We start from the raw sequence: 144179 nt of genomic DNA on the forward strand, positions 1-144179 counted from the left end.
TTTGCAAAACTCCGTTCCCCCGGAGAAACCCCCGGAATGGCCACCGCATGGGGAGCCCAAGAAAAGAAACGGGCTCCCCATTTGGAAGCCACCTGGAAGGTTTTTTTCTGTTCCACCCACCGTTTCTTTGGTAGCCTGACTTGTTACAAGGGATTGTATTCCTACCAGAGAAAATGCCACCATTTTGTCTGGGCAATCCGCCTTGGAGGAGCCGGGGCGCGAACCCGGGTCCTACAAGTCACAAGGCAGGCGCTCTACCCCAGAACCAGAGTGGTAGAGCGAATATTTGCAGTATTCTTAACACTGACATGATGTTAACACATGCAGTACGTACAGTAACATCTAACCTCGGTACAATAAAACAAATTTATGTGTTCTCATGTTGTTCGTTCAGCATGAATTGTGTAATTTCATAACAGTGAAATATAATTTGGATAACTAGTTGATAATTAGTTGATTTCCTGCAAACAAATTTACAGTCCCACTGTACAATAATTAAATAGAAATTTATACTAGTAAAAAATTATGTAACTCTCGATGGTAAAGTTATTTTGAAATAAATGTTAGATATTAAAAGAGTGTGTTTAGTTAAAATATGTGTGCGCTTACAAGCATGAAGTTATTGTATAACATTTTATTTATTTGGTTTTAAAGCCACAGAAAACCTTTTTATTTCACTTTTGGTTTGTTTTTTTACCGTGCTTAATATGTGTAGCTAATACTGGAAAGCTATTCAATAGTGTCTTCTAAATACTTAGTCTTCAGAAAATTATCGACTTAAGGTCAGTACTATCATTACCTAAAATTACGGCGATGTCAGTATGAAAAGTATCTTTTAATTTTACATCTCCAACACTATCATTGATTTAGTACTTAATTTAAGAGTTTGCAAATGCCTATATTATATATAATTTAGGACATACACCATTGCTGATTATAATGTATGTCATAAGAAACCTCAATAACAGACAATAAATATAAATGTGCAAACATACAGGAAAAAAGCGAAACTCGGGAACCACAAAACATTTAAAACATAGACATGTTATGTAGAAATAATTGGTAAAAAAAAATTATTTCAGCACAGAAGGACACAACGGCAAAAAATTTTTTACTTCAATTGATATGTACATTGGGCAAAATTTTTTTAAACCATGGAAAAGATAATTGATAATATATTCAAAAATTTGGCTTTCTTTTGTTTTACCGTGCTTAATATGAGCGTAACAAGACACATCGTAACGGGACAATGTGGGTAACGGGGCACATTTTAGTGCAGCCAGCGTTCATAGATTTATTAGACGTCACGTCAACAAAATACCGCGGTGTGCTTTTTGGTGAATTGTCTTCTCTCTCTCTCTGCCGTTTTATCCTTTTGTTTACGAGTAGAGGTTTGAATCGCCAAATAGGTTTCAATTCTATCACGTGTACTGAGTTGCACGCGTTCTTTTCTTTTTACGCGCAGACCGTCCGCGCGTGTTGCGACGGTTCCCGGCGACCTCCGCCACGACATTGGCGCCCGGTGCCAGGCGTTATCTGCCCGCCGCGTCGCAGATCTGGCGCGAACTGGGTGACGGCCTACCGCCGCGCCGCGCCGGTTGCTAGGGGGAGCCGTCGACGGGGGACCACGCCCCCTCCGAGCCCGGCGGCTCAGGGTTAACCGTCGCGAGGGAGTGGATGAGGGCACTTTCCAGACAAGAGGAACATTACAACCATCTGCATTTGATCACTGTCCAGAGGCGATTAACCGTCGCGAGGCAGTGGATTAGGGCACTTTCCAGACAACAGGAACATTACAACCATCTACACTTGATCACTGTCCAGATGCGATTAACCGTCGCGAGGGAGTGGATTAGGGCACTTTCCAGACAAGAGGAACATTACAACCATCTACACTTGATCACTGTCCAGATGCGATTAACCGTCGCGAGGGAGTGGATTAGGGCACTTTCCAGACAAGAGGAACATTACAACCATCTGCATTTGATCACTGTCCAGAGGCGATTAACCGTCGCGAGGGAGTGGATTAGGGCACTTTCCAGACAACAGGAACATTACAACCATCTGCATTTGATCACTGTCCAGAGGCGATAAACCGTCGCGAGGCAGTGGATTAGGGCACTTTCCAGACAAGAGGAACATTACAACCATCTGCATTTGATCACTGTCCAGAGGCGATTAACCGTCGCGAGGGAGTGGATTAGGGCACTTTAGATAAGAGGAACATTACAACCATCTGCATTTGATCACTGTCTAGAGGCGATTAACCGTCGCGAGGGAGTGGATTAGGGCACTTTCCAGACAAGAGGAACATTACAACCATCTGCATTTGATCACTGTCCAGAGGCGATTAACCGTCGCGAGGGAGTGGATTAGGGCACTTTCCAGACAAGAGGAACATTACAACCATCTGCATTTGATCACTGTCCAGAGGCGATTAACCGTCGCGAGGGAGTGGATTAGGGCACTTTCCAGACAAGAGGAACATTACAACCATCTGCATTTGATCACTGTCCAGAGGCGATTAACCGTCGCGAGGGAGTGGATTAGGGCACTTTCCAGACAACAGGAACATTACAACCATCTGCATTTGATCACTGTCCAGAGGCGATTAACCGTCGCGAGGGAGTGGATTAGGGCACTTTCCAGACAAGAGGAACATTACAACCATCTGCATTTGATCACTGTCCAGAGGCGATTAACCGTCGCGAGGGAGTGGATTAGGGCACTTTCCAGACAAGAGGAACATTACAACCATCTGCATTTGATCACTGTCCAGAGGCGATTAACCGTCGCGAGGGAGTGGATTAGGGCACTTTCCAGACAACAGGAACATTACAACCATCTGCATTTGATCACTGTCCAGAGGCGATTAACCGTCGCGAGGGAGTGGATTAGGGCACTTTCCAGACAAGAGGAACATTACAACCATCTGCATTTGATCACTGTCCAGAGGCGATTAACCGTCGCGAAGGAGTGGATTAGGGCACTTTCCAGACAACAGGAACATTACAACCATCTGCATTTGATCACTGTCCAGAGGCGATTAACCGTCGCGAGGGAGTCGATTAGGGCATTTTCAGACAAGAGAAACATTACAACCATCTGCATTTGATCACTGTCCAGAGGCGATTAACCGTCGCGAGGGAGTGGATTAGGGCACTTTCCAGACAACAGGAACATTACAACCATCTGCATTTGATCACTGTCCAGAGGCGATTAACCGTCGCGAGGGAGTGGATTAGGGCACTTTCCAGACAACAGGAACATTACAACCATCTGCATTTGATCACTGTCCAGAGGCGATTAACCGTCGCGAGGGAGTGGATTAGGGCACTTTCCAGACAACAGGAACATTACAACCATCTGCATTTGATCACTGTCCAGAGGCGATTAACCGTCGCGAGGGAGTGGATTAGGGCACTTTCCAGACAAGAGGAACATTACAACCATCTGCATTTGATCACTGTCCAGAGGCGATTAACCGTCGCGAGGGAGTGGATTAGGGCACTTTCCAGACAACAGGAACATTACAACCATCTGCATTTGATCACTGTCCAGAGGCGATTAACCGTCGCGAGGGAGTGGATTAGGGCACTTTCCAGACAACAGGAACATTACAACCATCTGCATTTGATCACTGTCCAGAGGCGATTAACCGTCGCGAGGGAGTGGATTAGGGCACTTTCCAGACAAGAGGAACATTACAACCATCTGCATTTGATCACTGTCCAGAGGCGATTAACCGTCGCGAGGGAGTGGATTAGGGCACTTTCCAGACAACAGGAACATTACAACCATCTGCATTTGATCACTGTCCAGAGGCGATTAACCGTCGCGAGGGAGTGGATTAGGTGCACTTTCCAGACAACAGGAACATTACAACCATCTGCATTTGATCACTGTCCAGAGGCGATTAACCGTCGCGAGGGAGTGGATTAGGGCACTTTCCAGACAACAGGAACATTACAACCATCTGCATTTGATCACTGTCCAGAGGCGATTAACCGTCGCGAGGGAGTGGATTAGGGCACTTTCCAGACGAGAGGAACATTACAACCATTAGAGACCCGGAAATTTCGCAGATTCGTCTGGCTTCAGAGTAGAATTTAAGGTGGTAGGTGTGTTCAACCCATGTTTGCTTTCCCATTGTTTGATTTCTTAGCGAGAGCATGTTTATCCTCGTTAATCGGCACTGCCCGATTTGCTTACTTCTCTCCCAGCTGGGCATCGTTGGCTTACGGTCATAGAGGGGCGTGTCCAAGTAACTGCGGGCCAATCATGAACACAGAGCGAGAGTGTGAAGTTTTTCATTCTAACTTGCGACTAAATGAATGCACGAAATTTCCGTGACTCTAAACAATCATCTGCATTTGATCACTGTCCAGAGGCGATTAACCGTCGCGAGGGAGTGGATTAGGGCACTTTCCAGACAACAGGAACATTACAACCATCTGCATTTGATCACTGTCCAGAGGCGATTAACCGTCGCGAGGGAGTGGATTAGGGCACTTTCCAGACAACAGGAACATTACAACCATCTGCATTTGATCACTGTCCAGAGGCGATTAACCGTCGCGAGGGAGTGGATTAGGGCACTTTCCAGACAAGAGGAACATTACAACCATCTGCATTTGATCACTGTCCAGAGGCGATTAACCGTCGCGAGGGAGTGGATTAGGGCACTTTCCAGACAACAGGAACATTACAACCATCTGCATTTGATCACTGTCCAGAGGCGATAAACCGTCGCGAGGGAGTGGATTAGGGCACTTTCCAGACGAGAGGAACATTACAACCATTAGAGACCCGGAAATTTCGCAGATTCGTCTGGCTTCAGAGTAGAATTTAAGGTGGTAGGTGTGTTCAACCCATGTTTGCTTTCCCATTGTTTGATTTCTTAGCGAGAGCATGTTTATCCTCGTTAATCGGCACTGCCCGATTCGCTTACTTCTCTCCCAGCTGGGCATCGTTGGCTTACGGTCATAGAGGGGCGTGTCCAAGTAACTGCGGGCCAATCATGAACACAGAGCGAGAGTGTGAAGTTTTTCATTCTAACTTGCGACTAAATGAATGCACGAAATTTCCGTGACTCTAAACAATCATCTGCATTTGATCACTGTCCAGAGGCGATTAACCGTCGCGAGGGAGTGGATTAGGGCACTTTCCAGACAACAGGAACATTACAACCATCTGCATTTGATCACTGTCCTGAGGCGATTAACCGTCGCGAGGGAGTGGATTAGGGCACTTTCCAGACAACAGGAACATTACAACCATCTGCATTTGATCACTGTCCAGAGGCGATTAACCGTCGCGAGGGAGTGGATTAGGGCACTTTCCAGACAACAGGAACATTACAACCATCTGCATTTGATCACTGTCCAGAGGCGATTAACCGTCGCGAGGGAGTGGATTATGGCACTTTCCAGACAAGAGGAACATTACAACCATCTGCATTTGATCACTGTCCAGAGGCGATTAACCGTCGCGAGGGAGTGGATTAGGGCACTTTCCAGACAACAGGAACATTACAACCATCTGCATTTGATCACTGTCCAGAGGCGATTAACCGTCGCGAGGGAGTGGATTAGGGCACTTTCCAGACGAGAGGAACATTACAACCATTAGAGACCCGGAAATTTCGCAGATTCGTCTGGCTTCAGAGTAGAATTTAAGGTGGTAGGTGTGTTCAACCCATGTTTGCTTTCCCATTGTTTGATTTCTTAGCGAGAGCATGTTTATCCTCGTTAATCGGCACTGCCCGATTCGCTTACTTCTCTCCCAGCTGGGCATCGTTGGCTTACGGTCATAGAGGGGCGTGTCCAAGTAACTGCGGGCCAATCATGAACACAGAGCGAGAGTGTGAAGTTTTTCATTCTAACTTGCGAATAAATGAATGCACGAAATTTCCGTGACTCTAAACAATCATCTACATTTGATTACTGCCCAAATGCGATTTTCTAAAGCACACCCATTCACCTGAATATCGGTGCTTCTTGATTTTTGTACTCGTGATATTCGAATAATACGAAAATTACTGTCTACATATGATTTCGTAAAAAAAAAAAAAAACTTCTCTATTCATCCATCCAGAGTGGTTTGACTTTCTTAATTATAATACATTTTTTTTATAAACTAAGTTTGATTCGTGTCTAGAAATGTAGTTAAAAAAAAAAACAATATATTTATCACGCGTGGAAATCGTGTCAGAGTTTCGTATTAAGTGTATTTGCACCACGTGAACATACGAATTTGCTCGTTTTCGAAGTTAGATGTTACACATATTTGGTGAGTACTAAAAGACGCGCTTTCCTTTAAGCATTTCCACAAATTTATTTGTTTTAATCAACAGAAGGAAAACATTTTACCTCTGCATGACATCACTGCATTCTCTAGAAGCACCGAGGCAGGGCACTGTCTCAGAAAAAAATATTCCACATTTTTCTGTTGTCACGCGCCAAATTTAAGTTACTCAGTTTTGGAGTTCTTTCACGAAGAAAATGTTCATCCCCATATTGTGGAAAGAAGTATGCTGTAATCTTCGAATTCATTTCGTAATTTGATTAGTAATTTTCTCGCCATATTCTGGCTCTATGCTGTAATATCCATTACTCTGTACATGTCTTCATCTTGATAAAACCCTATGCCTAAAGACATTACTCCACATACAAGTGTGTTATTGATGTCATTATGTACATTTTTCAATGGGAGAGGAAGATGTTTGGTAGTGATTGTCACAGTAATACTTTAGTTAAAAAAAGGCAAAGCCATTTCTTTTCTCACTCTTGAGCTCATAACGTCCTAGTGTTGCGAATTTTTCTTTCTTAAAATGTTTGATGTTACTGTTACGAGGTATAATGTTGTGGGGGAGAACTGGGTTCGTAAGGGATGGCCTCATTATGTTTTTTTCCCCACAGTTTTATTAGTTACTAATATCTACATTGGTAATTAATTGTACTCAAATATGTCCTATCACTAGAGTACCGGAAATTTCGCGGATTCATTTAGTCACAAGCTAGAATGCAAACCTTCACACTCTCGCACTGTGTTCATGATTGGACCGCAGTTATCTGGACACGCCCCTCTACGACCGTGAGCCAACGATGCCCAGCTAGGAGAAAAGTAAGCGAATCAGGTAGTGCCAAATAACAAGGATAAAAATGTTCTCGCTAAGAAATCAACCAATGGGAAAATAAACATGGGTCGAGCACACCTATAACTTTGAATTCTATCCTGAGGCCAGAAGAATCCGCGAAATTTCCGGGTCTCTACCTATCACATTTCACTGGCACTCATAAATGTTTATTCTCAAGTCACTCAGTGTCTGTCAAGTTCCTCAGTCCGCACTCCTCACTGGGCAGCACTCCACGCGGAACTATGTCGGCCGAAATAACTGCCGCGGAGGCCGGCGTCGCTATAGTCTGTGGCGCCCTGTGACGATTCGCGTCATCCCGGGGCCGACCCGACGCACGAACAGTAGAGAATAGCGTCGCTCGCTCACGCCACGGCCCGCGGAATTTTCAAGGCCGCTCAGCGATAGACGACAGCGCCGAGGCAATCGATGTAACAAAGAGAATCATAGCTGGAGACCCGGAAATTTCTCTGATTCATATGGTGTCAGGCTGAAATTTAACAGTCCTATGTATTACTCTACCCACGTGTGCTTTCCTATTGGCTGGTTTTATATTATTTGTATGTAACACGCGTACTAAAAAAAAAATAGTGTTCTTGCTGTAGACTTAACAAGTTTTTGAATGTTTTGTTAATACATGAAAAACATTCGTTTTGGATTCGTGTTCCAAGTAAGTGAACTCAGTGCGCGTAAATTAACGAAGGTAGCCGTACATTAACGAAGATCCCTGGATGGTTTGTAACCAGCGTTCTTCATAAGTTTAGGGTGAAAATTATTAACGGGGGTATTCCTGAGCGCAATGTACAAGAATGTTGGCCGTCGCTATTTCCACCCGAGGTCTCACGCTGACGTTACGGAGGCAGGGCCAATGGTATCTGCTGAAGGGGGCGAGGGGAATGTGTAAGAGGGAAGGGGGGGGGGGTAGGTGGTGGCCTTCGGCGGCGAGGCCAAGGTCAGGCACTGCCCACTAGGCCAGGGACCTCGCGCTCCGCCCCTGCCAGCGAGGAAACTGCACTTCCTGCACTCCATTCCTCCATGGCGCGCGACGACCACGGACTCAGCGCCGAGCAAGACAGCAACTCTCCCAACTTGTGCAGTGGCAAGTTCGCAGAGACAGCCGCAACCACAGCAAGCGCGGCTCCAGAAGGGGGCCGGTGGGGGCGATAGCCCCTCCCGAGACCAATTTTATTGATTATTGTATGTTTATGTTTACTTAAATATTTAATTTCATATGTTAAACTATTTATCTCATCAAAAGTTGCTTGGAGCTACTAAGGTTCTGTATTTGAAACCTGTAATTTGTAAATAATATTCCAAGGCCAATATCTGACCACTTTAATTTTTTTGTGACTACGACCTTTCTTTGTGCGATAGCCCCTCCCGAAAAGTCATCCTGAAGCCGCCATTTAACCACAGCCCGGACAGTCCTGAACTTTACCGAAGTAAACGTTTGTGTTAGGTTAGGTTCGGCCAGTGTAATGAATAACAAACAGTTTTTTTTCTCGTGAGGTTAGGTTAGGTTAGGTTATGTAACTAAAATGAAAGGTTCATTAGGTTAGGTTAGCGTAATTTAAAATAATCTATGACTTTAAATTATATAAATCCTTGCTATATGTTTTTTTTTTTTCATGAGCAATCGGCAAACTTCGAAGAACTTCTCTCACTAGATATTTACAAAAAAAATTATTTTCGAACTGAAAAATTTCACGCAAGCGATCAAAATGGTCACGTGCATGAATTTTTACCGCTATCAGATAAAATTTAGAAAATATATTTTGGGAAAATTTAGACGAAGTATATTATGCAAGATGGCTATCTTGATAATAAAAAATGCGACGCGTGAGACCGAGATTTAAGTGATATTTCGTGACTACGACATTTAAATATTGAAATATTGTGTAAACTAAAATTTTAAAATTTAATAATTAAAAAAAAAAGCGGATTCGGATGAAGCACCAGTAGTAAACAAACACAATTGTCATTGTTTACATAAGCTGATCTAACAAGTATTGTCAAGCCGTGATCCAAAGTTGGTGCCCATGCACAAAAAGATTTAATCATTATTCTATGAGGCGAAATATCATGCTGGATAAGTGTTGCCAACTATTCTGCATGTAGGTATAGGACTTTATAACCTCGCGCTAGTTATCTAAAGTTTCCTGGGTGTCGCCGCGCAATTTTGCAATGCGTAGTACCGAAATTTCATACCAAGAAACGTTTGTGAAAATTTCCGATTTATTCCTTTTCGCGGTCCAAATAATTCACAATAAAAACGAAAATAAAAATGAAATCTGTACAGAAGAGTTTAATGGTTGTCAATATGAGTACTAAGTCATAGGCACAACTAGAGCATTGTGTTATGATAATGATAGTAACAATAATAATAACTTTAGGCCATACCAGCAAGATGGTAACAGCTTAAGTTTCGGTAACAACTTACACTTCTAATTTTCATATGGATAGCAAACAACTGCGTATCCATGGGGGGTGGAGAAAGGGAAGACAGATGCCTCCCTTTCCGAAGTAATAAAAAATTTGAGCGAGACTTTAAGTTTTCGCCCATCTTATTAGAATTAACAAAACAGGCAAGACTATAAAGTTTCCGCACACCTTAGAAGTTATACTAAAATATTAACATGAAACTATTTAAAACACATATTTTAACAATAAGTATATGTTTCTATATTTGTTTTTGATCAAACGACTGAAACCAGTCTGTAAATAATGCCTACAAATAAAATCAACCTTATTCAGCTGATTAAACATTATTATATTATTAGTGTGCATTAATTTTTTTTCAGTGATGATATTAGAACTACTTATGTCAATTTTTTCCCTTTAGCTTTACAAGCGCGCGCTCTACCGCCGTGCTACCGAGTCTATTGGGATGTTGCAAGGAGAATGTGTATTATAGACATTGTAAAGCCAGTTTTCTTACGTATTTTAAAACTTTTGATTACGTTTCACTATGACTATTTTAATTTTCAAAATGTATTCCATTGCAGTTTTACTATCATAAAGTTTAATTTGGCCCACCAATACGTTTGGTATGTCCCCAATGTTTACGAAAGTGACTATATAAGGGTTTATGTTGCTACACGCGGGGCCGCCATCTTGACTTTGGCACCGTGGTGGTAAAACACCGCCGTCCATTCGACTTACGTTCCATTCATGAAATCACTCCTGCCAAATGCCGTGTACCGAGAGCTGAGATGTTTACACATCAATAGGGGCAGGCATTTTTTGCGAATAAATCTGAACGCCTGTTAGACTGCAACGAGGTATACCCTACACCAGCGGTTTCTCCCTTGTGATTGTTTGCCGTCTGAGAGAGAAGTCGTTGCCTTTCTAGACCGAGCCACTCAGGACGCGTTTGCTTGCGCACTGAATTACCGTGATTGGTGTTGTAACAGTCAACATGCGCCTGAAATAAACCCAATCACGAAACACAAAGAAGATGCTACAGTGTTTTAACTTACAACTAGTCTCGGAATCTTTTCGCGAAATATGCATGGCCCTACGACGTCAATAACCCAGAATAAATTTGCCGAAAATTTCTCGTCGGAAATGTAAGAGCCGGAAGTGGCTCCTCTAGATGTGTCACGCACCTTTCTCTCTCTCTCTCTCTGTGTGTGTGTGTGTGTGTGTGCCTGCGGCCTCCGCGTGTCGTAGAGAAGGGGGGAACACGGCAATGTCACCCGGTGGATGCAGCCAGCCGATGCAGCAGCGAATCGACCGGAGCTGCAGTCGCTGCGGGGTCGACCTTGGGCGGGCGCCCGCCCCGACCAATCGCCCTCTTCCTACCAGCCGGTCACCGCCCCCCCCCCCTCCTCTTCACCCTCAACCAAGCTCCCGACCACTCCCGGCAGCGCGTTACGGTCGCGTCAGGGCTTCTGGCGCGGTGTCTCCTCTGAGCTGGCGCGTGACGATAACATTCACACGGTGGGGAGACGAAGTCCCTTGGTTTACCGTGGCGTTTCACGTCTATAAAATAACTGAAAACACTCGATATAGCATTTTTCACTCTCCTAAAAATAAATAAATAAATAAAGAAACAGAACCACCCATCCGCCCTCAGCACATTATTAATGTTTGATATAGAGATTGAACGCAATATAGAAATATAATTATTTACGTGTGATATAACTAAAAATATAAATATAAAAGCGAAAAAAATATGTTTAGAGAGATTCATTGACCCCGAGTCAGACACCTGAATAATACCGTATACATATTCAATGATAATACACACTTGTGCATTTCAAATTATTTTTCATTGTTAAATTAAAAGATGGGATAAAAAAATTATATATTTTTTTTAATATTTTTTCGTTTGTGAAGGAGAGCGTTTACTAAAATTAAAAGGTTAGTTGTAAATTCATGCAACTGCATGAATTCTTGATTATTTTTTATTCCGACCCCGAATTTTCACGAGCAAGCAGCGGACTTTAAGATATGCTCGGGGCAGATCGTGGTTCAATGAACCTATTTTTTATTACTTTTTCAAGCCCACCGCCTCCTTCAGACTCCATTTTAGATTGAATGTAATTACTTTTGTTTTTGTAGAGCGGAGGGTGGTAAATGGGTAGAACATTATCTTTCTGCACACAAGCGCTCCTCCCCCTCCCAAAACTTTTTTTCCCACGAGCTTCTGGAACAAAAACAAAAGGGGGGTTGTCTGTAAAGTCGGTTTACGGACGATAATTTTACGTGATAACGTCATAAGAAAACATTGATGAAAAATTGCATACTTTTTAATTATCAAATATTATTTACAGTTTTTGCAATTTTAATTTAAATAATTTGTTTAAATATAATCACGAATAATTAGTTATAGAAATAAACTGAAATCAAATCAATGTCAATAAATTGTTAATTTGAAATGACGAAATTGGACAAATAAACCATTTTTTTTTTAAATTGCTGCTTTTAAAAAGCCCGCCTTAACCTGTTTGATATTATAGAAGGTTTTCTCGCACGGTGTTCGGCCGGTTCTTGCACGCTCGGCTCAGGCGGAACGTGACAATTAGTCATGCTTATTTCGTGCGTGCAGCCGGCGTTCATCGATTTATAAGACGTTTATCACGTCAAAAAGAACTCGTTGATGTGCGATCGCCGACTCTATGACTTGGTCACGTGACAGGATCCGTCCCTTGCGACCCGCAGAGAACGACAATTAGGGGAAGGGGCGGCAAGATGGGGTAGCGAGGCAAGACGGGGTACGCCTGCTAATGGGCTTGTGATGTGCTGCTGCCTGGCGGGAACCCTGAAAGTACATCCCTAGACATTTTCCTTGTCAGTCAAGAGCGTGACGCGTGATTCTACTTTCACTTGTGCTTGATATGGTGATTTTTTGTTTTTTTAAGGCGATGATGTAATTTTTGCTTTATTTTGAAGTGTTGTCACTATTGACTCATGCAAAGATTATACAAATACGTGTGACTAAGCAAATACTCTGTCATCAAGCTTCAAACTAACAAGTTTGTTGGAGTTTCTTTCTCTCGCATTTGTGTTTTGGGTGGCCATGTTTGTTTGCAGTACGGAAGGGGAAAGATGGGGCGGGGCAAGATGGGGCTACCCCATCTTGCCCCTTACAAAGGTTTTTGTTTTTATGATAATGTGTATTTGCGCTGCTTATACTTTAAATTGGTAGTGATTACAAGTCTCGAAAGCTTATTTTATGCAGGCATACACTCTAAATCAAGATCTGTGATAGTTATGTTTTAGTAATTTACGTTACACTCTGTTTCATTTAATTAAGTTACGCTACTTTTTTATAAGTCCCTCTATAGTAAACACTTTGCTCTGAAAGAGATGTCAAACTAACTTTACCACCAACTAACAGTTATAATTATCTACCTAAAGGTATATCCACAAATTGTGGGTTCATTGTTGTGCGGTGGGCTGATTTCTTTAGGACTAATACAGTCAGTTGCACGCCGGGCGGTGGTGCGAGGGGTTCCAGTTTCGAATCCTATCATGGCGAGGCATATATGTAGGCCTAAAGTTGTGATTTGTTATTTAGGAACTTACACCTTACAAAATTTTAAACTTATGGGATGTACAAGTTGTTTAGAGGGAAGATTATTAAACTCATTGCCGAAGTTAATAAAATTGTAAAAGAACCATACATTTTTATAAATAAATAAAAGTCTTGATGTCATTTCATGCCGTGTAATTGTCTATTTATACCTCCGTGGTTACGTCAACAATATTAATTTTTATTGGTTCATTGTTTCAGAGGCCATGGTTCAAAATTACAAAAGGAAAACCGAGAGACAGAGTTGGCCTGAAAAAAATATGAGAGAAGCAGTGAATGAGGTTGTTAGTTGTAGAATGGGCTACAACAAAGCAGCAGCACATTTTGGTGTTCCCCAAACAACTCTAGAAAGTAAAGAAAGTGAAAGATAATCCGGACGTGAACTTGAAAGATAGGTTATACCCAAAACAAACTGTGTTTACTCACGTCTGAAGAGGCTGAATTAGCGGCTTATCTTACAGACATGGAAGTTAGATTATTTGGACTTTCAGTTACGGAACTAAGAAAACTAGCATTTCAGCTTGCCGAAAAGAATAAAAAGAAACATAATTTTGACCGAGAGCAAGGTATGGCTGGTATTGACTGGGCAAAAGGTTTTTTGAAGAGACACCCTGATCTCACTTTGCGCAAACCTGAACCAACTTCCATCGCAAGAGCAATGGGATTTAATCAGGTTGTTGTTTCGAAGTTTTTCGAATTGCTCACAAGTGTTGTAGATGAGCATCATTTAACCCCTGATAAACTGTTCAATTGTGATGAAACTGGAGTGTCAGTTGTCCCAAAATCGAAGTCCAAAATAATAAGTGCGAAGGATAGAAAACAGGTTGGTGCGCTTACTTCTGCAGAAAGAGGAACCACCATAACTGTGAAAATTTGCTTCAGTTCATCTGGCGTGTATATGCCGCCAATGCTGATTTTTCCAAGGGTGCGTATGAAGCCTGAACTTCTAGATGGAGCTCTGCCTGGAACATGGGCAGGGTGTCATGAAAGTGGATGGATGCAATCAGACATATTTTTGTCGTGGTTCAAGAAATTTTTTGAGTTCACACATGCATCTAAAGACAATCTTGTATTGCTTTTGTTGGATGGTCATTCCACACACACGAAGAAAATCCACCTTATTGATTATGCACGAGAAAATGGTGTCAGACTCCTCTGCTTTCCGCCACACTGCACGCACCGCATGCAGCCAATTGACTTGGCATTCATGAAACCTCTCAGTGTATTTTATGACAGAGCTGCAACTACGTGGCTACGGTCTCATCCAGGAAGAGTGATCACGAACTTCCAGGTGGCAGAAATCTTTGGTAGAGCATTCATAACAGCTGCTACAATGTCCTGCGCAATAAATGGTTTCCGTACAACCGGAATTTGGCTTGTGGATCCAACTGTTTTCTCTGATGTTGATTTTATGCCTTCTGAGACAACGAATAGGTCTATTCCTGTTATTCCTTTTGAGGATAGGCTAGCGTCTGAAGAACTTTCAACGCCGATATCCACAAACAATCCTCAGCCTGGTTCGTCTACCTGGGTAAACGGGCTTGAAATACCCTCAACACCGGCATCAGAGAATGTCACATTGCCATCACTGTCAACTTCACAACCTGGTCCCGAACTAGGCCTACCCTCAAGTCCTCCATCAGAGAATGTTGCAGCGACATCATTGTCAACTTCAACACCGAGTTCGTTTACAACTACTCTACCACATCATATCTTACCTATTCCTCATGTTGACAATACAGGAAGACCAACAAGGCCAAATGCTAGGCGTGGGAAGACAACTCCTTACAAGAGAGAACTAGAAGACCTTCATACTAAAAGAAAGGTTGTCACGAAGAAACAAAAGAAAACCACAAACAGCACTGGAAAGCCGAAAGGGAAAACAAGACAGAAATGTAAAGAAAATAAAGAAGATACAAGTGCCTCGGACATGATGAAGATGACGCGGAGTGCTTGTATTGTGGCGGTCTGTATTCACAATCGTCAGAAGGATGGGTATCGTGTGGTTCTTGTGGTCGATGGTCACACTGTTTATGTGCTGGCATTGATGACGACGATGATGAAGCGGGACATACATGCATTCATTGTTCAAAATGAAGATTCAATATTTTACCCCATCTTGCCCCATATCAAACCCCATCTTGCCCCATATCAAACCCCACCTTTCCCCGTATAAGGGGTAAGATGGGGTGTTTGCAGAGCATGAAGAAAAAAAATATTACCGTGTATGTTATGTGACTTTTCAAATTTTGATTGTTCCGATGTATTGCTAGGGTATGTATGTATGTTATTCGAAAAAAATTAATATGGTTTCTAAGATTACAGCATTTAATGCTACAGTGGTTTAAAAATTAACTACCCCATTTTGCCCACCCTTCCCCTACCACCCCGTCGCTGGTTTAGTGCTTCTGGGAACTTCGTGCCTGGTCTCAGGAGAGAGAGAGAGAGAGATAGAGAGAGAGAGAGAGAGAGAGAGAGAGAGAGAAACATGCCATCGAAAAATATAAATTAAATTTCACAAATTTTTTTTGGATCAGCGTGAATGCTACAGGTTCTACCTAAAGTTTAAAGCAATTAGTGAAATTAAGATAATGATTTGTTCTATACTTGTGGTTGAAAATAATAATATTTAATCTTAATATATATAAATCCAGTGTCCTGATGTTTGTTTCCAGTGAACTCTTCACCAGGTCAACCGATTTCGATGAAAATTGGCATTTATGTGTAACTTTTTCCAACTTGAGAGATAGGAGAGTTTTTATTTCGTTTAATGGTCTTAATAATTTATAATAAATAATAAACTGATTATCAATGTTGATTGGTGTTTAAGCCCGGGAATCAGTGGGTACTTCGTCTCCATGACAACGTTGCGTGCCCGAGAGTCGGGAAACCATCGGTGCTATTCGTTTTTTCTTGGGTACATTACAAAGCATTGTATTAAGTTTTTGTCAAAATTAATTAATTTTCATTTTATTTCATTTATTATAACTTTAAATAAGAGATTTGGTCTCATTTTTTCCCCCATTAATACAACCATGCGAAGCCGGGTCGGGCAGCTAGTTTTTAATAATAGTAGCGGGTGATACAAACAAAACTAGGTCTAGAGTTCTATAAAATCTTTACTACAGTAAAATTTATTTTTAAAAACGGTATTTGAAATAATGAGGAGTAAACCTATTTAATCTTTCAAAAAACTTTTAATGAAATTACCTACTGAAAACACCAAGGAGTAGGAAAACACCACAGGTCTGTGTTCTGTTAACAAATGACTGCCTTGGCCATAACCATAGAAATAATCCATCCGTTCATCCGTGACAAAGTTTTTGAATTAACACAAACAGCTGTATCACAGACGTGAGGGTCCAGCCAAAATTTTAAGTTACATTTGTAAAGCGATTTTAAACATATGTTAGAAATTACGTCTTGAATTTTCTTTAATTAAATAACTGCACAATATGAAACCATTTGGCAGTTGGTAGATCATATACTACAACCACGAATTTTATTATTTACGTCTTCATGACATTTAATGCTTGTGAGACCGACTTTTATAAAATGTCTCAATTAATATATTTTTAGGAACTGATATTTATTTACAAAGTTTTCTTTACAAACTTTACGATGTTGAAAAAAACACCCTCTCTTGCAAAGGTAATTTCATTAAAAGTTTTTGAAATATTAAAATAATATAGGTTTATACTCGTCATTATTTCAAATACCGTTTTTTTTAAATACTGTAGTAAAGATTTGTATTACTCGCTACTATTATTAAAAATGAATTATTATTTTCAACCACTAGTTTAGAACAAATCATTATCTTGATTCCACTAATTGCTTTAAACTTTAGTTGGAACGCTGATCCAAAAACTTTTAGTGAAAATCACTTTAATTTATATTTTTCGTAAAAAGAATTGGATTAAAAAGAATAGTTAATTTCGTGGTTATTTCTCTGGTTTTCATATGTGTATTTATTAGCATTCCGAAACAATCGCAGTTTGTCGCTTTTACGGCATTTTCTCGTTGGCAGTTGTTTTGTTGTAGTTTGGAACAAAATGGAAAATTTTCTCATCGTCAAGTTCAGCTCAATAAATTTTTCAACTCAGTAATCAAAAATCTTTGTGAAAATTACGTAAGTATTTACGTTCATTCTTTGAACTTATGATTGATTTAAATGCAAATGTGTAAAACGAACCAATCGTGTTAAAAAAAATTGTAGACTTTTTTCTAAACTGCTTTTCGTAGATTGTTTGATGTAAATCAGCATACATGAAGTTATGCATGAAGTTACCTCAGACATAGCTGCATTTTTTTAAAATATTATGTAAAATAATTTATGATTATTTCATTCCTCGAAAGAGATACTTTGCGATAAACGTTAAACATAGGTTTCGAATTTTTCCTATATTTAGCCTAGTAACATAAAAAAAACAATGTTTTGCTCATTATTAAAGAAGTTTCTGTTAAAATTAAAACTTAAGTAGAAAAATTTTTCATTTGCACATTTAATGTGCTCTAAAAGATGAAACATTCAAGGTGTTTCTGCAATGTTTTTTTTTTTTCACGATAGAGACTACTAATTAATATATTTTTTTAAGTTCTTGAAAATCCTTAGATTTGTTTTGCCTCTATTTATACATCAGGACAGCACTATCATAGTTGTGGTATTTTTTATTTAGCGATATATACATGTGTGTGTGTTTAAACGAAAATACAACATTATGGACTTACGAATATCCCTTTTCGCGCGGCAACAATAATTGTCACTGAAACGTTGCAATGTATCTGCAACGATACCGAAATGTGTTCGAAACATTGTTTGCTGAAGTCGCAGCTATGTGGACCTACGGAGCAGGGGCGCAAACAAATATGTAGGATTCGCAAAGGGGGGGGGGGGGGGCGTGGTCCGAGAGTTTTGAACGTGCGTTAGCCAACACGTCATCTCTGGATTACAGTGCTTGTTATGTTGTGTATACTACACAATTTTTATCAGGAGAAAACTTTAGAATGCACAGAAAGTTTTCCGTAAGACATACATATAGTTTCGACATCAAACCCTGTTGTTCACAGTCAGGCTTTTGCAAATGCAGTCAGGCCCCTCTGCCTTCACAACCCCCCCCCCCCCCCCCATCTCTTTTCCGGCACAACCCATGATCTACGCCGCGCTATGGAGAACACTTACACTTCCCATACAATGTGCAATGTTTCAGAGATGTTCAAGGAACATTTATGAAAAAAAAAAAAAATGATAAGGTCACAGGAATGTGACATGAAGTTTGGTTTGCGTGCTGCGAGGACTCGTGTTCCTCCGGGTACGAGGGGGTGGCGGGGGGGGGGGGGGGGGTGAGAGAGGGAGGTCACGTGTACGCGTTAACCGCGCAGGTCGAGTTCCGGAGGCCCGCCCTGATCGCCCGCCCTCCTGGAGTCTACCAGGCGAGACGCGAGGATGGAAGAAGAGGTCAAGCAACCCACCGCCGTCCGGAGCCGAAGCCACAGCAGCTGCCGACCCCGCCGGCGCAGATGCGTCCGGAGGCGCAGTTGCGTCCGCAGGCGGAGCCGCAGCTGCCGCCGGAAGAGGAGCCGCAGCTGCCGCCGGAAGAGGAGCCGCAGCTGCCGCCGGAAGAGGAGCCGCAGCTGCCGGAAGAGGAGCCGCAGTCGCCGTCGTAGCTGCCGGCGCCGCCGTCGTAGCTGCAGCCGGAAGAGGAGCCGTAGTCGCCGTCGTAGCTGCCGCCGGAAGAGGAGCCGTAGTCGCCGGCGTAGCTGCCGGCGCCGCCGTCGTAGTTGCAGCCGGAGCAGGAGCCGGAGTCGAAGCAACAGCCGCAGGAGGCGCAGGTATTTGTCGCAGAACACGTGTTGAAATTTTGTGGACAAATTAGAGTTAAAAATTCTTTTTAAATATATACGTATTTACACCTTTTTTTTGCAGACAAAAGAATTTTTTTTATTAAAAAATTTATAAATTTTAAATAATCAATACATACATTTATGAATTTGTTTACAGCTTTTACGTGAATACTAAGCAAACAGAAAAAAAAATTCTAAAAATCAGCCACCTGTTTACTCAAATTGCCTCATTTATTTAGCATTTCTGAGAGTAAATGTGCTTTATTTAGGGTAGAACACAAGAATAGACACGTAAAGAGCGCCCGTATTCAGTGATGCAACAGCAACTGTTTCATCCTCAGTTGAATGTGTTGGGCATTTTTTTTTTTAAAATATAAAATGTCGCACGTTAAAAGAAAAATTGAAATAATATTTGAGGGACTAACATTCAAACAATTCTCCTAGCAAACATTTACGTACCTCGGATTGGTTTAAATAATATTTATTACATAATGATATGGGAATAACTACGCTTAAAATTAAACGTTGCAGAAGAACGTTGAAAAAATAAAATAAAAAAATATGAAAACCAATAAAAACATTCTGTAACAACATTTCTGTCGCTTCATAATTCTATGTCGTTATAATAATATTTATAACAATTTCACGCTAACCACACATGGTTTTAAGTTGAATACAAAGCTATTAAAAGACGCGCCATAAATTAACACTTCAAATGTGGGCACGAAACCTTAGAGTTGTGAATTGTCAAGAGATGGTGACAAAGTTGAAGTCTAATTTCTACCTCACATCCGCCATATTGCAACATCCAAAACATTGCGGAAATAGTGATTGACCACACCCGATGATGATTAATACATATTTCCATCATTAAACAGAGTCATTTCCAGTAAAAACAATCCTTAAAACTGTGTACACAATGATAACACTATGGCGTATCTCAGCAAATGCTCGTTCAAATGCACGATTTCTGCTACTAGCGCTTTCCTTGTTTCGGATGTGTTCTTTTGCCAATTATATACCATATAACACAAAAGCTTTAGACAAAACTTCGAAATGCAATGAATTTTTGATTTTAATGTTACTGAAGTAGTAGTAACTATGGTTGTTTATAATTTAAATAAGTGAAAAATTATTTGAATTTAAAGAATCCCTAGTGTTTTTCTATAAAGGGTCTTAGTTATTTAATATTTTTTTTTTGGACATACGCTTTTGCTGGTTATACTGTATGTCATAATAAACCTTAATAATGGAAGAAAAAAAAAGATGAATATGCAAACACAGAGAAAACAAACCAAAATCAGCCGACGTGAAAGACTGAAAAAAATACACAGACAGCACTGAACATTCCGTATAAGGAAGCAGTCAGAAAAATATTACAGCACAGACCGACACACAGTGGACTAACAACGACGACACACATGCAGCAAGAATAGTAAATAAAGACAAAAAAGACATTGGGTAAACAGCGACAACCAGACGAACTCAACGATGATACTAAGCAGATAATGTTGACAACAACACACATACGTACAGGCGAACCCCGCGATGTGACAAAAACAGATAGTCTACATACAACAACGACGACAGCACAAACGAAACCAGTAGGTTAAAACAACAGTTGAGATGTCCCCGTCCTCAGGCACAAACTTATTTTATTATAACCTTCCTCATATTTTTGTGCAATGTTTTTAATGTTTTGATATACAGGGCCGGATTTACTGCCTGTGGGCCCCTAGGCTGAGTCTGTGGTGCGGGCCCTCTCATTGGGGTAGGGGGGGGGGTATCCCCTTCCAGTGCCTCTTGCCTGGGTCTGGGTGGGTAGTTTTTATTTTAATTGACCTACAAAACTCATATTTTTGATCAATTTTCTATTTTGAAAAATTAGTTTATTATTAAACTAGACAATTTAAGCAAGCAGTATTTAGAGGTTAAGGAATTAAGTGACACCAAAACCAATGAAAATAATCGAAAATTTCTAAATGCTGACACAACTCATACATCAGCTTTCCACAGAATAGTTTTTTTTAAACTTTCCGTGTTTTCTCTGGAGGGAAAGGGAAAAGGAGGGGGGGGGGGGGGGCGGCACCACTGGCCAGAGTTGTGATGCAGAGCGCTCGTGTTTGCCGGCAGGTCCGGGATGAACAGTGTGAACCCTTTTATAAACTTCGTGAAGGCGCTGCGGTGCCGGCTGCCGCGCATGAGCGGGCCCTGCCTCGTCAAGGAGGCGGCCAGGCGCTGGCGCAGCATGTCTGACGGCCACAAGGAGCCGTACGTGCGCGCCGCGTGCGCGGCCAAGCGGCGCTGCGCCGGCCTGCGCGCCAGGAGGCTGAAGAGGCGCTGCCGAAGTAAATCTCGGCGGCGCGGCTAGATGGCGCGCGAGTGCTCGCGTGGGTTGGCACGCCTGCAGCGCCGACTGCGCGGGCCGTTCGCGCGCGCGAGTTGGCACGCCTGCCGCGCCTTCTGCGCGTCACCCCCCTCCTTCTTCCTTCCTTTTCACGAATGTTTTAGTGTTCTTGCACAGCCGACATTTTCCAAAATTGTAACGAGTGGGAACAGTTTCTTATACAAGAATAAACGAGTTTATATTTTTTTCGACCCTTCAAATGTGTACGTATTTATTTGCCTACAAACAAGCAGTAGTAGTTGAATATATTTTTTTTAAAATTCTGATTTCGGTATCACGAAAGGGAAATGTGCTAGCTTTGAACGACTAAACAATACACGCATAAATATTGATTCTAAAACCTTAAATAGTAAATAAGTTTGCATTACAGGAAATGATTTAATGGTTAATATCTGCAAATACAGTTATTTTTCAAATGTTATTTATACCGCAACAGTGCTTAAGTCTGTGTATAATCAATAAAAAATTATATTTTTTGCCTTCCAGAAATAAACAAGAAACCACATGACAGGACAACAAAAATTAAAAAAAAAAATACCTACTTTAACAATGTAGGTTCACAATATATTGTAACCAACATGGTGACGAGAAGTGTCCTACAATTGTCTGCATCTCTAGTTTATTACTTTATTCGTTGTTTTTTTTTTCCTTTCCCGTCAACGAGTCTCACTCGTGAGTTTTTCGTTACGATTTGATGAAACATCGCCTCTACTTAGGTTGTGTTCATATTAAAGTAAGTAGTTGCATGCTTGAGACATTGTGTACTTCACTTGCCCTTTGTAGCTTGCTTGACGAAAACGGACGGGTTCAAAGTTTGGCCTCTTCAAACGATATTAGTCAGCCAAATAGATTGTTTACAATTTTTTATCTCTTTTTTTTTTTTTACTTAATGATTTTAGGTAGGTACCTTTGTTTCGTAGCTACGTTCAATAGGCTATATATGTGAAAATATTAGTTGAAACTTAAAGACATGTTTAATTATGTCTTTATAATACAATTCAAATATGGAGTAAATGTTTTAAAAAGTTTTTAAATTACTTAAAAGTTACATGAAATATAACTTTAAAAAAAAAAGTTAACGGTTCGTTAGCTCGAAGTACGCGAGAAGTACAAAAGTTCATTAACTGCTTACTTGCATACTTAATTGTCAGTTCACACAACTCCTGTGATGTCACTTCCGGGGACAAGTACATATAAGAAAACATTTCAGATGGTTTCGGACACGGTCTTACTCTATAGCGTATGAAGAAGTTACATATAACATTTAAAAAAAAAAAAATATTCAATAAAACTTAACACTAATTGACAGATAACTCACAGCTTATACTGGTAGATGTAGAAGCATGGAATTTTGCATTATGAGTTCCTTATATAAAGAAGGGAAAATTCATCCCCTAAGGAGGTTAAATAGGTGATGAAAGTTTGTATGGAAGTTTGTCAATTTTGAAGTTAGAAATATGGAAATTGGTGTTTAGGCTTCTGTTTATAAATTAAAGTCAGTTGCATCAGCGTTTTTGGTAATTCGTCAGAAATGAGGATGAAATATTTTCCCATTTACACTACACTACACTACTCACCCCAAAATCAAGAGAAAATAATACCGGTCAGCTCTGTAGTAACAAACACAGGCGATACTGTAAAAAACAAAACCAAGCGGGAAGAGGCGCGACAAAAAATATTATACGTTCTTTAAATGATTCATGCCATGGGGAATTTTGATTTAATGCAGTTTTTTTTTGGACATACGCTATTGCAGTTTTGCACTGTTTGTCATGGAAAAATTTCGAAAATCAGAAATAGATAAAAATATGAAGATATATAATTTACAGAAAACAAGACTGAATCAGCTGATGTCGGACAAACGGAACCAACGATGAAACTTAAAAAAGTATAATGGACAACATGACGACGACGGCATGGACAAATAATGTTCAACATAAAAATATCAGCCAGCACAATAATTCCATTGCTGAAGGAACTTATACATGGGAAAAAAAAAAAACAATATAGCAACACAGACGGGCTAGCAACGACGAGACAGATTAAATGCGGGCAGACATCGCTGTGTTTATATGTTTGCATCATTGCCCAGGTTTGTTGCCTTTATAACCTCTTAAATATCCAGTTTGTTCTTCGCCACTTTAGATTATTGCAGTTACGTGGTCGCTGGATTCGTTGATGGAAGAATGCAAGTAATTTTCGTTTCCGCCGGGCACGATTCTGATTGGCCGATTCATAAATGAATGGAAAATATTTGATGGTAACTTAAGTCATAAAACTTATCAAACAAACCTGGCTACGGCAGTGACTTCTTTAGTGCCGTCATAACTTTTCCGATATTACTTCATCAAACTTATTGGAACGCGTTGGAAGCTAAAGTGTGACAAACTTTCGCTTCCAACACCTTCTGATATGCTTGGTAAAATAATGCTGGAGTGTTACGAAAACGTCACTAGCGCAGCCATGTTTTTTTTTTAACAAGTTGGATGGATTCAGTTTCCATAAAATATTTTGTATGTTGGCCTGGTTCTAAAATATGTTGGGTGTTGGATGGAATCAGTCATTCAAAATGGTGCCTAGCGAAACCGGAAATCCCGTAATTTTTCGTCACAACAAATCTTTAAATTGCCAAGAAAACATGGGCGATTAAAGTGGTTATAAAGGTGAAATAACTAAAACGATGTTAAAATGAATGTTGTATGATAATATAGAAAAAGCAAATGATGTGTCTTTCAACTTTTAAAAATCACGAGAAAAAAAATTATACATCTATGTTTTAAAAGTAAATGAATACTCATTAGGTTCAACATTTCCATACAGAATTATGATGAATTATTTTAATTTCAAAATGAGGTTAAGATATGAAAGTTGAAGCTATCTCAAATTTATTTGATACCATATTAGCCTTTGAACGCTATTGTCAAGTATAGTCGGAGACGAATGTTTGACAGCGTGACAGGGCCTTAGGTCCCAGCAAATGGCTGAATATCGTTAAGTGTCTGTGAGAAGGCAAAGCCTGCTAAATGGCCTTCGGCCGTCGGGTGGAGGCCTCAAATAAATAAAAGCAATTAAAATGGCGGCAGAAAAGCGAACAGCTGCCTCCGGTGCGTTTGTAATTTTTTCGCGTGAGTTATGGTTATTATTCGACAAATAAAAAACAAAACAAGTTGCCTTAAATTCGGATAGGCAGCGCCTGCCGTGTCGTGGCTCTGGTTCGAAATGCTGATAATTACAAGCTAACAGCTGAGCCATCAACAACTGCCTGAACTGGTTCTCGGTTAGACGACGACCTTCGACTTATTTCCCTGGCTTTGATTTTTTTCTTTTTTCTTTCTTCTCGAAAGAGCTTTACCGTATCTGAGGCTGTACGCGCGACGAATAGTGGCCTGCACTGCCTGGAAGCATTGCGAGCCTTGACTCAGCCATTGAACAAAGGCAACGAGTTCGTTTTTAACCAAACACACGTTTTATTTTTTTTTTTGAAATGCTTGGTTGCATAGGTGTTGGAAAAAAAATACGGGCCTTGACTGATATTTGCTGCCCTTGTTTACGAACATATCCACTGTTGGAGGCTTTCGGGCAGCTTTCACTCCTTAGGCCTGTTCCACAGTGACACGAAAATAGACCCGGACCCAAAATATATTTACGGTTCACCATCCGTCTGTCGTTTCTACAATGCACGGAAACTTAACAAACAGCAGCCAATGGAATTAAACTTTATGGATAGAAAAAAGAAGTTAATTTAGTTTAAAAAAAAGTGATCCAAAAACAAAACACGGAGTTAGGAACTGTCAGGTGACGACACGCTGTAATGTATTTGAAGTCACTTTTTAACCTCACCATCGCCATAAAGTTCCGCTCAAAACTTTTGGAAATGGTGTTTGATAACGTCATATGATGGTTAGCAAATACGAATTAGAAGATCCCTCATTACAAACAGTCACTTTCATAAAAGTAGTTATTTAAAACGATGGAAAAACCACACTTCCGCCAATGTTTTGGGTATCTAACCAATATGGCGCAACAATTAACTCAATTAAAAAAAAAATGCTTCACACACTTATCATGCAGACGTGGCCACCCACTGGATACTAGATATTCTTGTGTTTGAAACAAATTTTAACGTATTGAAATTGTAACGAAACATGGCTACTGGTTTCCTTCTATGATCGTGCGGAGCAACGTAACCGGAAGAGCTGGGCATTGCCGGGATAATCCGTATGGGTCTATATGGTGCTATTGAATATACTCCATTCATGTGATCCGTCTCCGTTTCCAAGTCATTGCAGAACGGGCCTTACAAGGAGTCATGTAGCCAGTCGTTCACTATTTTATGAATACTTTAGACATCAATTTTGAAAGTAAAAAGGTTTTGCTGGAATTAAAGAAAGCGAAAAGGAACTATCATTATGTTAAGCGAATATTTTTACTGCAAGTGAAGCAGCCATGAAACAAACTCGTGACCTGTCGCACACCATCCACGGCACCATAAATAGGCTAATATGTCGTGCTATTTTCTTTCTGAGGAATGTTCTCATTATAACAGCATGTGTTATCATATACTTTTATCAGCTTTGTAGCTCGGTTTGAGAAACCCAATTTGGTACCAACCTATCATCATTACTTCTCAATTAGATGTGAACATGTCAATACTTGGTAGCTGTAAGGCAGTACATTCAACTAGGAGGTAAGCGTCATAATGCCGTAGTTTGACAAAACATTACAAAAGTGTAGCTACTATGAAAAAAAAAAAATTCAATCATTCGTTAGTTAACTTTGAAGAAGGTTGTTTGGTAATCACGAAAAAGATTTTAGTCTGGTGAATTGTCATAAAACCAAAATAACACCGAAATGTGTAACAATATAACATTGAACATCAAATTGCAGGTTTAATACGCCATTATTACCGAAATGCAAGTTTAATCTTCAAACTAAACAGAATTTATTCATTTTAAACATAATTTTATTCAAATCCCTAAAATTGTGTTCTTTAAATCAAAAATTTCTACTTTAATACGTAGTTAGTCAATAATATTGAGAAGCAAGAGGACTATAAAATAAAATATTTTCCAGTTGTTAATTTACCTTTTCCTATCTCATAAAACACAACATATTTTTGCCAATTCTTTTTGTTCTAAATAAAATGTGGCTTGACTCATTTTCAAAACTACATTTTTTATTGAAAATATATTAATAAACCATTTTTACAACTTATATGTTAACTATTTTACTATTTTCGTAACATATTTATATTAATATTTCAAAAAAAATATATATTACACCGAAATCTTCCATTTAAAAAAAAATTGAGCTGAAGCTGAAACCACAAAATCTTGTCTCCAGTAAGGCGCTTCTACAATCGCAATGTCCTAAACTGTGCCCGACGGACACTGATCATTGATTGGCTCACGTGACCCTCTGGCGTCATGCGTTGTGTGAGCGATGGTCCGAATACTTTGATCAACTTGAACTTTTTGTTTCAATTTGTGTCCTTTGGTTGCCAAGTACAACATAAAAACACTCACGATATTCAGTTCCCGTTTGAAGAAAAAAAAACATGCGCATTAAAAAAAATCGAAAAAAACATTTACTGTGCTCTAGTGACTACTTTAGAATTCAGGATAATCGGACATGCAGTGTTCCCCGTGACAATCTAACGTCCTTCACATTAGCATAAGGACACGGACCGCGAAGTTTGCTGCCAACTTGCAACAAGTTAGAAGTTTTGTTGGTATGTTACATTGTTGTTAAAATATACATTTTTCCCCATATGATGGGCCTGTTTTCGAAAGTCTAACTCTCATGATTTTCTTCTTATAGCCATAAAATAATGGTAAAAATTACCCATCTAGCCCAATTCACTTTTTATTTATTCTTAAAAAAGAAAAAAATGTTGCGTGGCCACCACGTGTTTTAGAAGTGAAACTTCACAGTACGTGGTAGGCATAAAAATTTTTATCTGTTACGAGTGGGGAAAAAACAGGTTCGTAGGGATAGTCTAATTAATTTTATACCGTTTTATTTGCTACTGATATTTACATCACTAATTAAATCACCACACTTAATGTATGTTCACAAGTCACTAAGTATCTGTCAAGTTCCACAGTTCGCACTCCTCGCTGGAGCCAGGCTCAACAGTGGTTTAGCCCCTTACCTCGCGCCTGTCCACACACACAGTCTCGCGCCACTCGGTCACACTCGCACGGTCCCGTCACTCCGCGTCTGCGCCGCTCGCCGAACTCGCACTTCACTCCACTCGCCTGTTGGAACTCCCAAGGAGGCCGGCGTCGCCGCTTTTATACCCGTTGGCCGTCTTTCTGGAACGAACTGTAGTGGTTATGACGTGTCGCGTCATCCCGGGCCGACCCGACGCTCGAAGTATCCAGAATAGCGGCGCGTATTCACGCCACTCCACGCGGCGGCAGGAGTCGCCGTTTTTATATCCGTTGGCCGTCTTTATGGAACGAACTGTAGTGGTCTTGACGTGTCGCGCCATCCCGGGCCGACCCGACGCTCGAAGCATCCAGAATAGTGGCGCTTATTTGCGCCTCTCCTCGCGGCGACCTCGGTAAGCTCGCGCATCTCTCAGACCGCTAAGGGATAGATGACAGCGCTAAGGAAGGAGGGTGCGGGGGCGGGCTGTACGGCGAGGTCTGGGCGCCCTAATCCCGGAAGGTATGCGCGCGTGACGTCAATGGCCGCGTGAGGCCGCCAGGCGCCTGGCACGCGACGCGACCTAGCCTCACAAGATCGTAACAATACGTATGCGAGTGCACCAGTATGCAAATACACTAAAAGTATGCGAGTATGAAACAACGCAAGTATGTAATTGCGCAAATATGCAAGTGTGCTATAAGTCAAACATGCCAACGAACCCCCACAACTGATCCCCTCACCCTCTGCAACATCTAGCGCCCCACTCCTGGTTGTTGCACTTTTCGTGGCCTTCTTAATGTTACAATTTTTGGCTACGCCCTGATGAGTCATCGCCTCGACTTATTATTTACTCTAGCGAACGTAAAGTAATTGTGCTTAAAAAAAATAGTTAACACACTGACGTGTTTGTACTAATATCTTTGATTTGGGATAGCAAGAGAAATGTTACCTGTTTGTCATATTAACTGGCAAAGACTCGTGTTGCAGCATGCTGTGATTTATCTGCGTTTAATTCTATGGCTTATCGTTCAAGTCTACTCAAAGTCACCTGACCATTGATTCGTTGACATGGGCAGGTAATTATCATGATTTTGTTTCCACGATAAGATTAGCTCTGAAGTATATGCAGGAAGGTCTTTGCAACTGTTGTGCGTGTTATCGATCAATTGCAAGTGGCCTACGAGATAAATTTTTATTAACCCATACAAATATGCGGATTGTGTGGTAACCATAAGCAACTTGCTGACAGGATCTCATGGGACATAAGGTATAAACTGATTTTAAAACCACCGTGAACAATTTGATTTGTCTAAAGAAAAAATTCAATTTTTAAAAATTGCATTTTGAAAAAAAAATACATAGCGTCTATTACAAATTTAATTTTAAATAAATAAATTCAGTTTTGAGTTTCAGGTATGAATCCTTTTTAAAGCCGTGAAAAATACATATATATTTAATAAAAAGCTGCCTGTAAAACGATAATTTAAACCCGTGTGAAAGGATGTATATGCATATATAATAAACGAATTCTTCGCAAGTTTCTTCGAGCTTTAATTACGACCAATAAGGGCAGATCACGCGCACACATAGTCATGTTGTACAAAATAGTATTTTAATTTAATTTTTTAAGTATAAAAAATAATTCCATTAAAGAAACATAATGTTAGGGAACTTCATATCACTGCAGAGGAAATTATGCTTAGTAAATTATGTACACTCTGAGGCACAGGAATTTACACATTTACAACATAGACATAATAACTTCAGAATCCAGCGGCCTGTCACAAATTGTGTTCGCAACGATACTAATGTTCGCGTTACGTACTCCTCGCTGTGATGCCCTTACAACACACACCACAATGCACATCATGTTAAGTACGACGTTTGAACACACATAGTTGAGTTAAAAATTTTAGTAACTATCACTGAATTCAGTTTTGTTATACCGGGTTAATTAAATGCTCCATACGAAAAATTTAATTGTGAGTTGAGGCACAGTGTGTTTTCAAAACAACGTGTTTTAGAACCACCCCAGTTTCCATTATATTTATTAATTATCTATAATATATTATTTAATAGTAACTTTTATATTTTGAATAAAAGTAATTAAGCTCCGTGATTTTTGTTCTAAAATTTTCTTTAAACTTTTTGTTATATTCTATTAAAGACAAAATTTTATCATTAAGATGAATATATGTCGGTGTTTTAGCAGTAAAGTTGATAGAATGAAGAAAATACACAGACATTACGTAATAACTTTATTATTAATGTGTTATTTGTGTGGCTAGTTAGAATCGGATTGAATGCTGTTTTTTTTCAGTACTCCTACATTACTTAAACATTCTTTATGCTGCTCATGAAGTTGTAGTTTTAGAAAACCGCTTCTTATAATTGAGAAAATCACTGTAGCTATAGAGATTTACTGACAAGGTAAAATCGGTATAAATGATCAATGCTTACATATTGAACCCTACCCCAATAGACACTATTTTCCTACAAAAACATAAGGTTCCTAGATTTTCGCAGATATTGTCGGCATAATTCACGAGTGAAAATAAAAGAAAAATTTAATTGCAGTCGTCATCTTCAGGGTAGCTGATGTTTGTAGGCACTGTCTATGGACAACGTTAGTAAAAGAAATTACGGCGTTAAAAAAGTAAAAACATTTAAACCGATAAAAGCAACTTTGTTCCAAATTTCAAAGTAGGCATATTTATTACAGAAATAAAATGTCTGGGTTAAGAAAAGGTCGAATTAATTCCTGGAATTTTAAATACATAAGAGATGGAAGCAAACAATTTAAAATAAACTATGCAATGTTACAAAATAAAATACGTTCTCCAGGGCTTCCAAAAATTATACTCGAAAATTGCGAAACAAGTGGAAATCCATTATACAGAGCGAAGGTCGGAGTGGAGATTGCGAATACAAAATACTTTTTTTTTTTGTTCGCGGGGCAGCGCGAACGTTAAAGCAAGAAAATAAAAATTGGTTTTCTGTGGCGCGGCTTAGTTCTGCCGGTTTCTTGCGAAAGATACGACCTTCCGTCGCGTTGCTCTTGGGTTGGCGTGCTTCTGTTCGTTTCGTTTCGCAGGCTCGTCCTGACCGCGAGCTCAGGGCGGAGTCTCGCCAGAGGAGATCGTCGCCTCTCATTGGCTGCTCGTCGCGTAGTTCCCTTCCTCGCACACCTTGCGCCTACCAGAAAAACCAGAAACAGGCAACCACCCTCATTTCAACCCAAAAAAAAAAATTGGTTGTCTGTAAAGTCGGTTTACGGACGATAGTTTAACGAGACAACGTCATAACAGAACATTGATGAAATGATTGCATACTTTTATGAATAAAATTGAATCATTTTTATTTTAATAATAAAAGAATAAATACTTGAAATTATACTAGTACCTAATCAGATTTTTAAAATGCAAGAATAATTAACTTTTATTGCCGAAATTGTTGTAATAAGCAATGAAAACCACATTAACTTTTCACTTCACTTTATAAACAGTCGACGAAACAGTTCACGTGTAGATGTAAGTTGTGTGCTGCCGCTGTCTTTCTTCTCCTCGGACGCATAGGCCAATCGAGTGGAAGAGAGATAGGTGCGGCGCAAGCGTACAATGTGCGTAACGGGACACTTTTTTCGTGCGTGCAGCCGGCGTTCATCGATTTATTAGACGTTGTCACGTCAAAAACACGCCAAACCTGGACGGACCCAACTGAACACCAGAGGTTATGGACGTCGTTCCGCGGCCTGGGACTCTTGGCGGGTCCCAGGTTCCGAACCGCAACTGAGCCTCGGACCTGGCGGCCCGCATTGGCTGTGATGATGCAATCAGTGCGCGGCACACGTGTCGCGGACCGCTTGGCGAGCCTAGTCGAGCCTTTGAATATATATACTGTATAGAAGTCGCCAGCCCAGGTTAACATTTCTAATACGGTTTTGAGGTAGTTGGTTAATTCACCGCCGCAATCGCCACCATCTCTAGGGCATCGACTTGTGGTGGTCCCTAGCGGACAAGTGTCAAACTCTTCAAACACCCCTTTCCCCTCCCGTTGAAATACCTTGAGCTGCAGTGAATGATGGGTGGGGGGTGCGGGGAATGACAGCGGGCGACAGTGCTGCGCTCTAACGTGTAAATAACAACTAAGACGATACAGGGCGTTACGGCAGCGCACTGCAGCGGTGAAGTTCCCAAGCTGCTCATCATACGCTCCTGAAAAACGTAGAGTAAATCCTATCCACTCGCGACTTCTATACAGTATATATATTCAAAGGTCGAGCTTAAACTTGTCGCGGGCTGAAATGACAGCCCGTGTCGTGTAACGTCGTCTTAAATTTAGACAGTTCTAAAATGAAGTGCCAGCGTTTGCCCGTCTTCCCGATGTCACTTGCACGTCATCATTGACAACCAGAGGCGCAATTTTGCCAGATTCTCAAGAAAGGGGGAAAATTGTTGCACAGCGCGAGAGTTTTTTGGGTGTGGGTTTTAACCGACACAAGTGGGCCTACATCTCTGGGTAGTGGTGCTCGTATGTTGTACACTCCCCATATTTTAGCCTCTATACATGCAATGAGCTGAAAAATTTAAAATATGCAGAAAGTATTCCATAAAACATAGTTTTGACGTTTACGTTTGTCAACCCCCGTTCCACGATCATGTTTTTGCAAGAGCGAGAGGGCCCCCTCAGTAAGGGTATTTATTCTACGCCCGTGCTGACGACCACATGGAGTTGTTTACAAAACACTGTCGACAAGATCAACAACGGCAGAAGGACACGCAGACCATGGGTACTAATTTCGAGATATGTCAAGTTTGAGACATATGTTACATGAAACAGACTATACGCATGTCCCGAGAGTAGAAAGTTCTTACGAAATTACATTGGCGGATGTGTCCGCTCTTGCAGATATCCTTGCGAACACGATTTTTTTTAGCTTTTATCATCATTGCTGCATGCATTCGGGTACAAAAATCAAATTCTCGTGACTAGATATACTCATGTAAAAGATATGCTGAATTGAAAACAGTAATTAACAGATGATATTTCTTCAATTGAACCTCATAAAGTCTGTAAGAGAAAAAATAATGTTATACAACAAACTAAATCTAATAATACTAATGATAAAATGTGATTTAAAAGTGCATTGATGTTTATCAAAAAAGTATTAATAATTAATGTTTTTTATTCTATGGGTTATCTGTTTACGATTATACTGAAAGAATTTATAAATATAATTTAGTCGGTTAGTGCTTCAGGAGTTCCACACTGTGTTTAATAGCTGCAAGAAGTATGAAAACAACAATGTTCCAAAAATTAGGCAAAGCAGATAAGTAAAGCATACTTCTGCAAAGACTACTGTGCTGGATCATTACGCCATGCGTATTCTGCCGCCTGGTAGCTGTAATGAGTAGAAACTGAATTTGCGAAATGTGAATTTTGTTGCAAACATACCCAGCAAATGATTTGCCTCCTGCATTGCAACAACTGTTCTACTTCTACACTGGGCTCTTCATTCGACGAGCACCAAGTCATCCAAACACATACGCTGTAACGCAAATAATGAGAAACGTAACAATCGTAGGTGTACAGTGAGCTTCAGTAGTTGGCACATCATATTATGCTCCAACCCCCCCCCCCTTTTTTTTCCCACCCCCATTCATGCAGTCCCTCTTCCTTGAAACTCTGATGAAAATTTAGCGCTTCATTCGCAAACAAATGTTTTAACAATCTAATTGTGGTTTCCTTAATAATTTTTTACCTTGTCAAATATGTGTTGTATCTGTAATTCATGTAACTGCAAAACTCATAGAAAACTACTTATTCCAGCCTGGTATTGGTGCCAAGGAAACTGTGAGCACCTTCATCGTGCACGCCTGTGGTAAAAATGCGTTTTTGTAATATTGTGATGTCCCTGCAATATTACAGGAACGCGACGGAAATGTCTTGGATGGGTCAGTTGGAGGATGAAGAAAACTCGGCCAGTAGGAGTGTACTCAGAATTTCATTTTTTGTTGAGGTGGGGGGGGGGGGGGTAAATAGAATTACTTTTCCAGATGTTTGCTTTTAGATTCTTTCCATTCGTTGGTGGAAATTGCATACAGATTTATTATGCTTTCGGAAGGGAGGAGGGGGTATACCACCTTCCCATCTCTCCCCCCCCCTCCCTTGCGGGCGCCCTTGCTCAACAGTGAATGATAAATACCGGTAGTTGCGACGGGCCGAAGAAAGGCGCCTTCATGAAGGCCAGTTGGGGCGTCGGCGGCGAGAGGTCGGGCTGACAACCTGGCTGGTGGTCGCAGGTCGCAGGTCACAGGTCACAGGTCACGTCGCCCCACACGCACACACACGCTCACCCACACACCCACACACCGCGCGCGCGAGTGGTCCTCCCTGGGAGGGCGTGCCGCCGGGACACGATAGCGCTCCGCTTCGGCACCGCTGGCGGGGCCTGCACTGGCCCGCTGCGCCGTCGAGACAGCCTCGTCCCGGGGAGGCCATCCTTGGCCTACAATCCGCGGCTCGTCTCGCTCCAGGGGCTGCCGTGGACGAGGCAGTGGAGCAGGGGGAGAGATCCGCCGCCCGAGCTGTCTTCTGCCGCTCCCGGCCCAACATCATCCTCGGCCGGGCTCGAGGGAACCAGCAGTGGACCAGTCAACACAAGCAGGGGCATACGCAATGGAGCAGGATACATACCTCCCTCCAAAATCATAAAAAAATCTATCATTTCCACCAACAAATTGAAAGCAAACAGCAGGCAAAGTGGCTCTATCCCCTCCGAAATGAAATTCTTCATGCGCTGCTGAACACAGGTGGAAGAAAAGAAAACTAAACGGTCCCCATTCAAGCATCCAGTTCAAATATAACCTCTGTGATGTTGGAACTAAGTTGTGAAGGCGCAAACTAGGAGATAGTGATAACAACTAAATGTTAGAAGTTTGAAAGATGACAACATTTCTTCAGACTCATTCAACTTGAGGCTGGATACGTCATGGGATTGTTGTAATGATGACGGTGTTGAAAGGGGTGGTGTTTCGTGTTTAATTTTTTTTTACTGAGACTTCAATTCTCGTTGACGATGAGGTCATTAGAGATGGTCACATACGACGATATGGATCAGGAATGTCGGAGGATGGTCCAGCCGTGGCCTATGTAATCATCCCAGCATTCTCCTGGAGGGGTTCTGGAAATCCATAGATAACCGAATACCACGATGGTCGGACTGGTATTTGAACCAGGGCAGTTTTCTTACCTCTGCACTACCTAGCTCCATCACACCTGTCCTGTGGCCACATGGAGGTGGATGGAAACGACACATAACCGGGCTCTGGTAAAATTTGCACGTGCCTTCGGGGAGTTAAGTGGGGCGAATAAGTCTCCCTAAATGAATGTTTCTATCCAGTGCGGATGGATTTGCGGTGGAGCCGGATCTGACTGGTTCGACAGTTAGTGGACACTCAGAGGCATCTCACGTGCTAGATCTGGACTCCGAGGGAACGTCAACCTCTGGGTGAGATTCAGCACATTAAACAGCGATACAACTCCAGCCTCGTTCTGGGGGGACTGTTTAGGTGCAGTGACGCTCCAGACGAACCATGTGAGAGGTCTAGGGTCGAAGATCTCAGTGATTTGTGGGAAAATGTCGAGCAGATCAGTGAGAGATTTTAGAATTGATGTCTGTTCATATGATGGTGCTTCATGCTTACTGATTTTATGCCAGTCACAAGCTACTGGGTCAAAATTTGGTCTCGTGGTCAGTTTGGTGGTTTTGCAGCCCGTTTAGCATGTGCTGGGGTCAAGAGTGCAATCCGCAGTCTCATTCTGATTTAGTTTTTCTACGATAAATTACATATACTTTCTTGTTTCGCATGGAAACAGACCAAAGGTAAGTCAGAAAATCATCTGTCTCATCACAAATACACAGATTTAAAAAAAGAACCATAATGTTTTATAAACCATAAAATCGTAAACCTGTTATCATTTAAGTGTTTTTCAGTAGCGTGGTAAGTTACATTAGCCGAGACAAGCGTTTTATCTAACACGCGCCAAGAAGTTGAAATTTTTTTCCCCCTCTTGTGTAGGGTAAGTCCGGGGTAGATGGCCATAGTTTTTTTAAATGCCCAAATTAAATAAATATATTAGGTAAAATTCCTGATTTAATTGGTAAAGCATTCATTGTATACTAAATTTATGAAGTAATATTTTTATGATAGTCCCAATTGTATAGTTTAGAAGAAAGTTCATTAAAATATTTTTAGACAACCTGGGCCATCTCACCCATAGTACCGGTAGAGATGGCCATATGCTTCAGGGACAGATGGCCAACCAAAGAGTCTGCCGAAATAATCTGTAAAGAACAATACATACACATGTTTAAAGACATAAATCAAGTGGAACCCTTTTGCTAAGTTATGAAATGAAGTGTGCTGATTGGTAACATAAAACATGGACGAAAATTAAACTTAAAAAACACCTACAGGTTCATTACACAAAATAAAACGAAACTAGTCTTTCACTGCTTTGTTATAGCTTTTCCACAGTTGTTGCACACATCAGTAAAGTTAGTACAGTTTTCGTGTAACCAACGACGACAGCGAACACATTTTATCCAGTCACATGTCAGTACTGTAAGGTTGTAGTCTTCACCACAACCGATGCACTCCTCGTCTTCTTGATCAAGATCGTCACTAGATTCATCCTGCAATGTTACTTCCGATTCTGAACTGCTACTTGACGAAGTATTTCTTCTGGGTCGAAGTACTTTCCTCTGCTTTGATTTTGTGTTATATGCCTGCATAGGCATAGCCTTCTTTTGCTTCCCTAGAAATATTTTGTCCATCTTCTTTCTTTTCGTTTTCAATTGTGCAATATTTTCAGGAGATGTTAGAAGAGTAGCTTTCTGTTTTTTACGTTTCGGCGTCTGTTTTGATGTTTTTGGAATGGGCAAAATCTCAGTCAGGACTTTGGTAGGCGAGATAGCATCGGCACCACAAGTAGACGGTGAAGTAACGTTTGTAGTCATGATGCGATCTACAGTTGTGCTAAATAAGCATTTGTCTGCAGTCTGACATGATGTACCGGGATCTTCAATGGCTGGGTAAGTGTCAATCTGTTCTATCTCCATGTTACTTACACCGGAAGGCGAATTTTCCTCGGTATCTTCGTTGGGAACACCAGAAGAATTTCTGGAACAGCCAGGTTCTTCTAAATTAGTTTCAAGCAAACTATGTGTTGCATGTTCACGATTTTCATTGTCTCTAGACCTGGAGTTTACAACAAAAGCATAGTCTGGAATAGCATCTACGTTGAAAGGGTAGATTCCAGTGGCTCTGAAACCTGCTATCGCATTTTCAGGTGTTGCTGCTTTTCCCCAAGTTTCACTCAGAAGCTCACCAAACTGTATCCTAGTTATCTTTCGGTTCGGATGGTTTGTTAGCCACTTAGAACAAGCAGTGTAGAAGTGATGTTTCAGAGATTTAAATACAGCACGGTCTAGTGGCTGTAAATAATGTGTTGTATGGCTAGGGAGACACAGTAATATGATATCATTCTCGTCTGCGAATTCAAGAACTTCCACAGAATTGCAGTGAGAAGAATGGCCATCCATAATCAACAATACTTTCCCTGCAGGTTTGCGAGGAAAAAAATGGTTTTTAAGCCAATTAAAAAAAATAACTGTGTTAACATAGGCATATTTTACAGACATCATTACAATGCTGCCTGGTGGCATGTTATCCTCCCATTCTGGTTTTTTGTTTTTCCCCTTCATTACCGAAACTGGAGGGAGGAACACGCCCTCTGCATTACAGCATGCTATGACTGTTATTGTCTCTCCTTTTTCTCCTGAAGTAATAGTGTGAACTACTTTGGAACCTCTCTCAGCTAGAACTTCACCAGGGCGGTTATTCAGCTGCAAGCCTGTTTCGTCCATATTGAATATCGCTGATGGCTTATTAATAAGTTGGTTTTCCTCCAAGATAATTTTCAAAAGAGAAAAATATTCTGCCACTTCATTACGGTCCATACCTTGAACTCTAGCAAGTGAAACACCCTCAGACTTGCGCACAGATATATCTGGATGTCTCGAAAGAAATAGTTGCAACCAGTCATATCCGGCCTTCTCGTTTTCATTATTGAATCTATGATGGATTCCTAACTGAGTAGCAAAATTGTATGCTAAACTACGAACATCGTCTCTAGTCAGAGGGAAGCCACTCATTTGCATTTTTTTTATGTGACGCACAAGTCTTTCTTCATTGTCTTTGCCGAAACAAGAACTCGGTCCCATTGACCCTTTTGTTATATTTCCTTGTTTTATTCTTCTTTCAAGAGTTTTTCTGGGTATATTAAACATTGCAGATGCTTTGCGGACAGATGTACCACTTTCGACGGCTTCGAAAGCGTGTTTTAAATCCTCTGCTTTCCATCTACCACGAGTACTCCCCACCTTAGGAGTGTATTTATTTGGCATCTAGAAAGAAAGAACAAAAAGAAATTGCAATAATTACACGACCCTTCCTTGTTTACCAGAGTATACTCGGCCACTACCGACTTGGTGGAATATAACTACCCAAGTTATTTCGCGTGAAATATTTTTCTGTTACATACTTTTTTAGCAGAGCTAAATCGTTCTTTTAAAGTAGTTCAGTATTTCCACGACAGATTGGGCTGCAAGACAGTACCACGGCGCAGTTTGCCTTTATATTCTACACTACATCATAGATAGCACCACGTTCAAAGATGACGAGTGAGCAATCACATAGACTACATCTCGACTAGGTATCTCGGTGGCAAGAGTAACGAATTTCGTTGCTTTTAAGTATGTAGGTAGATTTGTTACACCCTACTCTATCTGTAAACTATTTACAGCATTTTGTGTTTTAAAAAATGTTTCTTTGGTGAAAATATTTTAAGTGATGATGTGCGTGCACGGATTTTCAAATAGCCTATATTATAAGCAAGAAAATTCTTTTAAGAAATAACATATTTTCATTATTATAATTGTTAAAATTTGTATTGTTTTTCCTTACATTTTAAATTTTTTGTTAAACAGTTTTTAACATCAACAAAAGTATTTTTACACAAAATTAATAAATTAATATAATAAAACAATTGTATTAAAATATATGGGTGGCCAAGTATACTTTGGTAAGAAAACCATTTCAGTAAAATAAAGATTTCATAAATTTTAAAAATGTAAGTTTTTCGTTATTCCATTAGACAGATTAAAAATTTATTTTCATAATAGAAAACGCAAGAGGTTAATGGGTGGCCAACTATCCCGAATAAAACATGGCCATCTATCCCGATTGTACGGGTGAGAGGGCGAAGGAGCATAAAAATAATGGCGAATGATGCTTGGAACCTTCAATGATTACATATGTCCGGGAAGGTATAAAAATACCTACAAACAAGTTTATCCCTTTTTTTTACTTATTATCTTTAATTTTCAGGCCAAAATGGTGACTAGGAGAATTATTTTAGACAGAAAGTAAAAAGAAAAAGGCAAAAATACTCACAATTATAGCGCTTTTCCGATGCGTAAACAACACCTTCCACGTAACTCATCACCAACTCAACACACAGTGAATTGGGATGCATTCTAGCGCCCGGTTGCCGAACTATGACGATTGGCCATCTCTACCGTATGGCCATCTACCCCGGACTTACCCTATCTATACTATTTTTGTATGACACCTTCTTGACAATGTGTAAAAAAAAAAAGTGAGATAATTTTTGAGAAATTATCTAGAATATCCGAAGAAGCGAGCGAGTTTTACACCTCTGAGCGCTCATAGTTTAGAAAGGATGTAGCGGCAGTTCAGGATGGTGTGTAAGAAGTCCATCATCCACTGTCTGGTAGATCCTCTTGTGGTGACAACAGGACCAGACTGGAATCGATTATTAACCACTCTCCCATTGGTTTCGATTAGTTTGTGAGGTTGGAATCGGTATCTGTGCCATACATGTTATATAACATACATGTTGTTGCAGTTGTTATGTGGAGGTCCCGTCGCATTAAAGGTGAATATTAGTTAACGATAATTCATTGTTCTCTCGAATCATATGTAGAAAAGGTGGGGGTGATATAATTGGGGGGGGGGGATATTGAGGAGCGGCTTGTGGGGCAGGTGACAGCGAAGACGAAGGCCGCAGGGAGACTTCTCCCCCTCCTCCACACGATCCCAGAGGAGACGAATGGCCCGACGATGGCCGGCTATCAGCGGCGATAAGGCGCCCCCACATGGCTGCCTGGGGGTCCCCGCTGGTCAGTGCAGCCCCAGCTGTCCTGACGACGACTTCCCCCCCCCCCAGGATGGCGGGCCCCGCCAAGAAGCGCTCCTTCGTCGAGACCTTGCACGTGCTGTTCGCCGCGCCCGACGAGAAGGGTGAGTACCCCGTGGCGGGAACCACACATAACATAGAAACACACAACATAGAACAGTCATAACTTAGAAACCTCGAAAAAAAAAATCCACGTAACTTAGAACTGTCATAAGTTAGAACGATCATAACTTAAAAACACATAACTTAGAAACACACAACGTAGAAACAAACAACTTAGAAACGTCAAAACTTAGAAAGTCATAACTTAGAAACACATAACTTAGAACTGTCATAACTTATAAACACGTAACTTAGAAACACGTAACTTAGAAATACGCAACGCAGAACCACACAACTTAGAAAAGTCATAACTTAGAAACACACAACTTAGAAGATTCTATCTTGTGTGTTTCTAAGTTGTGACAGCACACCTCCCCCCGGGTGGTCTAGGGTCAAGGGCGATAACCTTTTTGGATACTCAGAGTGGGCCCCTCGGGATCTGCCGGAAGAGGAGGGGGGGGGGTGGTTAGCCGACACATGTCATGTCACAAGATGGTTTATTACATGTAAGCACAGAAGCATGTACGTTTCGCGAAATAATGCAATCGCTCATTATATACATACTGTTGTCAATAGGGACAAGATTAAACGGCGAATCCCGATAAAAACCGAAATAACATAAAAGTATCCCAATTCACCATATAGCACCGGAGTAGCCTATAACTGAAATCTTAAAATTAATCAGCATTTTAAATTATAACTAAACTGAAATCACAGAAACCTAATCTTTTAGTATAATAAATGCAATTAATTTAATTTATTTAGCAGTAAGTTTGTAAAAAAATGTAATAAATTTATTGGATTTTTTATCTTCCAACTCATTTAGACATTACGGAATTAGTACATTTTTGAAACACATAAATGTTTTCCAATTAATTTTTAATGTTCCAAGTTGTTAAAAATTCTTATTAAAATTGTATTGCAAAATTGCAATATAAAATAGCCAAAATATATTGACAAATATGTTTAATAATATGCTATATTTATGAATCAACAGGATTTTAAAAATAAAACCTTTAACGCCGAAATCTCTCTTTAAAAAAAGTTTTTTCGAACATACGCCGTTACTCATTAAACTGTACGTCATGACAAACCTCAGTCTGTTTGTGCTTTAAGAAGGGAATAGATCTCTTTCCCGAAACGTCGGAACTGTTCTCTTACGAATCATATACTGTGTTAGTCTGCGCTATCATCGTTGTGGTTAAAATTACGGTTTTTTTTCGCTCAACTGCTGCTTACGGTGTTTGTCTGTGCTGTCATCACTGTTTCTTCACATCGCTGGGTTCACCTGTGCCTCTCTGTATAGCCGTTGTTTTATTGTTTTTTTTTTTTTTAAATATTTTTATCTAAGTTTCATCGTTGAGTTATTCTGTTTGCCGTTGTTCACCGTAAATTTTCTTTGTAAATGGAACAGAAATATTCATGTAAACTTACATATTTGTTAATTTGTACATTTACATGAAAGTAATTGTATCACTACAAAATAGTGTTACCATTTTTGTTTGTGTTGCCCCAGTACCTTCAATATTTAAAGTTATTTGCAAACAGTTGTTTGAATATCATTCCAGTATTAGCTGCGCAAGTAAAGCACGGTAAAGCAAAAGAAACCCAAAAATAATATAAAAAATTAAATTTTCTGTGGCTTTAAAAACAAATAAATAAAATGTTTATAAAATAACATCATGCTTGTAAGCACACACATATTTTAACTAAACACACTCTTTTAATATCTAACATTTATCTCACAATAACTTTACCATCAACAGTTACATATTTTTTACTAGTCTATATTTCTATATAATTATTGTACAGTGGGACACTTTGTTTGCAGGAAATCAACCAAAAAAATTGCCAGACTAGTTATACAAATTATATTTTACTGTTATGAAATTACATAATTCAAGCTGAATTACCGAGGTTAGATGTTACTGCACGTTATGAAAGTGTTAATGACACACGAAACTAAAGTAAACTCGTGGAATAACATCATGTCAGTGTTAAGAAGACTATAAGTATCCGCTCTACCACTCTGGTTCTGGGGTAGAGCGCCTGCCTTGTGACTTGTAGGACCCGGGTTCGCGCCCCGGCTCCTCCAAGGCGGATTGCCCAGACAAAATGGTGGCATTTTCTCTGGTAGGAATACAATCCCTTGTAACAAGTCAGGCTACCAAAGAAACGGTGGGTGGAACAGAAAAAAACCTTCCAGGTGGCTTCCAAATGGGGAGCCTGTTTCTTTTCTTGGGCTCCCCATGCGGTGGCCATTCCGGGGGTTTCTCCGGGGGAACGGAGTTTTGCAAAAATATTTTTTTAATTTTAGTTTCGTAGCGTTTTAGTTTTCAGTAGCATTATCATTCCAACATGTTATAAATAAAGCTCAAACAAACATTTAAAAAAATTTTGCTTTTGAACATAAAATATTTGAATAAAGTGTGTATCAGTCAGTGAGTGGTTGTATACCTATGGTGTGTGTTCAACCATTTATCGGTATATATTTTCTTCAAGTATTATTGACAGTCTTATGTAGTAATCCCGTGTTCTCGTGAAAAAATATTCCTAAAAATATTATTTCTGAAAAACCACATAGTTCTAAATCAATAAGATCGTCTTTAACATACACGTGTTTATATATATATATGTGTGTGTGTGTGTGTGGGGGGCTGGTGGGGGGGGGGGGGGGTGCGCGCGCGCGTGTACTTGTATAACATCAAGATATAAATTAAATATTCTGTTTATTTCAACATTAGCAAAGCATTTGATACTATCCAACACAGTCTTATGTTAAAAAATTATCACTTTTAAGCCTCGTCAAGCAATGCGTGGTATATATGTATATGTTTTATTTATCTTACCTATAGACGCTTTTCAGTAAAATTTGCCAATGTAATTTCATGGAATTAGGTGTTCCGCAAAGTGGTAGTCTATCTCAACTACGCCTTAATATTTAATAAATTATATTTCAACTGTAATCATAATTGTTCAAAAAAATGCTGATAGTAAAAATAGAATTGGCAGATATGTTTGTGAAAATATTCAGCAAGATATTTCATCTGTCCAGATATGATTTTCAATTTAAAAAGCGTCCCTGAATTACGATAGCATTTACGGTATAACCTTTAGTAAAAAAAATTCAATTAATCAGAATTATTACATAGTAAGTAGATAATACTATAATCAACACATGAAGATCTTTATGTCCTATTAAAATTATAACTTTCTCTGCATCAACTAATTATAATTGAAAGTATGCAGAAAAAAGTTCTTAAATTAATATTTAAATATTTCAGGCATTTAAATTATTCCAACTTGCAATTACAGAATAAGTGACACTTTTAAAACCATTTGTAACTATAAAATGTGTTAAAAATTATAACTCTTTTTGAATAATCTAGAAACGTAAGCAAAAAGTTATTTTAAACTTTTGTAATCTACATACCTATTTATTTTGGATACAACATCTTAGTTTCGGTTTAAGTAACAAATTAGTTAACATGAACTTTATTTTTTTATATTTTTTGTCGCAAAGTTATTGATATATATCAGTGTATGTCTTGTGTTAACGTGTTTTTTGTTATTTTGTGTGTCATAAATCGTTTATAGGTGCTGTAAGGCACAAAAAACAGAATTTCAACTTGATCTAACAGTTTTAATGAAGCAGAATAATATGCTACGCATAGAAATATTTTTTATTTCCTAATATAAAAAAATACTTAAATTTTAGCAGAGTTTATTTTTGAAAGACTGCAAACCTGTGCAAAGCCCACCAACATTCGATGTACGAGCCTATGTCTCCCCTAGAGTGCCTGTCCTGATTGCCTTTTCTCGCATTTCTTTAAATTTATAAAGTTGTATACAATTTAAATAATTTAATATGGATATTAAAAACCTCAATATCTGAGTTTTTTTGTGTTTTATCACCCTAAAATGAAAACCCTTGAATATTTGTGTTGGATTTGCAGTCATTAATTATTGATCTACAATTATTTTAATTTGTGGAAAAATTTACATTCTATGAAGCTAGTTACATTACGAATTTACGAGTAAGGCGTAGAATGTATAAGAAATTTTGGCAGAATTCCCTGTTGCATTTCCAATTTCCGTCAAACAGGCACTTTTCCTCCTGTTTGACGGAGGCGACGGAAAAGTACCATAATGGAAGCAAAACATATTTTTTTTTTTTACAAATCGTCGTAATAGTAATACCTACAGTGCTGCTCCCTATAACACATTTTTAAATCATTTGTTTCTACTAGTGCGCGATCCATGCGGTAATTTGTGATTGCAACTATGATTGTCAGAAGCATGTTAGACTGAGAAACAGATAGAGGGTTGACAACGCTACCTACCGAATATTTTAACTACTTCGAGAGCAATGCTGCTGTACACATTCCATGGAGTGTATAAGAAAATATGGCAATATTCCGTTCTGTTACGGCAGTTTTCCATTATGCTACTTTTCCGCCTTTTTCGAAGATGTTATAAGCCGGCGGAATTCTGTCGTTATGGTAGTTTTCCAGTATGGCAGTCTTCAGCGCCCCCTCTATTTGTTGGAGCGAAGAGATTTCAAGACTAGCTGCGTATTGAAACTTTGTAGCGTTGTCTGTGAAAATGACCAAAAAAAAATATCTTTGCAATATGGCGTAACAGTTGTAAGTGGAACATGAGTTTGTTAGTTGTTTTTTGTAAACATATCAAATAAATGTTATGTTGCCGTTTACTGTTAATTGTTCTCAGTGTTATCTTGTGCAAACATCTTATAAGATATATTACCCTCTATTTTGGATATTATGCTGTAGTTTCCATCATGAACATTTGGGTGACTGAACATACCAATGTTTACCAATGTCATTAATTAAAGTTTTTAGAAAATTATATGTAAAATATTGCTATTTGAATAAATTAAAAAAATTTAAACAGGTTTCTAATAATAGCTACTTCACTTAAGCTTTTGGCAAAGGAATATTCTTTGAAAATAGTTTATTTTTATTTTATACTAAGAAGGCGTATTTCTTGGTAGATATGTCTAAGAACAAATGCTGTGAAACATTCAAATCTTCGTAAATTAATTTTATTAATTTTAAGTGTAGCCTAAACTAATACCTACGTATGTATTTTATTGATCAGGTGAGCCATAGCAACGCAATGTAAAATCCTACTTCTTAAAAAAAATTATCTTCAAACGGATGCAATGTTTTTCATGTTGAGAGAGTTTAAGTGAATTTTCAGTTTTTTAAACAACCTTTTTCATCTGTGCCCTCTTTGTTTAGTGACCAGGTAGGAGATTTGCGAAAGTTGCACTCTCTTTTATATACTAGTAGCGCGTGCAATAAAAATGTTATCAGTCCTGAAATATTTATTGGCTGTGATAGAATAAATAAATAAGATTATGTTGGCATAAATGGGAGCTCGCCTTGTGTTGGTTGAACTTGGTTGTGAGAAAAATGGGGTTTTATTGTACACACCTACGGCTCCCGTCAGCGTACTGAGATAAGATGTGTGCCAGTTTTAATACTAATCATAAGCTTTTTAACACAAAACAAACAAACTAATATTCAATAATAGAATACAAATTCAATAATAAACAATTTTTAACTGAATAATAAAATAATTATCTATATAAAAATACAAAATTTATATGATTTGTTTATTGTATTAGTATTTGGTATATATTTATTTATACATTGAAAAATTTGTTTGTAGAAATACAAACACTTTTTTCCCTGTTTACTGTGATTCTTTTTCGCTGTTCGCGCGAGGCTGCACTTCGTCCGACGAAACAAGCCCTCAACGCGGTCGGCTGGCCACTTCGGAAGCCCCGGGCGTCTCCGATGGCATTTCTGCGGTTCCGCCGGGCGTGTATTGGTGTCGCGACGGTCTTTTTCCTGCCCTCCCCCCCCCCCCACCCTTCCACACAGCTCCTCACCCATCCTCCTTCCCACAAACGGTGGTCACGCCCGGACCGCTCCTCTCGGGCGGGAAAAGTCGAAGGCCCCGCATCTCTAGCGAGCAGGTTGGGGAATACGTGGCGGACGTTTCCGCTAACGGACGATAATTTTTATTGACGTGAATACGTCTTTAAAATTGCTTCCATAGTGGCGGCAAAACAGAGTGTTATTTACAATAAGTCGTATAGATGTTAACTTTTTTTTTCTAGATGAGCCTGCAGCAGTGTTGCTAAGTCATGACAGTTTTCATTTCTGCGTTTCTAAGTTATGATAGTAGGCTACTAAGTTTTGATTTTATAAGTTACGAAGTTTCTAAGTTGTGAGTTTTTTGGTTATGTGTTGCTAAGTAAGAAGAGTTTTAGGTTGTGTGGATTTTTCGGGAATTCTAAGTTATGGTGTTTCTACGTTGTGTGGTTTGTGCGTTGTGTCTCTAAGTTACGGTTCGATTGAAGACTGGTTATGTTTGTGACACACCCAAGGCCCGAGTGGTCCAACAAATGTCTATCTCTCTCTCTCTCTCTCTCTCTCGCAGGCGAGAAGGCCGAGTCCCGCCGGCTGAAGGATGTCCTCCGCGGCCTGCTGGTCCGCAAGGACTCGTGGTGCCAGGACCTCCTGCGCGCGCGGCTGCCCGCGGCTAGCTGGCTGCCCCGCTACGCCCTGGAGGACCTGCCCAGGGACTTCCTGGCGGGGGTGGCGGTCGGCTTCACCACCGTGCCGCAGAGCATCGCCTACGCCGTCGTTGCGAGGCTGCCGGCCCACGTGGGTGCTCCGAGGAGGGGCTGCTGCCCAGGGGCGCAACAACTACATTTCCAAAAGGGGGGGGGGGCAATATACCTTTTTATAAAGAATCATCGATCCCCCCCCCTATTGAAGCGGGGGGTCCGGGGGTCCTCCCCCGGTTAAATCTGTATTTCAAGGTGGAAAATTTTATTATCTAAAAATTGATTACACAGCACTTTATTTGCCCCCGTTTGCCCCCACTTCAAGGTTTCAGAGAGAGGGGGGGGGGCAAAATACCCTTGCCCCCCCCCTCCTGTTGTTGCGCCCCTGCTGCTGGCAGAACTTACAAACACAACACTTAGTAACACACGTGATAGAACTGTCTAAGACATGCCTGCTCTAACTTGTGTGTGTCTCTAATTCGTGATGGTTTTAAGTTGTGTGTTTCTAAGTCATGACGGTTCTAATTTATGCGTTTCTAATGTTATGATAGCACACAGAGAAAAAGTTTTTTTTTTTAAATCAAACAAATATTTCTAAAGATGTAATTCTCTGGCGGTATGATGAAAGGTATCACATTGTTGTGCCCAACACGCCAGCCTCTTGATTTACTGAAATCTGTAAACCATGCTTAGAAAGTTTGACTACAGATTTCAGTAGTCAAACTTACTACATGGTTTACAGATTTCAGTAAATCAAGAGGCTGGCGTGTTAGGCACAACAATGTGATACCAAACAAATATTTGTTTATATATGTCTAAACAAATATTTACTTGGTAGAACAAAATATTTTGTTAGTTTAACCAAATTCGGTAAGTAACAAAAATAATTTTTGTTACGTTTAACCAAATATACATTTGAGTTGAAAAAAATCTTTTTGTTGGGTCAAATAGAATCCATCCTACTACAAAATATTTTTGTTTGAATTAACAAACTATATTTATTTCGCCATATATAAACAAATATTTTGTTGAGGCAAACAAACCTTTCTCTCAGTGATACTAAGTTTTGATTTTCTAAGTTACGAAGTTTCTAAAGTTGTGTGTTTTCGGCATTGTGCGTTTCCACCTTGTATTCAATTCGGAGCTACATTCTCATCATCCCTTGTCGTCTCTAGCGACCACAATGTTGACGAGACGTTAAAGCCCCAATGTATTCATTAAATTTCCGAGGTAGCTTGCAATCGGCACGTGTGCTTGCAGCATGGACTGTACACAGTTATAAATTACAGTAATATTACGAACTTTTCAACATAGAATGAAACTGAAATAAACTTAAGAGTTCTTCGTAATTTCAAATAACTACTAAATCTTCGTAGAAACTACGCCGTATTTCGACTTCCGAGTTGTAAGTATGATTTGTTCTAAACAAAGGTAAACACACGCGTAAACAAAATAGAGTGTTGTTTTCTTTTCTGCAGACTTAACGTGTTTTTTTAATGTTTCGTTAATATACCAAGAATATTCTTTTGGATTCACGTTCAAAGCAAATGAACTCAACGTCCGTCAACTTACGAAGATAGCCGTAAATTTACGAGGACCCCCTGATGATCTTTAACCAGCATTATCCATAAATTGTCTGCCAAGTTCCGCAGTTCGCACTCCTCACTAGAGCTCGGCTCGACAGTGGTTCGCCCCCTTACCACGCACCTGTCCACACACACACAGTCTCCGCACCACTCAGTCGCACTCTCTTGGCCCATGGCTCCACGTCGCACCACTCTCGAGGGTAGGTCTCTCACACTCTACGCCAATGTCGCACTTCCCTTCGCTCGCGGAACCCTCGAAACTCTCAGAACTGCCGGGGAAGCAGCTTATACACTCTGGCATCCATCTCGAACGGACGAAAGCTGCTGTGAAAAGTCGCGTCATCACGGGCTGACCAGACGCATGGAAAAGTGTCCAGAAAGGTGGTGTTTATTCGCGTCACTCCGCGCTGCGGCCACGGGAAACCCGCAGGAAACCCCCAAGCTGCTAAAAGGGTCATTGACTATGGCCTGAGGCAGGATGGTGGGAGGGGAGCGGAAGGGAGGTGGATATTTTGTAACGGTGCACTCGGTGTAATGGTGCCCCATGCAGTTCGGGACGTGTGCTTGCAGTACGGCCTGTACTCGGCCATCATGGGGCCGTTCCTGTACCTGCTGCTGGGCGGCAGCAAGGACGTGACCATAGGCCCGACCGCCATCCTGTCGCTGATGACGGGCTCCTTCGTGGCCGGCCGAGGGCCCGAGTACGCCGTCCTGCTGACCTTCCTGTGCGGCTGCGCCATCTTCGCCATGGGGCTGCTGAGGATGGGTGAGTCTCCGCGGGATGGTGACTGTGAGCAGGTCCGGGATCAGGACTGATAGTCGCTGACTGCAGTGGCGTGGCGGACCGCGAGCGCAAAACTGCGGAGCAACAGATTCGATTCCTACTCGTCGAACTGCCTGTTTGGCCATTGGAAGGACTAACTGCCGATGTCCTGGTGTACTTTGTTGACTTCAAAAAATCTCACAGCACTTTGCACCCTCGTTTGTGACTTTCAATGTACTTGTGTGGTGATTTATAGCTATAACGTTAAAACATGCACTACATCCAATTACAACTTTTAATTAAACTTTTAATTAATAGTGCTTGTACTTTAAAAAAATTCCACCCAATTCAGCGAAGGAACCTTATGCCTATCTTCAAGAATCGGTCTAAACATCATCATTATTACAGACATGTAAAAATTTGTGCTGTCATCGTCGCGTTGTCCATAATAGGTACGTGTTTAGGTTCATCATTAGGTTTATGTGTTTGACATCAGCTGATCTAGGATTGTTCTCTATGGGTTTATGTTTTCAATTCTTAATTTTCGTTCTTGAATTTTTTTCCCGTGAAAAACTGCATTGGCGTATGTCCAAGATATCGTGTTAAATCATGGATCAATTTAAAGAACGTCGGGGTATCCTGCAAGCCAGGCCCGCAGACGACAGTGACGCGGACGACGCCCCCCCCCCCCTCCCCCAGGGTTCCTGATGGACTTCATCTCCTCGCCCGTGACGGCGGGCTTCACCTCCGCCGCCGCGGTCACCATAGGCTCCACGCAGCTCGGCAGCCTGCTGGGGTACGGCGGCCGCAGCGACAGCTTCGTGGGCGCCTGGCAGGAGCTGGTGTCCAAGGCGCGCGAGACCTCCCCGTGGGACGCGGCGCTGGGGGTGGCGACCATCGCAGTCCTGCTGCTCACGAGGGTGAGTCTGGTCCCACTTCCTCCGCCTCGCTCTGCCCTCGAGAGAAGCGTGGAAAAAAACCCACGTGCGATAAAGCACCGCGCCTACTTTCAAAAAAATAATTATCAAGGGCAGGGGCGTAGGAACTGGGGAGGACAGGGGGGACGTGTCCCCCTGAACTTTTTGGGTGGAGGGGACTGTCCCCCCCCCCACAATTTCTAGACCGTGATATATTTATTTTATAATATTATTCTGCCCAACTTTATTTGTAATTTCTTCACTCATCAAATTTTATCTTAAGGAAACAATAATAATTTTAACATCGATGTATCCAATGGTTAGATACAAAAACTGCTTAAAAAGTGCTATTTTGCACTTTTAAAATCAAAATTTTCCGTTGGAGGACCCCCGGACCCGTCTTAGTAAGAGGGGAATGGGTTTACATGACATCAAAATCATTATTTGTCCCCCCCCCCCAACTTTACGAACACAGCTACGCCAATGATCAAGGGCCGGTATTCCAAGACGTTCGGGTGAGGTAGCGAACAAGCACTGCCTTGTTGGGCCACGACCGTAACCTAGCTCGCGGGCCGTATTTCAGAACGTGTCCAAACAGATTCCCAGTAAGAATACCAATAGGCGACAGTTTTAATTAAATGTGCCCTGCGCGGGGCTATAAACTGGATTCATACGCATTCTAGATTACGTTTCGCAATCATTGATATACAATTTTGTAATGACAACAATTACTAGAGATAGCAGCACTATCTGCACAAAAATAGAACCCGTATTTCTAATTTCAAGTAGGTACTTTTAAATTTGCGATTATTTCTTGTTATTACCATTTAAGTGTACAGAATGTATTCCAGGATGGTTTCGCAATCATGAAGTTTCATTTGGCACACCAAAACGCTTGGTACGTCACCCGATGATCACAAAAATGACTACATACGAGTTGATGACGCCAGACGCGGGTCCGCCATCTGGACGAAATCAACGAAAACGTGTGCTCTGCTCATGCGCGGAATTTGGGCAACAGATCGGCAACGGATAGAACACCATTATCCGTTCCCTAATAATAAGGGACTGGTCGTGTCATATCGCGCTCTAGGAATACGGTTAGGGTACAGGTGTTTAATATTAATCACCAAAACCATTATTTTTGTGTCTTGGAATACCGGCCTAAGCTTACAATACTTCTTTGGCAAAGATGGCATGAACAAAAGGTTTGTGACTTATTTTCCCCAAATCACACATTTCTGATTTTTTTTTATAAAAGAATTTTAACTATTTTTCCTTAGGGCATCGCGGGGCTACTGCGCTCATTCTAAGACAGTCTACCGTAACGGATATGGGAAATGTTTTGGTGCCTGCTTTTCTAAGTCTAGACTATGGACCATAATGGTATGAGGGAGATAAACAGTTCTGGGAATAGCAGTCGTGATTCAAATAGGCAAGAAGGAATGTTGTTGACAGCTGAGTTAGAACTTGAAAGAAACTTCGGATGGTGCGATTGCAGTTTTACTTTTAATTAGAAAATAAAAAAAGGGCCGCGGGGGGGGGGGAGGGGGGTTTAATATAAAAGTAACCAAAGAGTATAAACAAAGATGTCTGCCACGACACTCAGCCGATGGACTGATCGTTTTGGACTGAAGAGACGCTGTTCCCCCACACACGTGGCAGTTCGGACATGGGTGTTCTCGAGCCCGCACGGGAAGCCACCAGTTCCGACTGATCAGTCCACCGCCCTTGCACACACACACACACACACACACACACCAACACACATCCACTCACAAGACAGGTCCGACTGTTCAGTCCCGACTGATAAGGCGCTAACACCCAGGGTCGCAACTAGAGGGGGACATACGGGGCTTGTGCCCCGGGCGCCACATTTTTGTGGTGGGAAGAGGGGGGGGGGTAGCGACTGGCAGAGTAATTTCTACTATAAATATTTACTTGAATATCGTATTATAAGAACACAGAAAAAAAATGTTTGGAGGGCAGATGAATTGAGTTATTTGTATTTTAAAGATACCTACACGTATATCGTCAAATTAAAAAAAAAAAAACTGTACTGTCCAACTTGCGATGTATTAAAAACGAAATGACTAAAAATAAATCTATTTATTTGCCATGTATAAGTTGAATTAAAATCATTTTTAAATAGTAGATATAATTATGTGGTGGCGATAAGAGGTGTTTTAGTTTGGTTGGTTTGAAAGAAGAAAAAAAAGGGTGAATAAGGAGTTGGGGGAGGGGGGGTGGGGGGCAAGATTATTTCTTGCCCCGGGTGGAAACTAGTCTAGTCACGTCCCTGCTAACACCTCCCGTGGTCCCCTGCGTCCCGGCGCGCAGAAACTGAAGGACTCGACCAAGACCGCCGGGGGCGGCGGTGACGAAGTCGGCCGCGCCAGGAGGGTGCTGGGTGCGGCTCTGTGGCTGCTGTCCGTCGGCAGGAACGCCCTCGTCATCGTGGGCGGGGCCGCCCTGGCGCTGGTGCTCGACCTCCACGGCGTCCGCCCCTTCTCGCTCACCGGTGAGTGCCCCCATCCACAGTCCCGGACTCTTGAGACAGACCGGACCTGTGCAAGGTAAATTGGCGCCCTAGGCGAAAAACCTTAATGCCTCCCCACCGAACACCCCAAAAAATTTTTTTCCTTGCCTCAAAAATACATCACGTAAGCCTAAGATTTTGTCAACAATCAAATGTAAGCAGGCTTGTGTATATATATATATATATATATATATATATATATACTTTTTTTACTTATTACAAATCATAAACAGGTCACCGTGGACTTTAAATAAATTACTTATATCAATATAAACATTCCAAACTGTTACAAAAATTCCATTTTCATCTAGTTTCAATAATCGTTAAACATATTATAATATCAGCTGTTATGTGTCGTGCTGCGCCGCCCCCAGCTACTTGGCGCCCTGGGCGGTCGCCTAGTTCGCCTATATGGATGCGCCGGCCCTGGAGACAGATCATCTTCAGCCGCTCCCTTCCTTTCCCAGTTCCTCCACACATCATACGATTGTGCTAGCAGTTTTAAAACAGCACGTTATGCAACTAAATACTGAAGTTTTTCAAATACATAGGATTTTTTTCTTCTTATTTAAATGTAATAAATGGTTGCTGCAGTTTCATACGGATGTTGTAACTACCAGGGGGGAAAAAAACATGAGTATACAGAATATTGTGACGCGTTACAAACTGATTAGAAAATATGTGCCTCTAAAAAGTACTCAAGGAACATTTCCTCCAAATTTCAAAACTCGAGGTCAAACAGTTTAGGCTGTGCGTTGCTTGTCAGTGATCTCCTTATTACACCTGCGTTATTCAAGATTTTGGTTTATCCGAGGTTGTCGTGGACCACTTCAACTCGGTTAGTCAGGACTCCACTTCTACTGCACTATGCATATCGTTGGAAAGGGCCAAAGGTTCACGCAAGTATCCCAATGTCCCGTTTTCGTGAACGATGCAAAAGTTGGTGAAGGATGGACATTTGCGAGTGAAGACATCAGACACATCGATGTTGGTTTTTGTCTTTCATTCTCTTACTTCTGATATCACACACAGGCCAATGTTAAAACGGTATTGTTGTCGACTACTACACATGTGCTAGTGTTAAGGGTTCTATTAAGTACATAGATAGTTATAATAGATGGCACTAGTACTGTGTTTCCTGTAACACAGGGAACATCACGGCGGGCTTCCCGCCGCTGCAGCCGCCGCCTTTCAGCGCCACGAGCGACGGCAAGGAGGAGAACTTCCTCGACATGGCGGCCGACCTGGGCCCCGGGGTGCTGGTCGTCTCCCTCATCGCCGTCCTCGAGAGCATGACCGTGGCCAAGGTCTTCGGTCAGTGCCCCGTCTCTCGTCGGGAGACTGCAGTCCTCGCCTCTCCTCCTCCTCCCTGGCGGAGGGGTTTCATTTCAAACACCACTGCTTCCATGCAGGGGCGCAACAACCTTGAAGTGGTAGCAAACGGGGGCAAAGAAAGTGCTGCGTAATCAATTTTTAGATGATAAAACTGCTTAAATAGCACCATTTTCCACCTTGAAATACAAATTTTCCCCGTGGGAGGACCCCCGGACCCCCCGCTTCAATAGGGGGGGGGGGATCGATGATTCTTTATAAAAATGTATATATATTGCCCCCCCCCCTTTTGTAAATTTAGTTGTTGCGCCCCTGCTTCCATGGAGTAAAGTTAGGAATTGTCACTTTCTAACCTAACCATCGCCACATTGTCCCGCGCACAAAACATAGCGTGAATGGTGCGTGGTAGCGTCTGTTGACGGTAAGTAAGTATGAATTAAAATCTACGTCGTTAGAAACAATAACTTTCGTAAAAAAAAGTCATTCAAAAGTTTTTCCACAATGCAAACATATATTTCAAAGACAACAACAAAAAAAAAGGGTTTAGGTGTTGAACATGGTACACTTGTACCCTAATAGTAATTCTAGCGCAAAATAGGACATGGCCAGTCCCGTATTTTTTATGAAACGTATTTTGGTGTCCTATCCGTTGCCGATCTGTCGCCCGAATTCCGCGCGTGCGCAGATTTCGTTGATTTCGTCCAGATGGCGGACCCCCGTCTGGCGCCGTTAATTCTGATTTTCTGATCATCAGGGGGACGAACCAAGCTTGTTGGTATGCCAAATGAAACTTTATGGCAGCAAAACTATCCTGGGGTACATTCTGTACACTTTAATTGTCTTAACAAGAAATAATCGCAACTGAAAAAAAAATTTTAATGCAGTTTTTTTTGGACGTACGCCATTGCAGTTTTGCACTGTTTGGAAATTCTGGTTCATACTTATAAACCATCGTCAGGCATGGTCAGGCGCCGTTCCCGCGAAAAAGGTTTTGGGCGTTCCGACACGTCGATGGTGGAGTAGAAGGTGACTTCAACGGGGACGCACCACAATGCCGAACGTACAATAACGCCGAAAACCATAACGCCGAATGCCAAATTGACTACAACACCGACAGCTAGAAAACTGTGACTTGTCCCGGGCTTCTGAGAGGGGCACAGGGAGGAGCGGGAGCGGTCCCCGAGCAGGGGTCGCTGCCCAATAGTAGGGAGAGGTAGGAGCGGTCCCCCAGAGAGGTCGCTGCCTACCAGAGGAGGGAAGGGGTAGGAGCGGTCCTGCAGAGAGGTCGCTGCCTACCAGGGGGGGTAGGGGTAGGAGCGGTCCTCCAGGGAGGTCGCTGCCTTAATAATACTGCTCAAGTATTCTGACACTTTTTATTTACCCAGAAATTACTGGGGAGAGCTTTCTGCCTGGCTTAGCTCAGCCAGGGTAAATATACAATGTCTGTACATATTCATTAGGGAGGGCACATCTGTACCCTTCCTGTGCATACATATTCGAATTACAATACTCTTTACATTCACTTATATAATTAACAGGTTTCTTGTAACAACACTGGGTATTTACATAATTGGCCTGAATTAGGCTGGGCAGGTAGACAAAGTTTCCTTAATTTACATTCCCCTTTGTCTACCATCTAGGGGCGGGTGGCGAACTAACTTTCCTCCCCATAGATTGTGTAGGAGGGGTGGCGCATTTGGGGCTTGTGCTATCATACCAGCCGAGGCCAAACTGGTGGACATGACAATTCGCCCCCCTCCCTCTGTGGCCTTGACTGGGATCGTTGCACATGCCAGGAGTCAGCACGCTGGGCTTCAGTCCCAGGGCTGGCTCCTCTACACTGGCCACTACACTATGTGGAGGATAGACGGTAGCGGGCTGGTCTGCCCAGCCGTTCCCATGGTCGTAGGGTCCTGGAGGTAGTTGTCCTGGTGAAGAGGGGCTAGTAGGTTCCTGGGGTTCGGGGTTTTTGGACAGATCTGTTTTCCGTCTCCATGGCTGCAGGTGAATCCTGTTCTGGGGAAACCATATTCCTCGGTCTGGAAAAGGCTCTTTCTTCCAGTGGCATCTTGCCTTTGAGAGGTCGCCGCTCAGCGGCTGTCTCCATGACTGCATGGTCGATTTCCCCTTTGGGGTTCCTCCTTTCTGGCACCACTGAAAACCACTGCCCGAGTTATTTTGGCTTAGCTTGGTTGTGGCAGAGCGAAGGGAAGGAGTTTCTTGAGGTCTCTGGTCCCCTTGCGACAACACAACCATCGGTTGGTCTCTGTGTTGTTCAGTGCAGATTCCAGGATTAGGGTTACCACCACTTTGATTAGGGGCATTCAGGTCACCCATTCCTTTGGTGCCCCAGTCAAGAGTCCGGCGGGACGTTCGTCCGAAGTGTATAGTTTGATCTTCAAAGTCCAATATCGCCTGCTGCTGAGTGAGCCAATCTTGGCCCAGCACAAGTTCTTCTAGAAGGTCCTTTGCGACTAAACATGGGATATCCATCTCCATATCGGCTATGCAGCATTGTACCACAGCATTGCCCAGTAAGGTCATGGTGGATCCCTGGGTGGCAAGCTGTGCCATTTGGGGTTGGGAATTAATAGGGGTCCCTATTATCTGCACCACACTCTCGCGCACATAATTAGTGGTGGCGGCTGAGTCGATAAGAGCCTGAATGGGCTGTGAGTCCAGTTGCACCTTGACTCTTGGCAGTTCTGGTTGTGGGTGGTGCTGTACGCACATAAGGCTCGGGGTCGGTCTACCTTCGAGCCGAGCTTGGGAGTTGAGGTCTTCTACCTTCGGTGTAGGGGTAGGGCTCGTTGGCACCACTCTTTCCCTCCAGGGGTCTACTGTGTTGAGGCTGTTCCTTTCAGACTGTTGGCAGTGGAGCACTGGGCAGTCTTTGTGAAAGTGTTGTTCAGGGCAGTGCCAACACTTCGGCAACCTTTTGTTGGGGGTAGCATATTCTTGTACCAGGGTTGGTGGTGAACAAGGTTTACTTGTTACAGTGCCCCTAGTTTCGAGACAGTCTCGCTGCACGGCAGTGGCTCGAACCATAAGTTCGGATAAATTCTCGGGAGGCGGATGCCGTAGAAATGGCCGTAGGTTGGGCCGCACCAGCTCCAACAAGGTAGGAAAAAATTCATTTGGGTCTCTCCCTGGGTGTAGCCTCTTATAAAGTTTCCTTTTCTGTAGTAAGAAACTTTCGACATCCTCTCCTTCCTTTTGTTTGGTACCATATAATTGGGCAGTAAGCTTTGCCAGTCTTGATTGGCTTCCAAACTGGTTCAGGAAGCCCCCTGTGAACTCTTCCCAGGTGTCATACAGCCCTTCATGGTTATTCCACCATCCAGTAGCTTCTCCCATTAGTAGTCCTCCGACATGGTCAATCCATTCGCCCTGGGGAATCCCCTGGGTCTGTAGGGCCTGCTCCCAGTGCTGGAGCTGTTTGACAGGATCCTCATGGTCTTGTCCCCGGAAAGGCCTCGGTGTCATCTTCGTTTCGGCGCCACTGGGAATTTCTGGGGTGTTCCTACATATCCCGCACTTGAAAGAGAGTTCCGTGAGGTTCAGTGGGGTGTCATCCCAGCCTAAGCAGGATAAATGGTACTCCCGATAGCAGCTCTTGCAGGTGGTAAGCACTAGGGCAGTCCGTGGGCAGTCTCGGGCGAAGCATCGGCGTGGTACAACTGACGTTGGCTTCTGGTCCCGCAATTGTTCTCGGCAGGTTTGGCATATGTGGATGAAGTCTTGGGGATCGAGGTCTCGATTATTGTGTCCCAGACACTGCAAGTGGAATAATGTCCTGCAACACACGCAGGGGGTTTGGGGTCCATCCTGGGTACTGCAATCTGGGGCGGCACACGGTGTAAACTCCATTGCGGTACTTCTGTTGGGCGCCACCAGGTGTTGTCTTCACTCCTGGAAGTGGATGTTTGCTCCGGCTGTGCTGATAGCTCTCGTAGAGGCAGGGCGTGGTCCTCAGGTTATCCAAGCTGACAGGCCCCACGTTGGGCGCCAAATTGACTTGTCCCGGGCTTCTGAGAGGGGCACAGGGAGGAGCGGGAGCGGTCCCCGAGCAGGGGTCGCTGCCCAATAGTAGGGAGAGGTAGGAGCGGTCCCCCAGAGAGATCGCTGCCTACCAGAGGAGGGAAGGGGTAGGAGCGGTCCTGCAGAGAGGTCGCTGCCTTAATAATACTGCTCAAGTATTCTGACACTTTTTATTTACCCAGAAATTACTGGGGAGAGCTTTCTGCCTGGCTTAGCTCAGCCAGGGTAAATATACAATGTCTGTACATATTCATTAGGGAGGGCACATCTGTACCCTTCCTGTGCATACATATTCGAATTACAATACTCTTTTCATTCACTTATATAATTAACAGGTTTCTTGTAACAACACTGGGTATTTACATAATTGGCCTGAATTAGGCTGGGCAGGTAGACAAAGTTTCCTTAATTTACATTCCCCTTTGTCTGCCATCTAGGGGCGGGTGGCGAACTAACTTTCCTCCCCATAGATTGTGTAGGAGGGGTGGCGCATTTGGGGCTTGTGCTATCATACCAGCCGAGGCCAAACTGGTGGACATGACAACTGCTGTGTGTTACCACAACGCCGAAAAATGTCATTGCAGGACTGCCACAAAGGTTAGGTTAGGTAAGGTTAGATTAGGTTAGGCTAGCCTAGGTTAGGTTAGGTACACAAATTCATTCAGTTGTTTTTCATTTTTCTCCTGTGGCCTCCCTCCCCCCCCCCCCCCCAGCAGCATCATTTTTCGGCGTTGTTGTATTTCGTGCGTTGTGGTACACAGCCGTTTTCTAGCTGTCGGCGTTGCGGTCAATTTGGCATTCGCCGTTATGGTATTCGTTCGGTACGTTCGGCGTTGTGGTAACGACCCGACTCCAACCACCGGAACTCGCTGCCCCGTGGTTTCAGCCCAGGGCAAGCAGCTGGACGTGACGCAGGAGATGCTGGCCCTGGGGGTCGTCAACCTGGCGGGGTCCTTCGTCGGCTCCATGCCCGTCACCGGCTCCTTCTCGCGCACCGCCGTCAACAACGCCTCTGGGGTGCGCACCCCGCTCGGGGGACTCTTCACCGGTCAGTACCTACGCAGCGACCCCTGTCTCGTCCCTGGGGGGGAAGCTACTACCTTTGAATATACTGTATAGAAGTCGCCAGCCCAGGTTAAAATTTCTAATACGGTTTTGAGGCAGTTGGTTGATTCACCGCCGCAATCGCCGCCATCTCTAGGGCATCGACTTGTGGTGGTCCCTAAGCGGACAAGTGTCGAACTCTTCAAACACCCCTTCCCCCTCCCGTTGAACGACCTTGAGCTGCAGTGAATGATGGTGGGGGGTGCGGGGAATGACAGCGGGCGACAGTGCTGCGCTCTAATGTGTAAATAACAACCTAAGACGATACAGGGCGTTACGGCAGCGCCCTGCAGCGGTGAAGTTCCCAAGCTGCTTATCATACGCTCCTGAAAAACGTATAGTAATTCCTATCCACTCGCGACTTCTATACAGCATATATATTCAAAGATACTACTGTGGAGTGGTCAGGTTGACTCGCCTCCCGGCGGAGCTAGGTGGAGAACTGGACCCTTGATTTGTGCAGAGCACCAGCGTTGGAATCCTGATCCAGCCATTCTGGCTTCAGTGTTCCATCGTTTCCTCCCCGCGTTCACTCCAGTGGGTTTACGATTGAAAAAATAAGAACTGGTCGTGTAAGAGTTTTGATGGGTCATGTGGAAATCATTTGTTGACTTAAGAACCAACATTGATAGTTATGTTCAATATTTTTTTCCTTAAGAATTATATGAAGCAGCAGTAAGAGCACAGTAGATTGTGTTTTTTTTGGCACGACCTAATGTTTCCTTGGGGAAAGAATGTGATGATATGGAACACGAAAGGAATAGGAAATGCAGAATTGTTAGCATCATGTTAATAAACCATGAGATACTAAAAAAAATTGCAAAAAATATTAAAAAAAAAAAAGAAAAGCTCCGATTGGAATCCATATTTCGTTTTATGATTTCAGAAAAATAATTATTATGTGGTGTTTCTGCTTGATTTTTGCTCTTATATGTATCTATAAAAATGAATTTACAAGTCATGAATATATTTTTTAGTTGTGCAGTCATTTTGGTGGCTTGGAATAGATGATATAGTAGAGTCCCAAAAACTCGGCCTAATGTGGACCGAAGGATGGTCGTGTTATCGGGAATGGGGTTAAAAAATAGTAAGTACGAGTGTTTCCTCAGAAAAAAATAGTACTGTACTTGTATGTATTGTTTTCTTGATAATACAACAGAGAATAAACTGCCCAAACACCCTTACACAAAGGAAAAGTACGTACTTTATGAAGGCATAGATCATTTACTACATGAAACTGAAAATTAATGAATACACAGTGTACAGTAATTTACCTGATAAGACAGACCTCAGGAAAATACTCTATGAAGGCATTAAGCTGTGTATAATTAAAATTAACTAGCCGACTTTGCAAAAATTGGGTACATTTTTTTAAATAAATGCGTAATGTCCTGTTGTCTTCCGCACTTCACTCTGCATTTTGCTGCTTCATAACGAAGACGACGAAGTTCATTACCAACGCACCTTGTTGTTCAAAATAATGAAGGGCGGTTTCAACAGCCTTTAGTCCCTCACTTAGTGATATATTTTAGGAGTTTGTACGGTGGAGTCCTCAACGTCAATGAACAGCTTAGCCTTTCCCGAGTATATAAATAACTGAAGGGCTAGACTGTTGGTTGAATATACAATGAAATATGTTAAATTCTCTAATTATCATTATTACAACCCGTTTACAAGGGACTTGTGTGAGAAACTCATTTAAAAAGGGAAACATGTGACATCATATTGGTACTACTCTTGTTCCCTATCCAACATTTATAGTTTTCCCTCGTTTCTGTGATTGAACTTCCCTTATTTCTGTGATTGAACTTCCCTTGTTTCTTGTTACTAAAATAAGTAAGGAATCGTCTCGTGTGTAACGTCATTCAAATGTTTAGTAGCTATTTAAGTCGTAGTGAGTAATCAGTGCAAACTGTTAGCAGAAGGGAGAACAGTGGTGGTGTTTTCCCGCCTGGGTAACTGGTCTTGGTTTCCTGATAGTAAATAATGAGTTAATAAAAAATGTTTTGACGACGAAATACCAATTAGGCTTACTTATCTTGGAGACACTGCATAGATACTAGAGAAAATCTTATAAACTATTTTTTTTATATATATTCCCTAAAGAGGTTCAAAACTAATACCCTAGACTAAAATGTCAGATATACAGATCACTGGGCCCCTAGACCAACAGTATTGCAAGAAAATCTTCCAGCAACATCTGCTGCACTTACGTAGTGTATTGGTGGTGTTTGGTGGTTATTAGTTTTTCGACAGGAAGAAAATTCTAAGAAGTTGGCACGTTTTCTGTTACCATTTACAGCTATAGCATAGGATAATGTGTAGTAAGTATTAGACGCTAGATACAGAAATATATGCTGCTTCTTTATTTCCTTCCCGCAGGAAATTGCAAACCAAAAGCGTGCATCAATTTGAAGTCGAAATTGTTGCAAAAATTGGAACTGACAGGTACCTAAGTGGGCGAAACTTCTGCAAGCGGAAACCCGCGTAACAAGACACTTCCGGTGCCTGTCACCGTGGTTCGAAGAGGAATGTTCGTTTGAGAGTCTCTCTTCTGCACGTCAGTTACGCCGCTGCTTGCCAACGAAGCGCGCCGTAGGATCATTATCTGAAGACCCGCCCCAAGGGAGGAAGAAGACGATTAACAGTCAGTACATTGCTTGTTCCCGGGCCTTCTAGCAGGTGCTGATTTTCTGCCACAGTCGGCATGGTCTACGCAGTTACCTCATCGGTCACCAGCACGACCACCCTCAGTGGTCACGGGCCGGCGAGGACAATAAGCACACACAGTGCACAAAATAGCATGTGGTTCCATTTCCGCTGCTTACCGCCTCAGTGCAGACATACAGCCTGTTGTTGACAATAATCCTGCGCATCAAATGTGGGAGGTCTGGTGGGAAAACGCTTTACGCATGAATTAAACACAACTGTAAACTGGTTACATAACTGTGCCGAATTATTTTTTAGGTTTGCAAGCTATAATAGGTGCCAGTAAACAAGGAAAAACAAGGCACTGATTGTTATAGCTAGAAGAGAGACCGAACAGGGCATTGAACCGGGTCCGTAAAATATATTCTATTGAAAGCTGGAGATTTGAGATGATATACAACATATAATAAAATAGATTATTTTTTACCCTAAGGAGATGTATGGAGACAGTAATCGAATGTCAAGGTTTCAATACTCTTGATGTACACATTTTAATTACAGCACATCAAAATCTGCGCAAACGCACGCTAACTTGCATGTCCAAACATTGAAAGATGAAGCGCAGTGGTCAAACACGCTTTTTTGGTGGAAGGTAATGGGGGACTATAAACCTGGACCAGCCGTCACGCGTCACGGTGTCTGTTTCCCCCATGGTTCTCCAAAATCACACATCTCGAGAAAATGCCAAGATGGTTCCTTTTACCAAAGGCAATGGTCAAACCTTTCCCAGATCCCTTGGATTCTGTTGTTGCACATCTCCGTCTACAAAGGTCTCTCTGACCAAGAGATGTGATGCGGTATGAATGAAACGAACTGCACCCTTACCACACACTGGCTGGTGTTTTTATTTCCAGGGTTGCTGATCCTGCTGACGCTGGGACTGCTCACCGACTTCATCGCCTTCATCCCCAAGGCCAGCTTATCCGCTGTCATCATCAGCGCCATGCTGTTCCTGGTGGAGTACCGCATGGTGCCTCTGCTCTGGAGGACTCGAAGTCAGTACCTCACGCACACTCGTTACCTTCCCTATCTCAGGGATGTAGGAACTCTTCTGAAATTTGAAGAGATGTAAATTTAAGGTTTCATATCACACATTTATGCACAGAAGTTTAATGATATTGGATCTTCCAAGATTACAGAGTTTTCTAGACCACTTGGGTATTGACTCGGTGCTCAAAAATTTCAATCACACTTTGGAGTTTGAATAAAACCCACCAACCTCTCCATGAAAGGAGAGAGTAAAAACCAATTTTTTTTTAAATCGATGTGTAATATCTTAGCTCTCGGTAGACGGAATTTGGCGGGAGTAATTTCGTGAATGCAACGGAAATGTGAAACAGAAAGTAGGGAGCAACGGTTCTGCTCCCTAAGGCGAATAGCACGAATCATATTTCACGAAAACAAAGAAAACGTTATAGTATAAACTTTTTGATAAATTTTAACAAGATGGACAGTATTTTAATCAAATTCAATTTCGAAAATTAGATCCAAAACCATAGTTATGTATTTTTTCAAGTCATTTTTGCTTTTATCAGAGCCGTTTCATAATCGATTAAAATTTATGTATGTTAATCGAATTGTTTAATATTCTACGTATTCACTTTTACGATTCCGGCACTGAATTCTAGCGGCGGGTGCGGAAAGTATGTGTGATTCGCGTCCAGTTGAAATGTAGTTGAAAACACATTTTACGTGTATTTATCACTCTCGGCATTATTTTAAAGAATTCTATCTTAAAATTTATGTCCGAGGCCGAGTTTCGTATTATAAGAGTGTTTGCAACTTGAGAACGCATTAATTGGCCTGTTACCGACGTTAGATGTTATACATCACTAGCTAGTTCTAAAAGACTTGCTTTCTTTTTTTTTATTTCCTTATTTACTGTTTCGACGATTCCCAAGAGTTTCAACAACTCCATGGATGCAATTATTTTTTGATTCAAGCAATGGAGAATTTTGATTAATAACAACTTTTTGGACATACGCCATTGCAGTCACTGTTCGTCATATAAAAAAAATATAGGATGCAAAATAAGAAAAAATTTTTTTAAAAAAATTCACAGAAAACAAGCCTAAATCAAGTCTAATAGATGGACCCAACAATGGAATTAAACATCTATAATGGACAACACAACAACGTCAGCACAGACGAACACATTAAAACTTTAATTATCAAACACCACAAGAATTCCATGAAAGGAATATAGTCATGAAAAAATAACAGCACGCCATATGCTGATTTAGGCTAGTTCTCTGTGAATCTATGTTTTCATTTTTATTTCGTACCAGCAACCCTAACATCGCTTTTAATTATGAATGTTGAAACAAACTACTAAAAATAAAAAAATATAATTTGTATTGAAAATATGACACAAAATTGCCAAAAAATTACAAAAAAAATTATGTTGATCCGATTGCTACAAAACTTCACAGGATCTTTCGCTGGGCTATTCTTAAAATTACCTGAAAATTTCATCAAAATCGGTCCAGTGGTTGTATTCTTGACATTTTTCGATGACGAACAGTGCAAAACTGCATGGTTTATGTCAAAAAAAGTTGTATTAATGCTAAGTCTCTTGCCATGTCGAATCAAAAAAAAAATTATCACGGAAGCTTTATTGAAAGTAGTATCAAAATATTTGAAATTGTAAGATGGTATTAAGTAGATAGTATTTTTTTTTTTTTTTTTTACAGAACTGGACCTTGTTCCTTTCTTCGCAACATTCGCGGGCTGCCTCTTCCTCAGTCTGGACTACGGGATACTCGTGGGGGCACTTATAGATGTATCTTACATCTTGTACAAGTCGGCTCGTCCCAGCATGCACGTGAAAAGACTCAAGGTACAGGACAATTTTCTCTGAACCCTTTATCACATAGAACATTCTGTATGTCTTGTCAGTACAGTGTCAATTCTAGGTGATGAATTTCTGATACATTTCAGACTGACTCCAGCACTGATTTGAATTAAACAGACAAGCAGGTTTAACACTATACAGCGGCTTCGTGCCCAATTGCGGTATGACACCGTGACAGTACATTCTTTTAAAGATTCCTGAAATGTGAGAGCTTGATTAAAAATAATATCTTGGACATACGCTATTTTTTGGTTTAAAACTGGTTATCTTAAAAAAAAAAAAAACAGAAATGACCAACAAGAACGAATATATAAGCACTCGGAGAACAAGTCAATATCAGCTGATGTCAAATCTTACATGCTTGGACAACGCAGATAAATCCGAGGAAGGAATTTAGTCAGAAAAAAATTCAGCCATTACGAACACAATAGGCTGATAACGACGAGACAGTTGCAGTAAGAACAGTAAATTCAGAAAAAAATAAACAACTCTGGACAATATGACGACGCACAGACAAGCCCAGCGATGGAACTAAACAGTATAATTCTACGGCACTACGACATCACGGACTAACACAGCAGGCTTTCTATGATAGAACATTGGTGACTTTTTGGGAACGTGCATCTGCTCGCATCATCAGGCACAAGATCAAGAAGAGGTGTTCTCTCACTCTGGTGACGTTGTGGTGCGCTTGCAGGCGGGCTCGCAGGACATGATGTTGGTGCGGATGGAGCAGGGCCTCACCTATCCCTCCGCGGAGTTCTTCAGGAGGGCCATCCTGGACAGGTGTGCCCCAGGGGAGGAGGGGCCCCTGCCCGTCGTCGTGGACGGCACCCACATCTACACCATCGACAGCACCGTGGCCAAGGTGTGTGTGTGTTTCACTTCGGGTAATCCTTACCACGAGCTCGGGGACCATGTCATGGAAACATTCCCATAAGCTGTTTGGATTGACATCTGCTGACCGCCCACCCTCCGAAGCCATTCATCGTGTAGTCATGCGTCTTCTTGGCAACGTCGTCCTCTTGGCATATTCTACGTAAAGTTTATTTGCATAAAAAAATATATATTTTTGGAATTTCAGATCAAAATATACTTTCACCTTAATATGCAGATGTAAAATTTACAAGAGGCTGAAGATCCTTTCTGTGCCTCAGTAACGTTAAATGGTAAAATTTTTATAACATAAATATGTAAGCATTACATTAAATTATGTTTAAATCAGCATAAAATAAGACATACAGACGTTACCGGCAAAAAAAATTCAAACATTTCACTTTTTAAATTTGTGCAAATCACTCTTTTCGGCTCACTGCCACCCTAACTGGATGTGAACACAAACATGCTCGATTGGTATGAGTTCATCTACAGCGATAATTCGTCATATTTTTATTTCAAATTTTTTTGCTTAGTTCAGATATACTAAAGTGGATTACACTTACCCATGAATTTTGTCTCTCATGATAAATTATGTCTAAGATAGGCTTGTATCTTGCAATGCCTGACTAACCTACAAATAGCCAACTTGGTCGACGGTCTTGTAACATTTGCAGGACATCTTGGCACCAGCTATCTTTTAGGCTTTTCCTGCAGCCTCTTTTTCAACTGCTGACAAGGTCCTGTGGACACGCGTTTTCTCCGCGTGGTTTGAACGTGAAAGTTTTCACTTGCGATTGCAGAGCCTCAAGCTGCTGAAGGAGGACCTCGAGAAGCGCGACCAGCCCGTCATCTTCTGGAACTGGAGAGGCAGCGCGCAGACCATTTGTCAGGGACTGGACCCGGTGATGAGGTTCAACTTCCGCTACGGCCACACGGTGCACGATCTCTTCGAGGATACCAACGGTAGTTCTCTTAACTCTCGCATTCCCTCCCTGTAAGGCCGCAGTAAGCAACTGACACAGCTGACTCATTCCGCCGTCATTTACAGTGTGCGGTTTTAATTTAACTTGCTAGTACGTAGAATAAATCGGTATTAATTGTTTCTGGACTGGCAAGGTTAAATTCAGTACCTAAGCTAATATGTAAGTGATCTCCTGTTAGACATTCCAAAATTAAGTTGAAGACTTAAACAAAACCCTAAAAATCCTATAAAGTATAATAGGATACATGGCATGGTTTTAGATATTTTTTTGAAATACTTGTTTGACAGTCAGAAATTGTGTGTAATTGAGGAAAGATAGTCATTTTTCTGTAAAGGATTTTAGTTTGCAGTAATGACAATCTTAAGGATGTGTGAAAGAGTCAAGATTATATCGGGGGTACTAATTAAACATTTTTTCTACCGCAGCGATCTTGAATTTTTCAAATATATTTATCCTTAGTTTAGGTACATTTAAGATTTCTTGACCTACTTCTGAGCGAATGTTGAAGTTAATATTCGAGGATTGGTGTAACTATTATGACTTTTGAACTAAGTTACCTGAAATACTTATTTTCACCTATCAGTAAAAAAATTGTTTAATTAAAATAGTAAAATATGAAAAAAAATAGATATTAATTATGCTTTGACATGTCAACAATTAATTTGGATGTTTATTATAAAAAATTGCATTTACACCTAACCTACGAATTTTTTTTTATTAATTTACTATTTAATGTCAGGATAGCATGCTATAGCAAAAATTACAAATTATAGAAAAAATATAAACCAATCTAAAAGGGCAGAGATCAATCCCATGTCACTCTGTGTTTCAGAAACGTACCGGCACATCCTTAATACGAAGAATGCTTTCCTTGAGGTACCTGTGATATCGTAATGTCTTTGTAGCTGCCACCGAAATGCAACTGGCTGTCCAGTCATTTGTCTTCAGCCACAAGCAGTGCCATCCTATCCATTTACCAGTCAGTGCAAGCTCTGAGGAAAGGAGCTGGGATTGGCTTGTTCCTGCTAAACCTAACAGCTACAATAAAAGTTCCATCAAAACTAGTTCTGATAATTTTATTTTAAACATTTTGTCCGTACATACATGTTTTATTTGATAACCTTAGTCTCTGTATCTGTATCTCTCTCCCCTCCCTCTAGCTCTTTATCTACATGAAGAAGTATCATGCCCAGATGACACATCATATAGGCACGCGCAAAAAGGGCACACCTTTGGGTAAAAGGTTACTCAGGATTGTTTACTTTACAGTCATAGGCCAGTATTACAGCAGCACATCGCCGCCCTCTGTTCGTAAATCTTCCATCCCTCAACGTCACGCAGCTAGCCAGGCGATTTCAACTTGAATTCATCCATCTGTCGTAATATTTCACAAATCAGTTCTGCCAACAATGTATGTGTTCTCTTTCAGAGATCTATCTCAATGTTATTTATTATTTAAGTTGTGTTCCTGCACGTATTGTATTAGCAAATCCTCAGAAAAATTCAGGGTCACAATTGGATTGATTGAATGTAAGTTTTAACAGTTGTTATGTTTTTATGCAATACACCTGAACAAACAAATACAGTATGATCCATATGCCTTTATTCTGATGACAACTGTTCTTTAAGGAGTTGGCAACACTGGGTCAGATGGTGGTATGATGGTGAACTGTACTTGGAGTAAGTGTGATTTGTAAAGTGTCCTGGATGATATCAATAAAGATCAGTCGCATAACAGAAGAAGGTTTTCAGCAGTTGCTGTATATCCTAATCTATGCAATAAGCTTTTAATTTTACAGTTTTGTTTGAAGATGTCATTAGTTTATGATGTCGAACGAACTGCCTCGATGGGGAAATCACCACTTGGGGATATTTAACCTCAAACCACCTGCGGCCATTTATTTCTCTTCGCCTGCTCTCTGGAAATAAAGGAAACACAACTTTACAAGGTATAAGTCGGCGTCCGGAAATTAGATTAATCCCGACAGTGAGAAGATAAACATTTTTCTCTACCTTCTAGGAGAAAGAGCTGAAGAATTGTGATCTCACTTTGCTCCTGAACCCTCCACTTATAACAAAGAAATATAAACTTTAAAGAATAATTTTAATCCACTTAGAAACCCAGTATTCAAAAGGTTTAAGTTAAATTTTATGGTATTGGGGCTCAGTGAACCAGTGGATGAGTTCATTAACACAATGCTTACTTTATCAGACATTTTCGCCTGCTGTGAATTGAAACATGAACTCATCAGAGATCATCTTGTAGTAGGAATGAAAGATAAGACGAGTGAGCAACCTCAGCTGCGGCAGACCTTACCCCTGGAAGAAACTGTTCTGGTGGCAAAACAGGCAGAGTTGTGGTCTCACCAGTCCCAAGTTCAGCAACAGGAAGGTTGAATAAGTATATTGATTAACAGGGTGCAGGGTGGATCAGCAAGAAGCCACAGTGGGAGCTCATCGGAGAATCGGAGGACACTTTACCCTTTCGGAGAGCCCCACTGAGTGCCAGGTATCAGTGTGCATTCTATGGGCAGGGACAGCACGAGCCAAAGGATTTTTTCTTTAATCTTATAGAATTCCGTTGGAAGATTTTTTTTGTTGCAGCCATCATATTAATGATTCGCAATTAAAACCAACAGCTGACTATCAGACTATCAGAAAGAGAGAGAGAGAGAGAGAGAGAGATAGATGTCTTGCAACACTTAAAAAACAAATCTAACCAAGTTCTAGTTCATTTTATTACTAACACATCCAATATTACACAACACATGTCGTAAAGTTTTAGTTAGCCAACATTCGGTGAAATAAAATGTCAGTTTGGTGGCTGGGACTGTCTTCTCAGCTAGAAAACCTAATTCATAACTGTCCAGAATACATCCAGGAAAGGCATAATCCTAGGCATATAGAAATATGTCTCGGCCCTAGATGTTCATAGCATTAGATTTCATTAATGATTGGTACCTAATAGTCACAGATAACACTTCCCGATTTTTGAGATCATTTCTGTGAATCGTATGACTGACACCATAGTGATAGGTAAGTCGAAGAAAAATTTTGCTCATTTTGGGATACCCGAGGTACTGCATGCTGACAAATTGTTCCCAAATTTTGTCTAGAGTTTTGGGACATTTGCCAGAGACTATAATTTTCATGTGAAAATGTCTTCTCATTATCCACAGAATGAGAAGACTAATATTTTCAAAATCACTGTATAGTTATATCTTCGGAAGCAGCTAGAATGGGGAAAATATTTGATCAAAACAAGATAAACACGCCTTCACAGCGTCCCTCGAGTGATCGACAAGCTATTATTGCCGATTCCGCCTTCACTTGCCCATATAATGCACAATTATACTATGGATACCTACTCCCTCTAATCATCTTCAGTATTCCTTACCATATGAAGTGAACTTTAAGACTCCGGAGTGTATCTCGATTGAAGCTAAATCCCATAACCCAAATATAAATAAAATTGAACTCCTCAGAACTCTCCGCTCATTGCCCTGTTCCCAACACATTTTCACGGATGTCTGGATAGATGAAGAACATGTGAGTTTGGCCTTGTTTCTCCCTTCCACAAAACAATCGGGATTCTATAAATTGCCTTCTTAATACAGCACCATATTCCAAGCAGAAACTTTCGCAATTTATCAAGCCGTCTGATACAGTGTTCAACAGGAGCTAGGGAATATGGCCATACTTACAGACTCGCACAGTTTCATTCAATCCCTCTCATCCTTTTCTCCTCCATGGGAACCTTTGATTTTGGAGAATCTAAATGTTTGTCTACAACAGTATAACTTGGGGAGTATATTTAAATTTATTTGGATCCCAGGTCACATTGGTGTTACTGGAAATGGAACTGTTGACAAACTAGGTAGGATAGCATCGCGGGAAGTCCAATTAGCTCACGATATTTCTATTATGTGTCTTTACACATGGCTCAAATGAATGATTTTTCAAAAATGGGAAATGGATTGGATCAGTTACCGGGCAGCACATCTTTCTTTATATACTTTATCACACCCGACATTAGACCCTCAAATCCTGAAGACCAACTCTTATGGTCGACACACTTATTATAGGTACCTCTTTTCGTATCCGTTCCAGTCATAATTCTTCTCCTGTCCATCTTGCTAAAATACACATTATACCAAATCCAAGACAGCAATCAGCCGACGTTAATAATTTTTTGTTAGAATGCCCACAATTTGCAGATGATAGAACAAGTTTGTTATGGGAGTTAACAGAGTTACGACTACCATTCCCAATTAAATTCCCGGATAAGTTAATAGGTTCTCCTTTTGCTATTTATGGCGCTACCTATTTCCAATTTTCTTCACCATCACAAGTATCCATATAATTTCAATTAATTCTTACTTTTATCGGAGCTTTCCTAGAAAATTTTATTTTTCGATCCCTATCCCAACAGACTGCTTTGGATTTGTACGAATACTTATCAAGTAGTATCTCAGTGCATTTTTCAATAATTCTCTAATTCTTTAAGCATTGGTCGTTGGCTTTGCGCTTACTATCATAATTAAAAAAAAAAAGGGTGTGGATGTCTCATGGACACGGCCGTGTGTTTTATGTGAATACGTGTACGTAACAAGTAATATTTTCTATACAAAATATAAAATACGCTTGGCCGTATTCATTCTTATATTTCCTTCCCGGTACTGTTTCACTCGGTCATATGGTATTTGATTGATATCATTCGATTGCTTAATAGGCCAGCCCTACATTTTCCAAATTTTAGTAGCCACCACCGGGGCAGAGGATGTTTTACTCTGCCTCCCCTTCCTTTCCCTCGTAGGCAGGACAGGAAGGGGGAACCAAAGGGATATGGAAGGGGGACTGAAACTGTGGCACTCAGTCCTCCTCTCCGCACATACAGCTGGGAATCAGCCCGTACAGTACTTAGACGAGGGGGGAGGGGAGGGGCTATCCTTCCATTCCCTCCATCTAACTAATGATAACCCCCTGGGAGGACAAGAGCCCCTTGACGGGCTTGTACCTCCCCCGCGCTGAGGGGCTGCGTCCCAATGATGATCAACCTGCGACTTTTGGGAAGCCCTTTCCAACCATATATCATCTCTGCATTTGGATTTGGCTTTTTGATATGTATAGGCCGACATTATATATTTTTGATTATATATACTTTTATTTTAACAGCATATATATTCACTGTAACTATTTTACACTGTTTTATATATGCGATCGATAGATTTTGACGACAGCTGACAATTGAAACAAACGAACAGCGTAGCTTCTCCGAGTCAAAAGTTATAATAAATGAAAGTCTCGAAAAGCAGCAAAATGGGAAGCCTTCTTTTCACAGACAAGAGAACCAAACCCGAAGTTCCCGAAGTTCATGCTCGCATTTTTGGTTTTTGATTTCACATTATCTTTAATGTAGCTATCCTAACCAAATCAACCGTCCACAATGTTTTAAAGTATTTATAATGTAGCTAAACTAACCTGATTGACCATTAGTTATTATGAGTTACAATCAGGGGCCTGCCTAGGGGGGGGGGGGGGGGGGGAGACGAGCAGGACCGGACCCCCCCCCCCCAGGGCTAAAAATATTTTAATATTAAATTCATAAAATGAAAAAATAAATATTTAGTAAGATATTAAAATAAATTCAATGACACAAGCATAAATGTTTAATTAAACTTAGTTCACTTTCCATTTTAGATAGCCTAAATCAGCAATATTGAACATGTATTTTTCAAAATTTTCCCGGGCCATACCCCCCAGGCCCCCCGGAAAGGCCCTAGCCTTCTGCCTGACCCCCCCCCCCCCCCCCTCAGAGCAAAATCCTGGGCACGCCACTGGTGACAATGAACAAAAAAAAAAACGAAGATACACGATTGGGCGTTTGGCTCTCTCGTCTGTGAAAAGAAGGCTTCCCCAGCAAAATGACCTCAAAATGGCTGCGGTTCCCCCTCCACCCCGTGGGATGCGTCACAGTTCACACTTACCATAACGAATTCTTTGATCCTTTAAATAACCAGTGGTGTAAATAAATTATGATTATAGATGATATATATGTAGCTGCAACACCAAGCTGTATCCCCCAACTATGAAAGCAATTTTAAAGACGTATTCACGTCGAAAAAAAAAAATTAGCCCGGAGGTCTCCCGCAAGGATCTACCGTATCGTATCATTCATCTATGGTTGTGTGTACATAATCCTTGGTTGTGTTTTGATCTTTTCGGTACCCGCAGGCTATGTCCGCAGGTACCGCGCAGCCACTAACTGACAAAAATTTAATTTGTCATTACGTCGTTCATCAATAGTTAAACAGTTAACATAAAAGATGACCCGACCGTCATCGCAAATCGACACCTTGAGCCTGCTTTGGACACAACTTAATGTGTCCAGAAAAACAACAGGAGCAACGGTGCAGGCATTACGCATGTGACCTGTAAACCAATTTAAAATGCCGAAGGTAGAAAAAATTGATGGAGGTAGGTAGTTATCAGGAGGATAGTTGTAAAGACGTATTGCTTAAAATAAATCAGAATTGTAATTCATCGGGCACCTTTTTTTTTCTGTTAGCCCCCAAAATCCGGTGTTTTTATTTCCACTTGCATATTTGAATTGTAACAGTAAAATATTAGTTAAATAACGCTTAACCACTTGAGCTTGCCTCAAGGGTAAACCCTTTTGCATTGTTTTATGTTTTAGACCTAACATTAACATAACTCATGATAGAATAAGTTAAAACCATTGCTACAGCCTAGTCCTAGCTGTGTTCAAAACCACATTCTAAGGGTTCATAGCTTGCTTCGGCCACTTGGAGAATGCATTACTGCCATAGGCGTGCCTACAGGGGGGCCAGGTGGGCCATGGCCCCCCCCCCCTAATGTAATCACTCAGATCGGCATTTTCTCTGAAGTGTTCGTTAATATTCGCATATTCCTGGCACTGTGACACTCTAGCTGTTTTTCAGTGTTGCAGCATGCTAATTAACAATATTTTTAAACATTTTATCGTTCTGGAAATACAGCCGCCTTAGTTTATTTAAAACACGAGGTCATGGCCAAGCTAAAAAAAAATATTTTAAGAGGTTTGTTAAAGTTCTGTTGTCTGAATTGCTGTGTTTGCATTCACTAAAAAGAAGTTCATTTTAAGGTAGATCTGGACCAAGCTATTGGAAAATTTGAGGGGGGAAAATGTGTAAGTACCCTTTAAACATTGTCTATGAAAAAAAAACATATTTTCAAGATTGTTAAAATTATACGGATATAAATATTAACTATTAAACATATCTCGTTGATACTGCACAAAAATATAAACACGACAATGAGTGAATGAATTTAGGCTATTTAACATTCTAAATTCAGCTTCTGATTTAAAAATTTAGCAGGGCCCCCCCTCCCCCCCTAATGGAAATGTCTGGGCACGCCTATGATTACTGCAGTGTGCAATGATGTTGCTGTCCAAATTTACACAAATGGAATGGTAATTGTTCCGTGTCACCTATCCCAAGTTTCTCCCTTGATCCTGATGAAATGAACCTGTAAATATTGATCCTGTGGTAGCCTACATGATGCTTGCTGTTTTAATTTTGTTCTTCAAAAAAGGCTTGCACGTAACCAAAACTTGTAATATAACAATAAATTATGATCTTAAGATGAACAAATAAGAAAATATATTTTGTATTCAACTTATGATTATTATTCATTGTTATATGACCAGTACTAAATTAAAACAGCAAGCATCATGTGCCACAGGATCAATATTTACAGCATCATGCCAACGAATCAAGAGATAAACTTGGCTATGTGACACCAGGGGTGCATAGGGGGGGGGGGGGGGGGTTAAGGGTATTTTGAAACCTTGAAGTGGGGGCCGACGGGGGAGGACCCCCGGACCCGCTTCAATAGGGGGATCGATGATTCTTTATAAAAATGGTTTATTGCCCCCCCTTTGGAAATTTAGTTGTTGCGCCCCTGTGTGACATGGAACAATCGCCCAGACATGGCGGAGAGGTTGGTAGGCGTGGCCCTGGCCTGTTGGTGCAGCGTCCGCGGAGGAGCGGTTGGCGGGCGTGGAGTGCGAGCTGCGGGAGGTGCAGGCCAGCATCCAGGAGTTGCAGGAGCGCAGGAAACTCCTGGAGCGGGAGCGCGACAAGCTCAAGGACTCCATGCTGCTTGAGAAGAGCAACTCCCTGGCCAGCCAGAACTGGGACGACCGCAGTGCGTATCAGGCTTGGATAAAAACCCGGGTTTTATTGAAAGAATTTTTGGATTTTTTTTTTACGTGTTGACAAGTACAGTAAACTCCCTATTATCCGCGCATGCTACGAAGAAATACAGCACATATGTAAATCTGTATTTTATTACAAGTAAGCAAATTTGAACTCTACTGACGAGTGTATTGTGTGCAGTATACAGTAAAACGTCACAGGCCTTCTCGGATCTCACGCAGTAGGTTGTGACATGCGTTGCTATTTTTGTCTCTGTCGCACTTTGTTTCTAGTCGTATGGTTGAGCACTTTTATGCTTACATTACTGAAATGTTGATTATTCAGTAAAATACTAAAATTTTAGCATCATTAAAAAAATATGTTACTGTTAATTGTAACTTTTACGGTACATAAATGTTTAGATTTTTAAGTTGAAATTAATGTTTCCTTTTTTGTTTCCCACTTTCGGCTCTTTTGCGGATTATCCGCGATTTTCACTATCCGCGGTGGCCCTGCCATTTAATTTCACGGATAATCGGGAGTGTACTAAAGTGTTTTACACATACATATCATGCTTTGTGGTTGCACCATAATTTTTATTTTAGCAAAATTATGTAATTTAAGAATAATTTTTAACATGATTATTTGAGAGTTTTTTAACTGAACTTCAAACACAAATATGGTTTTTAAAATTTTTATCGTCAATTATTTGTTAATCAAGAAACTTAAAAGAATATAGTACTCACACAATGTCCTACTTTGAAATCAATACTGTAACTATACCTAGAAATATGATGAGACAATGATAACTGGTTGGAGTGGATAATTTGAGAGTCAATGATAACACTCCAGGTTGCCAGACTCATGTGTCATCAGTCATCTTATATTTCCTTTTGTTTGTGTGGTTTAAAAATAAAGTTTCTGTAGTTATCATCTTTCACCTTCTCCTGTTGCTAGTTTATTTCTAGACTCCAGTCATTCAGCAGCTAGAGCCTGTTTGTTGGTGTTGGATCGTTCAGTACTAGTTGGTGCCATATTTTTTGTTATGTTTTGGTGTACGCTGGTAGGTTCAGGTTGAAATAAAATGCAGTCTGTAACAAATTCGGGAAGAAAAAGTGCAACATAATGGTCTGAAGTGCTGAAAATTGATGGCAGTAGTAAGGTTAAGTGTAAACATTGTCTGGGTGAAATTTCTGGGAAGGTAGAAAGAATTTTGTGTTCATCTTTCTAAATGTGTAAATAGAAGTTCTAATTCTTCAGCAGCCCTTGAGCTAAATATTACGTTTGTGGATGATGTAGGGTTAGGTTCTACTTCAAATCAATCAAGTACTGCCCATCCTAAAGAATTGCAGTATTCTAGGTTGAGTGAAGGTAGTGCCAACTGTCCCCCCACTGATGCTGTCACCACGTTCAACATCTACAGCTTCCGAAACTTCCTGCTCCTCATCCTTGCAGAAAGGACAGAAAATTCAAACATAGGTAGGTTACAGATTTTGCTCAGGTTACTACCCCTGTTCAGTCAAAGTTTTTTACAAATCCAATGCAAAATTTTTTTACTCAAGCAACATTGTTTTTAATGCAGCAGATACCACTACATTTTAAGAAATGATATAGGGTCTGCACTCTGGCTATAAACCACCTAATCGACGACAATTGGCCAATTAGTTCCTAGAGGAAGTACACACAGAAGTCGAGAATGCGCTTAAAAATAGCCTGACTACTGATGCAACTGTTACCAGAATTTTAGATGGATGGTCATCTGTGAATAACGACCCCATTATTGCTTCAGTAATTTCTACTGGAAAGGATAGTTTTTTTTACTAAATGCATTTGACTGTGGCTTTGCAAGCAATACGAGTACTGTTGTGAGCTACTCATCAATTTCATAAAAGAAGAAGTTCCATGCATCTGTGATTGCAAGTTTCTCGCCTGGGAAGTGGTGGATGCTTGCAGAGAAAAAAAATCTGTACTGTAAAAAAATCACGTCCTAACATGTGCAAATTATTTTCAGATTTGCTTAGCTGCCCAGTAATTTCTGCATTAATCGAAAGAGTATTTTCAACTTTCGTTCATGTTTGGTCAAAACTGAGAAACAAGCTAGGAGTTGACAAAGCTCACAAACTAGTTAAGGTATGCCGATATTTGAATGGGCAGCCTTTGGATTGGTGATTGATGGACTTGTTCAAAATGTGCTAAGGACTTGTAAAAAAATGTGTTAATGACTAATAAATGCATGACTTGACAATGAAACATTGGAAATTGTTTGCATATTTTAGTAATTTTAGTTTCGAGGTCATAATAAAACATGTTAGCCAGTAACAATGGAACATTGTTATTTCAGAGGTAAATGAAAAACCCATTAAAAACAGGAAGGTTTTTTTTTTTAACTAAGTTCCTCTATTCCACAGATTCTTTATTTACATAAACAGACTAATTGGTAGGATTGGTACCCTGGTGCGTAAGCCCGCCTCGATCACCACCTAGCTCTAGGGCGAGCACTGCCCTTCTCGCACGTCCTTAGCCCGACACTCCACCCTTACCACACGACTACGACTGCCGTGATGCCAACGCGTCGCGCTCTTTTGGCGTGGGTCGTGGATTTCATTCCATTGCTCCGGCATGACTGATGTTTATGAGCGGGCCTCAGCAAAATCTCTGAAAGTTTAGGAGCCAGACACAAAATCTAGGAGCCAGTGAAGTAAAAGACTATACACTTACGTTTTTTTGGTTACACTGTTGTCTAGTTGTAAATATGCGATGTTGCCAAACATTTGGGGCACGCAAATGCTGCATTCATGGTGAGTCTGCCAATATATACTGACTTCCTGACTACCAATATATACAAAGTACTTTATTTATCTATGAACTCATGTTGTGCGATGAATCACAGATAAAATATACGCACTCACTTACAGTAGCAGATTCCAGAGGGGGGGCTAAGGGGCTCAAGCCCCATCCAAAAGGATCTGGGTCCACTAATGTTTTAGTGTTTGCCTTGATAAAGCCTAGCCTCAGCTGGGTCCAGTGGCGTAGACAGGATTTGTGTATGGGGGTGTTAAGAAGCATGCGCCTCCCCCCCCCCCCCCGTATTAAAGTGGTGGGTCCGGGGGTCCTCCCCCGGGAAAATTTGGATTTTAAGGCACCTTTTACACCGTAAAATAGTGCCATTTTAGCAGTTTTCGGTACTTAAATTTAAATATTGTAATGGTAAAAATTTTATTAATTTTAATATGAAATTTGTTTGAGTGATGAATAAGAAATTAAATAAAGATTTGGTTCTAAAGGGGGGGGGGGGGTTTGAACCCCTAACCCCCCCCCCCTGGTTACGCCCCTGGCTGGGTCAAGCCCCTCCCAAACCAAAATCCTGGATCCGCCACTGCACACTTATATATATACATACACTCATTCAAATTTCATCCTGTTTTCTTGTACCTAGTCATTACTGTGCAAGTTTTTGTAACAAAAAAATTTGCTGATGTTTTAAAAACTACTGTATAGTTATATCCCGGTATCGTGGCAGAAAGCAGCAGCAATTATAAGTTGGGCATCGTTGCAACCTGGTACTCGGGATTTGTAAAGCCCTGAGTGCTAGTGGTTCAGAACCCACTATAGTCTTAAAGACATAAGTTTCTGTGCATAACCTCATGTGACGTAAAGCCCTATCGAACAAACAGAACCTCTCCCATGTTATCATTCATTAGTCCAGGTGACTGTTTATTGGGACACTGAAGTCACTAAAAAGTCTAGCATTTTTAATCATATTTATTTTGTCACTTAACCCTTCATTAGGAGAAAAAAATTTCTATTTTGGTGTGGAGGTGCACACACACTCATTGGAAGCTATATGCTATGTTAGCGTCACTTGTGTGAGATTACTAAAAGATTATGAATAGCATGTATAAATTCATTATTTAGGAAAAAAACACGTGAGAAAAGTATCAGGTATCACCCATATTTTCTATTTACCTGATTATGTAGTTCTGTAGGCATCTTCATGTCAATTTTTTCTGTATCTTATGGCAATTCTTGAAATTTGTATTTGTAAATTAGTCAAGGCCATAACGTGCATTGTGCTATGCACAAGTTTTGTGCAGTAATTTTTTTTTTTTTTCTGTTATCTACTTGCAAATTCTTTTAATAAAGAATTTTATTAAGATACTGTGATATTTTTATCGGTTTTAGATCTGTTTAAGAAATATATCAATAATTGGATCTGTCACTAGTCTCAAATTCACGTCTATGTTGAAACACATTCGTTGATCCAGCTCCAGCTGTGTTGTTCATTGACAGTAGCGAGGTTGGCTCGGAAGGTGCCGAGACGAGGGCGAGCGTGCCGTGCCGTGTGCGCAGGCTTCCCGTGGTCCAGCCGGGTGGACGAAGTGCTGGCCGGCGTGTTCCGGCTGCCCGGGTTCCGGCCCCAGCAGCTGGCCGCGGTGAACGCCGTCCTGAGGCGGGAGGACGTGATCCTCATCATGCCGACGGGTGGGGGCAAGAGCCTGTGCTACCAGCTGCCCGCCCACGTGCGTCCCGGCGTGGCGCTGGTGGTCTCGCCCCTCGTGTCCCTCATGGAGGACCAGCTGATGGCGCTCCGGCGCCTGGGCGTGGCCGCGGCCTTGCTGAGCGCCGGCGTCCCCCGGCAGGAGGCCGCCGACGTGCAGAAGGTAACACACCCCACACTCCCTCGCGGTGTTCCAGCCGCATCATCCATCAGCCCTGCGCGATGCCAAGCCAATATCAGATATAACATTTGAAATATTTACACTGTCGAACTGATTTGCAATTATTCTCGGCAAAGCTATGTAACACTTATTTTATAAAATACAGGTTTGAAGTAAAATAAAAAATAATCATTTAATGTTTGTAATGTTTGAACTGATTAACCAATTGGGCTCCATTTATAACATCATTCAATAAAAATTATAAAATGACCATGCATAATCCTTCATCAGCTGTAAATATGGATATGAGAGGAAAGTGGAAATGCGAAAGGCGAGAACGAAATTAATATGAGGGATAATGGAGAAAGGGAATGGATGTGAATTCAACTGGGATCGTAGTCTACTCATGATATACCTAAGGCCCTATGTGGATATCAGAATACTAGGGGACAATTTTCCACCACTCATCTTTAACCTTTTTAAAAGAAAGGAGGGATGATGAGTCCCTTTTTCAAATGTGAACAGAGGTTAACACTTAAAATCCGAATCAGTTGACTTAAAGAATAACAAACAGTTTTTATTCACTTTTCATTACTGGACATCTGACTTTTCACATAACTTTTGACAGCAATATACTTTATAATCATTGAACCTTATAAAAACATCTGTTGAAACAACCATAGTTGTACCTAAAGTGTTAAATTGACATGTCATACTGTTGGCCATTTCTGTCTCTGTATTCTTACCCTCATTTCTTTCAGGGATCGTGTTAGTGTCTGTACGGTTACAGTCCTACCAACTTTAGTGTATTATGTGGTCCCTCACCATTCGTCGTCCTAGTGGCGGTGTTGTGTGGATTCCCACTGACTGACTGGTTTCCCTGGCTTAATAAGACCTCCCTGATTGAGTTGACATTTGTTTATCACAACTATGCAAATCCTTCCCATGAGTTAATTTAGAATATTCCTCGTTGCTGATTCGCTGTCAGTTTCTTCCTCCCTATTTAGCGGTCTCTGATGCCTCCTACGTCATTACCCCCTCCTCTCTATGCTCGCATGCCCTGCCTATCCCGTCACCTCAGCTATTCTGAAGGACGTCTGCTGCGAGTCGCTTGTGGCAAAAATATTTTTGTCCTAGTGGTGGTGTTATGCTGACACTAACAAACAAAGCTCTCTCAAATTTGTATTGTTTGACGCTTTTAAGGATACCGAAAAAGGCTACCTCAAGTATGTTACTTATGAATACTGGACTTATAGTTTTGTGAAAACTAATTATGAAATAAACTTTCAGAATTTCAGACTTAATGAGTAAGTATATATATTTTTTAACACTTTATTTAAGTTTCTATACACTACCTAATTAAGGGATATTTTAATTGTTATAAAATAACATAAATTATTTTAACTAATATAATTAGTGCCTACACTTTAAAAAGTATCAAAAATCAAATTTAGACTGTGAGTACATTGATGGAATTGGAAATCTGTAAAATATTAAAGCCACCCATGCTAGTTGAAACTATACTTGCGACTATTTAACTTCAGCTTGCAGCTGTTCTGGCAGGGTAGCACACTCGCATCGTCCGACACGAGTGTGACTGACGTGAGTGCAGCGTGTGTGGCCGTGTGTTTGCAGTCGATGTTGGACAGCAAGGCCCCGCTGAGACTGCTGTACGTCACGCCGGAGAAGTTGGCCAAGAGCAAGGGCTTCATGACGAAGCTGCAGAAGATGTACCAGCTGGGGCGGCTATCGCTGATCGCCATCGACGAGGTCCACTGCTGCTCCCAGTGGGGGCACGACTTTCGACCAGGTCACTGTCTGCTCTCATCATCGATCATTAGAGACAAGATTTTGTGGTTTTATTTTCAAGCCAATTTCTTGTTAAAACAGAAGATTTAGGAACATATAAAGCCCGCCGCACACTGTACAATATTCCTTACAATATTGTAAGCTAGGAGTCGTACTGGCTCTACTACTAGTTTCTTCACTGGAATTCAAACTGGATACTAGTAGCTGTACGAGCTGGGCTACTGGTTTTGCGTAATAGACAGCGTCCTATTTTCGTTGCTTGGTGTGGTACAATATTTAAGGAGTGGCCAGTCAGAACTTACGAAAACAGCACGAGGGGTTGTTTACACTTTTAAGCGCGCATGTCGTGATAAACATGGATGGAAAGAAGTGGACTAGTGACCAACTTCTCGTTTTAATAAATGCATACAAAGAAAAGCCTTGTTTGTATGCAGTAAAAAATGTGAATTATCATAATAAAAATTTGTTGTGGAGAATATTCTCATAACAAAACTAGTAAGGCAGCTAGAATCGTGTGCAGCAGAAACTTGTAGCGCGCCTAGTGTTTCAGCTAGTAGCCTACACAGTACAGAAACCAGTAAGCATTCTAGTAAGCAAACTAGTAGAAAATATTGTACCATGTGCGGTGGGCTTAAGTGTCATTACTGAAAAGTCATTGTTAATGAAACCACAAGACCTGTAGTAGTAATAACTCTGTGTTTGTTGCGCTGCTTCACTAGTTAGACAGTGCGCTGTGAGGTTGTGATCTATCTGTGTCAGACTACAAGTTCCTGGGGGTGTTGAAGCCGATGTTCCCGGATGTGCCGATCCTGGGCCTCACTGCCACGGCCACTTCTCGGGTCACGGTCGACGTACAGAAGATGCTCGGCATCCAAGGCTGCCTCGTGCTCAAGGCCACCTTCAACCGACCAAATTTGTATTACGAGGTATGAGGTATGACCACACTTTCGGTACACTTCACATAACTCTTAATGTTTCGGCTGTAGTTTCGGAGTGTTTATCAAGCTGCTTTGCATACAGTAAAACCTCGTTTATACGACCTCTCGCACTTTCCGGGAATAGGGTTTTAAAAGAGGTGGTTGGAAGGTAATTACAAACATTTTCAGCCGATTGATCCATCCCCAATTTTTACACATCAAAAAAATTACATTTTTCGCACCAAGTCCATGATCGGTCGTTAGACATGGAATCGACAATTTTCCAAAATTGAATATACATATATTTTAATTAGAGATGGGGCAATTAGTATAGAGCTGCTCGGTATTAGCGTCTGGTGTATTTGATTTTTTTACGTGTTTTTTTTTTTTTTGCATGTTAATTGCAATGGATTATGTTGATTTTTTTACCTGTCCTCTTTTGATTTTATTTTTGCATGTGCGGTCATTCTTCCCTTTGTTTCGAAAGCTGGGCAATCAGGCATCCTTGGACGAAGAGTCTATATTTTAAGTCCCCGACGCGGAGGGTGTGTGTGCCGCAGGTGCGACAGAAGTCGTCGGTGCAGAAGGAGTGCCTGGACGAGCTGGCCGCCCTGCTTAAGGGCAGGTACGCCGGCCAGTCGGGGATCATCTACGCCACGTCCATCAAGGACTGCGAGGACGTGATGCAGGAGCTGAGGGCCAGGGGCCTGCGGGTGGGCTGCTACCACGCCAGCCTGGACGCCGCGCTGCGCAGCAAGGTGCACCGCAAGTGGATGAGCGGCGAATACCAGGTACTTGTCTGGGGACAGGATCACGTGTTGGATTGCGATGAAACGGAAATCACACATGTCAATGCACCATATAACACAGTGGGCATTGGCGTGGCTGTGTTCATAAAGTTGGGGGGGACAAATAATGATTTTGGTGTCATGTAAACCCATTCCCCTCTTACTAGGACGGGGGGGTCCGGGGGTCCTCCACCGGAAAATTTTGATTTTAAAAGTGAAAAATAGCGCTTTTTAAGCAATTTTTGTTTCTAACCATTGGATACATCGATGTTAAAATTATTATTGTTTCCTTAAGATAAAATTTGATCATTGAAGAAATTACAAATAAAGTTGGGTAGAATAATATTATAAAATAAAAATATCACTGTCTAGAAAGTTGGGGGGGTACAGTCCCCTCCACCCAAAAAGTTCAGGGGACACGTCCCTCCTGTCCCCCCCCCCTCCCCCAGTTCCTACGCCCCTGACCGTGGGTTAATACACCATAAAATGCGAAAATGCAATTAAATTCATGGAACCAAGCAGCATTTTCAATCAAAACTTAACTCTAACGACAAATACCTAATCTTTTAAATATTGAATTCAATGACTGCAATTTATTTAGCATGATGTTCGTAACGTAATTTAATAAAAATATATTGGGGAAAAGTTTACTTTTTTTTAAATCTTGCAACTGTCTGGAGTATGACACCAGTGTTTCACCGCTGCAACACATGGCTCCATGAGTTTTCGTACAATCTCCTGCATCACTTTGCGAAAAAATCCAATCTGTTCCCTTTTTGGACTTGACTGCAGTCACAAATAATTGCTCTCTTAAAATTTTTTTTTAAATTCCAAACTTTATCCTTTGTACATAGTGTAATTATAAAGTAAGTATAAAAGAACTAAGCTGGTTAAAGTACGTATTTAATAATTGGTTGGCTGGCTAGTGCTGAGATCCTTGTTTTGATTGGTTGCAGGCCGTGGTGGCAACGATTGCTTTCGGTCTCGGCATCGACAAGCCTGATGTCAGGTTCGTCATTCACCACTGCCTGTCAAAGTCCATGGAGAATTTTTATCAGGTAGGTATATGCTGATTATAGAGGTCATTTAGCTGGACAGTTTTAGTTTGAGTTGAGCTCGAACAAGCCTACAAATTTGTTCATGAGCTTTGAACCAAGCCCAAGTCTTAATTTTCATAGATATGTACTTAAATATAATATAAGTTTAAATATATGTATTGGTATATTAACTATAGTTTTTTAGAATCATGTGATCTGTAAATTATTATTATGAAAATATCCATTGTTAATTTTTGAGTAGTATTGTGTAATTTTCTCCAAGCAGTGATGGTGAATATACTAAACATGTGCCTAGCACTAAAATCTAACATATTATTTTAATCACTCCTAATGTAAACCTGCGTACTTTATGAACAGTTAAAATAATAACTGGGTGTGAAAGAATATCTATCGCAAAATTACTAAGAAAAATTTGTTGAAAGTGCAGAAATGTCAGTTTTTCTGTATGTTCAGGAGTCAAATTGTTTTGTAGGGATCCGCTGATGTGTCCCCATGCTTCTGAATTTTTTGTAGTTTGTTAGAAAATCAGAGTTCCTTAAAGTTTTGGCAAGAGATCTGTTGGGATCAAGAACAATTTAAGTTTTAATTAAACAAGTACTGTAGAATAGGGGTGGCCAGCCCTTAAACAGTGAGATCCAGTTACAAAAATTAAACAAAAAATACTAAAAGGCCATGTATTAATTTGTTTGGTTTTTTCAATACTAACAAGAAATATTTTCGTCCATTTTCCTCTATTAAAAGTCCTATCAGTACAGTGATAGCTCTCTAACTAATGCAGTTGAATATTAGTATACATTACAAATTGAAATTTTGCAGGAATATGTCAACTGGCAGGTTGGGTGGCACAGCTGTATTATTTAAATTAAATCATTCTATATACCTTGTTATAACTAGGGACAATATTATATACTGAATTGTGATAAGACTGAAATAACACCACAAAGTATAGCAATAGCAATACAACATGTAACTCTGAAGTGTAAGTTAATATACACTGTTTAGCACCGAAATGTTTACTAAAAACTGGAAATCATTCAGCATTTAGACAAAATTTAAATCATATTTTAGTTTTTATTATAAAAAATTAATAAATAAAATGTAATTTTATTAATCATGAAATTTTCACCAAAATGTATCAACTAAGTGAATTGGAAATAATTAATATTACGTTTTTTGATCTTGTATCTCTTATTAGTAACATTTTATATGTTTTTAGAAAAATTTGTAATTTGATTTTTATTTTTCTGAGTAGTTCTATTCCAGACATGGTTATGACTTATAATTTTATTTTATGAGTGCTTCATGTGTCATTTCAGAATGAGACTATTTTGGTGAAATGGGTACTGTATTAAGATTTTTTTTTGTTTCATATTTGTTAATAATTCTTAGTTTTTTATGAATCAAGGCAAGGTATAAAATAAAAAACAATAACACCAAAATCCTATGATTTAAAAACAAAATTGACCCTAAAACAAAACTATAAAGTTTATAGTTATAAGTAATAACTTTCGTCAGGATCAGTTTTGCTGAATGTGGTGAGACTATATAGCCGGTGAATGAAGGTGTGTTTCGCTCATGCAACGAACGCAGTGTGGGATGTAAGTGACCGTGCGCTGTGGCAGGAGAGCGGCCGTGCCGGCAGGGACAACAAGGACGCGGACTGCATCGTGTTCTACCGCTTCACGGACGTGTTCAAGCTGAGCACGATGGTGTTCACCCAGCAGACGGGGCTGGAGAACTTGTACGGCATCGTGGCGTACTGCCTCGACACCAACAGGTAGCCCGCGTGTGCCTCGCTCTGAACACACGTTTTAAAAATATTTATGAATCGTTAATGCTTGGATTTAGTGAACCATTTGTTTCCGAGCTGTATATCCCAGCCAGCATAAAAGTTTCAGACATATTCATGTGACACAGAAACCTTACAAAGTTTCAGCAAGGTAATTTTACATTTATGAAATGTATCTAAAACTTTGTGTACCGTATGGGATTGGTTAACTTGCAGTTTGATAATTGGTATGAATAGTTGGTTGCATCTGATGGAAGTAGACCTTTGAAATCTCTTGTGTTTTGATCTTGATGCATTCGACTGAGATTGATTATTGCTAATAGGTATAAAATCTAAATCTCTCTTCAGGCTGAAGACCATTCACACATCTGCAAAAATGTGGATTTCTCTCTCCATCACTCTGCTCACGTGTATGCAGATTGAGAACTTATCTATATCCATTACTTAAGATATGCAATTTGTTTTTTTTTTTTAGTTAATGGTAAAAGCATTAATTACAGGCTAGTCTTCCTTCTCTCTCTTTTTTTTTTAAACATAACATGTTGAAGGTAGGTAACGTATTTCTTATTTTTTCTTTAATGTACTGTTTGTGTAATTTTTATTTTGGTTTCAATGTTTTCTTTATTTTGTTACTTTTGAAAACTAATATTTGCCGTTCTTGGAAACTTTTTTTTTTTGAGCTCAAGCTTGTCAGAGCACTTATGTTTAAATGGAGATGTCTCGTGCATGTAGTGTACGCGCCTCCATGGTTGCTAGACCCGAGTGCACTGTTGTGCGTTGTTGCCGAAGGTGCCGGCGGTCCATCATCGCGTGCCACTTCGGCGAGGCGTGGGAGTCTGAGGACTGCAACGGCATGTGCGACCACTGCCGGCAGCCCCGCGAGGTCAAGCAAGTGGAGATCACTGCGTACTGCCGAGCGCTGTACCGCATACTGGCCCACGCCGCCAGCTCCGACACACGCCTAACAGGTGAGCCTGTTGCAGTGTTAACCGAGGGACCTGTTGAATTCCTCCTTACATGGGTGGAAACTCATTGTGTTGAGGGTTGCTGTGTACTTTTTTTAATTGTGCGACTTGGTGCCTTCTTGCACCACACGTTGGACCTTGTGACAGTGCTGCGATCTGTGGACTAAACAGACAGTTACGCATCATCATGGCGTCGGTTCCAATGTTGATGTATGTGCTCGAACACATTGCAATAGTAGAATGTTCATAAAATAAAGTTTTGCATTGCTAATGAACTGAAGCAGAGCCAAAAAAGGCTTACCAGAATACCGTATTTAACCGCAGAAGAGTCGTTCCTGCATATGGGTCGTAGCTTTAATTTGGGTCGTACAAATACAACTTCCTCTCGCGTAAGGATTGCCCTCGAATATGAATCGCACTATCTATCTGTCTACAGTAGAGTACAAGTGAAGTCTTTGTTCCGTGTTAGCTTTCTGGTGCATAAGAAATACGGCACTGGTGTTAACCCTCGATCCTCTTTTTGTCTGATTTCTGTGCTACTATATTGTTGTGTAGAAGGGAGTGAGGCCTGCCCACTTCTCAGCCTCTCCTGTATTTTTTTTTTTTAACCAGTCCTCTTCCAGAATATAAAAAAAGGCAAAAGCTACCCTTTCTTGTCAGTTTCTTTTATAAAAACTAGCACGTTACAGACAACAAGAAATTCAAACTTAAGCGGGAGCTGAACGAAGAACGTAAAAAGCGGGACTTTGAAGTGCGGCTTTCAAAGCACCAATGATGGCTGTAGTTGCTCATGGAATGTTGCATTTGAAAGCTGAGGAATCTCGCACAAAAAAAAAAACATATTTTAGGTCACAGTTGCATCTTTAAAACCTGTTGAAATAGATACTTGGAGATTGGGTCAGTTCACGGACATTTACAAGTATGGGGGGGGGGAGGGAGGGAGAGAATTGTCATCACTGCTACATGGCCACATGCACTCACAGAATGCACACACACAAACTGGCTGGTTTATTTTTACAGTTCCCCTCCTCCAGCCGAATGCCAGCCCTCAAGTCATTCATTACTTGCCAGTGTCGGCCGGGCGACTGGCGCCACCGGGCAGATGTAGCACAATGGCGCCATTCATAGTGCTTTTCACGCACTGCTCAGATATTTTATTTAAACAATTTATATGTACTCGTAACATACTTACTAAAAACCAACACAGGAGAGTTATTTACACACATACTCAAGACACACCGCAATTATACATTTTTTTACTCTAAGTTATAAATTCGCATAAGAGTCTTTTTTAAACTAAAAATCGGCATAAATGTATAAATTAATGATGTACATTTGGTTGCTTGTCAGGGGTTACCTACCTGCATACCTTGATTTTAAGCACAATTTCCAGTAGACAGTAAGTAATTAATTAAACAATGTTAAATATAAAAAATTATAGTTTTTGCTTGGAATTTTACTTGTCTGACTGCAAGCGTAGTATATTCAATATGTACATAGTGTATTCAATATGTAAAAAAATATGTAAAAACACTTATTTTAAGTAAAAGTTTAATATTATGAATCATGTAAATACGTGTTTGGGTTTGTAGATTTGTTGTGTGTAATTTTTTCTTAAAAAAGAGTGAATAAGTTGTCAATATTTTGGATTTTTAAAATATCAGCCACAATTAATGAAACAATTTGTGATAAATTTTTGTGACTCCACAAATCAATAGATAAACATTGGACACATGTTGAAGTAAACATTCACAGCCTCATGTAAGTAATGTCATCTGCAGCGCCCGTATGAAACCATGATGGAGCTTGTTTATTATTATGTGCAAGTTTATTTTATATATTCAGTATTGGAACTACGTATAAGGAAAAGGGCATCAGTCCAAGGCAGTGGCGGTGGCGTGTGTGCAGCCCAGAAGCTGGTGGATGCGTGGCTCGGCAAGGGCGCGGCCAGCCTGCGCGTGCGCGACCTCGCGGTCCCGGGGCTGTCCCGGGAGACGGCGGAGGCCGTGGTCGCCCACCTCCTGGTCGAGGGCTACCTCAAGGAGGACTTCCACTTCACGCCGTACAGCACCATCAGCTACATGCGCCGCGGTCAGTGCTCCTTCACTTATTTTTGAAGGGATGGACCAATCAGATCCTCAAATACCATAAAATTCTCAGTATTCGAAGGGTTTGCTTCACAGAGGTTTGGATGGTATCCATGTAGCCAAGTAGCTTCGTAGCAGAGTATGCATGTAATCAAGTAGCATTGTGTCTTTGTTGCCAAGTATCCAGTTGGAGCCTTGTAGAATCGAAGTATTGCAACTTCGAAGTCCTATAGTCTCTTTGGTTCGTGATCATGAAATCTCGTAGTCATGTAGTTTCCCGATTCAATGTTTCGTAATCACGTAGTTTTGCTATCCTGATGTCTTATTTTCGCGTAGTTTCGCGACTATACGCCTCAAAATCACATAGTTATATGAACCTATCTCTCTTAGTGTCGCGAAGTTATGTAATCCTATGTTTCGTAGCCGCAAAGCGAAGGAACAAAACGACTAGTCCGGTCGGGATTTGAACCGATGAACTTTGGATCATCAACTAGGAGTCCTGATCACTTCTCCCAATGAGTGGATCTTATGTAAGGTGCTGCTGTAATATGAGGTTGTATCACTTGCTTGTCAACTTTGTAATGCAGTTGTTTCAGTATTATAAGATCACTTTTTTTATATAGCTACTGAATAAGTCTCGGTCTTAAATAATGATCATATTAATTCTAATTGAACTAAAACTGTCAGTAGGCAGTTCTTTGACCAGTTAACAAAGGCTTTACAGGTTAGGTAATGAGCACTTAATCACAGTTCTGTGACATAATATCTAGTTCTGTCATTGTACTATTTTTTTTCCCGCCCATTGTATTTTTGTGTCATTGAAAATTGATCTGAACTCTCCTTTTTAAAACTTTTCTATAATTCCACATGGGTTGTAATTAAAATTGGTTGTTGCAGAGTAGTTTTTTTGTAACAAATTGTGATTTATTTTCAGGGCCGAAGGCAAACATTGCGGAGTCGAGCGACCACAAGATCCACATGAATGTCAGGGGCAAAAGCCTGCCAGCCAGCGCAGCACCAACAACAAGGAGTTCGCCGAAACAGGCGGCCACGAGCCACACGGAGAAAGCTGCCAAGAGCCCAGCGAGCCACATCAACGGCATTGCGAAGAAGCGCAAGGCTAGCGACGGCAAGCGGAGATCCTCGCCTGATGCCAGTGGTTCCAGCAAGAAATCTGCTCCCTCAAGCTCCAGTTCCATTGGCGGTGGTGATGATGATGATGATGATGATGATGATGATGATGATGACGACGATTTCGGGATTAGCAGTGAGCCTCCAAAGAAAAAGAAGATAGTGTCCATCGTATTGAGTAGCGACTCGGACGATGGCACATAATTAGTAGGTCGTGGCCCACATAAACGTGATGTTGCTCTGTCAATGTCAACCGATCATCACTTGAAATTCAGGGTCACCAACACGCATAAAGTCCAAGCTTCAAAGTTACTGACGTGTTGGAAAATCAGTAGTTGAGAATGCAATATTTCCATGTTTGTGTGACAGTAAGACGACTTCATTCTGAAAAGCAGCGATTCATAATCTTGTAGACCACATCTTCTTTAACGTATGTTTATTGTTACATTGTTTATATATTTCAACTGTACTCATTTAAAAGGGTAAGAAAAAATATGTTTTTTCAATCATTTGCATTTTTAAATCAGCTCCATGTATTTTTAACATCTAGTCTTTAATATTTACTATTTATCTTCTCCAGTATTACTCTCTAGCCCTGCAATCAGCAATAAATATCTGGTGTTATGGTCAGTGTAACCAACATTGATATATTGTATACAAAATAACAAATTGGTATAATTTAAAGGAATCTGACAAATGAAAACAAATATGTACATGCATACATACTTGTTGGCTCATTAATGAAAAAATAAAATATATAATGACAAGTTATTTTAAAAAAATTATTTAAATAGCATTTTCTAGGGACTGCACTGCACACTGAAAACTAGAAACATTCCACTGTTGCATGACTGAGTTTTATTTGCTATCACACCAGCAAATCAGTAGAGACAAGATTTCATGGTTTTATTTTTAGTCCAATTTAGTTTTTAAAACCGAATATTTCTTCTTTTTTTTTTTTATATGTATTTATAAATTTCTGTTTTGTAATACAGTAGAACCCTGTTATAATGTTCCTGCATATAATGTTTTCCTGCTTATAATGTCATATTTTTAAAGTCCCAATATTTCCCCCATAAGGACAATGTATTTATTTCCTGCTTATAATGTCATATTTTTAAAGTCCCAATATTTCCCCCATAAGGACAATGTATTTATTTCCTGCATATAATGTTCATAAATAGTGTAATTTCCTGCTTATAATGTTTTCTTTCTAACATTCAATAAATGGGGAAAAAATGTTTTAAAACCAAATTATTCCAAGACTTATGATAAAAAGTTTCCTTTATGTATGTTTATGCTTACAATCACTGCCATACAATACATGAAGTTTGTTAAAATACAATTTTATGCAATATACTGAAGGTACACAATGTTCATAGTTACGTGTCAGTTGGCACCCTTAGTCAAATATTCTCTTCCTTGCTATTCCAGTGGGTATTCAGATGCACGTACATAGTCCTACAATATTTAAGTTGCCAACCACTGAGCAAGGACATAACTAAAAGTGTTTTCTATTGCTTACAAATAATTTTTTTTTTCATTCATATGTAAGAATCCCAAAATTAAACATTTTCAGGTGGCGAAGGAGTAGACGTTCTCACTCTTAATGTTGTCATCATGAATCGTGAGACAATTTTACATAAAATGTGGCAGTGTATCTTTAAAGACAAACAAAATTTAACCAGGAAACAAGACGAAGTTGAAAAATTGTTGGCTTGTTTCAGAAAATTCATGTATCAAGTATACTATCTTTGGTTTTAACATTAAAGTTGTTTACATAGCTTGGTGAGTCCATTGGTACAAAGCTCGAACATTGTTAAGTGCTAAATTGAGATTTCCTGCTTATAACGTTTTCCTGCTTATAATGTTTTTTTCTTGTGCTCCCTTGAAAAACATTATAACAGGGTTCTACTGTACTTACTCTACCAAAATAGTGTAATATTTATAAGTTCCATTTTTACAATAAAATAACTTGTAATTTATTTATGTAAATTTGGTTCCCTGCACACCAACTGTCTAGAAACTTTAGTGGTGGCCTAAAAACAGATACTACATTCAAAAAAAGAAAAATAAATTGGCAAGCACTTCGGGTTTAAAAGTGCTTCAATACCAGATGTGCAGTAAAAAATTATTATTATACCTTTATATATTTTTTTAAGTATATGCACTTAAAAAATATATTTTGTCCGGAAACAACGGCATTCCTTGAATTTCCAACATTTAAAGGTTAATTTTTTTTATATGAATTAAGTTTTTGTTAATGCTGCTTAATTCCATGATATAACTTGTATTTCGGTGTTATGCCATTATGAATTTTCTGGTACAAATTTATTACAATTCAAATAAGTATTTTTAAAACAATATGGATACACTATAGTGTGAAACATTAAATAATTTATTGTTACAATATTGTGAATAGATCTTTGGGTGTTTTGTAAAAGTCAGTGTGTAAATAACATACACGTTAACTTAATTGAACTGAACTGTATTTTTAATGGTAGTGTATCTTGTGAACATCATATAATCATCAAACTCTTTTAACACTTTAACAATACATTAACTATGTGTATGGTATGATAACTAGTAATAATGTAGCACAACACAAAAAAAAAGTAATATAATGAATTTGATAGTTACAGATAGTAACTCACATCAAGTACCAAACCAATATTAGTTCAAACCGAGAGTTAACCTATAGTATTCAAAAAAATTAATATTAAATGACAGAATTATTTGTATTTATAAACAGTATTCTGAGAACATCAATAATTTAAAAAAGCTGTATTTGCCAGAACTAGTTTCTCTCAGCGGCAGTAGCTACAACCACTGGGTATAGTTACTTAAGTTGCTTAAAGAGTATGTCTGCATCTAACATGTGTGTGAAGTCCACAAGGAATTCTTGTTTATTTTCCTTGCTGCTCTGCTGAGATGGTTCCTTGCTATAGGTCATGGACAGGTGTTTGTAATACCGGGCGTGTTTATTTTTCTGTTTTTCTTAATAAATGTGCTGTTATTTAAAAAATGATACAATAATTAAAATTGTAAGTTACAAGATGCATGAATTTGACTGATACACTTAATAGTACAACAATTAAAAAGGAAACAAGATAAAGTAAAAGTACTTTCATACTAAATGTTTCCAACTAAAAGTCACAAATGATACTGAAATTTCCATTGTATGAAGAACAAAACATTTTACTCTGTACATGAAATTAAATCTCTTACTTTTAGTAATGAAATGTAAAATTTATCTTTCGTACTTATTTACAGGACCTTGAACTATGAGGAGGCCAAATTACAAAACTAAGTCATAGTTAACTTACTGTGCTTCATGTTTATCGTTTCTGCCCAGTGGTTCACCCACTGAGTCATGGCTGCCTAACACTGAGACCTGGGATTGGCTACCTACGTTATCAGTTGGGCCAATTGAATGTTCTGCCAAGTGTGGTAACGACACTGACCATGCAAGAGGCTGTGGGCTGTGGCATCAAGTGTGTGCAGTGGACAGGACCAGTGGTGTATGCAGTGGGGAGGGCTAGCTGTCAACTCCGTCCCCCTCCCCAGAAAAAAATCCTAAAACAAATTATTCCCACCATCAAATAGAAAGCATTTGAAAACAAACAGTGGGAAAACTGGTTCTAATTCCTCCCCCCCCCCCCCCCCCAAAAAAAAAAAAAACCCAAATTAAATATTGCTACACTCTAGACCAGGACTACCAGTGGAGTCGTAGTTCGTCTGGCTGCACCCATGTGCGGCATCAAAGATAGTCGAAGCTCAACCTTCTTCACACCCAGGTAAGAATCGTAGGCTCTACATGTGAAACAATATGAAAAATGCCGCTATATGACGGTGTAGTGGACCTACAGAAATGACATGCAATTGCTGTTTGTTTGTCTATGATCTAAGATTTTCTCTTTACACTTGGCAATCATTTAACGGTTTATAAGTTGATGCGCCAACGCCATCTAGTGGCGAGTTACAAAGAAATGGATAACGTAAAAACCTCCATGAAAAAAAAAATCCTCCAATGTGCCAACTCTTATGGGGATCTGTCAAACTGTATTGGAGTTTATCAATGTCATTCATACCAAAATCCAATTTTATATATACAGATTAATTTGTAAACCTTTTTTTCAGTTTATGACTCCCTGTTAGAATGAAAATAAAATGCCTGGATTTAAGCCTTGATTTTGAGCAAGTCCTGCCATCATTTGTGCTTTTTTTTTAAACTCATAATACCTCTGCTTTGTTCATAACTCCCTGGTAGAATGAAAATAAAATCGCTGAATTTATGCCTCGATTTTTAGCACGTGCTGCCATCTGTTGAGCTTTTTTTAAACTCATAATACCTCTGCTTTTTTCATAACTCCCTGGTAGAATGAAAATAAAATTGCTGAATTTATGCCTCGATTTTTAGCAGGTGCTGCCATCTGTTGAGATTTTTTTAAACTCGGAATACCTCTGCTTTGTTCATAACTCCCTGGTAGAATGAAAATAAAATCGCTGGATTTATGCCTCGATTTTTAGCACGTGCTGCCATCTGTTGAGATTTTTTTAAACTCATAATACCTCTGCTTTGTTCATAACTCCCTGGTAGAATGAAAATAAAATCGCTGGATTTATGCCTCGATTTTTAGCACGTGCTGCCATCTGTTGAGCTTTTTTTAAACTCATAATACCTCTGCTTTTTTCATAACTCCCTGGTAGAATGAAAATAAAATTGCTGAATTTATGCCTCGATTTTTAGCAGGTGCTGCCATCTGTTGAGATTTTTTTAAACTCGGAATACCTCTGCTTTGTTCATAACTCCCTGGTAGAATGAAAATAAAATCGCTGGATTTATGCCTCGATTTTTAGCACGTGCTGCCATCTGTTGAGATTTTTTTAAACTCATAATACCTCTGCTTTGTTCATAACTCCCTGGTAGAATGAAAATAAAATTGCTGAATTTATGCCTCGATTTTTAGCAGGTGCTGCCATCTGTTGAGATTTTTTTAAACTCGGAATACCTCTGCTTTGTTCATAACTCCCTGGTAGAATGAAAATAAAATCGCTGGATTTATGCCTCGATTTTTAGCACGTGCTGCCATCTGTTGAGATTTTTTTAAACTCATAATACCTCTGCTTTGTTCATAACTCCCTGGTAGAATGAAAATAAAATCGCTGGATTTATGCCTCGATTTTTAGCACGTGCTGCCATCTGTTGAGCTTTTTTTAAACTCATAATACCTCTGCTTTTTTCATAACTCCCTGGTAGAATGAAAATAAAATTGCTGAATTTATGCCTCGATTTTTAGCAGGTGCTGCCATCTGTTGAGATTTTTTAAACTCGGAATACCTCTGCTTTTTTCATAACTCCCTGGTAGAATAAAAATAAAATTGCTGAATTTATGCCTCGATTTTTAGCAGGTGCTGCCATCTGTTGAGATTTTTTTAAACTCGGAATACCTCTGCTTTGTTCATAACTCCCTGGTAGAATGAAAATAAAATTGCTGAATTTATGCCTCGATTTTTAGCAGGTGCTGCCATCTGTTGAGATTTTTTTAAACTCGGAATACCTCTGCTTTGTTCATAACTCCCTGGTAGAATGAAAATAAAATCGCTGGATTTATGCCTCGATTTTTAGCACGTGCTGCCATCTGTTGAGATTTTTTTAAACTCATAATACCTCTGCTTTGTTCATAACTCCCTGGTAGAATGAAAATAAAATCGCTGGATTTATGCCTCGATTTTTAGCACGTGCTGCCATCTGTTGAGCTTTTTTTAAACTCGGAATACCTCTGCTTTGTTCATAACTCCCTGGTAGAATGAAAATAAAATCGCTGGATTTATGCCTCGATTTTTAGCAGGTGCTGCCATCTGTTGAGCGTTTTTAAGCTCATAATACCTCTGCTTAGCTTTATAACTCCCTGGTAGAATGAGAATAAAATCAAAATAACTAAAATCACATTTTTAGTGTCAAAAAACTAATAATAAATACTTTTTAGGATTCTGGTGTAAAAGAATAAATAAATCTATAGGTAATTCTTTGATTAGCCCACAAAACCTAATTTAACAACCCATAAAATAAATTTTAAGTATTTGAAATGTACCTAATAAACCAATCAAAACAAGCTGGCAACATTTTTTACAGTGTTTTAAATGTACCAAACGAATTAGCAGTTCATTCATTGCAAGTGTTGTAATATTTGATAATCAAAATATTGCATTTACAGAACAATAACAGTAATAATTACTGTTATTTATTTATTAAATTATTTATTAAAACAAACAAAAAATTCATAATTAATGACTTTGATTACTACTACCAGGGTGAATTTTGTGGTTTACTTTCAACTTGGATACATGAGTTTTAACAACAAAATGTTAATAAGGTTTTTTTTTAAAAAAAATGGTTTAAAACACCACACAAGGTTACACATTTACGTGAAACATGCAGTGGGATGCGTATTGTTAAACGTATTAGCAAATATTGTATTAGGACAATGCAGGAATCTCAGGCTTTCTAACATGGCAAACACTGGAGGCACCTGACTGCAGCAATCCTAGCCACTCAGCATGAAGAATGTCCGTGAAACTTAAGTTCCTGTGTATTAATACAATGGGCAATCTCAGATTTTCTCTCGTCAGTTGAAAACTTGTTGTAATTAAAAAAATGAATATATACTCCATTCATTTTTATTAAAACACATTTTCGCAATCTGCAAAACTTTATTGACTTTAAGATCATGAAAAATGACCTAAATTTAAAAGTGAAAACAAAGGTACAGAGATTATACAACTTTTAACAATGAAACATAGTTAACTTCAAAACTTGAATTTTTGTACATCATTTATTTCATAAATGATTCTGTGAAACATCTAGAATAGGTGGTCATCTGGGGAAAAAAAAATTAAAACTTTGAAAATGATATTTTTGAGTAATACTGTCATGAAAAACTTGGTAAAAGTATTTTTAATGTTGTTAATGTAAACAAAGCTGCCATTTAACACAATTTACAGCATTTTAAATATAGCTAACCGAACTAACATTCGAAAACCTGAACGATTGGTAAACTAAACTACTTGAAAATATCACAACACTGTTTAGCAATCATAAAATAGAATGACATGAACTCAAAAATACCATTGGGTGTGACAGGAAAATGGGGGTGGTATTTAGAAATCATATGTAGACTGTGACATGTTTCTTGTTTTGATTGTCAAGTGTACAAAACTTAATCAAGCTCGGATTAACACAGTAAGTTTGTACAAAAAAACATACAAACATAAACTCTTCTTTATTTGTATGCGTAGACATATATTCACATACCCAATCACATACCCATACTTTGGTTATGTTTCTAAGATATATTTTTATTATACGTAAAAAATAAATGTTTTATGACTATCTAATGTAAAATAACCAAACCAATCGACTGAGCTATATATTAAAAGTTATAACACTTATAGAACTAAACAAATAACAAGCAATATAATTTCCTAAAACTATATTGTTAAAAATCATGAATAACTATACAAAGTTACTCAAATTGTGGCATATATCACATTTTCTGTATCTAAAACAAGAAAATAAGTTTTTGCATTTTAGAAATTATTAATAGTGAGAAAAATGTGGCATGGTTTGAATTTCTTTTTGGTTCTGACAGAATTTTGATTAGAAATATTTACTTATGGTGTCAGTTGTATTGTTACATCATCATTATGTAAAAAAAAAACTCATAATTCAATAATGATAATGCAAAAATATTACACATATCCATGTTATGTTTCTCCATATGTCTTTTAGCCATGTTAGTATGATACTGATTACTTATTCATTGATTTTTTTCTCTTAACTGTAAAGTTTTTTTAATAAAAAACCAAACTAAAAATTTATGAATTTAATTTTACATTTTGATAGACAAAAATTAGGCAATACAGGTGAATTTTGTTGCATTTTGGAGTTACTTTCATTTCTGTGTTATTTTGGTTTTATCACTTTACAAAAAACACAACCTTGCTTCTAGGAAGACTACATATTTTTTAGTTATATTTTTAGAGCCAATTTAGTTTCTAAAACAGGAAATTCCAGTTTGGCTGTTTTAATTTTTATAAAATGTGTATTCATAAAAATAGTGCATTATTCAACAGATATGACAATGAAATGTTTCACTATGACCCCTGCATGGGATACTCAAATTCTTCAGAGTCCTTTTTTAAAATTTTAATTATATACTTGGCACTGGTAAACATGTTTTTGTTCAATTTTTAAATTTATTTGAATATAATAATTTTTTGGGATATTTATATAATTTCCATAAAAAAGATAATGAATACAGTTAGCCTACCACCATTAATTTAGATCGTAAAATATTTTAAAACTTTTTTTTTTAGTCTGATAAATGTTGAAGCAAAGAGTAGTACATAGTGTTGTATTGAATTCTTTGCAAAAAAAACTTTAGTTTGCTTTCTCTTATCCTGTATAGACTCCACTCATTGGGAAGATGAGGTACTGCTGTCAGTCTCGGTGGAAAGTCTGATCTTCTTCTTCCCCCCGAATTTATTCTTTTTATGTTGTACTTTTCCAATATTTGATCAACAATTTTCATTTGAAAATTAGCATACAAAGTTTTTGCGACAAATTTATTGTATAAACAATACAAATTAAAAACAGTCATATCAATAATATGAAGAAAAAAAAACCTGTTTGCGGTACCACTTTTATGATCTCCTGATACTTTCCACCATTTTCAATTATCATATCACTTCTGCCAACATATCCTATTGATTTATTGTAATTAAGTAATTAAGTACATCATTTGGTTAAGTGTTTTTGTCGAGTTTTGTTAAGTTTCAGTCATGTCTGCTTGATGAAAAGTTGAGAGCATATAAACATATCTTTTGTCACACCATTTTAGTGCCAGCATTAGTCCTGAAACAGACTGTAAATAAAATTTTCCCTTTTTAAGCTTTCCAGCAATTTTAGGCATTTCTTTCCTTGTGTGATGAACAGACCCACACGCATTTGTTGCCTGGTCATAAAGCAAACAAAACAATGCTGGGCTGGTGTACCAGTCGTCGCAGAAAAGTGTGTGTATGTCCCTTTTGTAAATACAGTTGAATTAGGCTAGCTACAATGTCACCAGAAATGTCAAAACAAATTTTTTGGCGTGACGTCTAATAAATCGATGAACGCCGGCTGCATGCACAAAAAAGGATTACTCATTGTCCCGTTACGCTTTGTCCCGTTATGCTCATTGTACGCTTACGCCGCATCTATCTCTCTTCCACTCTATTGGAAGAAACATCGATTTAACTTTTTCGAGTTAAACTATCGTCCGTAAACCGACTTTACAGACAACCAATTTTTTTAATGTCTGTAGGCACTCCACAATACACAATAAAGTCTAAAATATAATTGGTAAGAACATCCCATATAACAAACAGTTTCACTCCAGAACTGCTCCTTTTTTGCAGAATATACTGTTTTATTGTAGTCAACATCAGCGACTCATAAATGCACAAATTTCACATGAGCCTAAATGGTTTGTATATACATCTCCCTAAAATGATTTACGACTGGCCGCACATTGAACAAATAATCACCAGTGAGAAACTGTAAACCACTGATATCTAGTGGCCGCAGCAGTTAGTAAAGACTCATGAGACAACCACTAGATAGCACTGAGGTCCGGCCTCCACAGCACTTATCCCCGGGAGGCTGACTGACTGCAGACTGCCACAGAAGTCCATCGGTCAGCGAGCCAGCCAGGTCTCGACTGCTACACAAGTCAACCAGAGTTCAAGGATTAATACCTACTAATTTTACCAAAATGGTTAAATTCTGGCAACATATTTTTACAATAAAATAATCTGTAATAAGCATGACAATGACAAGATTACCAAGACCAATAAAAAATTAATTCGTGAACATACGTGTGTTTGAAAAATGTACCATCCATAAAGTTTATATTTGTTGAAAATCAATAAACAAAAATTAACTATGTAAAATTAATTTTTACTTACACTTTGATACGTACAAACTTTGTGGTAAATAAATTACATCAAGGAATTTAATGCACTAAATGATAACATTTTCATGTGTTTTTATTTTTTTTAAAATCCTGGTTGATTTCATGACTTCAATTTCATTTTGTTGCTGTTGTATTTCAACATTAAATGGTGTGTTTTGTGCCTTTCGGTGTTATTTTGGTTTAGTCGCAATTCGATATAAAATACTGTCCTAATAATTAGTTACCTAGCAGTGTACCAAATTAAGTTATTCAATGAATAATTCTGAATTCCTCAGAGGTGTAAAAGTGTTTTGAGTCTATGATAGGGTGCCATAAAATATAATTGAAGACATTCAGAAAAACGAACTAAACATCTCATAACATCATAATGATTTTAGGAAATTGGAAATGAATTTGATGAAAAATAATATTTCAATGTATATAAATTATATATAAAATTCATGGGGCTAACAAACAGCACATATCAAGAAATTAAACTAGTAAACCAATAACATTACAACATGAATTAGTCAGCTCAGCTGAGATTGTGAATCTTCATGTGCGCTTTCAGATTGCAACGCACAGCAAACGCCCGACTGCACTGTGAACAGGTGTAAGGCCGCTCGCCCGTGTGGGTGCGGATGTGTATCTTGAGGCTACTGCTGTTCTTGTATCTGGCGTCACAGTGGCCACACCGGAACGGCTTCTCCCCCGTGTGAATCCGTACGTGCGTCCGCAGGTGGGCACCGCGTGCGAAACCAGCACCACAGAACTCGCAACGAAACGGCCTTTCGTCCGAGTGCACCACGCAGTGTGCCTGGAGGAGTCTGGCCAACTTGAAACCCTTCCCACACACGCTGCACCGAAACGGTTTTTCCTCCACGTGGTCCAACTGGTGCGTCCTCAGCAGATAGCGCTCCCCGTAACACTTCCCACAAACCTCACACTTGTAGGGTTTATCGTCGATGTGTTTCTTCACGTGTCTGGTAAGTGCCGGGCGCTCGCTGAACGTCGCGTCACAGTGCGCGCAGGTCAACAGCGAATCGCAATTGACGAACTGAAGGTGGGAGTGGTACTTTCCAAAGTCCACAAACAACTTGCCGCAAGTCTCGCACGAGAACGGCTTCACCCCGGCGTGAGACAGCTGATGGAGCTTCAAGTTCTTCAGGAGTGAGAAGCCAACCTCGCACCGGTCGCAACGAAACCTCTTCTCCCCGGTGTGCGTGAGCGCGTGCACCTTCAGGGCCGACAGGTAGCCGAAACTCTTCTGGCACACGAAGCAGTGGTGGGGTCTCTCTCCCGTGTGCGTGCGCATGTGGATTCTGACGCCGTTCTGGGAGGGGAAGCACATCCCGCATTCCGCACAGGAGAAGGGGCGCTCGCCCGTGTGGGAGCGGACGTGGGCGTTGAGGTGGTCGCGAGTCACGAACCGGCGCCCGCAGAACACGCACTCGTGGGGCTTCTCGCCGGTGTGACGCATCTTGTGCCTCTTGAGGTGGTCGCCCTGCAGGAACCTCTTGCCGCAGACGTCGCAGAGGAACCTCCGGACGCCCGTGTGGATCAGCGCGTGCCTGCGCAGGTGGCTGGTCCTCGAGAACGTCTCGCCGCACACCTCGCACGCCGGGACGACGCGCGTGCCGTGCGTCTTCATGTGCCCCGCCAGCTGCGACTTCGCCGAGAACCTCTTGCTGCAGTGCTCGCAACCAAACGGTTTCTTGCGCGGGAACTTGTCGCGTCTCCTGGCGCACTTCCTGCACACGTCCCACGCTGACTGACCGGCGAACTTACCGCAGATTCGACAACTGGATCGCCATTCCAAGTCCTCTTGATCGTTGCAGACTGCGCCAGACCAGAGTTCTGCTTGCTGCATGACCTTTTCCAGCCACCTGCAAACCCAAAGGACCTTTAATTGTACTACAAGCAAAGTTATCTTTCGATTTACAGTAAAAATAAGCTAAAGTAAGTATCAAAACTCTTAATAAATTGCTGACATTTCCGTATTCACATTATAAAATAGCTTTTATTACAAAAATTTAATTAGATTTAATAATTTGTTAACTGTAAAACATGGTTTTCTAAACTAAAATTTTTTTTTACTAATATTTATATCACAAAAAGTTTGAGGCCATGAAACCAAAGATTCATTGAAGCAAGAGGCTTATCCATAAAGTCTTATTAACATGTAAAGGAAAGTTAAAATAAATTTAAAAAATAAAAAACCATTAATTCAAATCATAGTCTGGGGATACATGGTTTCTTAAAATGATGCTAGGAAAATAAATGATAGAACATTCCTCTACCTGTTCCTCAAATTTTTTTGACCTAATATTTTCATCATCAAAAAGACAAAGCCAAAATAAATATAAAAGAAAATTCAATAAGCCCAAAAATAATTAATTTTGAATGAATAGAACTTCAATATTTCCAAGTACAAAAAACCTTTTAGGTCATTTAGCAAATAACTGAACATATTTTTAGCAAAATTTTACAGAGCTTTTATAGCATACCTACAAATAACTCACTTGAAAAAATAAAAATTTTCCTCCTCCAAATCCCCATCAAATATAAATAAACACTGGCAGATTATTCCTTACCAAATTACAATAAAAACATGTTTATTGTACCACTCATTTCCTAAAAATTAATTTCAAATAAGCTTTAAAAAAAGTCTCAGAAATACATGTGATTATATTCAACCCAGTTACCAATACATAGGCACAAGATTGTATGGTGAATTGTGATAAACCGAAAGAATACTGAAAAGAATATTGAATCACTGTATACCACCGAAATGCACATTAATGAATCACTTTTAAACCACGAATCCTCACTAATTTATTTTTATTGTTCTGAATGTATATGTTTAGACCAATTTATTACAAACTATTTTATTGCATAAATGTAGCATATAAATTTTACCAATACAAAACAGTTTTTTATAAAAATAAAAATTTAATGCCAAATATTGTGTTTTAAAAATGAAACTGAGCTAAAAATAAAACCATAAAATCTTGTCTTTACTGATACATCTCACATGCAACTTTTCGCAATAACAATGACCAAACTGTGTGAAGTTGTGTTCTCTGAAGTGCAAACATTTTGACAGCAATATAGCTTTTGGCAAATACAATATTGAATTGATATTATATTTGTGTGGTAAAATACACTGGCCTCATCAACCAGAGGTGTCTGTGCTTGAAATTCTGAATTTCCATTTCTAAAAAATTTGAATGGCCCATCACTAACTAGTAACAGGGAGGCCACAAAAATATTTAACATGCATAAAATCTCTCTGACATTTCCCAGACTTTCCATCACAAAAATTACAAAATTCTTTTTTTTTGTGCAATTTCTGAAAGAAATAAAGGGAGTCCAGCAATCATCATTCCCCATAGCTCACCTAGTCCAAACAGAACCTTGCATATATACCATTTTATAGTGTTAATGACATGCACACAAACACAATCTCGAAAAAAAAAAAAAAAAAAAAAAGTGTTCACTCTGAGTGAATGGAGACTGGAGCAAGACATTTTCCCCTCAAATTACTATCACTGATGAATTTGCATCTCTTTTCCAGGATTTTCGTTGACTTTCCAATGTTAACACCTGAGTAAGTGCCCATCCAAGCATTTTGAGTATTTTCTGAAAATCTCAGTAGACCAATATTAGCATTGTGGACCAAGATTTGAACACATGTTCACCAACACGCAGAGACAACATTTCACCGTTACGTTACAGACCATGTGTGTAGCCCAGAAAATAAGTTGAGCCTGGCCAAGGCGAAGTGGGTGAAAGCAATTAAAATTTGAATGTCTTACCGCACGCCATTTTGACCGTCTTGTGAATCTTCCTGCTTCCAGTCGATCATTTGAGCCTTCTCCAATGTACGCTCGAGGCAAGCCGCATCATCTTGCTCCAGCTGAAAGCAATCAACATTTTTGTCTAATTTATTTTATCATTAGAAGCACCTGTTTGGAGAGTTTTTAAGATTTGTAAATGGAGTGAGGCTTACTACATTGATAACTTGCTGCATCTGCAGGTAAACTCATCAACATTTGTATTAAGTATAAACAGAGAAGGACTTAGTAATACTGAATATGGCTAATCAATAGAGACAAGCAAAATTCGCGGATTCATTTCGCGATAGGATAGCATCAAAACAACTATAACTTCGTACCGCTTCTGCGATTGGCCCACATTTTATCTGGGGAACTGTGAGCCAATGGGAAACACTAAACCAAGAAAGTGCCGAATTACGGACAGCCTAGTTGAGACGTCTCACACGTCAGTAGCCAATGAACAGGTGTCATTTCCGCGAGTATTTAAAGGACTGTGGAGTCTATCCTAGAGGTCAATGAATCCGCGAATTTTGCAGGTCTCTACTAATCAATCATCAGGTTAAAATAAAATACTGATAAGACGACACACTAAAGTGTAAAAACAAAGCTCCCATATACATATATATATATATATATATTTATATTTATAAAAGAGCATTATAATGTCAAATAAGTGTAAAGTCAACTAGTTCAGCCTGTGCATAAAATCTGGTGGGCAGAACCTTTAGCAAATAAGTATGAAGCTTAAATTAAAAGTTAAGGTGCATTTTATATATGTGTTTGAAAACCATCTTTGAAGAGGAACTAAGGATTAAAAGAGAGCTGCATCTTAGATTCCAGTAGTTTAAGGAGCCTACAAATATTTTCCAGTTATCTACAGAAGTCATCTCTGTACCACTTCCATTGTTTTTATTTATTTATTTATTTATTATTTATTTATTAAAATTTGTGACATGCACACCAACAGCCGAAGCTTTAGAGGTGTGCACAGAACAAGTAATACAAACACGACACATACAAGCGAATAAATACAACATAAACAGGATAATAAAAGACGACACATACAAGCGAATAAATACAACCTACACAGGAAAATAAAGGACGACACAATAACAAACAAAACAAAACAAAACAGCAACTGAGATAATTTTAACTAATTGATCTAAAATTGGAAGAATAAACAGGATTATAAAATTACTCAGAATATTAGGGTAATCATAAAAATTAAAATTTGAAGTTTTTAATAAAATTTTCATATTTATTGAAATTTGAGATAAGTCTGTAAATTAAATCATTATTATTGTGTAAGGAACATAATAGGGATCGAAGGCGGCTTTTGAACTGCGGGACTCGAATACCAGAGTTATCAAGTAAGTATAAGCAATTAATTTTTGAACTATAGCACTTAAACACAAACAGGGCATCCAGATGGATGCGACGATTTGAAAGAGATTCTAATTTGGGTAATTGATGGTGTCTAGAACTAATTATTTTGAAAAATTTATTTTGTATGGATTCAATTTTGTCACTGTCGGTGGTGTTAATACTGTTCCAGATAACTGAGCAATATTCGAGTTTACTTCTAACTAAGGACAAATAAAGAGTAAGAATGGATTCAATATTAGATGCATAGTAAGTTATATAATTTATTAAATATAAGGTTCTACGGGAAAAGGATACTAAAGAATTAACATGTTGATGAAAGAATAGTTTGGAATCAAGAATAACACCAAGATCTTTTATACTAAGAGATTTGGAAATTTTTGAGTTGTCAAGAAAATAATCATATTTAACTGGATGAATTTTCCTTGTGAAAGAAATAATTTTTGTTTTATCTTTGTTAAGTGAAACTAAATTCATTTTGCACCAATTATCAATTTCAGTAATATCAGATTGAAGAAGCAGACAGTCATTTAAGGAGGAAATTTCTCTGGATATTTTAAGATCATCAGCAAACAGAAAACCAGTAGTATGATGAAGAACTTTAAAAATATCATTGATATAAATATTGAATAATAAGGGAGATAAAGTACCCCCTTGAGGCACACCAGAAGTAGCATGATATAAAGTAGAAGTTTTTTTATTAAGTGAAACAAAGAAACATCTATCTTTAAGGTAACTAGTAAACCAGGTTATATAATTATTACAGAGACCGAAGTTAGAAAGTTTAGCTAGTAAAATGGAGTGATTGACAGTATCAAAGGCTTTAGCCAGATCAAAATAACATGCATCAACCTGCCCCCTTGTTGTAACTTTATTGTATATAGGATTAATAAATGAGAGAAGATTAGTAGAAGTTGTCATACTATTTCTAAAGCCATGCTGATTAGGAGCTAATCTGTTGTTTATTGGAAAGTTAATATGTTTAAATATTATTTTTTCAAAGATTTTAGTAAAGCCATTTAATAATGATATAGGCCTATAATTAAATACACTGAGTTTACTACCCTTTTTATGTATGGGAATAACCTTAGCTATTTTCCATTTAGTGGGAAATACTTGTGATTTTAGACTTGTATTAAATAGATGCAACAATAGAGGCATTAGAATAAAAGAGCAGCCTTTAATAATGAAATTTGGTATACCGTCAGGACCAGTAGACATAGTTGGTTTTAATGATTTAATTCCCCATAAGACCTGGCTTTCTGATAAGAATGATACAGGAATTGAATCGTGAATAATATCGGGATCAATGATACGAGGGTGGTTGGTGGATGGTATCACTTTGATACAAAATGGTCACACTTGACTGCTACATCGTTGATACACGGCCATTTCAGTTTAACCAAGGAGCTTCCAAACTACCCAATTTTGTGCCATGAATTTTTTTTTTCTTTCAGGTTAGCACCTTTGTTAATATTTGTTTTGCAAATTATTACAAATTTTATTTACAAAATAGCAATAATAATCTTATAATGGTAACAGCAAATTTTTATTAATTTTTTTAATTGAATATTATAATGTTAATTGTGTGATCGCAACCTATTACCAAACCTCATGACTCTACTTTGGATAAATTTTTACATTTTTGCATTAAATTCCTCAAAATTACATTTTTTACATCCTCTCCAAGTCTCATAACAAATAATTTTTCTATGGATTACAACATATGTTTTAGCAAACCTCTGAATTTCAATGATGACCATAAAATAAGAATTGGCAATCGTAGTATTTCCTAAAATAATTAATACTTATTTTGAATTTTCATTTGGATTCTTATATATAAATTGTATTCAATTGTTACAATAAGATGTGAGGTTGGAGTAATAAGTGTTTTAGTCTCTCCTGTAAAATTGTTTTCAGAGTTAAAGAGGTTCACCAATTAGAAAGACAACATAAAATATGGAAAGGGATTAAAATAATTATAAGCATATCAAAAAAAAATTCTTATACAACTTAATTTAAATCAATACGTCATATTATAAAATGGCAAAGCTGGTCACACAATGATCCATAGCATCTATCCGTCACCCATCTATCTGTCAATCACGAGACCTGCAGCCAATCGGAGGGCCTGAAAATTTTCATCCGTCTGTCCGTCAAAACCTTACCGAACTTTAACTTTCTACGGACGGACAGATTAAATTACATATAAGCTTTAGAATGTCAGAAAGGCATTGCCTTTATTTTAAAAGGTTTATTAGTTTGTTTACTGCATTTAGATAATTCTATATTACAGTTTTAACTTGCATTTGAACACGTTTTAAATCATATTTTAAACAAAAAAATGACTAAACACACAAAAGCGTAATATTAATTCGAAAATATATTTAAATAAATATTAAGAGTGAGGAAAAAAAATAGTTTAATGATTTACAAGTGCTTAGTGTACATGATCGTGAAACATTGAACAAAGAAATTTTGTCAAAAATTCAAGCTGTTTAGTCAGTTGGCAGCATCCAAGTGGGAACATGTTACGACGGACGTACGGAACGTGAAGCGCTCGGCTTGTCGGAGGGCGGACGGACGGACGGACGCGACGACCCCCAGGGCTGACGGTACCTTTATCTCGTCCTTGACGGTCAGCGTGATGATGGGCTCGACAATGCTCATGTCGCTCGCTCCGGCTGCTCGACGCCACTCCTCGCCCGGCTGCACACACGAGCGACAGCCGTGCTCTGCCGTGCCACGAGCCCACCTGAGACCGCACCATCGAGCACTTGGTAACAGCCGTGCACCCAGGACTTCATCTCGGGGGAAGGGCGGGATGGAACCACTTTCAGACTCTTTACTTCTGTTGGTGTGAGGATATATCACATTTTCCCCTGCGTACGCTCCTTGGATCTGAATTCTTTCAAAATTGTATCTGTTCATTTCCTATAGGAAGCAGCAAAATGTACGTTTTAAAAATGCATGGCAGAGAAAATAAAATAAAATTGATAAATTTTGCCCAAAACTGTAAAATTTTGATGTTAATTAAGATTTCAATAATAAATCACAATAATAAAAAAAATGTTAACACACATTTAAGTAAAAATTGGTGTCATAGGAAAAATAAATATATAGTGAAACTTTTTTTTTGAAGATACCAATAAAACATGGTATAATATACTAGTGAGTCATCAGGACCATGGATATAACGCAAAACTCGTTCACACCAGCGTAACTTCGTAGTGTCTCATTTCTTCTTAAAACTAACAATGCATGCTCAGTAAAATGTAAGACAAAGTAGAAATGGAAAATGAAACTGAAGCAATACACCTGACTGCACATATTAATTTGGCTTAGAGCTAGCAACAACTATATAGTTGATTTTCATTTTATGAGTTTACAAGGAAAAACAGAACGTATGCACCAATATTTAAGAAGGGTGGGGGGGGGGGGGGGGTGAGAGAGAGATGAATGAATACATCCAAAACAAGTAAACATTTCAAATATCTGTAACAAAGGTGTCTTTAACCCAATTCAGGACTTTTTCGGGACTATTCAGGACCTTATAATAAATTTTCCTTACAATATTTTTATATTACAGGGCCATTTTTATAAATAATATGCATAATTAAACATAATACGAAATAGGTCTACTATTCACTGAAATGTTCCAATTTTTGTGGAAAAGCTAAAAACTTTTCAGAGATAATTTTATATAATTTATTTGGATGTCTTTTATTTACACTTAGTGTGCGGTTATTAACTGAAGTGAGATGTCAAAAAACAAACCTTGCAATTTAGCAAAAGTCTACTACTGGAAATTAATATTTAGTGCCTTCTAACACCCTCACTGTTTATTTTGAAGCTTTTTCAGCACTTACGTGACCAGTTAGGCAGTCTCTCTCTCCTCTTCAGTGAATTTTGTGATCTGCAGATCTGGTAACATACAGGAACCTAAAACATAAATTAATGCAAAAAAAATTAAAATAATTTTTGTACCATTCAAAAATAAAGGTGATAAATTACCAGGGACAATATTGTGTGGTGGACTGCGATAAAACCGAAAAGCATGGCCATACCTACAACATGTAACAGCAATATACCATAAAAGACCACAATTCAAGTTAATACACAACAAAGCACCAAAATGAAATTGAAATCATGAAACTTATCAGTATTTTCAATCAAAACTTAACTCTAATGGCAAATACCTAAACTTTTAATTATTAAATTCAATTAAAGTAATTTTTAGCATGACATTTGTACCACAATTTAATAACTTTTTTAATCTTGCAATTGTTATAAGTTACTCATATTTAAATTATTACCAAAGGACATTTGGGAAACTGCAATTGTAGACGGGCCTAAATCATGTTTCAAAAGAGTATTTACAATGACACGCAGTCGGAGGTAATTGTTCCTTACTGTATTGCAAATCGAGTTTGTAGGTATTCAGTTTTATAATTCATATTTTTAAAATTAAATTAATTTTGGTTATGGTAAAGTTTTGCATCACAGACACATTTAACTGCTTAAATTTATTTTAATATTTTTTAGTTAAAATTAAATTGGATATGTTACGTGGACAATTCCAGGGAAAATGTTACTTATGTATGTAGTTTATAACAAAACTTTAAAATGCATATGCTCAAATTAAAAATATTTTGGTGATTGTAGAGTTTAAAATCAGAAACACATTCAACTGCTTACTTTAATTTTTCAAATTAAAATACAATTGGATATGTTACACAGAAGAATTGCTCCACAGAACAATGTTCCTCAAAGTTTTATAGGTAGCCTACATACATATTTTCGAAATATCATATATTTTGGCAATAACGCAGCTTAATATTACAAACACAACTATTTATCTTCTTTATTTTAATATTATATTTTGGAATAAAACTGGATAAGTAATAGGGAACAATTACCCGGGGGTACATGGAAGCGTACAAGCAATGCTGATCTTTTCCGTTCCAAGTTTTACATTTAAATATGATTGTGGAACGTGAAATGGGCTAAGTATAAAACAAGTAAAACTTTAGACCAAAAACTAAATTCGCGAATGTAGCATCCATACTTTTTTACTTATTACAAAAATAAAACATTGTTTCGGGTTTTCATTACAAACAAATTAAAACTCGAGATGTGTTAAGTCGTATCAAATATTTGGTCGTATGTAACACAGAAAACCACAAGTTAATTTCTCCAACATGTAATGACCTGTTTATATTTGAATCCTAACCTATTACTCAACGCATTTTTAATGAAGCATTCATTAAAATTAATTTCAAGATAAATGTGTGACTATGAGCGTAACATAATATAGTTCAAACCAGTAAAAACAATAAAAATTTTATTTTAAAGCAACTTCACTTATTTTTCTTAAATAATGCACAGATGGTATAAAAACTTATTGCTGTACTAAACCTTTAAGCAGCAGTACCTTTTTTATTAACAAATGGAATAGAACATCTTCCGCAAAAGCTTATTTATACTAACTTTAATAATAGTTCGTCAGTACTAGCTAGCCAGTAGCAGTTATAGAATAGTATGAGTAATCACGTTAGCTGAGTCACCGTGAACATATTATGTTTACGAATTTGAGGTTATTTTTCAGATAAAATTTCAGGAATGTAACATTGCTTACTTAACTGCTTTGATGTTTTTACAACATCACAAACAAGTATAATACGGGGGAAACATTAGATAATATTATTTATTAAAACGTATTTTCTTCAGCTAATCTTTAGCCTATCCCCGGAACACAAAATGTATTCCATGCTTTTTTATAAAATAATAAAGTGATACTTCAAGTGTTTGTAATACTTGATATTTTGTTTCATTTGTTTTAATGCTTCATTCAGGCTTATTTTTGTTAGAATGTTACCTCAAATTGACGAAGGGACAAGCACATTGATGAAGCAGTGAGCGAAGGCCGAGTCTCAGTATTCTTCACCGATGTTGGAGCGCGCCCTGTGATATCCGGCCAGGGTGTCCACAAGGAAAAAATATTTTGTACCAACTTAGGCGAGAAAAAAGTACCAGATTTAAAAAAAGTACTAAATTATAATTTGCTATGGTTTTAACAATTTAGGAAGTTATTATGACATTGCAATGCTCTAACTTAAATATCACACCACACACACATACATTCCATAGTTTTTAAAAATAATTATGCTTAATAATAAAACATATCGGAGTTACTGTAATAATATTATATTAAAGAAAAAAGTACTAGATCTGATCGTAAATGTACTAGACCACTAAAAAACTTATAAAAGTACTATATCTAGTACGAAAGTACTAACTGTGGACACCCTGTATCCGGCCGCATGCTGCCTGTTATATTTAAAGATGCTACTTTAAAATTTTAACCGGCAATATGGGCGGTATTATATATGTTCAGTGTAATTTATATGTTCTTTTACAGCCACCCAGTTACAGACTGGCAGTATCTGAGAATTAAATTAGTGATATTATTAACTTTACTTCCACTCCCGTGGAACAGAAGCAGTTACCTTGTAACCTTTGCTCCAGTCCTGTCTGACCCCCCAACAGGATCAGACTTATTCTTTCCTTAGCTGATAAGTAAATATCATAGTTCTTGAAAACACTCCAGAGTCCAGAGGGGTCTGTTATTGTTTTAGATAATGCATCATACTAAAGCAGGATATGTGAACCGATTCCCATGCAATGTTGGCGAGTGGGGAATATAAGATAGTGGCTCACAGATAAAATAATTTATTATGATATCAGTACGATTAAGCGGGAATTGCTACATATGGTAGGACGGGAAAAGCATAAGTACAAAAAATACAAACTTGAAGAAATAGCCAAAAGCGTAGAACAAACTGTACTTCGCTTGCCCCCATATCATCGCGAGCTCAACCCCATTGAAATGGTATGGGTCCAAGTGAAATTGTTCGTAAGATTGCATAACACAATTTTCAAGGCAATTATATGGAGCTCTTTTGAAATTAAATATGACGAGGAAAGGTTTTTGATAAGTTTGGCCTCATCAGATTCATCCCAGTCATTATCCATCGCCCCAACCTCGTTCTTTTGGTTAGCCCTGTGCTACTCTTATGGACGATTGCAATATTGATTAAAATGTATGTGTTAATAATTTATTTATCAAGTTCGTTTTACTATTACACTTTAGTATTTCGTATGAATTCGTACCAATCAGTAGCGGATCCAGAGGGGGGGCTAAGGGGCTCAAGCCCCCTCCAAAAACATCTGGGTCCACTATTGTTTTAGTGTTTGCCTTTATATAAAGCCTAGCCTCAGCTGGGTCAAGCCCCTCCCAAACCAAAATCCTGTATCCGCCACTGTGTACGAATGTGTGTGAACTGTTTCTTGCTTTAAGTTAAGAGTAAACAAAAAAAAGTGTGCGTGAGGTCCGCGCGCAACATAAGTGATATTATTTTATTTTATTTATTAGGTAGTATAGATAAAGATAATTATTTTATTCTTTTAGTGAACGAGATATAATAATTGAGAATAGTAAGGCTGCGGATATGATCTCAAATTTAAAAAAAAATCGTATTTAATGTTTTTAAATATATTTTACAAAGAATTCATTAATTTAATTTAACAAAAACATGAAACACTATGGTAGTTACTCATATTTTATTAATCATTATCCGCAGAATTATTATCTTAGCTTAAATGGCTAAAATACGACAAAAATGATTGGGATTTATAACTTTCTAAATTTCTAGCAAATACAGCATCAATTGTTGCACCCGACCTGGTAGTTGGGTATTAAGTTAATTGCACAAATCAATAACTCTTTTCCACACGAATAAATAAATTATACATAATTCAAATGGAATAAACGTAATATGGTAGCGTCAACCATTTCCCGTTACGAAAATTGAGAAGTAGACAAACACAAGCAGCGTTACGAGAATTCTGTAGCATCAATGCTACGTCAAAGCTGCATCACTGCTACCTCTCCCCTGCCGTCTTCCAATCCAGCCGTTACAACTAGCATTTAGCCTGCTACCTTTGAATATATATACTGCTACGCTATGTTCCTACCCCCCCCCTTTTTTTTTACGTCTTCCCATTCGACCGCTAGCACATGGGTTGGAGTGGCGTTGCCGCTAACGCACTCTCCTCTACCAGTTCCTCCACAAAGTTCCTAACTATTCCCCACGTGCGATCGGAATTTTCGTAACGCTCGAAAATTGTAGCCCCCTCATCAAAGAAGTTTCAATTCTAAAACGTGGCGATTTATTACAAATTTATAATCGTCACAGTATACAATATTATAAATTACGATATCAGTTCTTAAAATGCTTCTGGTGCAATCAGAACACCAAAGAAACGCATCTCCTGAAATTCGTAACATGTGAGAGATATGGCAACAGCGCGCGTCATAAGCCATATGTACTACTGCAAACTGAAAGTGAAACGGTCTATATTGTTTGGCAAGTTGGATGCCGAGGTTCCATTAAATATTTTTATATAGGACTGGTTCTAGAATATGTTGGATGTTGGATGCAATCGCCCAATCAATATCGTGCCTAGCGGAAACGAAAATTACATCAGTTTCCGTCTCAACGATTCTTTAAATTGGCGAAAGCACATGAGCGATTAAACAAGTAATAAAAGTAAATAACTAAAATAATGTTGATATGAATAAAAAGTGTTAAAAGGAAAATATGCGTCTATAACTTCAAAAAAGCACTTTAACATTTGTTTTATTGGGTACCTAACGAATATTATTTTGAATTTAATTTACACATTAAAAAAAATACAGATGGCATAACAAGTTTAAAAATAAATTTATTCAGAACTGTGATGCATTACTTAATTTCAAATTTGAAATTAAACTTGAAAAGTTTGAAATACCTCTGACCAAAAAAAAATTGTTTGTCTGTAAAGTCGGTTTACGGACGATAGTTTAACGTGACGTCGTAACAAAACATTGAAATGATTGAATACTTTTATGAATAAAATTGAATCATTTTTATTGAATTATCACTATTTTGTATGGATACAAAGGAGTGAAATGAAATTTACAATTTAATTGATAAATTTACTTTTATTTGCACTCATTAATTCAAATATGTGAATTACTTTAAGAGAGATTATTTTAACTATAACTTTTATACATGTTTGTTATTTAACTTTTTCCAAATGATGGAGAAAATAGGAAGCTATTTTCCATCCAACTGTATTGGAGACCAAGTGCGGTCCCAGGTTTGACTTCTGGGTGGGGCACCGGTAGTCATGTTTATTACTTCAGAAGTAGTAATATTTTACCATTGTGAAGGAAGGGGGGGGGGGGGGGAGGCATGAGCCCCGTCTCCCCGATCTTAATCCGACACCGTTGGAAACAAGAGAGTGTGACTGGGGGCTTGATGACTGCGACCAGGGGCGCAACAACTAAATTTCCAAAGAGGGGGGGGGGGGGCAATAAAACTTTTTATAAAGAATCATCGGCCCCCCCTATTGAAGCGGGGGGTCCGGGGGTCCTCCCTCGGGAAAATTTGTATTTCAAGGTGGAAAATGGTGCTATTTAAGCAGTTTTATTATCTAAAAATTGATTACACAGCACTTTCTTTGCCCCCGTTTGCCCCCACTTCAAGGTTTCAGAAGGGGGGGGGGGGGCAAAATACCCTTCCCCCCCCCTGTTGTTGCGCCCCTGACTGCGACGCCGGCGAGATCCACCCGTGCAGATCGCGACCTCTGACCGCGGTGACGCGGCGCGCGGCGCGGGTGTTCCCCCGGCCGGCAGCGCGAGACGCGCGAAGGTCAGCGCGACCCCGCCACGCGGCAGTCGTCGCTCGTCAGCCAGTCCCGACCCCGGGCCGTGCGGGCGCTGCAGCTCTCTCCCGTCCGCCGAGGTAAGCGAGCCCCTCTCTCTCTAGCCAGGGCCTCGGTTACACTGGGCCAGTGGTGGCGGCCCGGCGACGTTGTTACCGCTCACCTAAACCGGTCTTACAACACAGATACATAAGGGCAGGCGTTGTTCGCGAAAAGATCTGAATGCGTATTAGACTGCAACAAGGTGTACGCGTACCTGCGGTTTCTTCCTTGTGATCGGCGGCCGTCTAGCGAGAGAAGTCGTTGCCTTGTTTGACCGAGCCACTCACGACGCGTTTACTTCCGCAATGAATCACAGGGATTGGCGTTGCTACAATCGATATGTACCTAGGAGTAACTCACCCAATCACGAAACACAGACGGTGCTACAGTGTTTTAATTTTCATCGAGTCTCGAAATCTTTTCGCGAAATCTGCATGCCCCTACAGATACATTATAACCACATACAGACCGAGAAAAATTCGCGGATCAATTTGCGATACGCTGAAAATTCAAATACATATATCTTTAAGCTTCTTTTGCTGTTGGTTCACTGCACATCTGGACGATTATGGACCGATGAGAAACCCATCAATCAAATCGCAGGCACCACCAGTTGAGACGACTCACAAGTCAGCAGCCAATGAACTGGCGTTATTTTCCCTAGTATATAGAGAACTGTGTAGTCAATCCTGAAGGTAATAAAAACCGCGAATTTTTCCAGTCCCTAGTTATAAAGTCTTGATATTCTCACAGAAATATTAAAAATATATTATTTAAATTTTATATTATTTTTATTAACCAAGTACAAGTTTCTTATCTTTTATAAATACTATTTTTAAGAGACACACACCACACCAATGTATTCATTGACAGGAACAGGAAAAAAATTCGAGTTTTCGATGGCCTTCAGGATAGACTACACAGTCCTCTGTACACTCTGGCAAATAACGCCAGTTCACTGGCTGCTGACTTGTGAGACGTCTCAAATGGTATGCCTGGAATTCGATACTTCTTTGGTTGATGATTTCTCATTGGCCCATAATCGTCCAGATCAATAGTAAAAGCAGCTTCAAGTTATATGTATTTGAATTTTAGCCTATCTCAAATTGAATACACGAATATTTTCGGTCTCTTTTCATTGATTATTCTACAGAACAATACGAAACTAATTTTTTTTAAAATAAATAAAAAATATTTATGCATAAATGCCTGGCTCTCGGATTAGTTTCAAAATTAAATGAAAAATGGCTCTCTAAAAGCCCCCACTTACGATCAGTCTAGCTCCCAGTTCGGACTACTCAGTCCGAACTGACAGTTTGGTTTGAACTGAAGCTCTCTGCACACACGATCAGTCTTAGTAGCTGTTCTTGTTGGTTGTAGAGTTTCATAGTATACAATATTGTTGCGAACTAGTGTGGGGAGAACTGGGTTCATAAGGGATATCCAAATTAAGTTTTATTAATGACCAATATTTACATAAATAAACAATTGTACTTATAAATGTCCGATCACAAATCACTGGCACTTAAAAAACGTATATTTTAAAGTCACTCAAGTCTGTCAAGTTCCACAGTACGCATTCCTCACTGGAGCTAGGCTCAACAGTGGTTCGCCTCTTACCTCGTGGCTCGCGCCTGTCCGTACACATAGTCTCGCGCCACTCAGTCCACTCTTGATCTTGTCGCTCCGCGTCGCGCCACTTTCGCCGATGTCGCACTTCCCCCTTCACTTTCTGAACTCGCCCGGAAGTCCCGTGGATGCTGACGTCGCAGCTTAAGTAGTCACGGGTCGTCTTTCCAGAACAGACGAGAGCGGCAGTGAAGAGTCCCGGGCCGACCCGACGCCCGAACAGTCCAGAAAAGCAGCGTCAATTCGCGCCACTCCGTGCGGCCACCCGAGGAATTCCCCAGGCCGCTCAGCGATAGATAAAAGCGCCGAGGCAGGACGATGCGCGGGGAGCGGAGGGGAGACGGGGGTAGCGACGACCCTTGTAATCCGGTTAGGCACGCGTGGCATGCCTTACGTCAATGGACCGCACGTGACGCCAGTGGCTGTGCAGGGCCGCCACCCAGCTCCGAACCTGGCGCGTGTCGCGGTCCTGCCTGCGTTCGTAACAATATGGAAGAAACTTTGGATGTTTCAATTGCAGTTCCACCCGTAATTAGAAAAGAGGGAGGGATCAAGGTAACCAAAGAGTATAAACAAAGATGTCTCCCACAACACTCAGTTGATGGGACTGATGGTTTGGATCGACAGTTTGGACTGGTGAGACGCTGTTCCCACACGCGGCAGTTCGGACTGAGGGTTCTCGAGTCCACATTCCGATCTTATGGAACGCCATCAGTTCATGCTGATCAGTCCACCGTCCTTGCTCACACACGACAGTTACGACTCTTCAGTTCCGACTGATAAGCCCGGACTGTCAGTTCGGACTGACAAGTGTGCGGGGGTTTTGAAAAGAGTGAAATCGGCCCGCACTAGGCGACCCAAATCTCTCTCTCGCCTGTGTTTCAGGAGCGAAACCACCAACCGATAAAATCTCCAGATTAAAAACCAAAACCAAAAGGCTTTGAATCATTTCAAACCAATACGACCGTTTCATTAACATTCGCACATTGTCTATAAGAAATTACGTAGTCGTAATCACACACATTCGCTTACTCTCCAATAGCTTAGAAGCAGCAAATGTAGGTAGGTAATCGCCGATTACATTGGGTGAACTATACGTATGTAATTTTAGTTTGAAATCGAATGAAAGAACATATATTTGTTTTTAAAATGTTTATAGAGACTTCAGCGGGCAAACAAAACGGAGCAATGGCGAGGGTGTATTCCCTGAACCAACACCGAGCGGCGTTTTAGCGGGTCGGTGTGATTCCACACTAAGAGCAAGCTCCTCCCCCTCCCCCCCCCCCCCTCACACATAATTCAATATGATTCATCCCATCGGTTTGCGCTGCTCAGACCAAGCATTAAACTGTACCGGGACTTCAAAGATGGCGCAGTTTACTGTGCCTTAGTGTAAGCTTAGCCAGCCACGCACGTCGTAAAGATAAGTGGGGCCTGCGCCCCGGGCGGGGGTGTTGACAGTGGGGGAGGGCCCGCATATCGCGATGCAGTCCGTCATCCGCCCTCGACCCACTGCAAGTCCGGGCCAGGCGCCGTACGTAGTCAATAGAGACCTGCAAAATCCGCGGATTCATTCGGTGATAGGCTAGAATTATTCATACACACATATTACCTCTTAGATAATTTTGCTATTGGCTTACAGTTCATGTGGACGAATCTCAACCAGTTATAAACCCTCAACCAAAGAAGGATCGAATCACAGACAAACCACCTGAGACGACTACAAGTCGGCAGCCAATGAACTTGCGTTATTTGCCCGAGTGTACAGGGGGGTATGTGCAGTCTATCCTGAAGGCCATCGAAACCGCGAATTTTGCAGGTCTCTAGTAATCAATTGTTTTCTTTCTCTCGAGGCAGTTGTTTCGACGGGTTCAAACTGCAGAGGTCGCGGAACCAGCAGCGAGCGCATAATCTTCAATTGGCACACAGTTTGCTTTCGAATTCCTTCCTTTTGTTGATGGGATAGATTTTTATTGATTTTTTTTAGGATTTCTGGACGCCCCGGCTGCGTATGTCCGTGGCGAGAACGAGTGAAATACGCACATTAGTTAAATATTCACCCAAAGAACGTGTAGAAACTGTATCCGCCCAGAAATATCGCCGTTTGAACATTAATTTCGCCCCGCGGCTTGATTCTACTTCCATAAACGTGTACTGAAACCTCTTAGTTTTCTCGTCGGTCAGTACCGAGGGCAGAGGTTTCCTCCCAACCTTTGGACTGCTTCTCCCCTGTCCCTCGTTTCACGTCTCACCCGAACGATGACGACACCGTTCTTGATTGATGAATTAACCTGTTTCTTTTTCCTCCCCCCCCCCCCCCCCCCTTCAATCAGGGTAGTTACTACATCCGTTCCATTGTGTACTAAAAGTTACTTTATGTGACCAAGACTTAATTTATACCATTATTTTCGTCCACGCTTGTAAGATCCACGTAACAAAATTTACGGAATAAAATAAAACAAGTCTCCAGGTAAAATGTGACTTAACGGGACTCAAAGTAAAGTAATTGGCTACCAATCTGCGGTATGGCTAACACTGATCGTAACATATCATTGTTTCAGGATAATTGGAGAAAATTAGGAAGGGGCGGGGGGGGGGGGGGGAAATTAGTCGAGTGTCTAGAAACAGCACCGTGTATCTCAGGTTTCCCGAAGATTCTGCAAAGAGAGACCCTCCCGAGACCAATTTTATTGATTAGTGTATATTTATGTTTACTTAAATATTTAATTTCATATATTAAACTTTTATCTCATCAAAAGTTGCATGGAGCTACTAAGGTTCTGTATTTGAAACCTGTAATTTGTAAATAATATACCAAGGCCAATATCTGACCACTTCCATTTTGACGTGACGTCTAATAAATCGATGAACGCCGGCTGCACGCACGAAAAAGTGTCCCACTACGGATGTCCCACTACGGATGTGTCCTATTTGCTCATTGTACACATGCGTGGCATCTCTCTTCCACTCGATTGGAACGACCATTGATTTGACTTTTCAATCATATTTTCGTCGTTTGAATTATTAATATTATGTAATTTAACGATTGTCCACCGATTTTCAGTACAATCGGTAGTTATTTAAAAGTAATTTTGAATATTTGAATACGTTTTGAACCAACAATGGTGTTTTACAGTTACACATAATAATTCAAATTACAACCGGGATCTTTTTTGCAACTAAGACCTTTCTTTGTGCGATAGCCCCTCCCGAAAAGTCATCCTGGAGCCGCCAATGGCCCAGTCGCTCATGTAGGGCAGTTAACAAATGTTCTTCGAGTCTCTGCTCTGCTAGCGAACGTGTCTTCGGGATGCTATCGCGCCTCCACGGCCACGGGATAGCAAGGTCAGGTCTGTGCGGATAACAGGCTCGGGACTAGTTGTCCGACCACACCACTCCGCAGGGCGAGATGCAGCCGTCACAGAGAGTTCCAGGCCTCGGATTGCCACCCACTGCCGCTACCGATTAAACAAGCAACGATTGAGATCTAAATTAAATATGTTAATTGACTTTTAGGTGTGTTTGAGTGGCCGACAGGCGACTCTGCTACAGCCACGGTAGCACTTATATCGCCAGGGTTGCCAATATGTTTAGTCGAAAATTATCTAGAAAAAAAAATTAGAAATTAAATATAACGTCGTTTGAATGTCTCCAAATACCTTATTTTAAGTATTTTTCTTTTTTCAAACACCGTGTTCATCTACATTAGCTGGTTATATTTTGATGTACACACGCCGAGACGTCCAGAGAAAAGAATTTGTCAGGTCCCTTCCCAATTAATTAACGTTCAACGTATTCAAACCCCCCAATAAAAATGAAATCTAAAGGCTGTACACGTTACTACGGTCATAACTGTAATTGTGTTTTCAATGAATTATATCAGCAATAGACATAATTGGTATCCTACTTTCAGGATAAAACCACGTATCACAAAAAAAAACCCTGAAAATTCAACCGGGCCCCAAGGAATGTTCCACAAATATCACAGCCCCCTCCCCTCCCATGGACGTAACTAGACTAGTTTCAAACCGGGGCAAAGACTCCCCTATTTTTAAACCAACCATACCAAAACCTTTCCTATTCCCAAAATTTTTGTTTTAACTTAAGTCATTTTATTTTTTAATACATCGCAAGTTAGATGGTACACGAAAATTACAAATTTTTGTAAATATTTGAATATACACATGTATGTATCTTTCAATACAAATAATTCAGATTATCTGCCCTCAGACAAATTTTTGTGTTCTAACACTACGATATTCAAGTGAATATCTATAGTAAAATTTAATGTGCCAGTTTAGCGCTCTCTCCTACTAAACGCGGCGCCCGGGGCACAAGCCCCATCTGCACCCCCCTTCTGGTTACGTCACTGCAACCCCTCCCCCCAAATCAAGGGCAATATCTATAAATATTACAAACCCTCTCTCTGACTTATTTAAAGTCAAGTTTTGCAACAGCATGACAGCCTCTACCGAAAAGTGTTCCCAAAGCTGCCCATGTCGCCAACTACTGTTGCGCTCCATCAAGTCGGGATTACAATAGCCAGTCGAGTCCTTCCGTCATCCGAGCGATTTACAGCACTCAATTTTCCCATAATAATATTTTCTCTTATACATGCCGCCAACTGTTCAGAAAACTTAAATTTTGGAGAAATTTTATTTTGTATGATTAGATTAGTTTGACAATCATGTAAGTAATCTGTGCACTTATAACTCATTAAACTCAATATGTTCCACTGTTTTATTTGAACATTTACCACGAGCAGACCTGCCAACATTCAAATTTAAAAAATCATGAGTTCCTCGATAAAAATTTTCAGGCCCATAAATACAGGTTAGATATAAAAAACAACAAATGAGAATCTTTAAATTTAAGTGACATGCCTGTACATATGTTACATGGTCTCTGCTTCGAAATTTATTTCAACAAATTATAGGTTGCAGATTTAATTTATTTGAACATAATTTAGCGCTGTCGTGTAGTGATCATGCAGGGCCGCAACTAAAAAAGATGTAAAATAACATTCTGCTCGTGTAACACTATTATCACTGTTCACAGCAAAATTAATTTTTTTATTGGAAGCAATACACTTCACGTGTTAGTTGTGTTTTTTTGTAGCGACATGTTTCACAATGTCTCCTCTTCCACTATGCGAGATAGAAAAATCAGCACGGCACATGCTACAAAATGCAAAATTGCTTCCTTTACGTGACTCGAGTATTGATGGAAACTCGTTACTGTAAGCTTTCATAAAACTTGTTTTGTAACTTTTACAAACAAAATCTTGGGGCCCCGAAAAATCGTGAGGAAACACTATTTTGGCGTGAGGGCGTGAGATGGACCTTAAAATCGTGAGCCTCACACCAAAATCGTGAGAGTTGGCAGGTCTGCACGAGTAATAAATTACACTTCTGTGAATCGGACAATTTTTGTTTCAAAACACAATCTTTAAAATGTGTTCAAACATAATTTAAAAAAATTAATTATGTAAGCATACTAAGAACTAAACAAACTTTCTTCTAATATAATGAATTAGACACCTGTAACCCTTAGAACCACTTGGAGGTTATTATTTCATCCATCCGTCTGTCAAAAGTGTGAAATTACAAATTTTGACAGACGGACGGATGGAATTTTTCAGGCCATGTGATTGGCTGGTCACTTGATCGACGAACATACTATTGTAATTCCGGTTTTACGGAACGCAATCTTAAAACTGCAATGTGCCGAAATCCCAGTCTCTCCCTAACTGACACTGTGGTTCTTCAAAATATTAATTTTCACAGGTAACAATTCAAGATCCATTGACATGCTAAAATAAATACAATCTAAAGATTACGTGCGATTTCTATACTTTCATTACAGTTTGCCTTTGGTGGTTATTTACTCGGAAAACCTTCAACATGAACAAGAAGTGCATCCTCACAATTCTGTATTTAAAAACTTGTGACTGAGTACCCAAGATGTGTGCATTGAACTTTTTTACACACTTTGCAACGGTAAAATTAAAGCCTCATTGGTGAACGCATTACGACTGCATGCCAGCTAGCTGCCTTGCGCATAGAGACAGTTGGGAACTTGATGTGCGTGCAGGCGTCACCCTTAGCGCTTCCTTCAGTCCGTCTAAATAAAAACAGTAAACACAGTAAAAATATTAAGCTACACGGAATTCAAAACCAAAAGTTAACAATTAAGTTTTTTTTATAAAGATTACAAATTGTTGCCGATTTCAAAATAATTTTTTATTGACAAAACTTAGATGCTATTTGTTTACACACTTTAAAATAAAATTGTATTTAAGACACACTTGAACGTTTTAACGTGTAGTTAAAATTACGACTTTGATGCATCAAACATAATATTATTCCCTTACTTATCTTGCTTCACCTGTCTCGTGAGAACCTTTCATCACCTGCTTTTACCCCCTTCTCCATGGTGATGCGATGTACTGAAAGTCCTATCCAACTTCCGATGTTCCTCTCAGGCTGTATTCCATCAAAGGATTCTTCCACGCGAATAATAAACGATGTGACGTTACATATAGGCTAGGGTACTTTTCATCTTATTCACTTCAGGGCCCCGATTAAAAAGAAGATAACAGCTTACAGAAAAAAAATCTATTGAAAAAAATTAACTAAAGACACCTAGATGTTTTGTTGCAAATTAAAGCGCTCATGCAAAGCACCATTATAACTGTATTCTAGACATGACAGTGCTGTTCCTAGCATTCTTAGAAAACCGTAGTTACTCCCTTCGATACAAAATATGCTGATTATCGTACTTAACATGTTTAGCACAACTTGCATTACAACTGCTTTTTGAATCTTACTCAACCATGATTCCCCTCCCTTCAACCCAAAATCGAGTTTTCAAAGGATTCTTAAAGGTGATTGCTTGATGCTGTAACTTATGCTTGCGTTTATCAAATATTTTTTTGAGAAATTCATATACCAAACAGTCTTAACATGAATGGATTGTTAGAAAACTATTAACATATTCACTGTGTGTCATTTAATCTGCAGAATATATATTAGCCTGTTTGTGTATGTTTTAAACTATATTAAATCATCTTATCAGCTATAGTTTATAAATATATTGAAATCTAATGTTTCATTCATTTTTAAATATTACTTTAGTGATTTTATGTTAATTACAATAACATTAAATTCATATTCATTTAAAAATGATCAAATATAAAATATTAATTTTGGCAGTCAGATACAATGTTTTATTTCTTTGACTGTTATGTGCATGTCTCGAAACAAAAGTACTTCAAAAATTTTTCAACACTTCTAAAATAGTACAATTTTACAATTTAAAGGTAATTGCATCTTCTATTATGCTACAAAAATATTTGTATGAAAAATTTTAAGTACTACGTTGCTTGAAGTTTGAGATAATTTTTCTCAACAAATGCCATTAAATGGAAGCATTTTTCTCCTTAAAATCTTACTTTAGAAGCAAAATATATTTATAATTGTCTGTGTGCGTACTCTTGTAATTATGTGCTTTGTTTCTTTCAGATTTGGAAATGCTGTGTTTTATATTGCTCATATACTCAACTGTAATGGCTGACCATAAAGACAGTCATACAAGGATAATTGCAGGAACAGAAACGTCTTCGAGTGAAGAAAATCACATTTCCAGGAGCACCATAATATCTATTCAAGATCTGATATCAGAACTTTCATCAGGCAACTTATTTAACCGTACTAACTTGACTATAACAAATAGCAGATTACAAACTTGGCATTATAATGTACTAAATAACTTATACAATTTGGAAGTACTTACAATGACGCAAAATGTGATGAAACAGCTGCCAGAAAACCTTTTCAAGCAAACCACTCAACTAAAAACATTGCTGTTGAATTACAACAAAATCAACACATTGTTCCCAGAATTATTTGGCTCCTTAGTTAATCTCAGACATTTAGAACTATCTCACAACAACATAAGTAATATTCCTTTGAAACTATTTGAAAACCTAACATCGCTCGAGAAACTTAACATGAGCTACAACAAATTGAAGACATTGCACAGTGAAACGTTTCAATCACTGGTCAATCTTGAAGAACTCAATCTAGAACACAATCTACTGGAACACATACCTTCTAAAATATTTCAAAACACAGTGAAACTGAAGAAGCTTGTCTTAAGCCATAATCGTTTGCAGACACTGTGTGGGGATTTGTTTGCAAAATGCAATGAACTAAGAACATTTAATGCTTCTGATAACAGAATCAAAGTTTTGCATCATGAAATATTTTCTACCACAAAAGATTTGCAAACTGTTGATTTGAGTCAAAATATGATAAAATCAATAGCTAAAGAGGCATTTGATAACACAAAAAAATTAGAAAAATTATACTTATTATATAACCGTATAAGTTTTTTGTACTTGGATATGTTTTATAACTCGGAGAAATTTAAAATCTTAGACGTTAGTTTCAATAATCTGACTCGACTTTACGGACCTGCACCAAGTAGAACATGTGGACACGAAATTATGCTTTTGGGGAACAGTTTGCAGAACATAACAACACGTGTTCTGAATGCGCGTTACTTGGACATCAGTCAAAATAATTTGATGCACGTGTACTTAATAAACACAGGTTTACCAACCTGTACAAAATTTATAAACATAAGCTCAAATTATGGATTAATTATACCTTCCACATTTTTCAAAGGAATGTACTTTTTAGAAAGTGCGTACCTTGACAACATTGACGTCAGCTATAGAGACTTGATACTTTTAGACACATTGCTCAGCTTGCCAAGATTAAAAGTGCTAAGCCTTGTTAACAGCAGTATTTGTGAAAAAGCGTATGAAAGGGATCTAATGTACACTGTGTTCAATCAGAAAAATAGGGTTGAAATAATATGTTTCAGAAATGAGAATGCTTTTGAAATTATGCCTATCGTAAATAATACATTTGAATCTACAGAAACCAAATTTAACCATCAGGATATTGGAGAGACCTGGAGCAACGTATACGAAGAATGTAAGTACAATCCAGATTATGCTATGCCATCTCCACTATCTTGGCTTCGAGAAGTTTGCCCTCCACAGTGCGAATGTCGCATCAACTGGACACAGCAAATGTTCATTCCACCTTGCAGCACCATGATTGACTGTTCAAACACAGTTTCAACCAGCATGCCAAACCTCAACACTTCTGTTAAGTGCATGGACTTTAGCAATGCTAACATCAAGCACATTGAGACTGGTTACTTCTCGCAAAGTGGTACTTTAGAGTACCTCAATCTGAATAGGAACTTTTTGTCACATATTGACTGTGGCACCTTCCATTCTCTCCGTCATCTGAAACATCTAGATCTCAGTGAAAATAGTTTTGAGCAACTGCCAAAATGTCTACTGCTACATAACACTAAGCTAGAATATTTACACCTAGATCGCAACCAAATAACACATCTCGACAATGACACCTTCAGTACAACAAAAAATCTTAAACGTCTTTTCTTAAGTAAAAACAGAATCTTTAAATTCCCAACTAACATATTCGTAAATAACTGTAATTTGGAAAGCATACGTATAGATAATAATAATCTACAAGAACTAAATGAAAATATATTTTACTGTTTGGCAAAAGTGAAAACACTGAAATTAGACAATAATCCATTAAGATATATTCCAGTTGACATCTTTCAAAATACACTGTTGTTGGAATCTCTTTTGCTAGTAAACATGAAGCTGACTACACTGCATGGAGGAACCTTTAGACATCTACAGGCCCTTAGAGAAGTACATGCATCAAAGAACAAGCTTACAAACATTCCCCCTGGAGTATTTGAAAATCTCAATAGCTTGCGTATTATTGATCTCAGTTATAATCACATAACAAACATACAGTCAGGGTTATTTGTTAATCTACCCCAACTGGCCATTGTCACTATAACCGACAACTGGATAACGACACTTGGTGACAATGTTTTCACGGAAGTACCGCTGCTGAAAAATTTAAATCTCAGAAACAACAACATTACAACAATTCACCATAATTTTTACTTAAATCTAGTTGGCCTTCGTTTCATTGACCTTGAGAATAATGATCTTGAACATTTTGGTAATTTCACATTTTCTAATACACCTAGCTTACGCCAAGCAAGGATCAAATACAATTACTTGAAGGATTTACGGTATGTATTTTACAATGCGTTCAATTCCAGTGAGTTGTATCTTGCGCACAACGCTATTGAAAGAATTGAAAAAAACACTTTCCATAACAACAAAGAATTGATAGTGTTAGAATTGAGCAATAACAAAATATTATCCATCCACAAAGATGCATTTCTATCCATGCAGCAACTGATAGTTTTGACGCTAAACAACAACTCACTAACAGTTCTCAGCGACGAGGTATTCAGTGCTTGCAAGTCTCTCACTACTCTAGCGCTTTATGACAATAAACTCACTAACTTGCCACCTAGCATATTTGCACGGCTGGTAAACCTAAAGTGGCTCTTCCTCCACAGCAACAGGTTAACTTCGCTGAGCAGTGCGTTATTCTCATCACTGCACAATTTGGAAGCTTTAACTTTGGCTCACAACCCGCTGAAGCATTTGCCGGGCGATATTTTCGGCTCTTTGCGGAATGTTAATCTTCTGTCCCTCACCAACACCTCCCTGAATTTTCTCGAGGGCAGTGCTTTTGCCGGCTTGAACGCCCTGAGCGTCCTGATGCTGCGAAACAACCCCGCGATCACACTGCGCTCTGCTCACTTCGCCGAGCTCGACTCGCTGCAGCTGCTGGACGTCAGCAGAGACCCTTCCAAGACGTCCCGCGGTGGAGCCGGCGATGGGACGCCCTCCGCGGCCCCGGGGAGTGCTCTCACCTGGAGGAACCTCACGCTGATCGACCGCTGGTTCGGCATGGCCTCCCTCAAGATCCTCATAGTCACCGGGCAGTCGGTGTGCAGGTTCCCCGAGTGGCAGTACATGATGAACTACCTGTTCATCCACGTCTCCCTGAAGGACGTCCGCTGCTTCACTCAGCGGAGGGACCTGTACTCCCTGTGGGACCGCAGTTACAGCGACGACCTGTCTTCCGTGCGCAACGACATTGTCCTCCTGGAAGAATACGGTATTGTGCTGGAAAACATTTAGACCAAGCAACCTTTAAATGTGTTGACTAGTGCTGCGATCTTGATGCACACTTCTGGTAAATAAAATTGATGTAATTTTTTCTTCTAATACATGAAATACTTTGTCTATCATACAACCCAAAACACAAACATTCTTATATAATAAATTTTGTGAATTTACCATATAGTTGCTAATATGAGTAAACCAATAAATTTTACACTGTCAACTGTCAAGAGTTTCACTGAAATAATAAATAATGGGCTTCAGACTTAACACTTATTTTTTGCTAGCTAGTATTAACAGTTCGTAGTACACATTCCTCTAATCAGTACTTGAATGTGTTTTCTAGTAGTGTGTTTGTGTATTAATCTATTGTGTTCATTCCTGTGGTGTCTCTATGACATACAGTTAAATAATTAATAACTACAGCAATTTTTAGAAATATATTAACGCCTATAAAAGGTTTTGTGGCACCATTGTATGTATCACAAGCAGCAACCACAGGGTTGTCATGGGGTTAACATGACTACCAACCATGATTTAAAAGATGCAAGGATTTAATGGATCCAAGGATTTAATTATTTACTGGTGTGTCTGTAAAGATCATGGTGTTATAGCATATCTTTTCATATCCATATAATTACTAGCTAAATACTAAACTATGATATGTTTTGTGAAAGTTAATTTTTTTTTATGCTTTGAAGAACTTTGTTCAGATTACGGCATAGGTGTCTTTTTAATAACTCTACATCAGTTGTTTATAGGCACATAATTATTGTGTTCATAGACAATCATAAATAATATTGATTATAAATAGCTAGCAAAGTAACAAATGATACTGTAACAGTTACCATCCAGCTAGCTTCATGACCACTACTTCACATTATTGCAGCGTATTGCAACGTTTGGATGTAATAGGCCGAGGTAAAGGACAAAATGAATTTTAAGAGGATTGAAAGCTATATTACTAAATAAAATGTTCTGAAATCATTTTGTAACACATCATGGAATAGACAGCAGCATTACCTTTAAAACTAAAACTTTTCAGTTTTATAAGCTATTTAATTTTTCCTATTAGTAGAAAAACATCAAAAATGTAACTTGGCAGCTAATTATGCATAATGCATACGACTTATGAATATAAATATATATAATTTTATAAAGTAAAACCTATAAAAAATCTACTAGTAAAACAGTGTTTAACAAAAACATAAAATAAGTACCTGAAACAACTCAAGAAAAGTATGAGAACTGAAAACATCTTTATGTACAGTTAAAAGAGCAATAGAATGCCGTTTTGTATTACGTTTCATTCATAAATAACCACTAGGGCTGGAATTGTAAAAGTGACAATACATAAACATATATATATTTTTAGTGTGTAATTAGTTAATTACAGTAATAGGCGCCATTATCTTTTTACTCTTCGTAATTGAAGTTGGGCTGGCTGGTAGCCCGGTGGGAAATGACAAAAGTCGCCCCCGAACCAACCAGCACTGCCTGAACTAATGCAGATAGCAATGACCACATTCCCGCTCCCTTGTTTAGCAGTATCTTTCAACTCTGTCCAACTCTTCTTCTGGAACCTTCTCTCTGTTTCCCATAAACCAATCTGCTTGATTTTAATGCATGATGTTTAGCATCCCACATGAAAGTGCCCACGGTTTTCCCTGTGTCTATGCAGGTTTTACCTGGGCCCAACTTATCTAGTTTTAGTCTACAATAGTAGACTTGAGGGCCAATCCCCTCCTAGCACATCATGCATGCGCCGCGACGTAAGAATATTACCTTATACAGTAGTTTGAGCTGTAACGAGCATATCAGGTGGCTCCTACGAATTCTTTCTACATTCTTCTCTGTTGCATGATTCATTTATTGCCGACCAATATTCTCCTTCCACGTTGTTTGAAAACGTTGGTTATGGAGTTGTTTGATGGGTAGCACCGCCAAGTGAATGAGCGTGCTGGCCGCTCTGGCATGTAGGTGGTATCGTAATGCAACACGGGTGTCTAACCGGCCGTAACTGAAGGCGCGAACCCTGCATGGGGCTCTGGAGGCAGTACGTGCGGCCAGGCAGGACAAATATGATTCGCTGCTAACAGAGCACGGGAAGGTTCGCGCGTCTGGCCACTTAGCGCAGTACAACTGGCCGCGGGTGGACAGACTGCTGAAAGCTTAAATAATGACCCCCTTGGAACAAAGAAATAAAAAAAAAAACTTAATGCGAACCCCCTGAACACTCATCAGAAGTATGAATAAAAAAAGATAGTGCCAAAAAAATAACTAGCTTGCGGCACAACACTTGGTATTCACTGCTGCTAACCCATCACCCCTTATCACTCCCTGTCATTCATGGTAGGGGGGAAGGTAACATAGTGATTGAGGTCATGTTTCCTTTGAATTCTGGAACCATTATTTACGTTTGTTTATTGTAGACACACACTGCTACTGCGGTGCATAGAAGTAGATCAATTGTAAATATTGATTATTTATAAGCCGTTACAACTACTTATTGTGTTCACTTCCATTAATGGCCATTGCTAACGGGTGTCTGTATTTTGTGTTGTAATCCATGGTTGTTTATTTATTTTTTTCCTACTACAAGTACAAGTACATGTAACCAAACAAATACAAAAATTGGTTGTCTGTAAAGTCGGTTTACGGACGATAGTTTAACGTGACGTCATAACAAAACATTGATGAAATGATTGATCCAGAAGAAAAGGAAATATAATATTCAGCCTGAGACTGAGCCGTAATAGGTTTTTGCAACCAAACCATTTAGGCATTAAAAATATTATATTCTTTAAGGAAGAATTTTTTTTTTTTAAATTTTTCTATCTTTTGTATGATAAAATCTACCTCTGCATACTTTTATGAATAAAATTGAATCATTTTTATTGAATTATCACTATTTTGTATGGATACAAAGGAGTAAAATGAAATGTACAATTTAATTAATAAATTTACTTTTATTTGCATTCATTATTCAAATAAATTTAGTATTACTTTTGAAATGTTACTAGCGCCGCATTTATTTTTACAAGCATAAAAATTTTTTTCGCACCTGCTGGGATTCGAACAGACAACCTTACAATTAGAAGATAGCGCCACTGATCGCTCACCCACGAGGCCATATTCAATAATTAATAGTTTCAGATGTTATATATACATTTATAAAAATTTTGTTCACGGTAGGGGAATATTATTATTTCGTTTTTATAACTCGATTTTATAACAAATACGCATCCCAAATACACCAAAATTATTTATGTGTTAAAATATATTTTTAAAACATTGTGCAAAAGATCCCGGTTGTAATTTGAATTATTATGTGTAATTGTAAAACACCATTGTTGGTTCAAAACGTATTTGAATATTCAACATTACTTTTAAATAACTGTACCGATTGTGCTGAAAATCGGTGGACAATCGTTAAATTACATAATATTAATAATTCAAACGACGAAAATATGATTGAAAAGTCAAATCGATGGTCGTTCCAATCGAGTGGAAGAGAGATGCCACGCATGCGTACAATGAGCAAATAGGACACATCTGTAGTGGGACATCCGTAGTGGGACACTTTTCGTGCGTGCAGCCGGCGTTCATTGATTTATTAGACGTCACGTAAAAAAATAAGTTTGTTTACAAGTTTGAAATACCACAAATTGTCAGTGTTTTGAACTGCCGATACAATTTATTCCACAACCGTTTCACCAGACAGTAGAGAAATAACTTTGAATATTTTTTGCGTGTTTTAAACACAGAATATTATTCATTTTTTATTATGCTCTCAAATTAAAAGATGTAAATTGGGTATGTATTTTGTGCAAACATAGAAAGTTGGCATATGAAAAAGCTCACAAGGTATGCTGTCTAATATTCGTTAAAAATTGAATATTCAAAGTTGAATCAAATACAAATCATAAACTATTTGTACTAGAAAATTTGCATATTCACACTGGCCTACTAGCAATGCTTAAAACCTCGTACAACATAAATGTTTATCAATGCACTACGAAGGTTGTATTTCCTTGGAATTATCACAGTCTAAAATTTTACTTAAAAAAAAAAAATTATAAGGATGCACGAGTACTCAATATTTTGAGTAGTGTTTCAATTACTCGACTTGAGCCTAATTTTAAAGATCAAATAATTGGAGTAGTTTAAAGTTTGGTCTAGGGGAATTAATAAAAACACTCATGTAACATCACTAATACAAACCTGGAGTAATATACCAGTAATTGTAAACCTTGCAAGTGATCCATTGATGCAGAACTAATTAAAAAAGTATTTGTTACAATTTAAGTACATACTTCAGCATGCGATGCTTATAATCTCCTGCCATTTCATCAGTGTTAACAATATAGATATTGATGTATACGTATTGGGCAAATTAAATGTTGTGGTACAGCTACGTCACCCACTGAGCATTAGCACAATATTATTGTATATACAACCTGAATATTCTTGCACTGGGCATAGTGTATGAGTCAATAAAATAAACTGTAATATTATTTAAAATAGCAATAAAATGTTAATGTCTGTATGAAAAATTGTTTGTATTTTAATGTTCCAAACTAACATTAAAAATTTAAAGCCTTTAACTGCAATGCAACTTGACATAATAGCTATAATTTGAAAGAGTTAAATCTATTTTTTTATTATTAATAGAACACACCGTAATTACAAGCATATAGATAGCATATTTTATGTAGAGTTCTAGTGTAAAAAAAAAATGTACTGCTACCCATATGGAAATTTTGGGTTTTAAAAGATAATATTGTATTTTATGGTTGAATATGTCGGTAAATAAATAATCTATGCTGGTTTTTAATAAATACAACTCCACGAGTAAATATAAACTGTTTAATCAAAACATCTCAGCAGTCGCGTGAAGTTCCGTGAACAGCGCAGTTATTGTACGTGTGGCGTGTCTGTCGCCCGCAAGTGACATGTCTGCTGCGCTGCAAGGATGAGGAGAGGACAATCTAAAAATAATCCCGCCAGAGGGAGAGAGCAAGAGTGTGTGTGCATGCATGTGTGTGCGTGTGCGTGAGGCCATGTGGCAGTGCTGACGGTATTCCCTCCCTCTCTCCTTTGTAAATGTCCCGTGAACTGGCACCCATCACAATTAACGTGTCCATCTTGATAGGTGTTCATGACGCAACTGTGCCCAATCTTTTATCGTTTTTGAATGAACTCTCCCACGCTTTCAACTGAACATACCGTGAAAAATTTGCAGCCATCGCTGTTGTTTATAAGAGCACCTTTTATATTCCTCCAGCCTCAGGTAAACTGCGTGCTAGTTTTTATAGTCGGAACTGACTAAGAGAGTAGCTTGTCGCATCTTCTCTCTACGAGGGAAAGGGGTGGGTAAAAAAAATTAAAATACAATGGAGAAAGGGAAACAAGGGTATACAAAATAGCAGTCTTCTCCTTTGTCTTGTTAGGAAATATGGTGATTGGGGGGGGGGGGGGGGAGGGGGCGTAACACCCTCCCGTAATAAACAGACAAAAGAAGAGTCAATATTACATGCCAATAAGCTAAGACAAGGAACACCTCACTTGTATCCACAACTCTAGTGAAGGCAGATATATGGTGCTGCGACCTATATGCAGGGGCAACCCTTAAAATGAAAATGTTAATTTTTTTCCCCCAAATTAAGAGTGCAATCCATACGAAAAGGCAACCCTGCAGGTAAATACAGATGGTTAAAAATTTTTGGTAGAAAATTTTAATAACTAAATTAAATGGAAAATTACAGTAGTGAAATTCTTTTGTACATACTGTAAGTATGGACTATAGGCTATTATGAAGTTAGCGCTATGGTAGTAATTGTAAAACCATCATGTGATAAAAGTGCAGTGTGTACTTTTGTGCTATTTCCTGGTAGTTGAGCCATTTTTTTTAATGACTACTTGACTCAAAAATACTAATTTTTTTTCACTACTCAACTCAAAATTAAAATATGGTACTGGTGCACCCTTAAAATATAGGTATTTATATAAATATATAAATAAATTAAAAACTACAAAAATATACCAAAAGAATAATGGTTCCTAAAAAAAAATAACAAGGCAATGCATAATATTTAATTTTAAAGAAATAAAGTATGTATTTCTGAAAAATGTTAACATATTTATACTGGTGGAACTCTACATAACACTTAGAAACATATTTTTTTTTTTTAAATTTATTTGAAACAAAGGAATAGTGGAAAAAAGAATAAACACAGTACACATTTATGAAGTCAAGTTTTTCAAACCCAAAATGGAATGAACATTGTGTGTTATAAAGTAAAATGTATAATCATGCCCCTGAGAGTAATAAATGGACTAAGCTGTTATCATAACAGGCTGACCTAACTCCCCAAATATGTACATTTACTAATCTTGGAAATTCACTGAATCAACAATACCTGTGGCAGAGTTCTTTTACGAGACTAGCAGTTGATATATGGAATGAATTAGTTATACAATTTATTCATATACTGGTAAGTTAGGTAGTATAAAAGTTAAGGCGCAAAATCAGAAAGTGCTTTACTTTTCCCTGTACACTTTCAAGAAATTAATAAAAATAAATATATACATAAATTTTAAAAACAATGTTAGAAAGGTTGAGTTGTGTGGCAAAATTCTTCTGCTTAAAAACATGTAATGCATTACAGGATCTTATTTTTTCAATATACCATGTAAATAAAATTTCATTACACCGTACTATGATGCACATTCACATTTGACAGAATTAAATTATCAAACATTAGTTTTGTTGTATGACTCCCAAAACTGCCAACCGATTACAGTATCTTAAACGTGCTTGCACGTAATTGGTAAACTCAGGTTAGTGACCCATCAACATTAATTGCACTTGCTAGCTCACGAGCACCACTTAGCACTTAGAACTTAAACTTATAACAGCCCACTGACTTGGGGGAACAGCAACTTCTCTCGAGTCGCTTAGAAACTCAAACGAGGAACGTAAGCAATACATTTTCCACACACACAGCTTCAAGAGAACCACCCTCCCGACGACGAAGTTCACGGGTGCCGTTTGCAAGCTAAACCGCAGGCTTGAACGGTGCCGCCCATTGCGAGGCCGACACAAATGAAGTATCGCACAACAGAAACAAGGATACAGTAACTTCCACAAGAAAAAAAAAAACCTCGTTACTCTGGTTATTTGTGAACCAAGTTATAAAAATAACCTCTACACAATAGTTGACGTTCTCGCGCGGCTGCGATGGCGAGACAGGCGGGACGGGACTGTTGCAGGGAGGCAGCTGCATTATGGGGCCGAGAGCACGCCCTTGATCTCGGACAGGATGCTGTTGAGGAGCGGCTCGCTGTTGCTCTTCCCCTCCACCGACAGCTGTCCCGCAGACTGCTGCCAATAAACATACCATCACCGTAATTGCATGCGTTTCTGCACCGAACCCAGTTGCATGCTACCTCATCTCATCACAAGCAAACAAACATTCACCACACCGTGGTTTTGTATTTTCAAGGATTTTTTTAAGAACTATTTTAAGGCTCAAAAGTTAAATTTCAAACACATTATCATATTGAAACAGGAAATATGAGTTAAGCATATGTAGAATTTTAGTTGAAATCACTTATCTAACATTCTAGTCAATATACACTTAGGTATCTAACATAAGGCATTCAAGTCGATAAATAACTCAATATACTGTTAAAAAAAACTATAATATATTAATTAAGGGTATTAATTAAGGGTATTGTTTAGTTTTGTTTTAATTGTTCTGGAATCGATCACTTGGCGTTAATTCGTACGTTTTGTGTTCTAGAGCGAACTTGCATCAGCAGTTCGTCTCCACGAGAACCCGACTTGTTTAAGTGTTGTGTCAGTTTGAGAATCAATGCAATTCCTTTTGGTGTTATTAAGTTTGTCAATAAATTGTCATTGGATCAAATTTAACTTGGCAACTAATTTCATAACCACCCGCAAACGTCCCTTTTCTTCCTTGTTAGGGTTTTCCTATGTCCTTAGTAAAACCCGTGACAACATCACTACTTAAAATGTATATCGGTCTACAATTACCAGCACGCAGGTACTCGTATTACTGAGACTACTTTTACTTGTTCCGTTTCATTGCCGATGAACCGAAAGCCACCAGCAGCGTAAGGGAGCGAACCTTGACGAGCAGGCAGACGTGGTGGTCCCGCAGGGAGCGGCTGTACAGGGACGCCGTGCAGTCCTGCTGCTCCACCAGCACGAGGCGACACTGCAGGCAGACGCGGGCCAGCAGACGCGAGAAGCCCCCCTCCCCCTCGGCCGCCGCGCCCAGCTGCAGCGAGGAGCGGCACGCCAGCTGCCCGCCGGCCAGCAGCTCCGCCACGGTGTCCCTCTGGGGCAGCCGCCCCACCAGGAAGCTCGACACCGCCAGCGGCAGCCAGAAGTCCAGCTTCTCGTGGGTCGACACCCCGTCGCACGTCTGCAACCAACCGGCCTCCGTCTCCGTCAGTCCGCGGGTCGCGCCCTGAACAGCGGCAGGCTGTTTCCCTCTCAACACTTACTGTGCCGTTATAATCCTATCAGGTAATAAAAATCATCTGTCCCACTCCAAAATCATTATCAATTTTTTTGTGTCTGTTACTCAAATTTTTTTCTGTTTGGTCCACACTGTGTTTATTTGTCTAATTTGAGTCCTGTAACTTCTGCCATACACGAAAAGTAGATATTTTTTCTGTTTTTCTATACTTGGTTCAGTTTATAATTTAGGCACACCATTAAAAATCGCTTGAGAATAATGTAAATATTTGTTTACAAGAGTTTAAGTAAGTTAAAATATAATAAAAACTAATTCTGCAGTAGCCACACACCAAAGCAATTGCAAGTTATGTATTATAATAGGTAAGGGATGTAACCACCAAGTTAACAGAGGTCTATTAAAAAAAAGTATATTAACACATGATATGTTGGTCGAGTTATAAATGATGTAGGGCTGCAACAGTAGTACACGTGGCTTAAAGTGCCTGCGCGTGTGTATGTTGGTCACGGCAGTAGACCACATCGTTTTATGTCTACTGTATTTTCATCCGGACAAGGTTTAGCTGTTATGCTTTTCCTGATGCTGGGATCACATTTAAGAGTCTCGGTGCTGATTAATTTGCTAAGAACCAGCGGAAACGAGAACCTGGAACGTCACATCACTACTTAAAACGTGTATTGGTCTACAATTACCAGCACGCGGGTACTTGTATTACTGACTATTTTTATTTGTTCGTTTCATTGCCAACAGGCTCTAAGTTAAACCAACATGTAGTGTGGTTATTGTTCTGAGTCACTTGAACCAGATTACATAAATATGTTAAATTCAGGATGAAACAATGAAAAGACAAAATTTAAATATTGTTGGCTTCTATGGTTCACCTGAAGCTGCATGTAAAATCATCGATCAGTTTGGCAAATTCTAAACATTTTTTTCAGGTACCTATATCATGTTCAATACTTAATTATTTCATTTTTAATAATAATGAAATGGCAGGAGAATACTATAAGTGTTGCATGCTGAAGTATTTAAATTGTAACAAACACCTTTTTAATCAGTTCTACATCAAATAATCACGTTTCCTACTGAACTGCATTGAAAGAACTTCACAATTACTAGGCATACTATAATCCTTGTATATCCCAGGTCTGTATTGCTGAGGTTACGCGAATGTCTTATTATTTCCCAAGACCAAATGGTTAACTACAAGAATTTTTTGAGTTTAAAAATTAGGGTTGAGTCGAGTACTTGGAACTCGACTCAACTCGGAAATTTCAAGTACTTGTGCACCCCTAATTAATACTTTAGTAAAAATGATGGTCAAGTAAATACAAGAATTCGTAAATCCAGGGTATATGCCAAACTGAGGTGGTACTGTAGATTGGCGTGCACACGAGGTTCTCTCTGCTGATCGCTCACCTCGACCATGTCTGCTGATCGCTCACCTCGACCATGTAGGTGAGCGTGCCGCGCAGCTTCTGCGGGAAGGTCACGTCGAGGACCTGGAAGGCGAACTGCGCCTCGCTGGACGCCCGCGGGGCCAGGTGGAAGGGCAGCTTCACGCCGCACTCGCTGTCGCTGCCCTGCAACGCACCGTCGTGGCCCAGCTCTCCTCGACGACTCTCCGCGTTCCACAAGCGAGATGCAACACAGTTACACTGGAGTTTCAAAAACACCACTACTAAATTTTAGGGCTGGGCCGATCACTAAATTTGCTGATCATTCTGATACCGATCATTTGCGCCGATGACCGGCGCCGATCATTGCCGATCAGACAAATTAAGAATATTATATTGCTTGTTTGATGTTAATAATAAAAATCTAAAAATCAACACAATAATCTATGGCTGTGGTTTCGTAAGCGCAATAGAAGTAAGTTAAAATTAGTATTATTTCATAAATGTTTTTATTGTGAATTATTAAAAACTCCGTAAAATAATGGTTAGGCAAGTTTTAAAAATACCCATATTCAAATTAATACTGTAAATTCGTGTTTTTGTTGATATCCCTGATTGTAGGCCTACCTTATTTAGTTATTTTGTAAGTAAATTTGAAAGGTACAACTTTGCATTTTTAAGCTTAATTCAGTATTTATTAATTTTGATTTAGTATGTAATGATCGGCGTTTGGTGATCGGTAAATAAATTGCAGATCGGTACCGATGCCAATGTGTTAAAATTGGCCGATTATTGTGATCAGTGATCGGTGTCGGCCCAGCCCTAGTAAATTTAATTAGTGGTTATAACATAAGCTTTGAGTGAAAAAAGAGAATACCAGGAAGAAAAAAAGGGGGTTTAGCTAGTAAGAATAAAAAAAAATCTATGATTCTTAAAATTAGGCCTGTGCAAATAATGAGTTTTCTAGTTTGAATCAAATTCCAATAATAAGAATATTGAATTTGAATAGCCAAAGTTTGAGAAAAATATATTTTTAAAAATTCTCATAGTTTAAGTCATATTTAAAAAAAAAAAAAAAAAAAAAAAAAAAATAGTTTTACATGGTTCCGTGCGGTATGATTTACATAGTCAAAAAATGACGATACAACGTTAAAAAACTGTCATACCTTTGAAGGTTTCGTATTATCTCATACTCATAACTGAGAGGTTCCACTGAATTTTCACATTCGTATTTATAGAAAATCATCTTTAGAAGTAGATTTGTATTACCGTATTGGCCCGAATATAAGGCGACCCCGAATATAAGGCGACCTGCAGTTTCAGGAGGCCAAACAAATGTAAAAATAATTTTTGGTAGAAATTAATGTGAAAATTCATTAGACATACATTTTGTGTTGATAAATCGTTTTTGCATTTATGTATAACAATTAATTTATATTTATCACATTACTTATTTAAAATAAGTTTGAATGGCCTACCCTAAAAGTCAAAAGAAAACAATTAGAAAATATTTACATTTTTAAGTATTACATTAGAAATTTTTTCGTATGTTTACTCTAATGAAGCTGCATAATTGTCATCTTCAGAGCTGTTTATTTGTCTAGAGCTCGTTCCCCGCCGTTCCACCGATGTGTGATTGTGTGATTGTTCATTTTTCACAGTTTACTGTATCTACGAATTTAAAATTTTTACAATGGCTATTAATCACTCTTAAAATACAGCATTTAACTTTCCGTTTGACTTAAGCTACGTATTACCACAGAACAAGGCGTATTACTATTTAGTAGTGTGTTAAACGTAAAAAAAGCAAACAAAGAATGCATCTTGCCGGAACAAAACAAGTGGCTAGCAGACATGATGAAGCATACGGCCATGAATAACTCGGTTACGTGACCGCGTATATTTGTCCATATTACTCTCTGACAGAGAGAGTCTGTTCTATGAATTTGAAAGAATAATCTATTATAATTATGAAAGGTTTTTACATAAATAAAGAGTGTATTATTAAAATAGCTTTTGAAGCAACGTACCAAATTCCTGTTAATATGGCGTCTTCGTGCGTGTTCGGCAATGTTCGTTTTACAACAAAGAAATATTGTGGAAAGACAGTTGGCAGCCGTGAATTTCCAAACATTACATCTGAAATGTTTGTAAACGTAAAAATCGTTCTGAAAATAACTTTGATATTTTAGTACAAATATTTCCGTTAAAAATCTGAAGATAAATTACCGTAAATGTTAACACGCGATTGTACACAAAGTACAAATATGAATTGTGAAATAAAAGGTTGCCATTTTGAGATGCTTCAACATTCACGTTTTTACTCAAGAACAAATATTTTAATTTTCAACTTCAAACAATTGTGAATTACTGCAATATTAGGTGGATTTATCGTTTTTCCCCGTGTGAGGTAACAAAGTTTTAATATAAAAAATTGTGAACGTTTTGTTAAACAATGTTTCTACTGTAGCTTTCAGCTTGGAACTAATGTTTGCGGTTCTGACGTCTTGGGTGCGAAAATAAGGCGACTTCCAATTTTTGCATCTTTCGTTTATGTAAAAATGGTCGCCTTATATTCGGACCAATACGGTAGTATTTACAAATATGTCCATCACAGATTTTGTAGTTCCAAAGATTTTCCTTCCACTCATATTCATTCCAGGATTGCACACATGCATTATGGGCTGTTCAGTGATGCCACTCACCCCTCGGACGAGCTTCACCGTCGGAGTGTCAGACACCATGAAGTCCAGCTCCTTCACCAGCGAAGTGCTCAGGTTGGAGATGTAGACGGATATCACAATCTGATCTGTTTCCAGGGGCAGCAACCTGGGCTCGAACATCTGGTCAACAGAGAAAAGTCTTTCGCGAGGTTGTGCGCACATCCAGCTTAACATATCGCGCAGGGTTTAAAGTTCCCAAGATCTCAGTTTGTACAAACTTCAAACAAAAAATATAACAATACTTAAAAGGTTAGTATATGTAGTTACGGGTACACAAAAAAAAAAAAAAAAAGAAAAATTACAGACTTTTGAAAATATCTGTGATTGACTTATCACTAATTTTCAATGGTTGAATCAGCTTCTTTAAAGCAACAAGGGCAATACACACACATACTTAAATCAAAAAGATAAAAATAGAGACACTAACAGTTTCATATACATAGTCAAAAATAAACACACACGAAAAAAAAAAACTGCAGACTTTTGAAAATACATACATATTAGTGATTGGCTAATTGCTAAGATTCAATAGTTGAACCATCTTCTTTAAGGCAGGTGAATTTTCTTTATCAAGAAATAAAAAAAAAAATGTTAAGGCATAAAAACTTTTGAAACCAAAATGGCTTCTTTCGGTTTCCACCCCTTGAATGTGAGGTGGTCTTAGTTTTCACCACGTGTAGATAAAACAAAACTGACTGGACTGATCGCGACGGGGACGGACGGACGGCGTTGCCCTCACCAGCTCCAGCGTCTTGTCCCCGGCCAGCCGCGCGTACGTGGCCGCCGCGCTGGGCTGCGAGGGGCCCCCGGGGGCGGGCGTCCCGTCCAGCAGTCCCTCGCCGATCACCTCCTTGGAAGGCGTGGATATGCCGGCCGCCTCCTCGTAGCCGTCCTTGGCCGCCGCCTCCACCTGCTTCCTCTTCTCCCGCTCCTTCTCCTTCTTCTGCTTCTTCTCCTCTGCACGCACACGCACACACGCACACACGCATCACTCGGACCTGTGCCGATGTTAGACATTTCTCAAGTCAAAACCAGTAATTTATCATTCCAACTCAATTCAATTTAAAAAAAAAAAAAACTACTCTTTATTCTCGCCAACAGTATCAAAAAACCGGATTATCAGAGTTATTTTACAGGCTTTCGATTATCCAGGCATTGGTGGGTCCCGATCAACATGAAAATAATCAGATAATTGAGAGGTAAGAAGGTTATTAAAAAAAAGGGAGGAGGTTGTGTTTGATGCATGTGCACGCGCATGTGCATGCGTGTGTGTATGCTTGCGTGTATTAAAAACTAAAAACCCATGGTCCCTTGCAACTCATGGTACAAAACCAAGGAAGAAATCGTTCACTTGAGGCGAGTAGTTACAACACTACATCCAGTTGATACAGAACTGAGACTTTATATCACTTTTATAGCCTCAATAAATGTGGGGAAAAAAATTGCTGTTAAGTAGGCGTCTGCGAGCAGAAGATTTTCACTTCGAGTCGAGCTCGAGCGAGTTTGCTAAAATACTCGCGAGTATCGAGTCGAGTTCGAGTTTTTTTTTTAAGTTTATTGCACATAAATTTACTGTGATGGAGTAATAAAATGTGAGAACTTTTGAGAAAAATATGGAAATAAAAAAAGAAACCATTATCATTGTTAGCCTACTAAATTAAAAAATTCGATATTCCTAAAGTATTTGGAATTTCTTATCTCCGCCGGTTGATTTGAAAAGAGGAAGTGAAAGAGCATAGAATAAAAGTATTTTCAGATTTTTAGCATTTTTTTTTCGCATATACCGTTACTCTACATATTTACCAAATTGTTTAACCTCAAAATTAGTGTCAAATATCTGTAACTTGTCATTAAGTTTAATCAATTTAAAGTAATAAAAATAGAAGCATTTTACTTAATTCAATTTACACTTGCAAAAAAAACTTACGCACAATAAACCTACATGGAAATTAAAGTCTTTTTCAATGTCCTGTAGTCTGAAATATGTTTACTCATGTCATCAAATGTAGAGCTGTACTGAAGAAGCTGATTTTGCCAATATTTAGTTGAATCGGCATTTCTGCCAACTTCCAATACTCTTGTTAATTTTCGACCGATATTACTGAAAAACGAAAGAGACTGCCATAACCTAAAAATCCACGAGTACCCTTTTCACTTTTCGTAATAGTACTACATTCTTTCAGATCACATTATTTCTTAGCAACATGTGCCAACCGTACATATCAAGATTTAACATCCTTTTTTTTTCAATAATGTTCTTTAATTTTAATATGTCCTAAATAAATACATTACCATCACGGTAAATACACATCTCGGTTATTACGGCAACTATAGTGCAAATGTGGTAACTATCATGCTTCTGCAGTAGTTATGGTATCTACAAAGAATCTTTAGTTCTTTTTATGGTAATTATCTTAAGATAACTATTGGAATTGTACTGTAGTTATGGTACATCATCCATATTTCTTCGTAAGTTGTTGTTCATTTGTATTTTCTTCATATTTATATTTACGTGCGCCATTACTGGCAGGAATTTTCATAAAAATGTTAAACGGGACTTTATATCACACATTTAATGGTGTAAATGATGAGACCCCGGACAATTTAAATGCTTTTTACAGTAAAATGCGGGAAATGTTTCCACATAAGGCGGGAAATACTTCCGCATAAAGGAGGAAAGTGATACATTAATGCTATGCGGAAAATTATAGAAGTAAAAAAAATTAATCACGGAAATTCGTAAATCCCGGGTACGTAAAAATGATGTGTTCATGTATACGGTCGATCATGTTACATTATAAAGTAAAGGATAATAGTGTTGTAAGACTTTTATTCCGATATAATGAGAGTTTTTTTTCTATAGGTACAGTGCAAGAAAAGCTCGCTCGAATTTCGAGTTGTTGAAAAGCCACGAGCTCGAGTTCGAGTATTACTAAAAAACTCGACTCGAAACTCGAATTTCGAGTACTCGCAGGTGTCTACTGTTAAGTAGGACTGACAAAAATTTGAACTTCTGACTTGGTGAAAAGAGTCACCTGACCACTACACCACAGGCCACTTTATATTTAAACTTCAAACATTTTTTTTATCTGTATTCATAACTATATGAAATTTCTCAACGCTCAAAAACTACTGTGATTAATTGCATAATTGTCACACATTTTACACTAAAACCAAGTTTCAAAAGTAAAGGTGCGATTTTTATGCGAAAAAAGCAACTTTTTTTAGGTAAAGTTAGTCATAAAAACAAAACCTATTAATGAAATGTACGTTTATTTAAAAAGTAGATTATACAAAAGCACACCAAACCATTTAAATTTGTAAGTCATGCAACAAAAAACATATTTTATTCTACTTTAAATATAAAAACGAAAACCGTGACATGAATGTGAGCCTGAACTAAAGCATAACTATCATCATCATAGTACACACCATGTAAAAGTGCAGGCTATTAAACTCGACAGAGCGTTTGCATTGCATGCAATCGGCAAGATGTCGATATTCGACTACGTGCACACACTCTACTGGGAATCAACATAACCAAACATGAATGAAGCCAAACAGCGCTGGATAAATTTATGTAAGTGGTACACAGAGGCGACGAAGATGAACAGACCAAGGTTATAATGTTTGAAAAGAAAATTTACACTTCAGACAACTTCGTATTTATGTTAAATAATGAAGCGGTAATATGCGAATGATAAATAGATATCAACTTCCAAATACATAATTTTATATGGGAAAAGATGTTAATGGGCAACATCTTACAAGGAAAAAATAATGTATATACTATTGAGAAAATAGTGGAACCAAACCATTTGACCATATTGTGCAGGTACATCATTAACAAATATTGTAATTGCTGTATTTTCCCATATAACTGCCAAACTGCCTGACAGCAAAGTGAAAACAGATTGCTGTTGGATGGTGTTTTGTCCTATCATATTTACTACCTACCCAAAGCACTCGGAATCTAACAGTGGGACCAAAAAAATCATGCGACGTTTATGCGAGAATATTTGTTTTACAAATTTTGATGCCCTAAAATAACGGTACCACAATAATGCATGTGCGATTATTATGCGATAAAACAC

The 144179-nt window shown here is 39.2% G+C and overlaps 6 protein-coding genes across 16 annotated transcripts in view; 4 read left to right on the forward strand and 2 right to left on the reverse strand.

Moving 5' to 3' along the window:
- The first annotated feature begins 8284 nt into the window (after positions 1–8284).
- LOC134536098 (uncharacterized protein DDB_G0287625-like) lies at positions 8285–21623 on the forward strand. 2 transcript variants are annotated; one of them, XM_063375639.1, is made up of 3 exons: positions 8285–8332; positions 18555–19004; positions 21150–21623. In XM_063375639.1, exons 2-3 carry the CDS (start codon positions 18619–18621, stop codon positions 21385–21387), a joined length of 624 nt encoding a protein of 207 aa, XP_063231709.1. In that variant the 5' UTR covers positions 8285–8332; positions 18555–18618; the 3' UTR covers positions 21388–21623. The 2 variants fall into 2 exon arrangements, with proteins under 2 accessions (XP_063231709.1, XP_063231708.1); XM_063375638.1 differs by lacking the exon at positions 8285–8332 and adding an exon at positions 17143–17304.
- On the forward strand, positions 21623–67341 carry LOC134536097 (sodium-independent sulfate anion transporter-like). Its single transcript, XM_063375637.1, has 13 exons — positions 21623–21626; positions 39711–39968; positions 46441–46667; positions 48727–48922; positions 49619–49839; positions 52177–52357; positions 53525–53689; positions 58635–58796; positions 62416–62556; positions 64255–64400; positions 65113–65283; positions 66095–66257; positions 67110–67341. The coding sequence occupies exons 1-13, from the start codon at positions 21623–21625 to the stop codon at positions 67169–67171; spliced, it is 2097 nt and encodes a 698-aa protein (XP_063231707.1). The 3' UTR covers positions 67172–67341.
- A 5122-nt stretch (positions 67342–72463) lies between these two features.
- On the forward strand, positions 72464–90463 carry LOC134536099 (ATP-dependent DNA helicase Q1-like). Its single transcript, XM_063375640.1, has 11 exons — positions 72464–72754; positions 74315–74488; positions 78829–79139; positions 80772–80946; positions 81705–81871; positions 82423–82653; positions 83607–83708; positions 85331–85485; positions 86287–86465; positions 88371–88553; positions 89484–90463. Exons 1-11 carry the CDS (start codon positions 72727–72729, stop codon positions 89882–89884), a joined length of 2106 nt encoding a protein of 701 aa, XP_063231710.1. The 5' UTR covers positions 72464–72726; the 3' UTR covers positions 89885–90463.
- Positions 90464–95992: 5529 nt separating this feature from the next.
- Positions 95993–110938, reverse strand: LOC134536100 (gastrula zinc finger protein XlCGF28.1-like). Of its 8 annotated transcripts, none has more exons than XM_063375643.1 (5): positions 110779–110938; positions 108770–108842; positions 107520–107655; positions 103497–103597; positions 95993–101564 (listed from the first exon to the last, which is right to left on the reverse strand). In XM_063375643.1, exons 3-5 carry the CDS (start codon positions 107568–107570, stop codon positions 100214–100216), a joined length of 1503 nt encoding a protein of 500 aa, XP_063231713.1. In that variant the 5' UTR covers positions 107571–107655; positions 108770–108842; positions 110779–110938; the 3' UTR covers positions 95993–100213. The 8 variants fall into 8 exon arrangements, with proteins under 8 accessions (XP_063231713.1, XP_063231714.1, XP_063231716.1 ...); XM_063375644.1 differs by lacking the exon at positions 110779–110938 and adding an exon at positions 110335–110479; XM_063375646.1 differs by lacking the exon at positions 110779–110938 and adding an exon at positions 110319–110347.
- A 3103-nt stretch (positions 110939–114041) lies between these two features.
- Positions 114042–127715, forward strand: LOC134536338 (protein artichoke-like). The gene is made up of 3 exons (XM_063376091.1): positions 114042–114104; positions 114643–114751; positions 123866–127715. The coding sequence occupies exons 1-3, from the start codon at positions 114042–114044 to the stop codon at positions 127468–127470; spliced, it is 3777 nt and encodes a 1258-aa protein (XP_063232161.1). The 3' UTR covers positions 127471–127715.
- A 5916-nt stretch (positions 127716–133631) lies between these two features.
- Positions 133632–144179, reverse strand: part of LOC134536101 (AP-3 complex subunit delta-1) — a 63554-nt gene continuing 53006 nt past the window's right edge. For 2 of the 3 annotated variants that reach the window (XM_063375652.1, XM_063375650.1), the window contains 5 exons: positions 140825–141042; positions 140068–140205; positions 137411–137548; positions 135609–135908; positions 133632–134839 (listed from right to left, as the gene is read on the reverse strand). In XM_063375652.1, coding sequence (XP_063231722.1) covers positions 134741–134839; positions 135609–135908; positions 137411–137548; positions 140068–140205; positions 140825–141042 — 893 coding nt within the window. In that variant the 3' untranslated portion in view covers positions 133632–134740. The remainder of the gene's footprint in view (positions 134840–135608; positions 135909–137410; positions 137549–140067; positions 140206–140824; positions 141043–144179) is intronic. The other variant, XM_063375651.1, reaches the window with a different exon arrangement.

Source organism: Bacillus rossius, chromosome 10, assembly GCF_032445375.1.
Source record: "Bacillus rossius redtenbacheri isolate Brsri chromosome 10, Brsri_v3, whole genome shotgun sequence".
NCBI classification, from domain to species: Eukaryota; Metazoa; Arthropoda; class Insecta; order Phasmatodea; family Bacillidae; genus Bacillus; species Bacillus rossius.

Bases quoted from the DNA above. Each gene is read 5' to 3' on its own strand.
- LOC134536098 (XM_063375639.1), top strand. From the start codon at position 18,619: ATGGAAGAAGAGGTCAAGCAACCCACCGCCGTCCGGAGCCGAAGCCAC. The intron at 19,005-21,149 runs GTATTTGTCGCA...GTTTGCCGGCAG, and splicing joins AACAGCCGCAGGAGGCGCAG to GTCCGGGATGAACAGTGTGA.
- LOC134536097 (XM_063375637.1), top strand. The intron at 58,797-62,415 runs GTCAGTACCTAC...TTTTATTTCCAG, and splicing joins GCTCGGGGGACTCTTCACCG to GGTTGCTGATCCTGCTGACG. The intron at 66,258-67,109 runs GTAGTTCTCTTA...TCTGTGTTTCAG, and splicing joins TCTCTTCGAGGATACCAACG to AAACGTACCGGCACATCCTT.
- LOC134536099 (XM_063375640.1), top strand. From the start codon at position 72,727: ATGCCGAAGGTAGAAAAAATTGATGGAG. The intron at 74,489-78,828 runs GTGCGTATCAGG...CCGTGTGCGCAG, and splicing joins CCAGAACTGGGACGACCGCA to GCTTCCCGTGGTCCAGCCGG. The intron at 86,466-88,370 runs GTGAGCCTGTTG...GCGTGTGTGCAG, and splicing joins CTCCGACACACGCCTAACAG to CCCAGAAGCTGGTGGATGCG.
- LOC134536100 (XM_063375643.1), bottom strand. From the start codon at position 107,570: ATGAGCATTGTCGAGCCCATCATCACGCTGACCGTCAAGGACGAGATA. The intron at 103,598-107,519 runs GTACCGTCAGCC...GATTGCTTTCAG, and splicing joins CCGTCAAGGACGAGATAAAG to CTGGAGCAAGATGATGCGGC. The intron at 101,565-103,496 runs GTAAGACATTCA...TTGGGTTTGCAG, and splicing joins GACGGTCAAAATGGCGTGCG to GTGGCTGGAAAAGGTCATGC.
- LOC134536338 (XM_063376091.1), top strand. From the start codon at position 114,042: ATGATGGAGAAAATAGGAAGCTATTTTCCATCCAACTGTATTGGAGAC. The intron at 114,105-114,642 runs GTTTGACTTCTG...CCCGGCCGGCAG, and splicing joins GAGACCAAGTGCGGTCCCAG to CGCGAGACGCGCGAAGGTCA. The intron at 114,752-123,865 runs GTAAGCGAGCCC...TGTTTCTTTCAG, and splicing joins GCTCTCTCCCGTCCGCCGAG to ATTTGGAAATGCTGTGTTTT.